This window comes from Papio anubis, chromosome 1 (assembly GCF_008728515.1).
Source record: "Papio anubis isolate 15944 chromosome 1, Panubis1.0, whole genome shotgun sequence".
Classification (NCBI taxonomy): domain Eukaryota; kingdom Metazoa; phylum Chordata; class Mammalia; order Primates; family Cercopithecidae; genus Papio; species Papio anubis.
The window spans coordinates 97,367,853-97,510,073 of record NC_044976.1 but is presented as its reverse complement, the minus strand read 5'-3'; the positions used below and the strand labels follow the sequence as shown (position 1 = coordinate 97,510,073).

General features: G+C 36.6%; 1 protein-coding gene across 3 annotated transcripts; it reads right to left on the bottom strand.

Moving 5' to 3' along the window:
* Positions 1-26,003: 26,003 nt before the first annotated feature.
* On the bottom strand, positions 26,004-134,456 carry SNX7 (sorting nexin 7). Of its 3 annotated transcripts, none has more exons than XM_003892243.3 (9): positions 134,208-134,456; positions 107,684-107,866; positions 101,548-101,658; positions 101,039-101,203; positions 97,606-97,804; positions 94,395-94,594; positions 91,739-91,825; positions 48,735-48,887; positions 26,004-26,450 (listed from the first exon to the last, which is right to left on the bottom strand). In XM_003892243.3, exons 1-9 carry the CDS (start codon positions 134,451-134,453, stop codon positions 26,373-26,375), a joined length of 1,422 nt encoding a protein of 473 aa, XP_003892292.1. In that variant the 5' UTR covers positions 134,454-134,456; the 3' UTR covers positions 26,004-26,372. The 3 variants fall into 3 exon arrangements, with proteins under 3 accessions (XP_003892292.1, XP_009211794.1, XP_017800507.1); XM_009213530.4 differs by lacking the exon at positions 134,208-134,456 and adding an exon at positions 133,288-133,924; XM_017945018.3 differs by lacking the exons at positions 26,004-26,450; positions 48,735-48,887 and adding an exon at positions 80,713-82,157 and having other exon boundaries at positions 134,208-134,455.
* Positions 134,457-142,221: the final 7,765 nt, after the last annotated feature.

Here is a 142,221-nt window from a genome sequence, read left to right as displayed (position 1 = left end):
TGATGGCTTCCAGCTCCATCCATGTCCCTGTAAAGGACATGATCTCATTCCTTTTTATGGCTGCACAGTATTCCACAATGTTTTTGTACCACATTTTCTTTAACCAGTCTATCATTGATGGGCATTTGGGTTGGTTCCATGTCTTTGCTATTGTGAATAGTGCTGCAGTAAACACATGTGTGCATGTGTTTTCATAGTAGAATGAATTATATTCCTTTGGGTATATACCCAGTAATGGGATTGCTGGATGGAATGCTATTTTTGGTTCTAGATCCTTGAGGAATCGACATACTGTCTTCCACAATGGTTGAACTAATTTACATTCCCACCAACAGTGTAAAAGCGTTCCTATTTCTCCACAGCCTCACCAGCACCTATTATTTCTTGACTTTTTAGTAATCACCATTCGGACTGGCAAGAGATGGAATCTCATTGTGGTTTTGATTTGCATTTCTCTAATAATCAGTGATGTTGAGATTTTTTTCATATATTTGTTGGCCACATAAATGTCTTATTTTGAGAAGTGTCTGATTGTTTCCTTTGCCCACTTTTTCATGTGTTTTGTGTGTGTGTGTGTGTGTGTGTGTGTGTGTGATTTTGTTTAAGCTCCTTGTAAATACTGGATATTCAACATTTGTCAGATGGGTAGATTGCAAAAATTTTCTCCCATTATGTAGGTTGCCTGTTCACTCTGATGATATTTCCTTTTGCTATACAGACACTCTTTAGTTTCATTAGATCCCATTTGTCAGTTTCAGCTTTTGTCGCAATTGCTTTTGGCGTTTTCATCATGAAGTTTTGTCCGTTCCTATGTCCTAAATGGTATTGCCTAGATTTTCTTCTAGGGTTTTTATGGTTTTGGGTTTTACATTTAAGTCTTTAATTCATCTTGAGTTAATTTTTGTATAAGGTATAAAGAAGGGGTCCAGTTTCAGTTTTCTGTGTATGGCTAGCCAGTTTTCCCAGCACCATTTACTGAATTGGAGATCCTTTCCCCACTGCTTGTTTTTGTCAGGTTTGTTGAGGATCAGATGGTAGTAGATGTGTGGTGTTATTTCTGAGGTCTCTATTCTGTTCCCTTGGTCTATAGGTCTGTTTTGGTGCCAGTAGTATGCTGTTTGGGTTACTGTAGCCTTGTAGTGTAGTTTGAAGTCAGCAATGCCTCAAGCTTTGTCTTTTTGCTTAGGATTGTCTTGGCTATGTGAGGTTTTCTTTCATTCCATATGAAATTTAAAGTAGTTTTTTCTAATTCTGCGAAGAAAGTCAATGGTAGCTTGATGGGAATAGCATTGAATCTATAAATTACTTTGGGCAGTATGACCATTTTCATGATACTGATTCTTCCTATCCATGAGGATGAAATGTTTTTCCATTTGCTTTTGTCTTCTCTTATTTCCTTGAGCAGTGGTTTGTATTTCTCCTTGAAGAGATCGTTCACATCTCTAGGTAGCTGTATTCCTAGGTATTATATTCTCTTTGTAGCAATTGTGAATGGGAGTTCACTCATGATTTGGCTCTCTGCTTGTCTATTGTTGGTATAAAGGAATGCTTGTGATTTTTGCATATTCATTTTGTATCCTGAGACTTTGCTGAAGTTGCTTATCAGTTTAAGGAGTTTTGGGGCTGAGATAATGGGGTTTTCTAAATAGATAATCCTGTCATCTGCAAACAGGGATGATTTGACTTCCTCTCTTCCTATTTGAATACGTTTATTGCTTTCTCTTGCCTGATAGCCCTGGCCAGAACTTCCAATATTACGTTGAATAGGAGTGGTGAGAAGGGGCATCCCTGTCTTGTACCAGTTTTCAAAGGGAATGCTTTCAGCTTTTGCCCATTCAGTATGATATTGGCTGTGGGTTTGTCATAAATAGCTCTTATTATTTTCAGATATGTTCCATCAGTACCTAGTTTATTGAGAGTTTTTACCATAAAAGGAAGTTGAATTTTATCAAAGGCCTTTTCTGCATCTATTGAGATAATCATGTAATTTTTGCCTTTAGTTCTGTTTACGTGATGGATCACATTTACTGATTTGCATATGTTGAACCAGCCTTGCCTCCCAGGGATGAACAGCTCACTGCAAGTTCTGCCTCCCAGTTTCAAGCAATTCTCCTGCCTCAACCTCCCGAGTAGCTGGGATTATAGGGGCCCGCCACCACACCCAGCTAATTTTCATATTTTTAGTGGAGACAAAGTATCACCATGTTGGCCAGGCTGATCTCGAACTCCTGACCTCAGGTGATCCACCCACCTGGGCCTCCCAAAGTGCTAGGACTACAGGTATGAGCCACCACACCTGGCTTTAGTGCTTCTTTCAGGAGTTCTTGCAGGGCAGGCCTGGTGGTAATGAAATCTCTCATTCTATTTTCACTAGCAGTTGCTCCATATTTTTGTCAGTACGTGATATGCTCGGTCTTTGGTTTAATCCATTCTAATAGGTATGTGGTGTTACTTAATTGTGGTTTTAATTTGCATTTTTAAATAACTAACAGAATTTTTTATTATTTCATTTGCTTATTTGCCATAAAGGTATATTTTATTTGGTGAAGTATCTGTTCAAATCTTTTGACTATATCTAATAAACAAATTGTTTCTCTTTTATTGAGTTTGGGGAGGATATAAATCAATAATATATTTTTAAATTTTCTTTTTATCATTGGTTTTTACAATTGGATTATAGGCTTGGTTTGGTGGATCACACCTGGAATCCCAGTGCTTTGGGAGGCTCAGGAGGCAGGATCACCTGGGACCAGGAGTTTGAGATCAGTCTGGACAACATAGTGAGACCAGGTTTCTACCAAAAATTTTAAAAATTAGCCAGGTGTGGGAGCATATGTCTGTAGTCCTAGCTACTTAGTAGACTGAAGTGGGAGGATTGCTTGAGCCCAGGAGTTTGGGGCAGCAGTGAGCTATGTTTGTGTCACTGAACTTTAACCTGGGTGACAGAGAAAAAGAAAAATTGGGTGTCTCAAAAAATTTTTTTAATTAAAAAACCCAATTAGTTGGATTATGATGAACTGTGTTATAATTGTCTTCATGTTTCTTGAATTTGGGATTCTTTGTGATTCTTGGATCTGTGAGTTTACTGTTTTTATCAAATTTGAAAATTTTCAAACTTACTTTCTTCAGTATTTTTTCTGTCTCGCTCCCTGCTTTGGCCACTTAACTTACGAACATATTAGACCACTTGAAATTGTCTCATATCTATATAGTCCATTCATTTTTTAAAAAATTATCCTTTATTTTTGTGTTTTATCTTGATGGTTTTCATTTTCATGTCACCATGTTTACCAATATTTACATCTGCAATGTTGCATTTGTCATTAATTCCATCCAATATATTGTTCCCCTCACACATGTTAGTTTTCATTTCTAGAAATTCCATTTTTGTCTTTCTTATAAATTCCATTTCTATACTTAATATTTGAACACATATAATAGTTATATAACTGTTTTTATGTCTTTATTTGCTAATTGTAATATCTGTGTCAGTTCTGGTTTCCAGTTGACATTTCCTTTCATTATAAATCATATTTTTGTACTATCTTGCCAGTTTATAATATTTTATTGAATTCCTGACATTGCAAACTTTACTATGTTGGATGTTAAATGTTTTTGGATTCCTATGGATATTCTTGAGCTTTCTTCTTGATACATGAGTAATTTATTTGGATACTGTTGAAGCTTGCTTTTAAGGTTTGTTACGCATGACTGGAAAGGTGTTTTAGCCTAATTATTTACTACTATTGAAGACAGGTCAGTGTGCTTTACCCAGTGTTCCATGAAACATGAGATTTCTCCAGTTTGGCTGGTGGGAATGGGTGCTATGTCCAGTCTTAAGTCACCTCTAGGCAATGTCACCTTTACTCTGTTTAGGCAGTTTTTTTCCTCTGTCTTTGGGTGGTCTCCTCATGCATGGGCACTTAGCAGCACTCTGCTAAAGACATGGAGGGGCTTGCTGTTGACCTCTGGAGTTCCAGCTCTGTGAAGTTCTCTCTTCTCCAGCAGACTGTCCCACATACTCCGAGCTCTGTCTCTTCAACTCAGAGAACTGGTCCAGCTCTGCCTAGATTCTGCCTCCATATACTCTGTCCTGGAAACAATCTTGAAGGTAGTAAGATAGGGAAATAACAGGGCTCACATCATTTTCTCCTGTCTCTCGGAAATCATTGTCCTACATTGCTTGATGCTCGTGTTTTGATAACATTTATTTCATACATTTTGTCAATTTGTTTATTTTTCAGGTTGGGTGATAATTCTGTTTTCTGTTACTCCCTCATAGTTGGAAGTATATGTCCCTAAGTGTATTCATTTTTCTTCTAAGTGATAACTTCATAAGCCTCAGAATTCCAAATAATGAATAAAATATTCCCATAGCAGCTTTTATGTCTGACCAATCACATAGACCCAAATATTCCTTTGTAAAATACTTCACATAAGAAAACCTAAAAACAAAAACAAAACAAAAAACCTGATGGCTTCAACCATAATTTTTGTTGTTGTTGTTGTTGAAGGAGCATTGCTTTGAGTAAATATTTCTCACTTTGTCTTTTTAAAAATTACCTTTTAAAATTAATACTTTAATACTATTCTTGAGTAGCTGTGTTTATTAAAGCACTAGATATTAATTTTCATTTTTCGTTGCCAACTTAAAGCTGTTCTCAATAGACACTAGAGATAAATACAGAAACTATTGGTTTTTACATTTTATTCTTTTTTAAAATGTAGGATACTTCTCTGCAAACTTAATTTTAGAAAAATATTTGAATATTTTTTAAAAGCACAATAAAGCAATGGAAATATTTTATAATAACACATAATTTTTGTGTGGAAAAAACATACTAACTTATAAACCTTCAAATCAATTGCTTAGACTATACCTGCAAGTAAAATGAGCTGTTTGGCCTGAATTGACTGCTTGGTTATTTCAAAATCCTTAAAAATTCAGTTAAATTGGTTGGATCATTACATAGTATGAAACTGGCAGATTGCTTAATCAAAAATGGTTGAATTGGCTGTATGTGGAGCTATAACATGAATCTGGGAATAGTAGTCTCATGTTTGGTGCTAAGGGTACTAGAAAGAACTAAGAAAACATTTGTGAATATTTTTTATCCCATAATTGTGTTGTTTTTCATCAAAGGACTTTGAAGTTATAATAGTAGAAGGTGTCTATGTCATTAGAGGAATGATGCTGAGTACTTGCAAATTGTCCGTGGCATGTATTATAGACATAATAGGAAATGAGAGGAAATCACAACTAGACCTCAGAATTATCCCATTTACACAATAAATAGAACACCTGTTATAACTAAATTAAACACACACCAGCAAGAAACTGGCCCAATCTTTACCCAAGGACCACTGAAAAGCTTAAACGGAAACCTCAAATGGCATTCAATAAATAGATTAGTATATTCATGCTAGATTTACAAAGTATACCTCATCACTTATTGTCACTGAAAAGTCAGTAAGCGTTACAGTTACCAGGAGACCTGCTTGAAACTTCTTACTAATAGTAAGAATGGAGGTTTTGGTTTAGGATGTTATTTGGGAGATTAAAAGATTTAGACAAGCTTAACTGGGAAGAATAGCATAGTTTCTTTGAAATCTTGTAGTTTAAAGCTGAGTTGACAGTTGCACATTCACTAGTTTAATTTCTTTCCTAACTCTGAATGGTTTTGCTAAGAAGGAAGAATGCAGGACGGACTGAACATTAGAAAAGAAATATCATGATATAAAATGAGGGCTGAGGTAAAGACGAGGGTAAATGACTATCCAAATGGGATATCTCATAGATCCAAATAACTTTAGAGTTAGAAAATACTTCAACAGCCACCTCATATATTCCCTAATTTTGCAGATATTCTAGGAAGTGAAGCGACTTCACATGAAGACAGGATAAAAGTCCACCCAAGCAGACTGATTATTAGTAGTTCTCCAAGACTTACCAGGTAGATCACCAAATGTGTGGACACTGATAGGTCCTCCTCCCTGAGGTTCAAAAGGGTTTCTAAAGGTGAGGGAGGCTGGCTGTGTCTGGCAGCAAGCAGTGATTCTTTCTGCCTCTACATAGTGTGGCTGGCACTCTTTCTCTCTCCCAAGGCACTTTGCTGGGAAAGCTCCACTCTTCCCACGACTGTAGATCTAATGTTTCAGAGAAACACAAAGTGACTGATGCTTCCAAAATAAATTCTTGATTTCTTAGACTGGGGAAGGGAACTTAGGGGCATGGTTAAGAGCACTGACTTAGGTGTGAATCACACTGATTGTTGTGTGAAATTGTATGAGCTATTTCACTTCTCCAAGGCTTACTTTCCTTGTGTGAATAAATATAATAATTGTTTCAGTTTCATAATACTGAGAAGGAATAATCACATGTAAGGTGCTTAACCCAGTATCTGTCAAAAATATTATCCGTTGTCACAATAAAATAGGATTATCCATCTCCTATGTTTCTTTTCCTGGAAGAGCATTGTTGCCTGGTAGACCCTTATTTTACTCTAGATTCACAATGGGGGAAAATGACATTTTTATAGATTACAAATTTATTGAAGTAGCCATGGAAAAAATTGTCACGCATCACATGTGAAGTATTGTAAACACATCATAATAAAATCAATACCATATTATTACAAACTTCTCTTTCATATTTATCTGGGGTCACAGGCTTCTCAAAGGACTGTGGGCTTGAAAATATAGTGTCAATGGAGCTTCAAAGCCAGTCCAATGGTGATGGCAATGACCCATAAGATTCTGGAATTGGGGCTGGGCACGGTGGCTCATGCCTGTAATCCCAGCACTTTGAGAGGCCAAGGTGGGTGGGAGTTCCAGACCTGAGGTCAGGAGTTTGAGACCGGCCTAGCCAACATGGTGATACTCCATATCTACCAAAAATACAAAAATTAGCCAGGCTTAGTGGCTCACACCTGTAATCCCAGCTACTTGGGAGGCTGAGGTAGGAGAATCGCTTGAACCCAGGAGGCAGAGGTTGCAGTGAGCCAAGATTATGCCACTGCACTCCAGCCTGGGCTATAAGAGCGCAACTCCATTTAAAAAAAAAAAAAAAAAACCTATGGAATTGGGTACAATGTCTCTCTGCACTTCTTTACCCTCTTTACATCCTCTTTTTCCTCAAACAAGCTGGATTCAAAGAAGGGCTGGGAGCCGTGTGGCTAGTTGGTAATAGCTCCTGAAAACTCAATGTAGCAGTGTAATAGGAGAGAATGAAATGGTGAAAGAGAAAAGTTTGAGAATCACTGAATTAATTCAGTCAAGTGTGTCTTTGCTTCCTGTACTAGAACTAGAGTCAATGTATGTTGGAATAGTAATCATTTATATAATTATGCTTCTCTTATTTATGTTTAAAGAACTTTGAGTGAATGAATTATTAAATTATTGAATGAAGGTGAGCATGATAGAAACAAATTTATTCTTCTCCTTAAGATTTGTTTGGACATGGTGCAAAATGAATGGCTCTCAGCCTTCAGAAAGAGTGTTCCCTGCACAGTGTGCCTCCCTTTTTCTGCTGTGCCACATGTGACAAGAAAACACAATTAAACTTTCAGTTGGGTTTTGCATTTTTCTGATCTTCTAACAACTGGGTGTCAGATATCTCAATGCATAACCACCCACTCACAACAAGATTATACATTAGACTCTTTGTTATCTACTTTTATGAAGGATTTCTGAATGCTAAAAGGAATAACTTAACTGTGCCAAATCTGTAATAAAGTTGTTCTCTCTATCTGATTGTTAATATTTCCACACAATTGTAGAGTAATCCTCATCAAGGATAAGAACATTTACATTATCCTAAAAGAAGGACACTGAAAGTTATATAAAATTCATTTGATTCTTGGAGCTATACATCCATATTTGCTCTAGACTAAATATCATAATAGTATCTAATAGCCAAGTGTAAAATAACTCTTAGAATAAATCTTTCCAAATATAATGAGAATACAAACCAGGAATGCAAAATTAAATATAACCATTTTATTTAAATTTCTCAGATTTTAATAATCTGATACCTAGATTTTCTTCTAAGTGCTATTATAGTGTTAATTTCCCTGTGCCCACACTTGGTAGAAAAGTACTTGCTAGTTACTGCTTGTGAGCAGAGATGTTCATCTTTTTCAACATTAACTCCATCACCAATAAGAGTGACTGGCACACATACTCCAAAATACTTGTTTATTATTGAATCAAATAGTACATAAATCATAAACTGTGAATTATGGAGATTAATATTTATTTTAAATAAAAATAATAGCTACAATGTTTGGAATAGTCTCAATGGGTAGGCTGCTTCCTGTATATCTTTTCAAAGTCATAAATACACCATAATATGTTAGCATGATCACTTTGAAGATAAGCAAACTTTTAAAATATCTCTTTAAAATTTTCAATTTAAAAATGATTTGATTTAACATAATTTGTGCGGAAAGGCAGAGATTATATCACACGATCTGTTACTTGTGACCACTCTGCTATCATCCCCAGCACTCTTCCCCTCCCTCACTCGCATTGCTCCAATCATCCTGGCTTCCCTGTTGTTCTTCAAGACACCAAGCTTAATGTTGGCTTAGGGTATTCGTATTTACTGTTCCCTCTCCTGAGATACTCCTCCCTCTGTACCCGCAAGACTGGCCTCATCACTACTTCATCTATATCACTGTCTTCTCAAAGAGGCAGTCACTGACTACCCTGTGTCATATAGCTGCCCCACTCTCTAACCCCTTGCCTTGATATAGTTTTCTTCACTGTACTTGTTGCCATCATATTAAACATTTGCCCGTTTGCTTACTCTAGATCTCTCTCCACTAGAATATAAGCTCCAAGAGAGCAGACTTTGTCATTTTCTTCACCACTGGATCCTCCCAGTGTATAATAGTACACATAGTATCATTCAATAAGTAGATAAGTATTTCTTAAATAAATGACTCAATTGGTTGCTCTTATTTACTTAAAAATATATTTTACATGTTTTATGAATAAATTCATTTGGACTTTCTTAGTTCATTAAAGACTAGAAACAAAACTCCAAAACAATGATCTATCTAATTCTGACTTTCTTGAGACGTATTTTGAGAATATTTTGCAAAAATGATCGCCAGTAGTCATTACTGCTGTGGAGTTGCCTAAGGAGAAAAGGGATGCCTCAATTTACTATGTTAACTCAACCCAGGAAATGTTGAGATATACAGAGCCCCACCATTCCAACATTCATCAGCCATGCAAATTAAGTTTTTCATAAAAATTTTAGTGAACTCAAAAGGTTATTGTGAAAAAAAATTCTACTGATTATATTTCTGTCGCTATGTACCAGGCATTGTATTTAGTACTTGACATGTATTAACATATTTAATTCTCACTTCAGAGCTCTCTGAGGCACTATTATCACGCTATTTGTTATGGACTGAATTACGTGCCCCTCAAAATTCATATGTTGAATGTCCAACACCGTACCTCAGAATGTGATTGTATTTGGAGATGGGGTCTCTAAAGAAATGAGTTAGGTAAAATGAACTCATATAGGTGATCTCTAATCCAGTATGACCAATGTGCTTATAAGAAGAGGAGATTAGGACTCAGACAACACACAGACTATGAGGCATTGTAGTAGTTAAGAGTTCTCCAGAGAAACAGAACCAATAGGATTTTATATACAGATGTTGCCTGACTTACAATGGTTTGATGTAGGGTTTTTCAACTTTATGATGGTGTAAAAGCAATAGGTATTCATTAGAAACCATACTTCGTGTAGCCATGCACTATTCTGTTTTTCAGTTTCAGTACAATATTCAATAATTTATATGAGCTATTTAATATTGTATTATATAACAGGCTTTGTGTTAGATGATTTTGCCCAACTGTGGGCTGAGGTAAGTGTTCTCAGCACATTTAAGGTAGGCTAGACTAAGATATCCTGTTCAGTGGGTTAGGTGTACTAAATACATTTTTGACACTGGATATTTCAACATATGATGGGCTTATCAGGATATAACCCCATTGTAAGTCAAGGAGATTTATTTTAAGGCTCTCAAGATTATGAAGGTGGCAAAAACAAACAAACAAACAAAAACAAAAACAAAAACAAAAAAAACTGCAGGGTGGACCAGCAGGCTGGAGGCCTAGGAAAGAGGCAAAGTTGCACATGAAGGTCCAAGGCAGTCTGCTGGCAGAATTTCCTCTTGCTCAGGGCAAGTCAGTCTTTTGTTCTATCCAGGCCTGCATCACCGAGAACAATATATTTTATTCAAAGGTCATGGATTTAAATGTAAATGCCATCCAAAAACATCCTCACAGAAACATTCTGAATAACATTTGACCAGCTATCTGGGCACCATAAGCTCAGCCAAGTAGGCACATAAAATTAATCATCACAAGGGCACTCCATGTGAACTTGGTGCCCATACACATCTTTAACCCTACCGTAATCCCCCCAGACTCACTGTTTTGATTTCTTTGGTTTCAGCTACTCGAAGTCAACCATGGTCCAAAAATATTAAATAAAAAGTCCAGAAATAATCAATTCATAAGTTTTAAATTGTACACTGTTCTGAGTGGTGTGTGCTGAAATCTCACACCATCCCACTCTGTCCCTGAGATGTGAGTCCTCCCTTTGTCCAGCATATCCACTGTCTATTCTTTCTGGCCGTTAGCCAGTTAGTAGCTAACGTGGTTGTGAAATTGACTGTCATGGTTTACAGTGCTGGTGTTCAAGTAGCCCTTATTTTACTTAACTGTGGTTCCAAGGTGCAAGAGTAGTGATACTGGCAATTTGGGTATGCCAAAGAGAAGTTATAAAGTACTTCCTTGAAGTTAAAAAGTGAAAGTTCTTGACTTAATAAGGAAAGAAAAAAAAATCATATGCTGAGGTTGTTAGGATCTACACTGAAAACAAATGTTCTATCTGTGACATTGTGAAGAAGTAAAAAGAAATTCCTGCATATTATTTATAGGTTTGGGATTATCCTCAGTTTCAGGCATCCACTGGGGGTGCTGGAACATATCTGCCACAGATAAGGGGGCTACGTACTTTAATCTCCAATAAAGACAATAACGAGGTCATACTTCCATCTAGCATAATACAACTATCCTATGTACAACTGAAAATGCACTCTTTTCCTGGAAACGGATGTGAAGTCCTTACATGATGTTTTCTCTTCTTGATACCTTGTAATTTAAATATTATGATATGAAGTCAACAATACTTAATACTATGACATGAAGTCAATACATCTTATATCACATAATAACGGGAAAAGAAAGGGAAGAAAACAAAGATACTATATAGTATATATATTAATACATACATATGTATGTGCATGCATACACACAAACATACTGATAACAAAACAAGGAATACTTATGACAATTACAGTACATATTTCTGCAACTGGTCACATGGTCATAGCTGGGATCTGTAATTACCTTCTTTCACTGCCCATTCTGCCTTCTATCACCTCAGCTGGTCATAGTTCCTTCCCTGGTGGGGTGACCCAAACCTTCATTCCTGAAGGGTCTGGGCCATTAGCAGTTCTATCTGGATTGCGTTGTTTTATTTTTCCATTGATTTTAATCACAGGGTATGGTAATACTATGAGAAACCCTAAGGAATCTCTTGTATTAGACAGAGTCTTACTTAGTATCCATCCAATTTCTCCTTAATATAATAGTTAGGATCAATCACCCCAGCTAACAAGTAATTCCCGTATTTGCCTATTGATTCAGAGGCATGAGTAGCCTAAAGTGGTTGGGTGGTAGTCTTAACTGCTGGTTCAATGGAATCATTGTTATCTGTCCTGGTGGAAGCATTCCCCCATTTGGAACTGAGACCCCTAGGCAAGCAGAGCATGAGATCATAGGAACGGAAAGCAAATATTTTACTAGTTGGTTACAAATGGTACTGCTACCATTTCTACCCCTTGATTCCTGGACATTTGAGTGTCTGCTGTGGAAGAAACAGCACAATATATTGCACACAAATTCAGAGTATCTACAGCCTGTTGCAGAATATTGACCCAGCCCTGCAAGGTACCACCCCTCAGATGTTGTTGTAACTGAGTCTTCAAAAGGCCATTCCACTATTCTATCAAGCCAGCTGCTTCAGGATGGTGGGGAACAGTTCACCATGTGTGGACACAGTGAAAAAGTGGCAATCCTTAAAAACAAAAACAAGGAGAGAGGACTCAGAAGAAACCAAACCTGCTGACACCTTGATCTTGGACTTCTAGCCTCCAGAATTATGGTCTATTGTTATGGTAGCCCTAGCAAACTGATGCACTGTTTTACTATTTAGATAGATAGATAGATAGATAGATAGGATAGATAGATAGATAGATAGATAAAACCCTGAGACTCAGAAAAACGGATAAACTTGCCCAAAGTAACACAGATAATAAATGATTAATTCTTAAACTCAGAGCCCTAATTCTTTTTTTTTTTTTTTGAGACGGAGTCTCGCCTGTCGCCCAGGCTGAGTGCAGGCGCACCAGCTCACTGCAAGCTCCGACTCCCGGGTTCACGCCATTCTCCTGCCTCAGCCTCCCGAGTAGCTGGGACCACAGGCGCCCGCCACTGCGCCCGGCTAATTTTTTCTATTTTTAGTAGAGACGGGGTTTCACCATGGTCTCGATCTCCTGACCTTGTGATCCGCCCGCCTCGGCCTCCCAAAGTGCTGGGATTACAGGCGTGAGCCACCGCAGAGCCCTAATTCTTGACCGTTAGTTAAGAGAGCACCTGGTTGCCTTATCGGCATAACTAATGTCAAGTACTTCTGTGGTTTTGGTCATGCTCAGCACATTAGGTGGTCAACAATTAATAACTGGTGATAAATATGTTCACCAGTCTATTTAAGGATTGTCAAGCAAATTAATATCTAGGAGGCATGAAGCTATAAAGAAAAACACTTGTTCTACATGTAAAGAGGAAGAGAATATGGGGCATTCATTTTTTGAGTGACAACATTTAGAGAACAATTTTGAGAAAATTTTTACTTTATGAAGAAAATTTTGAAAACTTCCAATGACTTAGCAGCCCAAGCTGGCCCATGTGCTGAGGCTGAGGTGTATCCACCAGTCAACAGTGCAAAAAACAAACACAAAATCTGCAGGTGCTTCTGAACCATTTCAGGAGCAAGGTGCTCACTTAGCTGGGGTCAGGGAAGCTTCACACATTTCTTCCCTCTGAGAAAAGAGTTCTTTTTAGAAGATTTGGCAAATGTTTCCTTGGAAAACTCTTCAGCTTAGTAATAGTTGGGGCTGTAATTTACCCAAAATGGACAGAGAACAGCTAAAGAAGAAGAGAAGGATCTTCATTCAGAATGTAAAATGTAAAAAACAATTGATACCAAGTGGGAAGGAGGGAAAATTTATATCTGAAAAAAGTAGTTAGGTATTATCCCTCCCTAAACAATTATATAACATATATTTATAATGCATAATACATAAAGTTATAAATACACTATATCTACACATATATATCTTTCCCAGATATTGAATATCTTTCATGTATTATTGACTGCTTCCCCTCCCATCTTGTATAGGTACAGGAATGCTTTAAAAATATAAAAAATAGTGACTTTTCTTTCTCTAAAACATACAATTTCCTATTTACTATCAGACTAGCAATACTCTCTCTCTCTCTCTCTATATATATATATATATATATATTTTAGATACAGAGTTTAACTCTGTCACCCAGGCTGGAGTGCAGTGGCATAATCATAGCTCACTGCAGCCTCAACCTCCTAAGCTCAAGCAATCCTCCTGCCTCAGCCTCCTGAGTAGCTGGGACTACTGGTGCATACCACCACACCCAGCTAATTTTTGCACTTTTTGGAGAGACAGGGTCTTGTTACGTTGCTCAGACTGATCTTCAACTGGTCTCAAATGATCCTCCCAGCTCGGCTTCACAAAGCACTGGGATCACAGGTGTAAGCCACCATGCCCAACCTGACCCTTAATTTTAAAAGCTTTTTGTGGATGTGTACTTTGCACTGAACTTGTGCTGATGATGAATGACAGCCAAAGGGGCCTACACAGAATGCCTCCTATATAGAGCAAGGAAACTGTAAATAAAGCATTTCCCTTCCCAACTCTTTGCCATTTACTTGATGTAATTAAGAAAGATGGCATTAGATACTTGTATACTATCTGGAGTAAGGCAGCCAGACACTGTATATTAGGAGGAAAGTTATTCCAAGGAGTAAGGAGATTCACTTGAAACGATATTTGGCTAAGGAAGTGAGAGTACAAAGAGAGGGGATGAAAAGTTCTAATTCTGACTCTGTTTTCAAATAACTGGAACCAGGGCCCACGTATAATGTGTGGAGCACAATGCAAGATGAAAACATTAGGCCTTTTGTTTAAAAATTACAAGACTTCCAAGTCTGTGACAGCAGAGCATTAAGCCAAGTGTTAGGCCTTGGTAAGCCTAGGAACCTGCATAACGACACAGGTCACATGCTGTGTCCAAAGACCTGGGTTCACAGTTTTATCTGTGAATTCAGGAACTGATTTGCTAAGTTAGCTTGTCTCATCCACAATTTAGAATTCCACATCATGACAGTATAACACCTTATGTTTCTTATATGGAAAAGGTTATAACCTTCACTTGTTGTAACAGAATTTGATAATGTTTTTCTCTAAAAGCAAATTATACACCAAAATATCTTCCAGTATTCGTAGCATCCTTGCCTTAAAGAAAAAAAAAAAAACCTCATAAATGAAATTTTTGATGATTTCTATCACATATTTCCAGAGAAACACAAAGTAATCTTGCCTGTTAGAATTTGCATAAGTCCTTCTAGAAGGAAAAAGAAAATGCAGCTATTACGTATTTTGAATCCTAACATTTAAAGTTTAAAAGCAGATATTATATAGTTTTTTGGTTGTAGTTAAGCCTTCATTAAAGGATACAAATTATGCCATCAAGCCACTTTGAGTTTTTTATGTTTTTCTAATATCATAATTAAATTAAAAGGTTTTCTCTCCAGAAAAGTATTGATTTTAGCACAATTCTCTCTCTCTTGAAATATTAGAATCTGAATTCCTTTAAAGGGGATGTGTTACATTATGACAGAAATATACAGGAGTATGAAATACCAAGAGAAAGTATGATTATAAGAAATGAAGAAAATAAAGGGGAAAGAGGAATGAAGAAAGGAAGGGGAAAAGGTAAGTTACTGTGATGCTATTCTAAGGAATATTTATATTTTGTATTAAATAATATTCAAAAGTAAAATTATGTGACTGCAATGATGATTCTGAAGAAATAAATAGTGGGGAAAGAATCTATAAGACCTACGAGAGGAGCTCTGGGCAATCATGAAGTTTGGGATCAGGCTTGAAGACATCTCCTAAGACTTAGTCTTCAGGTCGGCAATTCACTGCAGCAGTCTGACAGCAGTGAGAAATGGGATTTCTGTACTGTCCGCCACAGGCTGTGTATTACAGATACTGCTGGTTATCTGCCCTACATCTAGACTTCCATTTTACCCTAGTAATGGAGCTCTAATTTTATTCTGTGGAAGCTGTGTGCAAAAATAAATATTAAATTATCCAATACCCCTTAAACGTAGGTGTGCTATGCGACTGGCCATTGAATTTGTGGTGAAATCTGGCCACTGAATTATAAACAAAACTACTCACTATAGTTAGCATGTAATTCCTAATTCCTTAGTTCTGTAGGTCCATTTCCTATAAGTTCTCTTTGGAGCAATTCACTTTATTTTTTGTTATGTATCCTGAAACTCTGTCCTTTCTTAGCTTTCAAAATAAAATTCTGAATTTTTTCCTCTAATGTTTTAGCTACTCTTTTCAAATATCTATTACCACAAGTTTGGTTAAGATCTCAGTAATCTCTAATGGGGACTACAGCAATAAATTCTAAATTACCATCTCAGCCTTTGGTTCAAATATAGCTCTTCAGTTTGTTATGCACTGAACATTTTCATATTTTTCTCTAATGGCATAGAACTAGTACAGTTTGAGGCTGAGAATATGACACAGAGAATTAGATAATAATTATTATTCCTGTGACTGTATTATTCCCAGAATGATCTAAGCAGGTAGATTTCAGGAACAGTGGTACATGTTACAAAAAATAAACGTAGCTATAAAGTGCCACAGGAGGATGGAGGGAAGAGTGATTCTTGGAGATAATAGGAAAATTCATCAAAGACTGGATGACATTAAGGTGGGTCTTAAATGAGTAGGAGTTTGAAAGGCAGGAAGGAAGAACTCATCAACAGAAGGAAAAACATGAGCACAATTATAGAAAGATGAAAGTGCAGCTGTGTTTGGAGAATGCTAAGTCAGTCTACGTGATTGGACTTTAGAGGAGGTGAAGAGAAAGTATGGAAGGTCTTTCAGACCAGCAGTCTTCAAACTAGCCTGGAGCTACAGAAGAAAATTTCCAGAAAGTACTCTGGTATGGGTAGTGTTTCTGGTTATCAGTTCCTAGATACTAAATTCCTAAATCTATTCTTTTCTAAAACTGTCTGCTTGAGAATATTCCTCCTTTCTAGAAGTCGTACCTAATTTTCTTTCTTTCCATTTTACAGTAGACGCTCTCTCAATTTAAAAAAGAGAGGCATAGCTCTTATACATCTGGAATTTTACTATGGCTAATTGCCTAAGAGTGCAAATCCACTAGTCGCTAAACAAAGAGAAAATTAAAATATTTCTCATATTTATATGGGGTGTGTGTGTGTGTGTGCTGTGTAATTAAAAATGCTGCGTTCTGGTCAATGTTGCAATGTTCAGAATAATTTTGGGTGAGGCAGGGTTTATTTAATTTTCATTTAGTGACCTCAATCTCATCTGTCTCTGGAGGATCATCAAAGAATGCTTTGCTCCAGTGACTGTGTCTCATGAGAGCAAAGCAATGAGTCTATTGAGAAATGCTGAAAGTTGTGATGCTTTATTTTATGCAAATGACAAGGTAGTAGCAAGGGTGATCTATCTATTCACCTATCTGTGCACCCATCCTCCCATCTATCACCTTATCTATCCATGTAATGATCTTAAAATTCAGAAGGGAGATGATTCTTATGAAAATATGAATTTGTATGTTTATTTAAATTGAAATATAATGATTGACTTCACAATGAGGGCTGGCTTGATCAATTAGGTTATATGGCTGACATTTTCTATAAATTTCATGAGCTAAGTCTGTGACTCCAAAGTTTTGACAAAAAACTTACAATATGTAAGAATAAAGCACTTTATCAAAAACTGTTGTCATAGCAAAGGTTTATTAAAACTAGCAATATTTAAATTTCCCTAACCTTTTCTGTTTAACAAGGTGCCTCTAAAGTGAAAGAGTAAAAGATGAGTCATTGTCACTGAATACGTTTTGGTAAAATCTGTGCTATTTTCCAGAAACTAAAAAGAGAAGAAAGACTCTGTGTGACAGTCACTTAGACAGCAGCTAAGTCTGTAGCTTAGCTCTTCTTCCAAGAGAGACCCTGTTGTGAGAAGTGTAGTTAGCTGGCAGCCCCCAACTGCCACATCTTCAGATCCACTGCGATTTCCATGCAAACATCCTACTTTCCCCCAGACTGCTCTCAGTCAGTGACAGCCTGGCGGAGGTACCGGAGCTGGGGGTCACTTCTGCCAAGCCAGGATCCATAACAGAAAAGTTTTGCTCCGGGAATGGCTTATGGCCTAAGATTTTTTAAGAACTGTGCTGCATTCCGAGGCCCTTCGAACCCACTTTCTTCTCCTTCCACCTCTCCCCTCATAGGTCCAGATCTGCACGGCAGTCTGAAGCCTTTTTCTGGCCCTCTCTTCTTTATCTCTTCTACATAGAGTTTCTATCAATCTTTGACATTTCTAATTTTGTCTTGGAGTCTGACTCCCAATCTGAGACACTCTAATACCAGGGCATCAAATTCTTTTCTGATTATTTACTTTCAACAAAATTAAGAGAGGATCTAAGCAAAAGATCCTTTGCTAAGTAATAATTTTAAAAACTGGTAATACATCCAGGAGTAGGTTAAATAGAGTAAAAGTAATCTCATTCCCCTAGTTTGGGATTAGCTTAGAAACTCAGGCCTAGGTCAACTGTGTGACAAAATAGTCACAGGGATTGGTTCAGGATAGGCATAAATTTCAATTTGGAGAAATGAGACACAAGGAGAATGTTGGGTATTCTGGAAAAGAGTTTTCCTATTCTTAAAAAAACTAACCTGGAAAAGATAACTTCTTGCTTCCTTTCTATACCATGTACGTGGATACAAAATTAAAAGCCACCAGTCACTTTCATACTGTAAGGAAAGGAAGTCAAAAAGCAAAATGCTCACAGGCCAGGAAACTGCAGAGAAACAGGGATGGAGCAACCAGATTAAGCTGATCCTAAAGCCCACTCTACTGAGTGACTTCCTAGTTAAATGAGGATATATTTTTCTCTCCATTTAAACCTGCTAGAGTCAGTTCCCTATCACAGCCAAATACATCCTTCGTACCTCCACTTACATTGGAACCTGCTCGGAATCCACCTTGCCCCAGCTCCCTCCCACGTGCAGTGGATCCTGTCCTTTATGTCTCAGCTGCTTTCCTGGAATGGGCATGCAGTTGTTTATCTGGACTTTGAGCCTCTGCCTCAGCCTCCGGCTTCTTATATTTCCTCTGTGGAATGGGACCAATTTGGATGTGAATACCAGCCTGAATCAAAGTCTACCTGATTGTTTATTGGATTTTCTGCTTCTTTGTTTACACAGCTACATTTCCATCTCTAGCCCCTACAACTACCATGTCAGTTAATGCATTTGTGTCTCCGTGGATCGTTAAGATTTCAGGGACTATGGGCATATAAAGACAGACATACAAAATAATTAACTGTTAAGGTTATTCTGCTAATTAATTTTCACTAATATATGCAAGTGTACAAACATATTTGCGTATATATTTTTGCACACATGCACATGTATATGGACAGATATATATCTATATATAGAGAAAAATGCCTTTCTATATATTTATGTCTGAATATCACATTTGAAAGTTCTTACCATGATATATCCAGTGTATCACAGGAGAACTAATCTGAATAAAGAACTAATCTGAAGAAAGAGCTGATGGAGGAGTCTCCTAGGCCCCTGCTGTCTCATGAGATGTTTTCATTTCTGAGACTTGGGGACAATCTGGGGATAGTTCTAGAAGATGAGTCAGTGGGGTGATTGGAGGCCTATGCCAGCAGTTATTAAGCAATTATTATCAAAGTATTTAAATGATTTGTTTTTCCTACTGACATATGTCTCTAGATAGCATTAAACAGTTTAATAACAAGTATGGCTGTATTAGTGCAAATTTCCCTGAATATGAGCACTGCTGATGACAATTTGAAGCCTGGTATCTTAGATTTCTATTAGTTCTACTGATGTTCTTGTTTATGCTTTAGGTTTCCTCTCCTAATTCTTCTGCTGTTCCTAGCTTCGTGTGTCCTCCGATATCCCCACTTTGGTCACTCACTATAAAGGGGGTAATAAAAAATAAAAACCATATTGATTGAGTCCCTTAGAAGTTCACACTATCCCCAACCAAGTTCTGGTAATCGCTCACAATTCAAAAAAAAAAAAAAAAAGAGAAAGATTCCAGTAAGTTTAAACGACTCATCTTGGAACCTCTTCTTTCTCGCTCACTACAGCCCAGACACCCTGGTTTTCTTTCACTTCCTCCTATGCATTAAGCTTTTTCCCATCTCAGGGCCCTTGTTTGTGTTGTTTCACTCACCCACAATCTACTCCCCTTTGCCTGGTTTGTTCTTACTTTCTGGGTCTTAAGTTGTGCTTCGCTGTCTACTCAATTTAAAATAGATGCTCCATATTATTCCCTCTCTTACATCACAGCACTTCACACAATTTGTAATTATGCATTGTTACGGGTTGAATTGTGTCTCCTTTCCAAAAAAAAACATATGTCGAAGTCCTAACCCTCAATACCTCAGAGTGTGACCTTATTTCACTATGGGGTCTTTATAGGGGCAATCAAATTAAAATGATGTCGTTAAGGTGGGCCCTAATCCAGTAAGACACGTGTCCTTGTGCAAAAGGGAAACTGGGACACAGAGACACAGAGGGAAGACAATGTGGGGACACACAGGGAGAAGATGTCCATGCGATTGGAGTGATGCATCTACAAGCCGAGGAATGCCAAGGATTGCTGGCAAACACCAGAAGCTAGAAGAGGCAAGGAAGCATTCACCCCTAGAACCATCAGGGAGAGCACAGTCCTGTAGACATCTTGATTTGCCACTTCTAGCCTTGAGAACGGTGAGACAGGTGTCTATTGTTTTAAGACACCCAGTTCCTGATACTTTTATAAGGCATCCCTAAGAAATAATATATGCGTTAATTAAGATTTATTATTTATTGTATGATGTCTGTCTCATAAGACTTTTAGCTTTATGAGAGTAGGGTATGTTTACTTACCATAATTGTTTACAGCAAAACAGAGGATGGTGTCTGGCACCTATTCCTAGTGGAATATTTGTGGAATTAGTGAATTACTGAGTAACTGGATGCATGGATAATATTTTAATGCAAGGTCCTTCAAAAGAATTTAGAATCTCAGATTGTTCAAATAAACCATTTAAAAGTAACACTAATTTAATCTTAAAATCAGTAATCATAATGCTTCAAGTAGGAAAAGAAAATTTCTGATGCACAATTATCAAACACTTCTAACCAGCTCTGATTAGTTACTAAATTGCATGTTGTGGGATGATTCCCCTTAAAAAGGGAAAGCATTGTTCTTCTTATCTTACCAAAAGATTACCCTGTCATGTTTTAAGATAAAAAGCACAAACAATCTCTTCAATCTTCACGATTTACATTAAGAGAAATATAAACAGGAATTGCAGAAGTACACATTTTCTCTTTTGAACGTATGTAATTATAGCCTTAAAGAATTACACAAGCAAAAGTGATGGCAAACATATTTAAATGGCATCCCACTTTAAGGGATCTCATTGCACAATAACCTTATGAACAGGCACATAAATACATTTTCAAACCTGGGCGAACTGTAATACACGAAGACCGGGAGATAAGTAACAGCAGGCATGCCGTTGGCTTCCTGCTCCATTGATTTTTATTCCCATCTTTCCACTGATCACTATACACATTCACACACCACACATGCATACAAACACGCCACATAACACATTTATACCATGTACATAAGCTTAAATGTGTATCTATATATAATTCTACTGACACATATGCGTGACATTCTGAACATATCTTACTATGACATGCCTTGGTAAATGTGACTATTGTTTGCTTTATCTCAGGATTCACTTATGAAGGGATTCGGAGTTTTGAAGATTTAGTAGGTAACAAGGGGAAGCTGAGGCAGAACTTTTATAATCCAAAGTAAGTGGTCAAAGTCAGCTGTTCGTAATTTATTCTTATACTTCCCAGCAATGTAGATCTGGCAGATTAATTCCCCCTTTCCACAGATGGGAAATAGGGGCCTAGAATAGTTAACTCACAAGCTCAGAATTTTAATGCTAAAATGACTATTTTTTTTTTTACAGTATGTTCAGAATTTAATTCTAGTTCTAACAACTCATGTGTTTCAATGGAATCTTAATTCAGTATTTCCACATAAGAATATTTCTTACATATTGAACTCCTTATTCAATCAATTCTAATATAAAGGTTGATTTTTTAATACCGATGAGTGCACTAACAACTCTAATTTCACAGTCTTGTGCTATTTTTTAGCTAACACAATTATGATTGACTTCCTATGTAATTATATATGCTGGACTAATGATTTATTCACACTTGTGATCTCGAATAGATATTCTTTTTTTTTTTTTTTTTTTTTTTTGAGACGGAGTCTCGCTCTGCCGCCCAGGCTGGAGTGCAGTGGCCGGATCTCAGCTCACTGCAAGCTCCGCCTCCCGGGTTCACGCCATTCTCCTGCCTCAGCCTCCCGAGTAGCTGGGACTACAGGCGCCCGCCACCTCGCCCGGCTAGTTTTTTGTATTTTTTAGTAGAGACGGGGTTTCACCGTGTCAGCCAGGATGGTCTCGATCTCCTGAGCTCGTGATCCGCCCGTCTCGGCCTCCCAAAGTGCTGGGATTACAGGCTTGAGCCACCGAGCCCGGCCTCGAATAGATATTCTTTGAAGAGCTATTTTTACACGAGTCCTTGCTTGTTGAAAAATTTTAGGCATTAGAAGTGTTAATTATATATAGAACTAATATAATTCTAGATAGATTAAAAAAGTATGTTCATTTAAAATTACCGTGTGGACATGTATTACTCTATCTTCCCCAGCACTCTTCTTTCTTCTGGATAAAGCAGCCCCTTCTTTTAGATGGTGAACACATAAGGTGGTTGAATGAAAACTGCCATCTCTCTTTGGTCATAACTTCTCTACCTACTGTAATTTGTGTAAAAGTAGGAACTGACCTTGGCTATGATAATAATAGCACATTGGCTCCTAGCCACAAAGACTGACCTGAGACCGGGGGGTGGGACTAAGAGCGGGCTTGGCTGTATGCTAAGCCAGTTCTTCTCTCAAGAGTTTTAACTGAATTGAAGGTGGAAGGGAAGAGCTCTCTCCTTCCTAGTAGCAAAGCTGGGCACTTGTGAGCCAGGAGCTACTAGCAGACATTAATCTAGCCCAGGACTTCTCAACCTCAGCAATGACATTTGAGGTTAAAAAATTCTTTGTAGTTGGAAGCTCTACTGTGCCTTCTTACCTCTATCCACTCGATACCAGTATCACCCTCCTCCCCAAGTGTGACAACAAAAAATAGCTCTAGGCTCTGCTCATTGTCACTTGGGGACACACTGCCCCAGCTGAGAACCACAGAACTAGCTTCATGTTAAGGCAGCAATAGGAGAAAGTGAGGCCAACCATTCAAGAGAAGTAGGGAATAGACAGAAAGAAAAATATATCTGTTCAGGACCAGTCATGCCCAAATATATCCTTTTCTTTTTGATTATGCAAACTGTTCAATTCCTTTTATTTTATTTTTTAAAGTAGTTTGATTTGTTCTTTTGTCAAGTGCAATAATAAGAATCCTGAAACAAAGCATGGTCTCTCCACAAATAGTGCAGGGACAACTGGATACCCACATGCAAGAGAATAAAAGTTGGCCTTTTCTTCACACCATACACAAAATTTAAATCAAAATGCACTAAAGCGCTAAAACTCTCAGAAGAAAACAGGAATTAATCTTCCTAACCTCATACTTAGCAATGAATATGATACCAAAAGCATGAGCAACCTAAGAAAAAATAGATACTTTGGACTTCATCAAAATGAAAAACTTCTGCGCTTTAAATGGCATAATCAAGAAAGTGAAAATCATAATTCGAGAGATTTGTATATTAAATACATAAAGAACTCTTACAACTCAATAATAAAAGCACACAAAATCCAAATTTAAAAGTGGGAAAAATATGTGAATAGACATTTGTCCAAAAATATCTATATAAATGGCCATTAAGCACATGAAAATACGCATCAGGGAAATACAAATCAAAAACAATGAGATGTCACTTCATACCCACTAGGGCAGTTACAATAAAAAAATCAGAGAGTAACAAGTACTGGTGAGGACGTGGAGAAATTAGCACCCTTATCCACTGCTGGAGGGAATGTAAGATGGTGCAGCCACTTTGGAAAACAATCTGGCAGCTCCTCAAATGGCTAAACAGAGTTATAATATAACCCAGCAATCCGACTTTCAGGTATAGGCCAAAGATAAATGAAAACATATGTCCGCCCAAAATCTTGTATATCAATATTTATAGCAGCATTATTCATAATAGCCAAAGTTGGAAACAACCTAAATGTCCATAAGTGAAAGGATAAACATAATAGATGAACAAAATGTGGTATAACCACACAAAGGAGTATTTTTAGCCATAAAAATAACGAAGTATTGACAAATACTACATTGATGAATCTAAGTGAAGGAAGCCAGTCACAAAAGATCACATATGATAATACTAATATGAAATATCCAGAATAGGCAAATCTATAGAGACAGAAAGAAGATTCCGTAGGCCCTGGGAGATGGGGGTTGAGGGCTAAGACAGTGACAGTTAAAAGGGATGAGGAGTCTTAAAAGGGATGGAGATTCTTTTTGAAGTGATGAAAAAGTGAAAGCAAAGTAAATAACTATAAACAAGAAAATTGCTGCATAAATTGCTGTAGATTCATTTCATGATATACTGCGCAGTCATGTAAAGAGTAGAGCTATTTTTGACTTTAAAGGTTTTCCAGAAGATATTAAGTGAGGAAAGAGGCAAAATAGCATGTATAGTATGATGTCATTTTTAGATCAAAGATAAAAGTTATGTGTGTATAAGTATGTACAGTATATTATGAGAATGGAAAAGTGTAAGGAAGGGTACATGTTAAAGAAGTTAACATGGGTTACCTGTGCAGCTATGCATGGTATGTATTTGGGAGAGCAGTCTTGTGGATGGAAAAGGAGAGGGATGAGGAAAGGCTTACAGCGCACTAAAGCGGGGGGGAGGGGAAAGGTATTGCACTTAAAAACAAAGTACATTTCATATTATCCCATTGAATCACTTAATGATCTGATTAACTATCATTTCTCTGCCAGGTTTTCTAAGTTTACTGTATCATTTAACAACCTGTGGGTTAGAGTCTATTATCTCCATTACCTCCAGATGGGGAAACTGAAGTTCAGAAGGCTTAAAGAGCTTGCAAAACAATACTGCTGGGGCAATTTTGATAAACAGGAAGGACTCCCACCTAAAATTTGTTTTGGATGTCAAGACTCATGATGCCACAAACACACCAAGAGGATATGAAAACGTTTATCACTTACATCATGAGGCTTTCGGGGGAGAGCAAGGCTGGCCTCTCGGACTGATTCAAAAATGGTTTGAGACAATTGGAAAAGGAGACCAGCTAAGGTTTTTATGGTAGTTAGCAGGTAGATTCCCATCTGTAGGGAGAGGCTTGCATGTGTTTGAACTTTATTCCAGTCAGTGCCAAAGGAGGGAGCACTTGGGCTTTCAAAGCAGCTTGTCCAGGAGATGTGGGGCAGAAGAGGAAGAGAGAGGGGTGGGATCTACAAGCTATCAGCAGCCAAATGTCAAAAAATGGAGCAAGACTTTTTATTACAGATGGTTTAAAAATTTTATTTGCCAATATTTAAGAAAAATGTTTAGTTTTATATTTATAGCTGTGTGTGTATAAGTGAATCTCTTGTTTTAGTTAAAACAATTTAAATGTCTAGTTTTGTGACACTTAATTGACAATACCCAAAATATAAAGTCATATGTGTAAGACAGCATGCATGACCAAATACCTCAAATTTCACAGTCCTGAGAAATATCTACTTCCAAAAATCAGCGAAAATTAAATAATCAACACATTTAGCTTTTTTAATTATAAATTATATTTAATTATAAATTTCTATTAATTTTATAATTTTAATTAATTATAAAATTAAGAGAAAAAATCTGTATGATCAGTATTACTAGAATGTAAGCTCTGAAAGTATCTTTTTCATCACTACAGAACATAAGCACCTACATCTGTGCCTTGCATGGGATACACAATGAATGAATGGGGAAATAAACTTGATAAACACTGTACATCTTAACAAATAAAAGCTAGGTATGAGTTGAAAGAATATGCAAAAATTTTACAAAGCCCAAATATATCTACTAGTGGGAATATAATTATATAAGGATTTCTAACTAATAACTCAAATAATAATTTAAATCTTGGAAACTTTTTAATTGTGGAAAACAATTACGTATAAAAATCAATTTTTGAACAGTTGTCATCTATTTTAATAATGTCAAATAATTTTTGGTTGTTACTTTGAATTCCTAATATTAAACTGAATAGTATTCAGAGGAAATGATAATGAAATAAAATTGAATGCACAGTATACTTGTTAACACATGCTGAACTCAATTTAGAATGTTTAAGAGGCTTGAGTTACTAGGAGGCAAGGAATACACTGCAGCCAGCCACTTCATACTAAACTTTTTATTAAAACAGTCCTTACAACATATTTAAAATGGCATGTTCCACAGTCAAATATTTAAGAAAAAAAATCTATATGCAATTATTGGCACACAAATTTAAGAACATAATTAAAACCAAGCCAGATCTCTCTCTGTATTTCTATATCTATATACATATAGATATATATCCATACAGATAGATATATCTTCAAATTCATGTCAGTGACCTGGAATACCTGAGGTTTCAAGTTGTTGGTTTTCCAGATAGTACAAAACATTTTTCATCCACTTTATAAGGGACATGGCAGATCCAGAAAGAATAACTTTGGTTAATAAATGCTGTCTCCCAAAGATCAAACAGAAGTCCTCAATGGGATTAAGGTTTATCTTCAGAGGTTTCTTCCAAGTGGAGGTTGGTCTGTGATGTAAGGAATGATTCCCACGTAGCAAGGCACTGAATAATGGAAACACACCATGAGGCAATCAATAACGGTTTACTTTCAGCGTTAAAGGATTAATAAATTCTAACACATCTGTTCCTATTGCAATCTGTTCTATTCTTCTCTCCTATCATCTTGTCAGAATCCTTGTCATTTTCTACATATTTTAATTCTTAATGAGGGATGCTACTGTGAAGTAAGGGGAAAACATATTAAAGGTTAAAAAGATTAGCAAGGATTAGTTTGCTGAAATAGTCTACTATTACCCCATATCAAGAGAAAAATAAGAGCTCCACGTTATAGAGAAAAAGATGGAGCCAGTTGGAGCTGAGGAGGAGTGATGATACAAACACACTTCAGTCTGATTTGAATCCCATTACACCAAGTGTGAATTTGAGAAAGTTGATTAACCTTTATTAGAGTTTCTTCAGCTACAAATTAGGTTAATGATAGCACTTACCACTAGCACAACTGTGAGAATTAAATTTATATAATCTGTATAAATCTCTACGCAGAATGCATAACATAAAGTGAATGCTCAAAAAGTTAGCAACTGTTAAGATGGTCTGTCGAGAATGGGTGGAAAGACTTAAGTTATTAATGTGCCACAGGAAATGACACAGGATTGTAAGGGTCTGAAGGCGTTCAGAACACATAAACATAAATGTGGCCTATTTGATTTTGCCTGAGGATGACCTTCCTAATAGACCAGTCTCAAGTATCTGTATGAAGTTTATCTACAGCATAATTTTAACAGTCTGAACGCACTTAGGATTCTTCTAAATCATACCTACTCTAATGTATATTCAGCCTGAGCTATAATGAATTTGGAAAGAAATTATGTTTTGTTTTTTTTTTCAAACGTGGATAGACGGCCATAGACATGTATGTTTCTACATAATACACTCCAAAGTTGGACTGATTAACACTGGTCCACCTGGCTCAACTACCTCCATGTCACTTCTTCTGCCTCGAATCCTTTCACAGCTTTAATGTGTCCATATCAGACAACCAGTGCTAATAACAGACTAGAGATTTTTCAAACACTGTAAAAACTCAAACATTTAAAGCTCTCAAATTATAAGTGTGTTGCATTTCAAAAAGTATGTATTCATATAATTATGTATGTGTATGTGTGTGAGTATGCACAAACACATTTTTTTCAAACTGAAGATTTAGAATATGGGAAATACTATGTCAATTCAGATTTTCATAAAGATTACATACTGTGATTTAACTCTGAGATAGGCTCCAATAACTTAGGAAGCTAATAATAAGCTAAAAGATTTGTATAATTACAGGAGAACAGTAAAGCATTGAATGACCTAATTGTCAAATAAAAAAGACACTGGGTAAAATTTACCGAATAAATTACTGGGTTAAATAGTGGGTATTTATTTTGTAATATATTTTGAAGGCCAGACTTGGGGTAATGTAGGCCTCATGAGAATAATCAAGTTTATCAAGACTTTAAGGTATACTTTTTGCTTTAAATAGCTTTAGAAGGTACTGAAAGTCAAGTACAATCCAAGAAGCACAGTAACTGTAATGAATCGATTCTGGGATTTGCTTTTATCCTCCAGTAAGTTACTAACTTTATGATATTCTAGTTCCTCAGATATATAATAATAATAGCCTCTCTCATAGGGATGGAGAAATGACAAAATAAAATAGGAAGAGGAGGGAAGGGGAGGGGAGTAGAGGAATCAGGGTCAGGTAGTTACTACAGGAGACACCTAGTAAGAGTGGCCTCCTCTTAGACGGTACAGGAGAATAACTTAGATATCTTTAAGTATATCTAAATGCCTATACTAATGAAAAGGCATAAAAGATGAATACTTCACATTTAGTATATTTTTCAAATTTTGGACTGTAAGTAATTTATAATTGTCCAAACTACACATGATTTGGGGGGCATGGAGGGTAGACATACAAAAATCTCTTCACTCAACAAATATTTTGGAGTTCTTACTATATGCCAGGCACTGTGACGGTACTAGCGCACAGCTCACAAACCAATAGAAATTAGGATTTAGCATGAAACCCAGGTAAGCAAATATAATCAACTATAGGATCTGTGATGTTACAGGACATGATGGGAGTAACAGTAATAGGATCTAAGATTGGAGTGTCCTAATGTTTCCTAGTGGAAGTAATCACTGAATGCAGACTAAAAGATGAGCAAAAGGTAGACCCCATAAATCTCGGCATGTTTGTGAAAGGTCAGTGTGAGGAAGTATAGCGTAGTGATCAAGAACTCAGGTTCAGGACTTCTGTTGCTGACCCAGAGGGTGTAACAGGGACTGGAAAGGCTCTTTTGCCTAAATCAATCAACCAGGTAGATACTATATATATAAAGCAATGGTTTTCAACACCCTGGAAATCAGGCAACAAAGGATAGTGGCCCCTGAGGAGAAAAACAAACAAACAAACAAACAAAACCAGAGTAAACTCCATGATTACCCCAGTGTTATGAACTGCAGCCCTAATTCTAGTACCTAAGAAAGTGACTGTATCTGGAGATGAGGCCTTTAAAGAGGTAATTAAGGTAAAATAAGGTCACATGGGTGAGCCCTAATCCAATATGACTGGTGTCCTTATAAGAAGAGGAAATCTGGACACAGAGAGGAAACCAGAAATGTGAGCAAGGAGGAAGAATCATCTGAGGACACAGCAGGAAGGTGGGCATCTGTAAGCCAAGGAGAGGGACCTTAGAAGAAAGCAGCCTGCTGACACCTTGATCTTAGACTTCTAGCCTCTAGAATTGTAAGGAAACAAATTTCTGTTGTTTAAGCCACCTAGTCTTAGGAATTTTGTTATGGCATCTGTATTGGGCTGTTCTTGCGTTGCTATAAATAAATACCCGAGACTGGGTAATTTATAAAGAAAAGAGGTTTAATTGCCTCACAGTTCTGCAGGCTGTATGGGAAGCTGGTGCCAGCATCTGCTCAGATTCTGGGGAGGCCTCAGGAAGTTCACAATCATGGCGGAAGGTGAGGTGGGAGCAGGCATGCCACATGGCGAATGCAGGAGTGGTGGGGGCAGTGCTACACACTTTTAAACAACCAGATCTCATGTGAACTCAGAGCAAGGGCTCACTTATCATCAAGGGGATGGCCCAAGCCATACATAAGGGATCCAACACTATGATCCAAATACCTTCCACCAGCCCCAACTCCAACACTACGGATGACATTTCAACATGAGATTTGGGCAGGGATGAATATCTAAACTATATTAGCATCCCTCTAATATACCAGCTTGTTGCCTTAACAGAATTTCCAGGCCATGGTGAACGGAGACATTACTTGGCTGACTCACTGAGTTAAAAGGGTAGAGCTAAGAGTTAGAGAAAATGCAGCTAGAGTTCATAGACCAGAGTAACAGAGAAGAGAGTGGTGCATAGAGAGAAAACTCTGGAGATGTGCAGAGGATGCGCCACACCAAGCAGAGTACTGATTGGCACATGCACGTGAGAAGACTAGGAGACACAGGGGGAAAAAGCCATCGGGAAGGATTAAACAGTATCCAGCATTCTCATAGGGTCTACAATAGTACAAGATCCCATCAAGCAGACTGCAAAATCACTTAATTCATTATCTGCAAAATTTATCACTGTCAGAACACACTATAAGAAATGTTAAAAAAAAAAAAAAAAAAAAAAAAAGCTTATCTGGCAGAAAAAAAAGAGACCAGATAGAAATATGGATCTATAAATAAATGACATAGTAACTACATGAGTACATATGATATATACTTTTCTTATTATTTAAATGTATTTAAAATATAATGAATTAAAAAAAGGAAAATCTTACAGGGCTTGTAATACATGTATAGGTAAAATGCATTACAAAAACAGCATAAAAGCCAGGTGGAAGGGAATGAAAAAACACATTTGTAGGTTCTTATATAGGCAGTATAATACTACCTGAAGGTAGACTATGACAAATTTAAGATACATACAGTAACCTAAAAATAACCACTAAAATAATAGAGTTATACCTAATACAAAAGAGTTATACCACAAAGAGATGTAAAACAAAATCATGTAAAGTTGTCTATCAGTCCAAAAGAAGGCAAAAGAAGAAAATGGGAACAATGTACAGATAGAACAAATAAAAAACAGCAAGATAAAAGACTCAAATATACCAATAATCTACTCAAATGTCTATATGCTAAACACACCATTAAAAGATGCAGATTGCCAATCGAATTACAAAAAAGACCTACCTATACTTTGTTTAAATTTCTTATAAATATTTTAAATATAAGGACAAATATAGTTAAAATTAAAAGGATTAAGAAATACATATATGGCCAGGCACGGTGGTTCATGCCTGTAATCCCAGCAGTTTGGGTAGTCGAGGTGGGAGGATCGCTTGAGCCCAGGAGTTTGAGATAAGCCTGGGCAACACAGTGAGATCCTGGGTTTATTTCTTTTAATTAAAATATATATATATATATGTGTATATATGTGTGTGTATATATATACACATAGATATACATATATATGTTTTATTGTAACACATGTCAAAAGAAAAGCTAGCATGGCTACACTAGTATCAGAAATGTAGATTTCAGAGCAAAGATCATTATCAGAGATATCATTTCATAATGATAAAAGGGCCAATACATCTAGAGGACATAATTTAAAATGTTTACACACATAAAAGAGTTTCATAAAAACTGACAGAAATACAAGGAGAAAGACAAATCTACAAGCATAATTGATTTTGATACCCCTCTCAAGAACTGACAGAATGTGTGGACAGAAAATCAGCACTCATATAGAAGATCTGAACCACACTATCAATCAAGTTGACCTAACTGAGATCTACAGGACAAAAGCAGAATACATATTTTCTTTCACGTGCCCATAAAACATTTACCAATATAGATCACATTCTGGCCATACAAGAAGTCTCGATAAATTTTAAAAGATTCAAGTCATATAAAGCATGTTCTTTGAACATAATGGAATTAAACTAGAAATCAGTAACAGAAAGATATCTTTAAAATCACCAAATATTTGAAATCTAAACAGGACAATTATAAAAAGCCTCCAGTGTCAAAGGACAAATCAAAGGAGAAATTAGAACGAGTTTTGAACTGAATATGAAAACACAACACAGCAACAATTTTGGTATGCCATCAAAGTAGAACATAGAGATTTTTTAGCACTAAATGCCTACATATGAAAGGAGGAAAGATTTCAAATCAATGACTTTAGTCTCTACCTTGAAAACCAAAAAAAGAACAATTAAATGCAGAAGAAAACAAAAACAAAACAGAAAAGAGCAAAGTGGGACTCGATGAAAGAAAAAAGAAAAACAATCAAGAAAAATCAATGAAACTGATATTAGGTCTTTGAGAAAATTAAACTTTTAGCCATGCTGCCAAGGGTCAGGAATGAGAGGTTTAATGTTAGTTCAGACTCTACTAAAGGAAAAAAGAAAATTATGAAGATCTTTATGCCTCTACATTTGACAATGTAGATGAAATGGACCAATTCCTTGAAAGACATAAATTACCAAAATTCACCATAGAAGAAACCAATAACCCAAATGAATCTGAATTTGTAGTTAAATATCTTCATACACATACACAAATTTCCAGGCCCAGAATTCTTCACTAGTGAATTACAGCAAACATTTAAGGAAGAAATCATACTAATTCCATATAATCTCTTCCAGAAAATTGAAGACATGGGGATGCTGTCCAAAATACCAGAGCCAAAGATATTCCAAGAAAAGAAAACTACAGACCATTATTCCTCCTAAACATAGATATGAAAATTCTAAATAAAATTTTGGTAAATCAAATGTAGTAATTTCTATAAAGAATTATGCATCATAACCAAATGGAGTTTATTCCACGAATGCAAGACTGGATTAACAGCCAATTATTTATCAAATGACAATATTAAATGCAACATTATCTCAATAGAGAAAAAACATTTATCAAATTCCAATGTCCATTCCTTATTAAAAAAAAAAATTCTCAGCAAATTAGGAATAAAGGAGAAGTTCCACAACCCGAGGAACAACACTTCCAAAAAGCTACAATAAACATCATAGGCAGATATGCAATAAATATTAGCTATTATCAGTATTTTATTGCTTTTCAATAGCAAGAAAAAAAAAACTCAGTTTCATAAACAACTCACAAATCTCTTTCACCAAATGTCAAGTTTAAAAAAGAAGGAAATACAAAAATGCTGAAGTATATCTTTAAAAAATCTACCCACAATGTTTACGAAACAGAAAACTATTAACTGGGTGGAGAGGGCTGATGGGAACAGCACCACACTTTACATTTAGAGAAAAGCCCTCAGTTTCCTTTGCAAACCGTCTTTCTGCTAGAGCTCTCTGGTTTGCTCTCTGCAAACCCATACACAATCTTGTATCTGGCACCCCTGCAGGGCAGCCCCAAAGCAATTACTACTTTCAGAAGATATTAGGTATTTTTAATAACTGCAAAACTATCATTTAAATAAACTTCTGAACATTCTCCAGGTAAAATTCAAAATGAAATTCTAAGCAGCCTGCTCTATTTAGAATTCTTGTCTAATAAGTGATTCAAATTGCACCAAAGATGGTGTTAGTCCTCAAGTGAACAAACTCCTATCATTTTCATATTCTGCATTAACTATGCTAGTTTAATAAAGATCCAAGATATTCAGTAGTTGTCCATGCTAATTAGTGATGTGAGTTAATATTTTCATTTCTAAAGTAAGTACTAAAAGGGATAGTAAAACATGATAAGACAAATTAGCTATTTCATGATTTCCTTATTTTCCATACCAGAAGCAGAAAAAGTATGTGTTTTGAAATACAGAATATTATAGAACAATTGACATAGGATAGCAACAGAAATAACATTAACAACTGCCATATACTGATATGAATACTTGGTTAGGCATTATAATGAATGCTTTATATATCACCTTCTTTAAGCCTCACAATGACTACTGTCAATCCTATTTTACAGGTGAGAAAGCTGAGGCTCAAATGGTCTAAGTGTGTTTACATTATAAATCTCATCAATTGTATGCCAGTATTTATCCATCAACAAATGGATAGTCAATCTTCTGAACCATCACCAGGGTACATTTAATAAGTCACTGGGTCATGAGAATGAGATGCCTTTCTTTCACATAGTAGAAGGATGATTTTGGAAGGAGAAATAGGTAAGAAACCCTGATTGCTGGGGCATCAGGCTGATCACATTTTAGGAAAGAGTATTTACAAAAGGTGAGTGTATGGAAATTAATTCCCTTCATGTATCTTGGAAATTCTGTATATATTTCTAGGAACGTATCTATTGTTTGAAGAAGACTGAATTAATACATGCCAGGAATATGGTAAGTGCTCAGTAAATGCAGATGACTCTATAGAGAAGGAATATATTGAACAACTGATGCTAAGATGCTGGCCATCAGAAAACTGCACTTTTCTATTTGAACACTAATCAACTGATACCTTGGTTTCTATTGCTCTTCAAACATGTAAATATTAAGTTTTGCCCTAAAAGCCTGAACCCCACTTATGTTGCTGACCAATATGGTTTTTTTTCTGGGCCTGCAAAGCTGAGATCTGACCTTGAACTATGCAGCTCCTGACGCTACCAGATAACTTTGGGATTCTTGATAGCAGGTTTTTAATTAAATAAATGTAATTGCCTGTTTCCACCAATGTTTAATATTCACCCGTGTTACCTGATATCCTGCACATATATCAAATTAATGTACACAAATCTTTATAAACAACAAAGATATGATCTCTAAGGCTCCTTAAATTTCTTTGCTCTTGAGTATGAAACCTAAGGAAAAACTCAAGACATATATTGTTTATACCATATAGTTAAGTAATTTATTACAGTGAGTATTTACTGTGCTCAGGATTATAATTGGAGGATATAAAGAATCGTTAATACAACCAAAAAAAATCTCAAAACCTAGTGTGAGATTTGCTTATAAGTTAATATTTTTAAAAGATGTTTCTATTTATTTGGCTTTGCATTGTCATCAAACAATTTTTTCCACTTTTAAATCATTACAGTGAGTGAAGAAAGTTAGTATCTGTCAAAACCAGAGTAGTAATAAAAAATACCCAGCAACACTGCTGGCCTGACATTTAATAGTTCTGGTTAGCTCATTCTAGCTTTGGATTCTCATACTATCATGGGAGAACCAACAACAACAGGAGTTCCACTTCCATTTGAATAAGATGTCATCATTTTCCATACATACTGTTTTATTTCATGCAATAATCTTCTGATGAAATCAGGTAATTTCATTTTACAGTTAAGAAAAATGACTCTCATAGTGCAGTACTGTGTTTTTTTCCAGTGCTCTATAGGAAACCATGGTGAACAGCTCCTTCTCACTGCAGAAAAAAATTAGCTGATAAATATGCTATACATGCAATGAGCCAAGATGTGGTTTGACCGGAAAAAAAGCTTATCACAAATCCTCGTTAACTGAGAATCCAGTACACGTTTCCCCCAGGTGGCTGCAGTTGTAGCCAAAGGCAAGTGCAATTTCTCTTTGAGGAGAGAACTCAGACAAAGAGAGCCACCACAGGAAGGTGAGCCAGAGGTGGGGAAAACAGACCCAACAGGTAAACGAAGCCTTTCTGTTTCTACACACAGGCTGAAAACCTCCTCAAATGCAGTACACACAGATAGAATACGTAGAAAAGTAAGTTTTAATTCCAAAACTAACTTTCAGTTTTGAAAATAAATCTCTTGATACTTCAGTAAAGGTGGTGACATTTTCCATTAGAAGAGGTAAATGTCTCTTCAGTTCTCATAAGCGGGTAGTAATCCCACAGGCAGATGTGATCACGTCTTCTAAAGAGTAAATGGTGACAATAATGGTATTTCTATAGATAAGATACAGCTTTCAATGGAAGCTTCCACATTTGAGAATCACTATTTTCTCAAGCTTGTGGGATCTGAAGATGTTCTGTTCTACAGTATGATTTCAGGCAAATTTCTTTATTGCTCTGGGCCTGTTTACCTATTCATCGTAAGGGTTTGAACTATGTGTGTCCGTTAAGTTTCATCCCAGAACTAAAATTGAAGATTTCCAGAGGCTAACCATGGCTGACAGGAAGTTGGCAAATGAAATCACATATAATTTGTAAATATGCCTTGCTCTGCTTTGCTTGACCCAGTGTGGAACACAGCAAACAAAAAATTTTACTTCTCCTCCTTGTATTTGGTATTTGTAAGATAATTGTCATTATAATTTCCAAAGATAAGATTCACAAATATATGAGAAATATTTTCAGTACCACTACAGCTGCTTGTACTACTAGTAGCCAACATTTACTGAATCCTTATTAGACACTGAGTTAACTGCTTTTCTTTCATTCATTCATCCATTCATTCATTTGTTTAGCAGCTTTAAAACCTGTTTTCTATGGTGGCAATTTTGGGCTCAAGTAAAATTAGTGGCTTAAGGCATGTGCTGGTTAAGACTCCTGGAAATACCTGATGAGCATAAAATCTTATAAACAATTTTTAGTGACTCACTGGGAATGTTAACCTTTGCTTCTAAGACTTCTCTTTCATCTTTACGTATTCCTTTCCTAAACATACATATATGTATATGCACGTACATTTACATTTTAACACCCAAACAAATCTATGGCATTTTCAGCACTTCATCGATGAGGATACTGAGGCTCACTAAAATAAAAAAAAAAAGTCCTTAAGGTCACTCAGCTAAAAGTCAGAAGTCATTTGTCCAAAGCCCATGCCCTTAGCCACCATGTGATGCCTATGTAACAGCTGATATCTCCATAAGTAATGACACCACACACACAGCTAACTAGAAAATTTTTCATCCAAATTATTACATAAGTCAAAATAAAATATAATTATGTATTTCTGTGGTAATAAAGTAAAATAACTAGACATTTACCTAATAATAATGATACTTATTATTATAGAATATGTAAAAGCCACACCTTCCCATATATTTATTTTAAAACGGGAAATTCCCATATTAAGGCACATAAAGCTGTTGTGCTTCTACTTTTCACCTTTAATCAAAAAGCACCTTTTAGAGAGAGTACCATGATAATTACATCTTTCTCAATAAGCTACCAATTGGAAATATGACTGAGTTTCTTCTAAGTATTTTAACGTCATCTCAAATGATCCTGGACATAGCTGATATCACCTACATTTGAGAAAACATTGAAGCTCAAATTGGCAATCATTTCTCTACTAGGTCAATAGCATCACGAAATTATTTATCATCTATAAAAATCGTTAGGTTATGCCTACAATGACAGCAATAGGGTGTGTAACATTTTAGTAACTGTTTTTTAATCTCCTAAACCTGAAATTGAAACACTAATGAAAACTTTCAGGAGGTACATATTTTCAAATTCTGATATGTAATTAATCTGGAAATTAGAGTTGATACTGCCAGAGAAAAGCAACTTCTATTATTTTGCAATAGCTCAAATTATTCATTAAATTTCATTTTTGGAAAAGTCTAAATTCAGCTTCTGAGAATCATCTGCCAATTTATAATTTTAGAAATACCAATAACTTAAAAATAACAGGATTTGCAGATTATTTTTCTAAAAATTACTTTTACATATCTCTCAAGAATGTAAGTGATAAATGTGCACTTGCAATTATTACAAATATTTAAATGACTGCAACACAGATAGTTAATGCAAAAGGACTCATTAGCTACAAACGCCATCTTGTGGTCCATTTTTTTATTATTCTGTAGCATTATTCTGTAGATGTCTAACTCAAGATCTGATAAAGACAGATGGAGCCCTAGATAAAATTTAATTCATTTCTCTCATTTTTATACATGAGGAAATTGGGGTTCTGAAAGGTCCAATATATTGGAAATCTTTATAGGAGAAATTAACATAAGAGCCAAAATTTAAATTCATATCCTTATAAACTCACACTTTTGCTACACCACAACATCATTGTTGTTTGCTTAAAACTAAGCCAATTACATGAAGTCTATCCAGTTTAATGCGAGACACTTCAGACACTAAGCTTATCTGTTTTTGTGTCAGCATAGGTTCAAAGTACAACAAACTATACAGATGAGCACATTTACCTTTGGATTATTAGAAAATTAAGGTGCAACTATGATGTTTAAGCACATTATTTTATAGCGTGTTACATATGTGTTCCAGTTTTATTCTCCTAAAGACTTGTGAGGGATGTATGTGAAAGGGATGTGGGGTGGGGGAAGGGAGGAATACCTCTATTTGGCAGTTTAGCAAACTGGGTATATAGAGAGGACATGGTTAGGACTTTATAATTAGCTAATGCAGGCATCATGGTATCCAACTTTAATTTTTTCCATTAGAAGACCCACCTTTCTTATTTGTGATAAAATGCTGTGTGTGTGCGTGTGTGTGTGTTTAAATCATTTCTTCCTTTTCTATACAGAAACTATTATATTGGCCCATAGTATGTAGTCTGTCATTTACAAAGCACAATAAGCAGAATGTCCTTGACTTAGAAACTAGACATTTTTAGAAATTATTTCATTATTATGTGCAATCTCCTTCCATGCAAATCCCTGATTAACTACATAAAAACTTATGTAGCCCAAAGGATGGGAAGCAGCACAGACTATGGCATGATATAACTGTCTATTTCACACCTAAGGTCACTTTATTTGCATAGATAATTGAGAACAAATTACATTACAGAATATCGGGGACTGATGAGAATATTTTCAATCGAAGTTTTGAAAACCGCAGAAAGCTGGCTGGGTGCAGTGGCTCACACCTATAATCCCAGAACTCTGGGAGGCCAAGGCAGGCAGATCACTTGAGGTCAGGAGTTTGAGACCAGCCTGGCCAACATGGTGAAACCTCGTCTCTACTAAAAATATAAAAAATTAGCCAGGCATGATGGCAGGTGCCTGTAATCCCAGCTACTTGGGTAGTAGGGAGGCTGAGGCAGGAGAATTGCTTGAACCTGGGAGGCAGAGGTTGCAATGAGCTGAGATTGGAGCACTGCACTCCAGCCTGGGTGACAGAGCAAGACTCCATCTCAAAAAAAAAAAAAAAAAGAAAAAAAAAGTAAAAACCTACAAAACAACAAAAATATTTAAGACTTATATGACACATAATAAAAGGTTCACAACTAGATGGAAACATGAGCTATAGCTATGGATTTTGAAAATTTAATTCAGAGAAGAAATCACACTTAATCAAACAACAAAGTAAGTACATAATAGTTAAGAATTCTAAAAATGACAACTAGTTGATTCTAAAGTTTCCTTAGAAATAAATAAAAATAAAATCCTGCTGCAATTGAACTTAATTCTAAAACTGACTGCGTTTTATATGCTTTATATGATGCTTCAATATTAAATCGATTATAAACTTTTAAGTGAGAAAGGACACTATCTATATTAAGTGTAAGAGATCAACAGACTTGTAAAAACCAGAAGGAGCTTCAGAGCAATGCTTCTTAAACTATCCGTGGTGAAGAACAATGGTTTTGTTTTTTCTTCTTTCAGCCTTCTAAGGACCATTAAGTGGTCTTACTGGCCATGACTAGTCTGTAATTCATGCCACATGCAAATCACCACAAAGGCTGGACAATACTTGAATTGTTCCATAGAATTCAACAAGTCAAACCTCCTAATCACCCACTTGGATGTCTTGGCAATGTGGAATTGCTATCAAAGATTCCAACTGATAACTTGCAACTTCTAAATTGAATCTATAATAACTTATGGAATGAATATCAGTCCACACTTAAAGTAGCATTAGAGATCAACACTATTACCCAAGATTTCCTAAACTATGTTCTGTAGAACACTCATCCTGCAAGAAGAAACACTGATCTAGTCAAGAAAAGTATTATGTCTTCAGATTCACCATATAAGCACATAAAATACTCTGAGAACTCCTTTAGTAAATAAACCTGCTTAACTACTTAATAATTACTTTGTTCTTTTTTTTTTAAGTCAGAAATATCTTCTAATACAACAGGACCTTAATATGATTCTCATAAAACTTAAATGTTGAAAAAAATTAAGTTTTTTTCAAAATTAATTAAGAGGTCACCAAAACAAATACCCAGAAAATTAAATAAATTGACTTCTAAAAAGCATGTTATCATTCTCCATGCTAAAGACTAACTTATGCAAAATAACTTTGACTTAAATATAAAGATTCCTGCAGACAGAAACTAGTTAGATTTTAGATTTACCTCTTGGAATGTGAAAGCAGGACCTTATCAACAACATAGAAGATAATACTTACCTTCTTATTTGCTATGGTAGGGGAATATTCATCTATACGTCAGTGAAAAGTTGCATCAAATTATGCAAACGTAAGTTCAAAGGCAGTAGGCTATAATACAGCAGTGTTTTAAGCCATGTTGAATTAAAATCTACTCTGTCAAGACCTCATGGTTACCTAAGCTCGTTCAAGTGGTGTTAAAATGAACACTCTAATGAGCATTAGAAATCTTATATCTCTATCATCTGTTTTCCCTCTGTTTTCTAGAGAACATTTCAGACATTTACTCCATAAATGGTTTCTGTGAGCAAACAAATTCGGTATGTGAGAGGATAAAGAAAGGTGAATAGGTTTCTTTCCTAAGAATTTCTTAGAAACATAAACATGCTAAGATGCGTTGCCAACCTTCTCCAACAAAACGAAACAGTATAAGCTAAATGGGAGTAATGTGGCTATCAACTTGCCATCCTCAAGAAGTGGAAGTAAAGGATTGTGGGATCATGTATACCACAAATATACAATAATTAGAGACCCAAAGAACTATGCCCAGAGACTTCCTCTGATATTTATAATAGTCAATTATTAAAAAGTTATTTGTGAAATATCTTAAATGTAGATTTCCCTGAGCTCAGCTTACAATTCTTGCTTCTTCACTTATCCAAATTTCCTGGTAATGTGTCAAACTGAGAAGGCAGTTTCTTGGAGTCTAATGGTGGCTTGCCTCCAAAGATGTTCTAGAATCACAGAAGACTATTCCATCTCTGTATCTTTTGCTCTGACCATTTCTATGTGCCTTTAGATTCTATTTCAAATAAGAACTGATTGCTCAACAAAAAAGTGATATATTTGGTAAAAAGGACAAGGTTAATAAACAATCAATAACAATGTTGGTCTCTTGAAACACAAGGAGAACACTCTATTCAATGTATTGCCATTTAATGGCATTAAGAAGATGAAAAGTTGCTGTTTTCCTTTTGATGATCATCCCTAAATAAATTAGATGATCCATAGAAAAGTAGCATGATGTAACCTGAATTTCTTAATGCATTCAGGCTTCCAGTGAGTACTTCCCAATGAATAAGACAGCAGATAATGTAGGTACAAGGATGTAACGAATTGGAAAAGTTAACTGGTATAAAAATGGCTAGACTGAGTAAACTTCTAAGCTTCTTATCCTCTCAAGCTGGTGTGTTTGCTTTGCCAGAAATATAGCCTACATGTAACTGGAATCTATTCAATTTTAGGGTGTATAATGTAGTTCTGAGATATTCTTCACATAATTCCAAAGACATAGAATGCTCTTTTCTGAAGGCCTATTTTAGCACGAGGGCATCTGTCTTCTGAGGTCTAGGGTTTAGGTCAGGCTTTAGTACCTATTAGGAGGCATGATTGTAAAAAGAAATGCACCTTGTTATGGGTTCAAAATTCCCTGTCCTGGATAACTCTGGATTATTCCAGCTCTAGTCAGCTTCTTTGTTTTCATAATAAGGAAAGAGAATTTAACTTTAAAGAATGTGCCTCTTGACAGAGATTCAGCCCAGGAGTCTTTTTTATGGCCAACATAAAAAAAAAAAAAAAAAAAGATTCAATACAGACCATCTATTACACCTCTGTTCCAACAATTTAAAAGAAAACTCAAACACTACCTGCCATTTCTTAGGCTAAAAACTATGCTGAACAACTCTATGTGGGTAACTCCCCTATCATATCCACTCTTCTCTCTCTAAGACAGGCTATTGATAAAGGGTTGAGCAAGTATTGACTGTGCATGGTGTGTATCTGAAGTTACAGAGGAGGTTAACTACTTTGGAAACATTGTTCCAGTATTGCTGAAAACCTTCTCTGGGGGTAATTTTAGGATTCACCTAGGAAAGTAACATGGCCTGCATTTCTTCTGAGTAAGTGACGGTCTGTCAGTCTTCCTTCTATGAGTAAATTTAGAATTAAGAGCTTCAACTGGGGCTTTGTAAGCACTGCTTTCAGGTTGGTAAAGGGCGGGCTTTTGCACCACTCACTGAAAAACAGAAGACACCCAGCCATCTCTTTGTGGCAATGGATAGTTTTTGTTTTATTACGTCTTCAAATGTACTGGATTTTAGTTAACTTTCATTTGTATTTGCCTAACCTTTTCATCTTATAGTTTCATTCTCCTTCATGGATAAAACAGCAGTGAAATAGAAATGAGGTAGTTCTGTTTTCTTCGTTCCCATTACACAGTTTCCACTAGGAATTCATTTTTATTAATTTCTTGATAACACATGAATTCCTAATTTTCTTGCTTCCAAAGAGGCTCCTCATACCTACTCTCATTTGACTCTGGTGCTGTTTGGAAGCTCTTCACATTTTTCCCCCCAAAACTCTCTGTTTCCCGACATATGCTTTCACTGATATTGCCTGTGTTTTTCTGTATTCTTCCTTGACTGTATCCTCCTCTATCATCTTTGTTTCCATGGTCCATGGTCCACAGGTACGATTGTGTCAGGTTCTTTACCTGCTTCATTCTTTTCACTTTTAAGAATTGCCCACTCGGCTGGGCGCGGTGGCTCAAGCCTGTAATCCCAGCACTTTGGGAGGCCGAGACGGGCGGATCACGAGGTCAGCAGATCGAGACCATCCTGGCTAATCCGGTGAAACCCCGTCTCTACCAAAAAACACAAAAAACTGGCGGGGCGAGGCGGCGGGCGCCTGTAGTCCCAGCTACTCGGGAGGCTGAGGCAAGAGAATGGCGTAAACCCGGGAGGCGGAGTTTGCACTGAGCTCAGATCCGGCCACTGCACTCCGCCTGGGCAACAGAGTGAGACTCTGTCTCAAAAAAAAAAGAAAAAAAAAAAAAAAGAATTGCCCACTCCTCTCAAGTCATATTCTCATTTAGAGTGTATGATTTTCAAAGTATAACTAACTTTTCTCTAATTTTTTAAGCTACTTTACTAAATTCTAGGAAATATGACTGAGAATGGCCAAGTTTTCCTTCTTTGCTTTCACCCCCCAGATTTTGAAAATAGTACTGTCTCCTTATGGAACTGTCATATTAAGATAACAGTTCTTTGTTAGTCAGAATTAAGTCTAGGGAGACTATTCCCCTCATGGCTCCTTTCAACTCACAGATGAGCACAAATCGATACTTTTTCTGATTTTCAGCTTTGAATAGAATGAAATTTCTGACAGGAATCTAAATGCCATCCATCCAAATCTTGCTTAGGTAGCAGTTTTATCATCATTATCAATATAGATTAACCTCTTAAGCTCAGAATACTTGGAAATTGTCCTAATTTGGACCAGGATGGTTTCAAGTAAATATATACACAATCTACAAAATGTCCCAAAGTATGCAGTATAATATTAAGTTTAAAACAAACAACCATTTCACTAGAATTTATTTCACCATTTTCCCAACACAAGAAGAAATAAATCCCTAAATAAGTAAAACTACACTTGAAGAACCTTCTGGACACTCAGCGCTTATTCATACTTATTTATTTATTTATTTATTTACTTACTTACTTACTTATTTATTTTTCGAGATGGAGTCTCGCTCTGTCGCCCAGGCTGGAGTGCAGTGGCCGGATCTCAGCTCACTGCAAGCTCTGCCTCCCGGGTTCACGCCGTTCTCCTGCCTCAGCCTCCTGAGCAGCTGGGAGTACAGGCGTCCGCCACCACGCCCGGCTAATTTTTTTGTATTTTTAGTAGACACCGGGTTTCACCATAGTCTCGATCTGATCTCCTGACCTCGTGATCCACCCGTCTCGGCCTCCCAAAGTGCTGGGATTACAGGGGTGAGCCACTGCACCAGGCCCATACTTAGTTTTTAGAGGACTGCTGTGAGATCTACTTTTACAAAATTTCTGTGATTTTTAAATGAGCCATAAGTAACTAGACTTGGATTTTAAGAAAACAGTAGTACTGTTCATCTGGCTAGATGGTATACCCTTATAATGATTTTTTTTCTTTTTCTCATTTATCTTTCAGAAATTTTCCTTTGCTATAATTGTTTTTCTGCTTGCTAGATGTCCATATAAATATATTTGTGTTATCTGCTAAGAATAGAACCTTTTATTGAGTCTGTCCATTACAATCAAGTAAAAAAACTAATTTAAATACTTCGCCATTAGAAAAAAAATAACGTTAGGGTTGTGTTAATCAAATAAATGAATAAATATTTTTATATATTATTTTTCCCCAATCAACTTTAGCCTCCTAACAGCAAAACTTAAGTGTGAATTTGGATCATCTCTCCCCAGGCCGCATCACCCGTGTTTAGCACAGGGCTTCGATAACAGAATCTCACATAAATGAGTTTACATGAGGGAAGTGACATTCCTAAATAAGACTGATAGAATAAGAAATGCAGTAATCATGGACCTGCTTATTTCTTGAAATTCTTACCAAGTTTTCAAAAAGCTAATATTTATAATTATTTTTAATAGTATACTTATGATAGAAGAAAAGAAAAAAAACAAATGTTCAACTATTAATTATCTAAGCTAATATACATCAGTATGATGTATCATAAGAAAATTATGACACTATGTGGAAACATGTAAAATAAATGAAAAATATGGAACTCAAAATAATATATATTCATTTTAATGACTGTGACACTAAATAACTAAACATATGTGTTTTTATGCTGACACATTCCAAAGACCCATGCAGAAAATCTAACAATAATTTAATCTTAAAATAGCAAATTATTTTCTGTAATTATGTATAAATGAACCACTCCCTAGGAGAAAGGATTATATGGGTATTCTTTATCCTCATCATACATTTGTGTACTGAGCTTTTGTTGCTGTAATTGTTTGTTTTCAGTGAGCCTGTATTAATATTATAACCAGAAAAATAAGATAATAAAATAAGCATTTCCATATATCCACTAATAATTTTAAAATAAACTATTCAAAGGAATGAACTATATTATAAAATAAGCTATGCAAAGGAATAAACTATTTTCCTTTATCATATTCACTTAACTACAAACTGCAATTTGGCAAAAATTAACATTAGTAGAAACTTGGGCCAGCAAGACTGTAGAGAGAGGAAAGCGCCATCTCCATGAGTTACAGAGAAGGTCATGTGAGATGCCACATGTGAGATACAGAGCAGGCCCAGATCATAGCAGGTACTCAGAAATGTTAATTTAGCAGGCACATATTAAGAATCTGCATAGACACATTTGAACATAGCTCCTTTTACTAACCCTACCCTTATCATAACTCTTGTGAATTCCCTACCCTTTCTTACTATCAACCTTGTCCTTGATATGTTAGAGACAAATAAAACAAAGACATTAAATGACCAAAAGGACATCAGAGCTGTCTGTCACCTCCTTAATAACAAAGGTGATTTCACTGGACTGGGTAGACGGTTCCCCATTTTTTGTGTTCATCCAGCCGAAAGGTAATTGTTCTCTTTTATATTAATAGTTCTTGCCAAGTCCAGAGCTATTCCAAAGCAGTTCCTAAATGGCTGCACTTTCCTGTCAGAATGTCCAAATAAGCCCTCAAAGTCTAATTGTAAGAGGACATTGGACAGCCAAGTGAATTCAATGATATTAAAATAAAGTTTTGAGAAGAATGCGCTCTTCCAGTTCATAAGATAAGCCAGGAATCACTTGCTCTCAAGCTTTCATCATTAGCACCATCAGCACTGACAACAACAAAGCAGATTTTCTTTTGCACCTTCAAGAAAAATGTTAGGAAATATCCATGCCCTGTATCCAACATGTCCTGTTTTACTGTTTTAGAATCCCTTTACATTAGCAGGAAGTCATTTTCTTTCGTTATTTGAGTATCAGTGTACTTTGAAATCATTCATCCTGCTCAAGTGGATTTTTAATTTTACTGTTTTATTATTCATTTGTTTAAAAAGACTCAACACATTTATCCTTAATTATTGGTCATATAGAACAAAATGTGAATAACATCATTTTACCTAGTAAAAGTTTCATTTGAGACACCCGTTTGGATTTAGAATCAACTCTCTCCCAATAAATTCATACATCTAAGTACAACATGACACTGATTATTACATGTTCTTAGATGTAATAGATGCCTCTAAGTATAACATGACACAATTATTGTACAATATGATAATAACTGGAGTTGGATACAGACCCATACCTCATATTTATAATCTAATTTCCCTCTGCCATTTTAATATTTAAGTTTTAATATCTAAACAATCTGTGACCAGAACTTAATACAGGTAAATCCAAAGGCAAATGTATATATACCCTGTTTCATCCATCACACTAGGAACAGACCCTTTTGGGAATACTGATGAAAAAAGAAGTATTTCCATTAGAATGTGATGAAATTAAACAGGAAATGAATGGTCTCTGGAACATTTCTCTTCCCTGTATATCTGAGATATTCTGATGTTAATAGTTAGTGGCGGATTGTTGCTGTTTAGGCCTTAATCTTTCGCTAAGAATCCTTGACCATTTAAGGGCTCCAACTTTCAGATTTTGTTTTACTGGACTGATGTGCCAAATCTGTTACAAGTTTTTCACTCAGGAAAAAATTCAACAAATAAATGGAGCTATAAGGATCTCTGGAAGTTATACAAACGAAAAACAATGATCCCTCCAAATTTATACATTTAAGATGGAGGACACTTGATATATTTTTGTAACATTTAGAACTGTAGTACACTTGGGGAAAGAGTTAAAAACACACACTGATAGAAACTGCTGTGAAAAACAAAATTTGCAATATGGCACAGCAATGCTCTTTTAACTGTTTCTAAGAAAGGAACGTTTTATATAAACTGAATTCAATCAATGAGACTGAAAAAAATACGTATTTACGTGAGAAGTATGGTCAAAACCCAAACATTTTAGTTGGAATGCTGTGGAATTGTTATGAACACTTTAAAAAAAAATCCAAATTTAGAAAAATTGGCAGATCTTATCATTTAAAGGAAAATATATTAAGTGCATTTGTCCTGTGATTTTTATACCCTAATATACTTAGGTTTTATAATCGTTTATAGAAAACTGCATGTTTTAAGACATTTTCTTATAAATTATCTCAATTAAATTTTTGATTTGTTTTGTTATTCATAACAAGTGACTTTCTTAACAATTCTGTAATTTAAGTGTAGACAATTTCTACTATAAAGGAGAGGTAAGGTTAGCTCTATGGATTTAAACAGTTAAATGGTAATAAAGCTTTATGTTGATAAATGTGCTTTATTAAAAAGAAATATTTTATATCATTCAAAATCTGAGATTTATGGGAAATTCATTTTAGATACTTGATTTTACTTATAGTTGTTACCAGAATGAAAAATTAAGGAGAGACAGAAAATGATCTTTCCAGTTCTACCCAGTTAAAAAACAAAACAAAACAAAACAAAACCACGGATCTGTTCGATAATCTCTAGCCCACTAACATGAAACTCCTAGGTCAGTTCACATCTCTGCCTTTCCTGCCTCCTAACTAGTCTCATCCTGTCCAGTGTTGCCTAACTCTGACCCATGTACAGTCAGAGTGATCTTTCCAAAAGGCAAGTCTGATGCTGTCAGTTCCCTGCTGAAAACTACTCAAAGGTTCCCATTTCCCTTAAAAGTAAAAGATTAAATTTATATAGCACTCTTCAGCCTAATCTTTCAATTCAAAACTACCTTCACTCCTTCTTCCTCCAAAAAAGAACCTCAGTTATCTGAACATGTTCTCTCTCCCTTCGAGGCTTTTGTACATGTGTTTTCTCTGCCTCCAACTCCATTTCTCACACCCTTATCTGGCAAGTCCTTATTCTTCATTCAGGTCTCTGCATAAACATATCCTTATTTTTCCTAGATTAGGTTATATGCCCCTGCAATGTCTTTCTATACCTAACCTTTATACCATTTTGTTATGCTCTCTTTGTGACTGTTCTCATCATTGGCTGTAACTACATGAGAAAGGGATTATTTGCCTTGCATACTGTGGTCTCTCCAGGGCCAGGCCCAATGTCTGGTGATAGAAGGGGCTTAATTAACTCTTGTTGAATAAAAACATCAATATCAGTTAATCTTTCAAGATATATAATATTTTACTTTAAAGTTCTTTTAAACTGATAAGCACTATATACTCTAAATTACAGGGGACCTCAACCCCTGGGCCACGGACTGGAACTGGTCACTGGCCTGTTAGGAACCCAGCCACACAGCAGGAGGTGAGCGGTGCGTGAGCATTACTGCCTGAGCTCTACTCCCTATCAGATCAGAGGCAGCATTAGATTCTCACAGGAGCGCATGTAAGGGATCTAAGCTGCATGCTCCTTATGACAATCTAACTAATGGCTGATGATCTGAGGTAGAGCAGTTTCATCCTGAAACTAACCCCGCTCCCACCTAGGTCCATGGAAAAATCATCTTCCATGAAACCTGTCCCTGGTACGAAAAAGGGTGGGGACCACTGCTATAGGACATAATTTTGTTAATGTAATAATTTCATATATTCATTAATTCAGCCAGAGATAAAGTTAAAGATGTTATTTTAAAATATACTTTCTAGGAAAAGTATGTTTACAATTAAAAAAAAAAAAAACAAAAAACTTATCTGAGGAAAAGTTAGTTGTAAAAAAATGAAATACAATCATCTGAAAAACAAAATGAACTTAAAAAAAAAAAGATGTTGTTACTCTTTTGCTGATGGAATGGGGTGCTCCTTTGTTGATGGTTTTAGAATAGCTACAGAAGATGGGGATAGCAAGGATATAGGGAACAGGGCCTGAACTGATTTTCTGCTCATTCAAACCGCTGTTCCTTTCCTTCCTTTGCCAAATCTTTATAAATGGAAAAGAGAGAGGAAAGAGGAGTAGTTAGGAGAATCATTAGAAAGCATTATCAAATGCTTTTGAAGAATTGAAATCCAAAACAACAAACTGAGGATAAAAACCCAAATGTAACTGACAACTTCATCGAAACTGAGCTACCAGAGGGGCATCAGAATGTGACACTGGTTCTTTAATACACTCTTTCAACACTGGACAGACCAAAAGTAAATGAGAATATAACTTTAAAATGAAGCAATATCAAATAACACTAATTACCTGTTCATAATAATGGATATTCTCCTCAGCCATATCTGTAAATGCTAACTTGATGTCATTTTGCATATTTTGTTTCCATCTTTCCCAATCTGCTTTCAGGGCATTATTAGCGCATTCCACTTTATCTTCAAGTTTTCCGATCTCCTCTGGAAGCTGAATTAGGTCACAAAGAGAGACAAATTGACCTATGTATTATTTCCATTAGGTGAATTCATTAAATATTAAGTTGAACAAAATACCAAAATAGCCTAAGTATAACTCTTTTTTGTTTTTAATCACCAGTATTTATCATATGTACTAACGAAAGTAAAAAGAACACGGGGTTCAGTCAGAGTTGTTGAGTACAGTTCTATGGCTGGCCACCAATTAACACTTGACCTTGGCTAAGTCTCTCAAATCCTGGGCTTCAGTTTCACTATTTATAAAACAAAAGCAACTGAGCCAAAAATTAACTCCAAAGTCTTTTGTATTAAGACTCTCCTTACAACTACCATTTCTGGTGATAATATTTACATTAAAAAATACGGTTTCAGTCACTTCAGCTTCCCAGTTCTGGTCCTCATTTTTCAATTGTTTTTAGCAGAAGGCTCAATTAACTGAGAGGTTATAACATCCATACTCTAGTCCTGCCTGGAGGCCCAAGGGATTAACTTGTAAACTTTACTCAGATAGCCAGTAACAGAGGCAAGTTTATAGCGCAAGATGCCCAGATCCTAGACCATGAGCCACCGGACAGACTTAGTGTAATATTTACCCTCTTCCCCACCTTATCAGCCTTTCAGTATGTAATCCATTGATTTATTTTTTTATATTTGGCATATTCATATATATGTATTTATACATTTATATTATAGCTATTCATATATTCAGTGTATATTTACTAAGTGTCTTGTCTGTAGCGGGCATTTGTCTAAGACCTGGAGATTCAGTAGTGAAGAAAATACACAAAAATCCCTGTTTTTACCACAGCTTATACTCTACTGGGGAGAGACAAACTATAGGCAAGGTAAATAAAAAATACGAACTGTCCGCTGGTAATAAATGCTAGAGAGAAAAATGAAGCAGAAAAGTAGACAGGAAATGTTAGGATGCTGCAATCTCAGATAAGGTGGCCAGGGAAAGCCTAAATAAGTATGACTTGAATAAATATCTGAAGTAGATGTGAGAGTGAACCATGGGCTTCTCAGTGGAAACACATTCCCAGCAGAGGAAACACATTCCCAGGAAAGGAAACACCAAGGGCAATGACCTGGAGGTGGAAGTATGCCTAGGTGATTTAAGAACGGAAAGACCTGTTCACTCTGATGGTAGTTTCTTTTGCTGTGCAGAAGCTCTTTAGTTTAATTAGATCCCATTTGTCACTCCCAGTTTTGCTGTCATGCTTTTGAGGTTTCAGACATGAAGTCCTTGCCCATGCCTATGTCCTGAATGGTGTCACCCATTTTCTTGTAGGGTTTTATGGTATACCTAACATTTAAGCCCTAATCCATCTTGAATTAATTTTCGTGATATGAGTAAGGAGCGATCCAGTTTCAGCCTTTCTACTTATGGCTAGCCAATTTTCCTAGCACCATTTATTAAATAGGGAATCCTTTCCATTTCTTGTTTTTCTTAGGTTTGTCAAAGACTCAGATGGCTGTAGATGGGTGGTATTATTTCTGAGGACTTGTTCTGTTCCATTGGTCTATATCTCTGTTTTGGTACCAGTACCTATGCTGTTTTGTTACTGTAGCCTTGTAGTATAGTTTGAAGTCAGGTAGCGTATGCTCATTTTGTTCTTTGACTTAGGATTGTTCGCAATGGGCTCTTGGTTCCATATGAACTTTTAAAGCAGTTTTTCCAATTCTGTGAAGAAACCTCATTGGTAGCTTGATGGGATGGCATTGAATCTAAAAATTACCTTGCAGTATGGTCATTGAATCGAGAGAAAAATTTTGCAATCTACTCATCAGACAAAGGGCTAATATCCAGAACCTACAAAGAACTCAAACAAATTTACAAGAAACAAACAAAACAACCCCATCAAAGTGGGGCAGTTGATATGAACAGACATTTCAAAAGAAGACATTCATACAGCCAACAGACACATGAAAAATGCTCATCATCACCGGCCATCAGAGAAATGCAAATCAAAACTAATAATGAGATACCATCTCAACACCAGCGAATGGCTTATCATTGGGAAAGTCAGGAAACAATGAAAGTTTTATGATGCGGCGGCAGCCAGGAACACTTTGCCACCATGGACTAAACCGAACAAACCACACCCCCGAACGAACCGATGCCCGCGCACCGCCATCCCATTACTGGCATATACCCAAAGGATTATAAATCATGCTGCTATAAAGACACATGCAACGCATGTTTACGCACGTCCACAGCCAGCAAAGACTAAATCAACCCAAATGTCCATCAGTGACAGATCTGGACACGTACATATACACCATGGAATACTATGCAGCCATAAAAGGATGAGTTTGTGTCCTTTGTAGGACATGGATGCAGCTGGAAACCATCATTCTCAGCAAACTATCGCGAAGAACAGAAACCAAACACCTCATGTTCTCACCTCACAGGTGGAACTGAACAATGAGATCACTTGACTGGAAGGGAACATCACATACCGGCGCCCATCGCGGGGAGGGGAGGGGAGGGATTACCAGGTGCCATTCCATGTAAGTGACTGTGCTGATGGGTGCTGACGAGCGATGGTGCAGCACAGCAACATAGCAATGGGCATACATATGTAACAAACCTGTAATGCTGCACATGTACCCTAGAACTTAAAGTATAATAATAATAATTTAAAAAATTAAAAAAAAGAACGGAAAGACCAGCATGGTTGCAAGAAAGAGAGAAAAAAACCAGGGCGGGGGAAAGTCCTGGGAAATGAGGTTAGAGAAGCAAGTGAGTGGCCAGATCATACTGAGCCATGTAGTCTACGGTTAAGGTTCTTGGATTTTATGGAGATCCAAAGCCAGGAAGATTTGAACAGAAATGACATCATCTCGCTCATGTTTTAAAAGGGGCCTTATATGTTACCACCATTTCACGACAAAGTATTTGTGAGAGGCCATCTTTTAAAAAGAATTCCTATTTTAAGATGCTGAAATGTAAAAATGTCTTAGAACCAATAAAATGTTACTTCCGATGCTTGTCTGAATTAGCTCCTTTTTAATATGAAATTTCACTTCTGTTCTTACTTCACAGCAGCTGTGTGTGCTTTCATTTCTCAAATAATAGATATTTGGTATTATATAAAACTTGCATTACCAATGTGAGATCTATTTCAGTAGAAAGGCTGACTTTCATGTTTTTGTCTGTGTTTTTTCACTCTCTTGTTTTGTTTGTACGGTCAAACTATATCAGTGAGAATACTTTATGGGACTCTGTAGTCTTCTGGGTAATTATTTTGCTAAATCTTAAAGAACATGTCCAATGGGATGTTATTGAATAACTAATAATGACAGGCTGTCGGTGCTTGGAAATAGGCACCTACAGCCATAATAAAATTGTTGAAAGGCCAAACTCAAATAGGATCTGGTTCTGCTAGGAGACCTCAGGGATGTTAGAGAGCCTCCTCTGGATTGTTGGATGGAATCTTGCCATTTGCATAGCCAGATGGGGATTATTAACAGAACGTCTCCATCTAGGATCAAGGGGTACATACACCAATTGTAATCACACTGTTAACTCTCCTCTGCTTAGGCTTTGCAGTTTAAATTGCCATGCAATGGCGTGGAATGCTGATAGAGTGGTTCTACTGAAATTGGCTTTCAGGAAACATAGTATCTAAATCACATAGTCTATCTTTGTCTTCTTCCTGATGCAGCTTAAAATGGTGTCCCTGCCATAAAGGATTTACTACAAAGAGTTTTTCCACGTCAATCTGTAAATCTCCCTCATTAAAGCCTTTGAAGTGGTGGTCTGGTCAGTTGGTGGCTCTGCCATAACCAGCAGAGCGTGTTCCTAGAGAAGAACTTAAGAACTCACTCTCAGAACTTTGCCCTCACTGTCACCTACAGAAAAAATTGTAGCCTTATCAGTACAGCACTGGGATTAAGAGGACTGACAGTGGGTTAGCCTGGTCTCAGTTTAAGTCCCACTTCTGTCGTTTACAAGTTATGCGACATTGAGTAAGACTATCTGTTGAAGCCCTAGTATCTTTAACTGTAAAACAAAGGTAAAAATAATAACATGCATTTCATTGGGATTCTTATAAAAACTGCAGCATGAAACAATGACCATTAATTGACTTACACAGGGCCTGAAAATTTGCCTACTAAATGTTCTCACCATCATCATCACCATCATCATCAGTTGGTGAAACTGACATTAATTTCCTCTCTTCTTCTGGTATTTTAGTCTCTGGTAATATGTCATTCTTCTACCAGTGTCTAGGTCTTAAGCCAATTTCTAGTGCTATTTCCTCAATCTATTTTCACCAGTGTAGAAAACGACACATATGCTTTAAATATGTATGATGAATTCTTGTCATTTTTTGGTGACTATATCAGGTTTTTCCTTTCTTTGATGAGTTATTCCTAATTTTAGTTGGAAAAAAGGAAGGTAAAAAAATTAGGTATTTCCTCACAGTGAATCATCTTCCCATAATTTCAATTCTAAGAAACACTAACATAATAAGCACAAAACACCTAATTCAAATTAGGAATGATCTGCACTACATCTTTCCCAACAATTTACAAAAGCATAATATAATTAGATACCTTTCCCCTTCGTTGACTTCAATTTTACTAAGTTCTTTGGTACAAAGACTACGCATTCTGACTGTGCCATCCATCCAAGTTCTAATAGAACATATATACTCAACAAAAGTTAACCTGAGGGGGAGAATAGCCCACTGGCAGGCTAAAGAAGTCCTTCTGGTGTTTTATTGTTCCCTCCAACACCACATGTCAGGTTTCAATAACTCTAACCGTAGGAAATTCAACTCATTTACTGCAAAATAGCATGGAAAAGACTGGGCTAGATAGGATTTAAGGCTTGGTATTATCCTTCTTTTCACAAATACTGACAGCAGTTTAGCCCTCTGTTACTGGAAAAATTGAAGAAGCAAGCAATCCTTGTTGCCTGCAAAATGTTGTAATGCCAAAATAAGTAATAATAAAAGACTGTAAGATAGTGAAAACATGCTTTATATTTAATAGTAAGGCTAATGGGTAATTTCTAGCTTCAGTTATATTCAGCTAGAAATTAGCCACACAATTAAAGTCATTAATCCTAAAAGCTCAAACAAAACAATATGTTTCTACAATGGTGAGTACATGTCTATAGTAACAGTAACAGCAGTAATCATGACTATTTTTTGCAGTGTCATGGGCCATTATTTTAAGCTATATGCTTTCCATACATTATTTCACTTAATCTGCATAAGCACATTACAAATGTGGTATTATCATCTTCCTATTACAAGCTGGGGAACCAGAAGAAAGAAAAGAGATTACATAGCTATTTGTGGCATATCAGGGATTCAAACCGATGTCTGCCAGTCAAGGCAGGTGCTCTATTCATACTGACTGAATAGCACCAGCCATTGATTGGGCAAGCTTGTCTGTGGCTTTCAAGGTTAAACTGATATAGCTGTTATCTCAAGGAGTTTGTAATCTATTAGGTACAGGTACGCAAAAGTAAAGCAAAAACCAAAGGCTATAATAAAAAGTAGAATGGGATACCATAATGGAAGGAAAAACGTAAAAGTAGTATTTACAGATACAGAATGGGAGATTAATTCTGATTGTGGGGTAGGGGACATTTTGACTTTTAATTAACTAGTCAGTGACTGGGACAAGGAAACACCTATCTGAGGATATGATATGAACACAATCACATAAATACTATGCTACAGAGTGTGACAAAAGAATGGACAAGAGGCTGGTCTGGAGTTGGCAAGGAGAAGCATGGGAAATGCAGCTGCAAATGCAGATTAGAGACTGACAAGTAAAGGCTGGAAATGATATTGAGCATGAAAAGGATTTTGCAAGAGATGGTTATCCACTGAAGGTTTTGATCAAGGCTGAGTTGTACTTCAGCCAGATTGAGTCAGAGGTATGTGGAAATTGTTAAGAGAGAAACAAAGGAGGAGAAGAAAGGAAACCAGTTCATCTAAAATGGGACTAAGGAATCAAGAATAAAAATCAATAGGGAGGATCTGGTTGGTTCTCACTCATTCACCCAGCAGCTTCCACTCAGCATCCATCTAGTCTGCGTTAGGAACGAAAATGGAGGGGGAAGAGATGGACCTTGCTCTCACAGACTGATGCCATTGGGGAGAAATAAATAAGTAATCAGGAAAAGAAAACTTGAAAGGCATTCATGCAAAGCAAACTGCAGACGTTAGTTCACAGAAGCATGTTTACCTTGGAGTTTCTGAAGAACTACAGATGGTTCTTTAAGGTTGATACCTACAGTACAGTACGAGTAGATGAAGAGCTAAGGAAAAGGACAGAGAGGCAGGCAGTGCCAAGTCCTACAGGGATTCTCCTGCAGGTTGTTTGGATTTTCATTGAAGACAAGTGGAGGTGCTGAAGGAGTTTAAGAAAGAGGACTAGAGAACAGTGGTAAAGATCAGACCCCTGATGCCACAGAAACTGAAAAGCAGCGACTGAAATGCTGGGAGGCAGAGTCAGGAGGGTCTAGCCCTGACGTAGATGGTGGGCACTGTGAGAAAAGTCTGCATTGCTGATAAGGTTAACTGGAAGAACAGTTACTGCAAGGTGTGATAGGAGATGATGGCCTGAAGGCTAACAGTGGTAATACATTCACTGTCCCAAATAGTATTGCAAAGTGAGGGACACTGCTATATAAACATTCAAAACCATTTAGTTGCAGACAGAGCAAACAATTTTTGGAGGCTAGCAGGAATCAAGATTAAAGTTAAGCTTTGAAGCTTCCAAAAAGACTTTGCTACACTAATTTGGGTAGTTTGGGCAGGCTGGGAGATAATATGGATACACCAATTGACATATCGATTGTACCAAAGCAGAGCTGACATTTTAAATTTTAAAAATTACAGGTATATGTCTAAGGAAGTAAGTAAAACTGATGTGCAGCTCTGCTCTTTTGGGAGAGACCTCTCTCCATTATCAAGGTTTTTTATTTGATGGTTCAATGATGCTTAAACTGCTTTGGAGGTCTTGTTTGAACTAAAAACAGTAACGTGGTTCATTTTGAAACTGTTAAAACATTTGGTCCTCTAAAATGAATGACTAATCCTCCTCATTCAAACACATAAATATATACATCTGTTTTTATTTGTTGACCCTGACCTCTTTGATACCTCTTTGGAAACAATTAATTACGGATGCTCCTGACTTACCTATGTAAAAGAAAACAAAAACTCCAACCTGAACCCCAATTCACTATGCCAAAAGAAAAACATTAAGCTGAAAGCTGAGTCATGCAAGAAGCTGCCTTTCCTTTTGTTCCTAAGCAGATACCTATAGATAAAAATATTAAATATCTCCACAGGTAGCTACTCTAAGTTCACCTTATCTTATGTAAAGTGCCCATTCACTGAGGCTAAGAGGAATACATAACTGACTACTCCCCTACCTGCTCCTTTTCTCTTGCAACAAGTGGATAACAGTACCCTCACTATTTCCCCTCCAGCCCACTTTTCCCCTTTAGATACTGAAGCCTTCAAAATCATCTTTGGAGAAAGTTACAGGCCACAGACTGTTTCTGTGACTCCATGTTTATTTCCTCCACGCATGTCCCTAACCTTGGCAAAATAAACTAAACGGATTAAGACCTGTCTCAGATACTTTTTGGGCTACACCTCAATCCCAATAAACCCACTGTTAGTTGAAAATATTGTAAGTCAAAAATGTATTTAATGCTGGTAACACAGCAGACCGTCTCCAATTTAAAATCATTCAACTTAGGATTTTTTGACTTTAGGATAGTGAGAAAACCAAACACATTCAATAGAAACTGTAACCCCACCTTAAAGTTGAATAATCCTAAATGGAACCATCAGAATTCACGGACCATCTGCATTTTGAAGTGCTAAGCTTTCAGGGCTATCTGAACACTGTAAATCATTTTACTGGTTATAAGTCATTCAAACATCATTCACATTTAATTAAATCAAGTTAGTAAGAAATGCAAACAAATTCAGGAAACTTTGTAGAGTCATGTGCCACATAACATTTCAGTCAATGACAATCTGTATATATGACAGTGATTCCTTCCATAAGATAATCACATGGTATTTTTACTGTACTTTTTCTATGTCTAGATACACAAATATTTGCCATTGTGTTTCAATGGACTAAAATAAAATGCTGTACAGGTTTGTGACTCAGGAACAACATGCTATATACCACAGAGCCTGGGTGTGCAGTAGAGCATGACATCTTGAGGTTGTGTAAGTATACTCTACAATATTCGCACAATGATGAGAATGCCGAAAAACACATTTTTCAGAACATATCCCTATCACTTAATAACACATGACTGTATAGTAATTGAGTTATGTGATGTTGAGTTGAGTTCCTGTGAAAAAGAACTGAAAATTTTTCTACTGAAGTCCAAAGACAAAGAGGGAAACATTAGGGAATTCTGAAGCAGCTCATGCTCACCAAGACAACTACTTTGTGAGAATTATGAAGTAAAAATATGAAGTTTATTCACTTAGCTAATAAATATTTTTCCTGTCTACTATGGGCCAGGCACATGGTATATGTTATGAGAGATACACTGTAATAAGCACATAGCTCCTTGAGGCACTTGAAGCTAAATAAAACACTATTCTTATACTTTAAAAAAAACTTTTATTCTTATAAAAAACAGTATTCCTATACTTTGGAGTTTTCTTTTGTTCATTCTAAAAAAAAAAAAAAAAAAAGAATATAGGGCAGGAATAAATTTTGAATTGTTTTTAGTTATAACTATTTTTCCTGAGAGGGGAATATGACCAAACCTTGGTAAGGCTGACATATTTCTCTAAAAAGTATTATTATTAGTCTTAAAAAGTGAAAACAGAATTTGCTGATTCCTGAGAAGAAACAAAATTACAGGGGGAAAAAAAAGGAAATAATTTTTTAAAAATCACACTACAAATAAGTCCACCAATAACATATTAAATATTATTTCATTATTTCTTACCCATGGACAGTACAGTATAAAAGGCAGCATCGAGTGGATGAATAAAAGATGCATGAAGTTCATGTCATGCCCCATCTATTGGAGGGATCCCAATCCAGCTGAAGGTCATTTCCTCCCTTTCTTGTTAGATCTGGCTTGCTTTTTCTGATTCAGTTCAAAGTTATCTAAGGAATTGTTGCGGGAAGTCAGGGACCCCGAATAGAGGGACCGGCTGAAGCCATGGCAGAAGAACATAAATTGTGAAGATTTCATGGACATTTACTAGTTCCCCAAATTAATACTTTTATAATTTCTTATGCCTGTCTTTACCGCAATCTCTGAACATAAATTGTGAAGACTTCATGGACACTTATCACTTCCCCAATCAATACCCTTGTGATTTCCTATGTCTGTCTTTAATCTCTTAATCCCATCATCTTCATAAGTTGAGGAGGATGTATGTTGCCTCAGGACCCTGTGATGACTGCGTTAACTGCACAAATTGTTTGTAGAGCATGTGTGCTTGAACAATATGAAATTTGGGCATCTTGAAAAAGGAACAGAATAATAGCAATGTTCAGGGAACAAGGGAGATGGCCTTGGACTCTGACTGCTGGTGAGCCAGGCGGAACAGAGCCATATTTCTCTTCTTTCAAAAGCAAATAGAAGAAATATTGCTGAATTCTTTTTCTCAGCAAGGAACATCCCTGAGAAAGAGAATGCGCTCCTGAGGGTAGGCCTAAGAACAGCCCCCGTAGGGGCGGCCTTCTTTTATGGTCGAAGCCAAAGCGATGAAATAAGCCCCTGTCTCCTGTAGCACTCCCAGGCTTATTAGGATGAGGAAATTCCCGCCTAATAAATTTTGGTCAGACAGGTTGTCTGCTCTCAAACCCTGTCACCTGATGTTATCAATGACAATGCATGCTGAAACTTCATTAGCAATTTTAATTTCACCCCGTCCTGTGGTCCTGTGATCTTGCCCTGCCCCCATTTGCTTTGTGATACTTTATTACCTTGTGAAGCATGTGATCTCTGTGACCCACACCCTATTCATACACTCCCTCCCCGTTTAAAAATCACTGATAAAAACTTGCTGGTTTTACGGCTCAGGGAGCATCACAGAACCTGCCAACACGTGATGTCTCCCCAGGACACCCAGCTTTGAAATTTCTCTCTCTTGTACTCTTTCCCTTTATTTATCAGACCAATTGACGCTTAGGGAAATAGAAAAGAACCCACGTTAAATATCAGGGGTGGGGTTTCCCCCGATAGGGAATGGTCTGATGATTAAAAGGGTCAAAACAGATGCACTGGGTTCCATAAGCACTGGCTGCGCTGTGAACCCTGGTCATCATGTTGTGAATGTTTACAGGTCACATGGGCAGGTGGGAAAAGTAATGTGATAAATCCAAGCATTATTATCAGAAAATAAAAACTACATTCTGTTGGCATGGACTCATAGGACCATTTCTAGAACTGCATAACAGAGCACTGTTTCAGTATTATTCCATTTTTAAAGAGCATATGACTGCTAACATCACCACTGGGGCACTAATCTCACTAGCCCATTTAATCATATTGGAGGTTTTTCTCCTTATACACTCAACACTGACTTTTGGTAAAAGTAATCCAGAAACATAATATTCTAATAATTTTCATTAAAAAGTGCTTTTATAAATTCTAATTTAATATTACCTTTACAAATTTAAACTTTCAAGAACATAGCTTCACATAAGCATAACCATCAGAAACAGACCTAATATTAAAGTTGCATAAATCTCTGAAAATATGGTTTATTAGCTTTTTCAACCAAATGATTAACTGGAATGTGAAGAGTAAAAAAAAAAATCACAAAAAAACCAAAATAATTTTATTAACTTTATGGAAAAGATTAAAGTGATAGAACATTTTGGAATCTCATTAAGAGAATAAAGATAGTATTTTCTTTCTGACAAAATATGGTCTTGGAAATTGTATCACAAATATCTACATATAACTATTACAGATGAGAACTGCATTCTCACAAGGTTAGAGTAGCAAATAAAATATAGAAAATATTTTTTAATTGTTAAAAAGAACATATTCCACAAATCTAAGTTTCCAAAAATACTTTATAATAAATAAAATTTGGAGAAAAATTTAATAAAATGGGATTACTTATAAACTAAATAAGATATAAAAATAATGTATCCAGAGTGCATACATTTGATCTAATGCTAAATATTTAAAAATAACCGAGCTTTTCCTCTTAGAGAGTAAATGTTTAAAGATGACTGGGTAGTCTTTTGCTCTTAAGACTTAAGTTTGATACTCTGATGCTATTTCCCTCAATATATGTCTATTACAGAGGCAGGAACTTTACTTTCAAATTTACTAATAGAAATAACAATGACGTCATTGAATTCACTTGACTATCCTATGGCCTCTTACAAATGGTGAGAGCTTATTTGGACTTTCGAGCAGGAGACTGCAGCTATTTACGATTTGCTTTAAAATAGCTCTGGAGTTGGCAGGAACTACAAAAGAGAACAATTACCTTTTGGAGGGATGGACACAAAAAATGGGGAACTATCTACTCAGTCTGGTGAAACCAACTTTGTTATCAAGGAGATGACAAACAGCCCTGATCTTTACATTCTTGCTGGAAGGCCTTTTGATCATCTTAATGTCTTTGTGTTTCTTTATCTCTAACATATCAAGGATAACTTGATAGTAAGAAAGGGTAGGGACTTCATGAGAGTCATAAGAGTAGGGTTAGTAAGGGTAGCTATGTTTCAGCAAGTCTACTGCATATTGCAGATTCTTAACATGTGCCTGCTAGATGAACATTTCTCAGTACCTACTATGATCAGGCCCTGCGCCATATGTCACATGTGGCATTTCACTTAACTTTCTCTGTAGCTCTTGGAGGTAGCTCTCTGCCCCTGCCCTCATGCTCCCAGTCCAGCTGGCTTACCTTTCAGTACTGCAAAAGCAGAATTAGGCATGTGATGCAAGTCCCTATGACAGTACTGCAGGCTAGTTCTCAACTATACTTTTCTTCTTCCTAATTGTTTAGCAAACTCCATCTAAGGATTTTTGTTTTTTTAAGTTCCACAATGCATGTGCAGGATGTGCAGGTTTGTTACATAGGTAACATGCCATGGTGGTTTGCTGCACCTATCAACCCATCACCCAGGTATTAAGCCTAGTATGCATTAGCTAGTTTTCCCGATGTTCTCTCTCCCCACCACCCCCGCCAACAGGGCCCAGTGTGTGTTGTTCCCCTCCCTGTGCCCACGTGTTCTCACTGTTCAGCTCCCATTTATAAGAGGGAACATGTGGTGCTTGGTTTTCTGTTCCTGCGTTAGTTTGCTGAGGAAAATGGCTTCCAGCTCCATCCATGTCCTTGCAAATGACAAGATCTCATTCCTTTTCACAGCTGCATAGTATTCCATGGTATATATGTACCGTATTTTCTTTATCCAGCCTAACATTGATGAGCATTTGGGTTGATTCCATGCCTTCGCTTTTGTGAACAATGCTGCAATGAACATACATGTGCATGTATCTTTATAACAGAATGATTTATATTCCTTTGGGTATATACCCAGTAATGGAATTGCTGGGTCAAATGATATTTCTAGTTCTAGGTCTTTGAGGAATCACCACACTGTCTTCAACAATGGTTGAACTAATTACATTCTCACCAACAGTGTAAAAATGTTCCTATTTCTCCACAGCGTCATGAGCATCTGTTGTTTCTTGACCTTTTAATAATTGCCATTGTGACTGTCATGAGATGGTAGCTAATTACAGTTTTGATTTGAACTTCTCTAATGATCAGGGATGTTGAGCTTTTTTAATGTTTGTTGGCTGCACAGATTTTGTTTTCTTTTGAGAAGTGTCTGTTCATGTCCTGTACCCACTTTTTAATGAGGTTGTTTTTTTCCTTGTAAATTTAAGTTCCTTGTAGATTCTGGTTATTAGACCTTTGTCAGATACATAGACTGAAAGCATTTTCTCCCATTCTGTAGGTTGTCTGTTCACTCTGGTGATAGTTTCTTTTGTGGTGCAGGAGCTCTTTAGTTTAATTAGATCCCATTTGTCAACTTTTGCTTTTATTGCAATTGCTTTTGACATCTTCCTCATGAAATCTTTGCCCATGCCTATGTCCTGAAGGGTACTGCCTAGATTGCATTCTAGGAATTTTATAGTTTTGGTTTCTACATTTAAGTCTTTAATTCAACTTGAATTAATTTTTGTGTAAGGTGTAAGGAAGGGGTCCAGTTTCAATTTTTTGCATATGACAAGCTTGTTCTCCCAGCACCATTTTTAAAATAGAGAATCCTTTCCCCATTGCTTGTTTTTGTCAGTTTTGTTGAAGATCAGATGGTTGTGGGTGTGCAGTCTTATTTCTAAGTTCTCTATTCTGTTTCATTGGTCTGTGTGTCTGTATTCGTACCAGTACCATGTTGTTTTGGTTACTATAGCATTGTAGTATAGTTTGAAGTCAGGTAGCAAGATGCATCCCGCTTTGTTCTTTTTGCTTAGTATTTTCTTGGCTAGCTGGGCTCTTTCTTAGTTTCATATGAATTTTAAAGTAATTTTTCTAATTCTGTGAAAAATGTCAATGATAATTTAACCAGAATAGCATTGAATCTATTAATTACTTTGGGCAGTATGGCCATTTTCACAATATTGATTCTTCCTACCCATGAGTATGGAATGTTTTATCCATTTTTTGTGTCCTCTGATTTCCTTGAGCAATGGTTTGTAATTCTCCTTAAAGAGGTCCTTCACTTCCTTTGTTAGCTGTATTCCTAGGTATTTTATTCTCTTTGTGAAATTGTGAATGGGAATTCATTCATGATTTGGCTCTCTGCTTGACTACTGTCAGTGAATAGGAATGCTTGTGATTTTTGCACATTTATTTGTATCCTGAGACTTTGCTGAAGTTGTTTATCAGCTTAAGAAGCTTTTCGGCTGAGAGGATGACGTTTTCTAGATATAGGCTTGCGTCAGCTGGAAACAGAGACATTTTGATTTCCTCTCTTCCTATCTGAATATTCTTTATTTCCTTCTCTTGCCTGACTGCCCTGGCCAGAACTTCCTAAGCTGAACAGGAGTGGTGAGAGACTGCATTCTTGTCTTGTGCTGGTTTTCAATGGGACTGTTTCCAGATTTTGCCCATTCATTATGATATTGGCTGTGGGTTTGTCATAAATGCTCCTATTATTTTGAGTTATGTTCCATTCATATCTAGTTTATTGAAAGTTTTTAACATGAAGGAATGTTGAATTTTATCGAAGGCCTTTTCTGCATCTATTGAAACAATCATGTGGTTTTTGTCTTTGGTTGTTTATGTGATGGATTACATTTATTGATTTGCATATGTTGAACCAGCCTTGCATCCCAGGGATGAAGCCTACTTGATCATGCTGGATAAGCTTTTTGATATGCTGCTGGATTTGGTTTGCCAGTATGTTACTGAGGATTTTCACATTGATGTGCATCAGGGATACTGGCCTGAAGTTTTATTTTTTAATTGTATTTCTGCTAGGTTTTGGTATTGGGGTGATGTTGGCCTCATAAAATGAGTTAGGGAGGAATCCTTCCTTTCCAGTTGTTTAGAATAGTTTCAGTAAAAATGGTACCAGCCTCCTTTTGTTCCCCTTGTAGAATCCAGCTGTAAATCTGTCTGATCTTGGGCTTTTCTGGTTGGTAGGCTATTTATTACTGCCTCAATTTCAGAACTTATTATTGGTCCATTCAAGGATTCAACTTCTTCCTGGTTCAGTCTTGAAAGGGTGCATGTGTCCAGGAACTTATCATTTTCTTCTTGATTTCTTAGTTTATTTGCATAGAGGTGTTTACAGTATTCTCTGACGGTTGTTTACATTTTTGTGGGGTCAGTGATGATATCCCCCTTCATCATTTTTTATTGTGTCTATTTGATTCTTCTCTCTTTTATTCATTACTAATAGTCTATTAATTTAAAAAAAAAAAAAAAAACCGCTCCTAGGTTTCTTGTTTTGTTGAAGGGTTTTTTGTGTCTCTATCTCCTTTAGTTCCACTCTGATCTTGGTTATTTCTTGTTTTCTTCTAGCTCTGGGGTTTGTTGGCTCTTTGTTCTCTATGTCTTTTAGTTGAGATGTTAGCTTTTTGACTTGAGATCTTGAGATCTTTCTAGCTTTATGAAGTGGGCATTTAGTGCTATAAATTTCCCTCTTAAACACTGCTTTAGCTGCGTCCCAGAGATTCTGGTACGTTGTTTCTTTGTTCAAAGAACTTCTTGATTTCTGATTTCATTTCATTATTTATCCAGGAGTCATTCAGGAGTAGGATGTTCAATTTCCATATAGTTGTGTAGTTTTGAGTGAGCTTCTTAGTCTTGAGTTCTAATTTGACTGGGCTGTTGTCTGAGAGACTGTTATGATTTCAGTTCTTTCGTATTTGTTGAGGAGTGCTTTACTTCCAATTATGTGATCGATTTTAGAGTAAGTAACATGCAGCACTGAGAAGAATGCATATTCTGTTGTTTTGGGGTGGGGGATTCTGTATATATCTATCAGGTCCACTTGATCCCTATCTGAGTTTAAGTACTGAATATCTTTGTTAATTTTCAGTCTTGATGATCTGTGTAATATTGACAGTGGTATGTTAAAGTATCCTACTATTATTGTGTGGGAATCTAAGCCTTTTTGCTGGTCTATAAGATCTTCTTTTATGAGTCTGGATGCTCCTGTATTGGGTGCATATGTATCTAGATTAGTTAGCTCTTCTTGCTGAATTGAACCCTTTACCATTATGTAATGCCTTTCTTTGTCTTTTTGATCTTTGTTGGTTTAAAGTCTGTTTTGTCAGAAACTAGGATTGCAACCCCTGCTTGTTCCTGCTTTCCATTTGCTTGGTTGATTTTCCTCCACCCCTTTATTTTAAGCCTATGTGTGTCTTTGCCTGTGAGATGGGTCTCTTGAATATAGCACATTAATGGATCTTGACTCTTTATCCAGCTTGACATTCTGTGTCTTTTAATTGGAGCATTTAGCTCATTTACACTTAAGGTCAATGTGGCTATGTGTGAATTTGATGCTGTAATCATGATGCTAGCTGGTTATTTTATAGACTTTAGTGCTTCCTTCAGTGGCTCTTGCAAGGCAGGCCTGGTGGTGATGAATTCCCTCAGCATTTGCTTGTCTGAAATGGGTTTTATTTCTCTTTCGCTTATGAAGCTTAGTTTGGCCAGATATGAGATTCTGGGTTGGAAATTCTTTTCTTTAAGAATGTTGAATATTGGCCACCAAACACTTCTAGTTTGCAGGGTTTCTGCTACGAGGTACATTATTATTCTGATGGGCTTCCTTTGTAGGTGACCTGGCTTTTCTCTCTAGCTGCTCTTAACATTTTTTCCTTCATTTTGACCTTGGAGAATCTGAAGATTATGTGTCTTGGGATTGATCTTCTCATGGAGTATCTTACTTGGATTCTCTGGATTTCCTGAATGTTGGCCAGTACTGCTAAGTTAGAGAATTTCCCCTGGATGATATTCTGAAGTTTCTTTTCCAACATGATTCCATTCTCCCCATCTTTTCCAGGTACCACAAACAGTCACAGGTTTAGTCTTTTTATATAATCTCATAGTTCTCAGAGGTTTTGTTGATCCCTTTTCATTCTTTTTTCTCTAACATTGTCTGCCTGTCTTATTTCAGCAAGATAGTCTTCAATCTCTGGAATTCTTTCCTCTGCTTGGCCTATTCAGTTATTGATACTATGGTTGCACTGTGAAATTCTCATGCTGCATTTTTCAGCTACATCAGGTCATTTATGTTCCTCTCTAAACTGGTTACTCTGTTTCACAGCTCCTGTAATGCCTGTAATGTTTTATCATGGTTCTTAGCTTCATTGTATTGGGTTAGAACATGCTCCTTTAGCTCAGTGAAGTTCCTTGTTACCCACCTTCTAAAACCTCTACTTCTGTCAGCTCATCCATCTCAGCCTTGGCCCAGTTCTGTGCCCTTGCTGGAGAGGTGCTGTGATCATTTGGAGAAGAGGCACTCTGGCTTTCTGAGTTTTCAGCAGGTTTTTTGGTTGATTCTTTCTCATCTTCCTGAGTTTATCTACCTTCAATCTTTGAGGCTGCTGAGCTTTGGATGGGGTTTTTGTGGGGATACTTTTGTTGATGCTGTTGTTGCTGCTGTTTGTTTTTCTTTTAGCAGTCAGGCCCCTCTTCTACAGGGCTGCTGTGATTTGCAAAATAAATTTGGTAGAAAAGTAAACAATCATTTTTTAACAACTTATTTATTTATTTAAGACGGAGTCTCATTGTGTCGCCCAGGCTGGAGTGCAGTGGCACAATCTCAGTTCACTGCAAGCTCCGCCTCCCGGGTTTATGCCATTCTCCTGCCTCAGCTTGCCGAGTAGCTGGGACTACAGGTGTCCACCACCATGCCCAGCTAATTTTTTGTATTTTTAGTAGAGATGGGGTTTCACCATGTTAGCCAGGATGGTCTCGATCTTCCGACCTCATGGTCCACCTGCCTTGTCTCCCAAAGTGCTGGGATTACAGGCATGAGCCACCGCACCCGGCCAAAAAAACTTTATTTTTAAGTGCCTATTGTGTGCCAGGCATTGGCCTAGACACATGACCAAGGGCACAGGATGAATATGAGAAGGAAGGTTCTGCCTCTGGGAGCTTACAGTCTAGCAGGGACTTAAAATTCACATCACACCAGGCATTCTCTGGCCTTAGAGATTCTCAATGAGTTTTCTTTTTAAAATAAATTAAATAAGTACCCTCCAAACTAAATCTTAAGAAATCCAGACTATCTAGATCCAAAAAATCCCCTTAAAAAGGAAATATATCTTTATATTCAATGGATATTCCTTACTGGACTAAATATTCACTTGATGAAATTAAGGTATATACTAATATAGGTAAGTACACAATCAGACATACTCAAGCTCAGTTGAATGACATCTTTATTTCTAGGACATTTTTACATGTCCAGTGCTCTGCTGCATTTGGGGAGAAAGATATGTACCCGTTACGAAGAGGATGCAACACGTGCCTCAACAGTAAGATTCCTGTCTCCTAATAACAAATGCTTCTGGCTCTAGGTCAAGACTCAGATTATACTGGCCACTCAGGTAGCTCCACTTTGAAGAAATACCATTTCATCTTCCTCAGTTGCCTTAGGGTATTAACAGTTTGGTGTTACCTGCTTCTCTTGCTCCTTTCTTACTAAACTTTAAACATTTACAATCACACACATTTATCAGTCAGTGATCTAAAGTCTGGGCTTTGAAGTCCTGTGGGTTCAAGTCCTAACTGTGTCAATGTAGACAAGGTCATTGCCTTAGGAGGGTGCAGTTTCTCCCTCTGTAAAATGTGGCACCCTGGTGTGATGATGAAAAGATTTTTATTAAGGTATCAGAACTGTCCTTAAATGAATCTGCCCTCTCATTTATCCTATGTTAAGGAATTGAGGACCTGTAAGAAAAGAAAACCACAGGAGAAACAAAGAGCTATCTTATTAATAACTCAGTAAGCTCTTCAATAGCCCTGACAAAGCCTGAGAGTGTTGGTGGGTGAAATGAACAATGAAATGCTTCAGGCTAAAAAGTCTTCTATTATAGTAAGACCCATCTCCAAATCAGATAGGTGAAGCCAAAAAGCCCAGAAATTACCTCTATTTTAGAAACTTAGGTTGTCACACCACCTCAATAAATTATTCCTCTCAATTACAAGAAATTTTAGTGTCTTGCAAATTACGGAATGTAAATACCCTAAGACAAACTATGCAAATGGATATTTTCCCCCTGACTCTGAAAGCACTTTAGAATATACTTCCTGGTAACTGAAAAAAGCTGTCTAGCAATCTAGGAAGAATAAAAGCCAAAACCATCCCTTTCGACTTCCAAACATCTTTTCAGGCTTTTAGTTTTTTATTAGAGATCAGTTTTTTAAAAGTATATTAACTCAGCCAACAACTATTTCTTCAGCACTTACTTCATGCCAAATACCATACTAGGCACAGTGCCCCTTTGTGAAATGTTTTTCTTCCTTTCTCATTCGTTTTTGGAACACTTCTATCATAGAGGCAAATCTTTGCCTAATATCACAGAGTCCTTCCAATCTGGATATAGTCTCATGATGAGACCACTAAGGAATGCTTTAACACGTTTTTCTCAAATTGGGATTCCTATATCTATATCAACACTCAGTGATGGCCTAAGGATCGCCAAAGTCATGAATAAACATGGCAAAATATTCACAGATATTTTACAGAGATTAAACTATTTTTAAATTAACAAATATAAATATATTATGGAGTAGTGACATTTACACGAGAATTTAAAACAGGAGATCTTAAAGAAATTTTGAGTTTGCATTGCCCATGAAGGGGCATATCTCTCAGACTTACTGGGGCATATATTCCAACTTTCCAAACCCTTTTGGTAAAAATATTTGAACTGTACACCACATTAAAATATGTGTTAAAAGAAACTCTGCTTGACTGCTAAACTATACATTTAATAAATAATATACTTTAGCATGATGATTCTAGAGGAATTAATTTTCATAATTACCAACAGTTTTATCAAAGTATCAATTATAAAAATTATGGATTGAGAAATCAGCTTCCCTACAGTCTGTTTCTCTAGGAACAGCTGCCAGAATTACAGGAGAAAATATCCAGTCAAAACCTTTTTAAATCACTGCAATTTATCATTGCTAAAAAGCAATCTACGGAGAAATTTTACTTATCTCTCTAAGAAAGAGCCACCCATGTTGACTATTTAATTAATAATCTTCCATCACTTATCCCTGATTTTGTAATCTAGAACTACAGCAAATAAGCCTCCTTTATCCTTATCCTGTGATTGTCTCTATACATACAATAGTAAGGCCATATGGCAGCACAATTAAAATTCAGAGTCTTTCCAATATTATTACTAAGCCCCTAATGTCTAAACATCTTATGAGGTCTGGTCCTAATACATTATAAAAAGAGTTATTTCTTCATTAACAAATAATAGCATTCTCATACAAATTAATCTAGTATGTAAAAATTTCTGAGGCTAGCATAACCTTGATACAAAAAGTGCCATTTCTGGCAGAAGCAACTATAATTACAAATCATTCTTATTCAGAAATGTGGATACAAAAGTCCTAAAAAAGAAAGTGAGCAAGCCAAATCCAGCAATGGCCAGAGTGGGTTTATCCCAGGGACCCAAGCATGGTTAACATGAAAAAATCTCTAGTGTAAGTTGCCACAAGAAAATAATAAAAAGTGTACAATTATCTGAGTAGACACAGAAAATCATTCTGAAAGTTCGATACTAACTTATGAATCAACCTCTCATCAAATAGGAGTAGGTAAGAACTGCCCCAGCCTGATTAAAAATATATAGGATAAAAAACTATAGCAGACATTATTACTTATGACAAAAATCTTGGAAGCATTTACTTTACAATCAGGAAAAATACAAGAATGTTCTATCACTAAGAACATTATAATGTTTTTGCCAGCTAACAATGAAAAAGGAAATATGAAGAATAATTATTGAATAAATAAAATTGCCAATATTCACCCATAATTGAATTTTCTTTCTTTATTTTTGAGTCAAAGTCTTGCTCCGTCACCCAGGCAGGAGTGCAGCGGTGCGATCTTGGTTCACCACAACCTCTGACTCCTGGGATCAATCAAGCAATTCTCCTGCCCCAGCCTCCCGAGTAGCTGGGACTACAGGCATGCGCCACTGCGCTCAGCTACATTTTTTTTGTATTTTTAGTAGAGATGGGGTTTCGTCATGTTGGCCAGGCTGCTATTGAACTCCTGACTTCAGGTGATCCGCCTGCCTCGGCCTCCCGAAACAGGCGTGATCCACTGCGCCCAGCCTAGAATTTTCTATGTAGAAAACCCATCTATAAATTATTAAAATTAAAAATAACTTAAATCATTAAATATAGAATAGATATGTAAAAGTGAATTACTTTTCTCTAATTCTGGCCAAAAAAAAAAGCCATAAAATGTTTTAAAATACAAAATTTACAATAAATACAAGCCAAAAAAATAAGGTACTTAGTAATAAATTTAACAAAAAGCATACATGGCCTTTTTGGGGAAAAAAAAGTTTAAAACTTTATTGAGAGATATTGAAGGATTTTCAAATAGTGAAGTATCAAAAAAAAATCTATTTTAAATCTTTTGCTGGTTTCTTTCATCTCAGCTTAAATAATAGTTCTCAGATAATGCTTCCCAAAACATTTATGTACAAAGCAGGGTTGTTGTTCTTTTTGTTTTTGGTCTTTGTTTTTTGCTATTTCCTATCTCAGTCCATTCTTCATTTCCTTAACATTCATTAGATCTTGCAATCATTTTATTTATTTGTCTTGTACTTTTCTGTTGGGATGTAAGGTCTACCATGAGGGGCCTTGGGTCTGTCGATCTTTTCATTATTATCCCCAGTGTTTACACTAGGTGGGAATTTGGTAAATATCTGTAGATTGAATCAGTGATTTTAGGAAAGTGAAAGGTTAGTAATTAATCCAGGCTTGTTTCTTTTACTGGCTTTATGAGTATTATTTCTTTACATAGATGTTTATCTATATAAAGATATATCATGAACATTTTTGAGCAAAATAACAAAATTTGAAGATGATAGTTATTCTTACTTAAAAATATCATCTTTTTTTTCTTTTTAAATGGCTTATCTATTATTTCCTTTTATGGAAGAAAAAAATCATTCAATCTATTTATTCAAATGCTAAAAATTTCTCTTCATAATCAGAAAAGCTGGGAAATTATCATTTTGAAAAGTTCTTGAAAATAATATATCTAAATAAAAGGATTAAGATTGCCACTCCATCAGAAGACAATAGAAAATTCTGAAATTCATTTTGAATCTGACAGCTACCTCTTCTTAACAAGTATTAATTAAATTGCAGGGGAAAGATAAGAGGGCTCTTAACAATAAAATTGTATTATTTTCTGATTCGTGAGAGAGGTGAGATGTGTCTGAAGAAATTAAATGCTTGATTATACAATGCTGCTTAAGCATACATGTGATTACTAAGTAGTACCTTTTTTACATACTGTACAATACACACTTTTCTTAAAAAGTGAAAACCTCTGTCCCTGAAACCCACTGCAGATTTTGTTATCCAAATGTAACTTGTTCAGTAAAACACAATGCATTTTCTAAAAATGACGAATTGAGTCATAAAACACCCACAAATGTAGTTAACGCCTCACCTTTCAAGCCAGTACCTTCGACACCATTAACATCCTTCAAATAATGATTATAATTTCTTGTGACATTGCAGGAAACAGAAAGACAATTATTTAAAGGGCCACATTTTAGGACAGGTAGAGATCTCCTCAGAATCTTCTATACAAGAAAAGCCACTAAATATATATATCAGAATATAAAGGATTCATTTCTTTCTAGGTGCTTCCATCAGTCATTAATATATTTCTATTAAAAAGAAATGATGTGGCTCCTTAAAAGTAAAACAAACAAACAAACAAAAAATCACAGTCCTTTAACTCTTTAGAAATAATTCCCTGCACTTTTCTGCAAAATATAACCTAAGGCTAGAAAAGCAATATGTTCAATTACCACTAGGCTTTCCAAAGTTTAGAATTATTTCAAAGCCAAAAATCAAAATTTATTTATTTCACAGAACTTCACAGGCCAAACTATTTTGTTGTTAAATATTTTTATTTTACTCACTACTTAACTAAACAATATCTCATACATTATCTCATTTAGTTCTCAATATACCCTGTAAGGTAAATATTATTTTTCCCAGTTTACTTACAAGAAAAAATAAGGCTTACTGAAGTTTAAAAGTGACTTATTTTGAAATTTCGGTCTAGAACCTAGGTTCTCTATAGCTTGTGATACAAACCTTAACATACTATAAAACTCCAAAATTGGGTAGATAAGGTTTAAGGCATATACAAGACAGCTCACAGTACTACATTAAGGAATTTCCATTTATAGTTACCTGCTTTGCATTGTTTTTAATGTCTACTTACATGCACAGTTTATAACACAAGTAAAACATGAGTATAGTACAGGTTAAGTATCCCTTATCCAAAATGCTTAGGACCAGAAGTGTTTCAGATTTTGGAATATCTGCACTACACCTACCAGTTCAGCATTCCTAATCTGAAAATGCAAAATCTAAAATGCTCTGAAGAGCATTTCCTGTGAGCGTCATGTCAGTACTCAAAAAGTACCAGATTTTGGAGCATTTTGGGTTTCAGAGACATGTGTTAGGAATATTCAACTTGAGGTGCAAGTAAATAATCTGTAAATTAAAAATTAACATCTATTGGGAGGTGTGCTTAAAAAATATTTATTTGATGGAGTATGTGATCAAAAGAGTCTGGTGACTACCATATTATTTTTGCTCTAGTACTGTGTATACTATAGTTTCAATCAGGTGAATTCCCCTGATGTTTCTTTCAGACATTCATCTCTTTTCTATCTGAATCCCTACCAAAGCTAAAACTTCCATGAGAAATGATCTCCCCTCTTTGATTTGATCAACCAAAATACCATATATAAAAAACAGCTCCTAAAGCTGCAACATACCATAAACCAAATCCAGCCAAATAGAACATTCTGTGATGATAGAAATATTCCACTCTGGACCATCCAAAATGGTACCAATAGCCACATGTGACTACTGAAATTCAGCTAGTGTGACTGAGAAACTGAATTTTTTATTGTGTTTAATTTTAATTAATTCAAATGTAAGAGTAAACAGCACATGTGGCTAGAGGGTAACATAATGTATAGCATGACTCTAGAAAAGTTGTATCATGTAACTGGAATAGCATCATATGTATAGCTCAAGTATAAAAATTAGGGGTTCACTCAAAAAAGTATCCTTTAATAAGGATAAAATACCTTTCATGTGTTTTCCCAGAAATACTCTAATATTACTGAATATTTTCTCAATCACTTCATTTTGAAAAGTGAGGTAATATTTTATAAGAAATATTAGCCTGAGGTAAACTCAATTAATGGTACTTTTGGATATACATAGTAGTCTACTAATGGAGTTATTTTTTAAAGAAAAGAGACAAAGATTAACAACAGAGTTATTTCTAGGTAATCTCTCATGATTCAGGTATTTGATTATTATTATAAATATTTTATAGTTTACTTTTAAAAGCTCTGTAAATAGACAAGCAAGAGGAACAAAAAGTGGGGGGTAGACAAGTCCTGCCATTTATCAAACATATTACAAAACCTCCATTATTGACACAGTATGGTCTTGGAGCATTAACAAACCAAGTGAACATACAGAAAGTCTTAACATCGTTGCATATTAGAACAAATTAGGTATATTTCAAAGGCAGCATCAAATCACTAGGGAAAACATGATTATTCAACAGATAACTTAGGTACAAATGGGACAGTTATTAAAATATATACAATTGAATAATATATAATATACATAGTTGAAATATATAGTTGATATATACCATTAAAATATATATATTACATACATAGTTGACAAAAACCTCGTAAGAATCAATTTCTAATGGCTCAAAGATTCTACTGTAAAAAAGGAAACTAAAAAATTAATGGAAGAAACCATGAGACATTTTTTCTGTCACCTGAAGTATAACACTTTCTAACTTGTCTTTAAAGGTAAAATCTTTAAGAAAAAGATAGATAAACCTGACTTTATAAAAATTAGAAACTTCTGCTAGTAAAAATCAGTACAAAAAATTGCAATATAAGTGAAAAAGAAAGACTAATTTCCCAAATAAGAAGTTCCTATAAATCAGAAAGACAGAGATCAAGAATTAAGAGAAAACATAATGAACAAAAACCAGATACTGACAGATAAAAATAATACAAATTTTACTTAAATATATAAAGCACTGCTTAACCCCACTCATCAGAAGAGAAATGCAAAATTAAACCTACAAGGGGATACCATTTTTCACTTTTGAGGTGGCAACAATTCTACCATTCGATATCTCCCCTTAACAAGACTTGGGGTGGAGTGTACAGGTATAAGCCAGCTGGTGAGAATATAGTAGCTCTCCTGTGGACAGCAGCTGGGTGGTAACAAGAATAGCAGCAGCAGAAGAGCTAATTCTTTTATCCCTTCCTATGGGCCAGGCAATATTCTAAGCACCCTACATGGGTTAACACAGTTAGTGCTATGAGCTAGGTACTATTATTATCTCTAATCCACAAAATAAGAAACTGAGGCATGGAGAAGTTAGCTAATTTGCTCAAGATCACTCATTTAGTAAAGGGCTATCAAAATCAAATATCCTCCAATTTAGCAATTTCACTCTAAGTATTCTAAAGATCTACTGGTATACTTACAAATAACATGTACAAAATTCTTCAGCAAAGCATTGTCTATAGTCACAAAATATTAGAAATAAGTATTTACCAGCAGGGGTCAGGTTACATAAATTCTGCACAGCCATACAATGGAATATCATGTAGCTGTAAAACACCAATAAATGGAATGATCTCCAAAATATCTTACCTTAAAAAAGCAAAGTGCAGAAATCTTTAGAGCATATTACCACACGTATTAAAAAGTCAGAATGTATATTTGTATTTATTGTATATCCATGAAGAAAGCGGAAGGCTACAGAAGTAACTAACAATAGGATGTGCTTATATTAATAACATGGGTAGTGGGACTTGGAAGAATAGGATATTGGGATGGGCACACTTTTCACTGTGTGTGTTTTTCTAAATTTATGAATTTTTAGCCATGTGAATATATTATGTTTTCAAATAAATTATAATTTGGGGTCATTTTTAAAAGCAATGCACTAATTAGTTATGTTAGAGATCAAGACTATATTATCTTATGGGATGAATGAAATGTTGAAGTACCTAATGTTATATAAATGAGAAGTGGTGGTTGGGAAGTAATATTTGTAGGGACACATTACATCTGGATTTCAGAAAATAAGGCATAAAAGTGGAGACTCTGGCCGGGTGTGGTGGCTCACGCCTATAATCCGAGCACTTTGGGAGGCTGAGGCGGGTGGATCATGAGGTCATGAGATCGAGACCATCCTGGCTAACACGGTGAAATCCCGTCTGTACCAAAAATATAAAAAATTAGCCAGGCACAGTGGCAGGCGCCTGTAACCCCAGCTACTAGGGAGCCTGAGGCTAGAGAATAGCGTGAACCTGGGAGGCGGAGCTTGCAGTGAGCAGAGATTGTGACACTGCACTCTAGCCTGGGTAACAGAGCAAAACACTGTCTCAAAAAAACAAACAAACAAACAAACAAAAAACACAAAATGGAGCTCCTTTTTCCTGATTGTTAAATTGTGTGTATATATTTCCTCTTCCAATAAAAGTGTTAGGTGATAAAAAGAAGTATTGAAAATGCATGTGAAAGTGGAAAAAGGTGTTATTTCTATATTAACGTATTATTTTATACTAAAAATCACACATTCATGTGTGATTCTGACTATGTATAACAAAGTTAATCTGAATATTGTAACTAAAAATTTGACATTGGACAAAAACTATGCTTTTTGGTGACAGACCTTCTTCAGGAAGTGTGTTAGGCAAGCCTTACATTTGCACTTCTATGTGCAATCAGTAATGACCACATCTGGCACTTCTCTCATCATCTGACCTATGTGCACGCCTCTTTCATTTCCTCATTAATGGAGTGCCCATTATATGTCTTGCATTTTCCTGGTACAAGGGTCTGCAACACCTCTTTAAATGCATTAAGGTTTATTTTGAATGCTCTTCACGGATATCTCTGTCTTTTTTCTCACTAAGTTTACATTAAAAGCTTCTAAATAAGACGGTCTCAGAAGCAACAGAATCTGCCTTCTGGGAAGGACAGTATCTTCGTAATTTTGTTATTTTGAAAATGCTTCTTACCCTCTCCCTACCCGCACTGCTTATGAGAACCGCTGACATACATTAAGGAAAGAAACTGTACCTCCTTAACTCATTTCATCCCCTCTTTGTGACTGACAGATAAACAAGGCAGGTCAATTTAACCTCAAATAAACACTATTAAGACTGCCAGTTCACCGTAATAAAATATTTCAAGTCACCAATGAAGTTCCGGCAAAGAGAATTTATCACAAGCTAACTCTGATTAGTATTAATTATTTGAAACATGTTGATAAGTGTTTTCTGAGGATTGTTCTGGGATTACACATAGTGGTTTCTGCTACCAGTAAAGGAGTAGTAGGCTATTTACAAGTACTGTCTTGGAATATAGTTTTCAAGTCCTAGAGTATAGTTAATAGCACAATTTCTGAAGTTCTGCTTCAAAAATTTCTGCATGTGCAATGTTGTTCAAGTAATTCTATTTCTCTGTTCCTCAACTGTCACATTTATAAAATATATAAAAACTTATAAAATAAGGAAAATAATAGTACCTACACCCCACTGTATTGTGTGAGACTTAAGTGAAACAGTACACATAGAACATTTAGGACTCTGCCTGGCACATCGTGTGTGCTTAAGAAATGTTAGCTATTATTATTATCATCAATTAGTCTTAGTATGACTTGTTGATCTAGTTAACACATAATTCTATATAATAATTCCTTGAAAGAAAAAAAGACTTTCAACTCTCTGAGATAATTATAACTCTATGTATTTCAAAGCATTTCCAAGTGGCAATTTACAATTTATTACGAAATCCAAGTATATTTTTTAAAGAAGATAAAAGAAGAAAATACCAAACTTTTATTCCTTTTTGCTTTGATTTTAGTAGTAATTGTTAGTTGCCTTAAAATTTTCTCATCTCCCTATGTATTTCAAAGCATTTCCAACTGGCAATTTATAATTTATTATGAAATCTAAGTATATTTTTTTAAAGAAGATAAAAGAAGAAAACACCAAACTTTTATTCCTTTTTGCTTTGATTTTAGTAGCAGATAAATTGTTACTTGTCTTAAAATTTTCTCATCTCCATGGACTTCAGACCCACCCATTGGGGTAAAAAAATTGTATTTATGATACATCAGGCAGTACAGAGTTAGGTTACAATTCTGGCTCTGCTATTTAACTAGCTGTATAACTGCAAGCAAGTCACTTAACTTTCTTATCAAAATCTCCACTACTACCTTCCTTTTTTATGCCATCATCACCACCTACTCATGGTATTGGATTCAACACAGCTTTCTGTTTTCCCATGCAGGAAACACAGTGAGCATTTGAGAGCGACTATAAACTCTTCCATTCTCTTTTCCCTTCCTGAAAAACTCAGCTCTAAAAGTTAATCACTGCAGGCAGAACAAGACTAATGTCCACACTGGTGGAGAAAAGGAGGCAAAGTCATGGTGGCCAAGCACAGACTGTCAAAGCAGCAAGATGAGGAGGTAGTTCCTGCAAACAGTGGCCTGAATTAGGGGGTAACTGCCCAAGTAGGATGAAGAGGGCACCATATGGGGATAGGAGGCAAACTTGGCATGGGGGAACAGAAGTGTGGTAAAGAGGAGGTGTGGCCCTTGCAGGGTGTGAAAGCCCAAGTGGAGTGGAGAGTGCCACCAATTTAGGAAAGATGACTTGGGCTATGCAGGATTGGTTATATACAGAGGGATTAATCAGATAAGCAGATATAAAAAAGATAATGAGAGCCTGTCTCTCGCTGTCAGAAAGGGAACTACAAACACGAAAAATAAAATATATCAAGAATGAATCCTTACAACTAGATTAAAATTGGAGGTATTGGTGTAAAATCATTGTTGTAATATATATGCAAATACACAGATAATAGATATAAAAACGTGTGTGTGTGTGTGTGTGAGAGAATATGATTAAACAGACATACTCCCTAGCTCTGCTCATACAGAAGGTCTTAGATAGTGATACCTCAATAGCAATGAACACATCTAATGACGAGTTACTGTATTCTAAATATAACTTTTTCTACTAAAAGGAACCAGGGCTCATTAGAGAAATAACTGATTCCAGGGCTGAGCCAGGTAAAGTACAAGACAGTCAGAATGTTTTGCTACATCAGAAGCAAAGAGTTGATCAAAACGATGTGAAGATGTCAAAAGGGCACAGAAGCCAGCTTGAAGATGGTCCCATTCATCAAAATCGGGTAACTCATGCATCAAAACAAGTAATGGTAACATCGGGCTAAAACCCACATCTTAAAATAAAAAACAAATTCATACATGAATAAATTGAAAGTTAAAGTAGGATAAGGCATGGGATTATCAGTCTCAAAGACGCTCCCCACAAAACACTTATTAATTACATTGGAAAAAGAGTGATTTTACAGTGAAGAAGCTGGACGGACATTGCCTTAGTGATCAAAGAGCACAGCATCACTAATGGGACAAATAAGTATCATGTACTACCTAAAAGGAATCAATGAAAGGATCACAGTAATGCTTAAGTGATATTCCTTTCAAAGATTGATAATATAAATCTAAGCATAAGGAAATACGAAACAAGTTAAAATAGGAGGCATTCTACAAAATAATCTGCAAATGTAGAATGATCATGAAAGTCAAGGGAAGATGAAAGAACTTTTCCAGACTGAAGGAGATATCTAACTAAATACTGTCAAAAAACATTAGAGAACACTGGTGAAACCTGAATGGGTCTGAGCATGTGATAATAGAAATGTATCAATAATTTATTGATATTGATGGTTGTACTATAGTTATCTAGGAAAACATTCTTGTTTGTAAGAAACACAGTATTCAAGTGTTATTACATTTACCATTTATTCTCCAATGGTTCAAAAGAAATGTAGGTCTTTGAAGTACTCGCAACTTTTCTGTAAGTTTGTCCCTTTGAAACAAATTTAAAAATGTTAACACTTCGAATCACAACTCTTCCCTACTTGAAACCCTTCAGGGGCTCTCCACTGCAACCAGAAGAAAACTCAAGGCCTACACGTTCTTCGTCTGCTAGTTTTCAGTCCTCATGCCATAGTGCTGCCCCTCTGTCCTTCATATTCCGGCTGCTTACAACCTAACAAGGCTCCTGGAACATGTGAATTCATTCTCATTTCAGAGGATCATGGCTTTTCCTCCGTCTTCCAACACTGGTGCTCCAGAATTTGGATCAATGGCCCCTTATAATGATTCAGCTCTCTTCTCAAGGTCATCTCCTCAGAAAGGCCTTTCTGATCACTCTAGACACTTCCCCTCCTGGTATTCTTGATCATATTACCCTGTTTTATATTCTTTATAGCACTAATCACGGTCTAAAATTATCATATTCATTTAATTATTTTTATTTATTTTCAGTCTCCTTCCACTAGAGAATAAGCTCCTAGGGAGAGGGACTTTGTCAGTCTTCTTCACCGCAGTATCTCCTCCACCTAGGGCCTGGACATTGAAGGAGCTAAGAACTATTTGCTGATTGACTCTCTAGGACTCGATTTTCCCATTTACAAAAATGGGAACAAATTACTACGTATCTCATAGGATTAGACATTGGCTGATAAATGCGAATGCTTAGCATAGTGCCTGACATACAACACGTACTAAATAGATGTTAAAGATGATTATACAATGAAAGCACTAGTTTGGGTCTAAAAATTCTCTGAAAGTTGAATGGCCATGTGATTGAGGCATTGACACCCCCCCCAAATTGACTATTGACTAAGCTTCACCGGAGAGAAAATGCTTACTCTCTGAAGTCTACTAATTATACAACTATACTTCATTTTATTGTACTGTACTGTACCGTGCTTTGCAGATATTCCTTTTTTTTTTTTTTAAACAAATTGAAGCTTAAGCCTACCAGCATCATTTTTCCAACAACATGTGCTTACTTCATGTGTCTGTGTCACATTTTGGTAATTCTTACAATACTTCAAACTTTTTCATTATTATCATATCTGCGATGGTGATCTGTGGTAAGTAGTCTTTGATGTTACCACTGTAATTTGGAAGGGGGGGAAATGTGTCCATATAAAGTAGTGAATCTAATCCATAAATGTATATGTTCTGACTGTACTACTGACCATTCTCCTGTCTCTGTTCCTCTCCTTCCTATTCCCTGAGAGACAATAATATTGAAATATGGCCAATTAATAACCCTACAATGGCTTTTATGTGTTTAAGTGAAAGAAAGAATTGAGCGTCTCTTACTTTAAATCAAAAGCTAGAAATGATTAAACTGAGTGAGGAAGGCATTTCGAAAGCTGAGATTGGCTGCAAGCTAGGCCTCTTGCACAGAACAGACAAATTCTGAATGCAAAGAAAAAGTTCTTGGAAGAAATTAAAAATGCTATTCCAGTAAATATATGAATTATAAGAAAGCAAAAAAAAAAAAAAAAAAAAACCTTATTTCTGATATGCAGAATGTTTTAGTGGTCTGAATAGAAGATCAAACCAGCCATAGCATTCCCTTAAGCCAAAGCCTAATCCAGAGCAATGCCCTAACTCTTCAATTTTATGAAGGCTGGAAGAGGTGAGGAAGCTGGAGAGAAAATGTTTGAAGCTAGCAGACGTTGGTTCACTAGGTTTAAGGTTTAAGGAAAGAAGCTGTCCCCATAAACATAAAAATGCAAGCTGAAGCAACTGGTGATGTAGAAGTTATAACAAGTTATCCAGAAGACCTAACTATGATCATTGACAAGGATGGCTACATTATAAACAACAGAGTTTCAACGTAGACAAGTTTTTTTTTTTTTTTCCCCCTGAGACAGACTTTCGCTCTTGTTGCCCAGACTGGAGTGCAATGGCACTATCTCAGCTCACTGCAACCTCCACCTCCTAGGTTTAAGCAATTCTCCTGCCTTAGCCTCCCGGGTAGCTGGCATTACAGGCATGCACCACTATGTCTGGCTAATTTTGTATTTGTAGTAGAGATGGGGTTTCTCCACGTTGGTCAGGCTCGTCTCAAACTCCCAACCTCAAGTGATGCGCCCACCTCGGGCCTCCCAAAGTGCTAGGATTACAGGTGTGAGCCACTGTGCCCAGCCACCAAAAGTTTTATATTGGAAAAAGATGCTACCTAAGACTTTCATAGCGAGAGAAGAAAAGTCAATACCTAGCTTCAAAGGACAGCCTGACTCTCGTTAGGAGCTAATGTAGTTGGTGATTTTAAGTTGAAGCCAATGCCCATTTACCATTCTGATGATCCTAGGGCCCTTAATAATTACTCTAAATCTACTCTGCCTGTGCTCTATACCTGAAATAACAAAGCCTGGACGATAGTGTTATCTGTTAATAGTATGGTTTACTGAATATTTTAAGCCCACTCTTGAGATCTACTGCTCAGGAAAAAAGATTCCTTTCAAAATATTACTGTTTATTGTCAATGTACTTGGTCACTGAAGAACTCTGATGGAAATGTAAAAGGGAATTATCACTGCCTTCATGCCAGCTAATGTTAACTTCCATAGTCCATGGGTCAATGAGTCATCTGGACTTTAGAGTCTTATTATTTAAGAAATACATTTTGTAAGGCTGTAGCTGCCATAGATAGTGATTCCCCTGATGGAACTGAGTAAACTAAAAATCTTCTGGAAAGAATACACCATTCCAGATTCCATGAATAATATTTGTGATTCATGGGAACAGATCAAATATTAACATTTATAGGAATTTGGAAGAAGTTGATTCTAACTCTTATAGATGACTTTGAGCAAAGGGTTCAAGACTTCAGTGGAGGAAGTAACTACAGGTGTGGCAGAAATAGCAGAGAACTGTAATTAGAAGTAGAGCCTGAAGAGATGACTGAATTGCTACAATTTCATGATAGAATTCGAACAGATGAGAAGTTGCTTCTTATGGATGAGCAAAGGAAGTGATTTCTTGAGGCGGGATCTACTCCTGGTGAAGATGCTGTGAGTATTCTTAAGATGATAACAAAGAATTCAGAATATTATGTAAACTTTGATACAGCAGTGGCAAGTTTTGAAAGGATTGGCTCCAATTTCAAAAACAGTCCTACTGTGGGTAAAATGATATCAAACAACATTGCATGCTACGGGGAATTCACTGTGAAAGGAAAATCGATCTATGCAGCAAACTTCCTTGTTCTCATATTTTAAGAAATTGCCATAGCCACCCCAATCTTCATCCACCACCACGTGATCAGTCAGCAGCCATCAACATAGAGGCAAGATGTTCCACCAGCAAAAAGATTACAGCTCTCTGAAGGCTCATATGACCATTAGCATTTTTAACAATGACATATTTTTAAGTAAGTTATGCACATTTTTTACACATAATGCTATTCCACATTTAACAGACTACAGTATAGTGCAAACATAACTTTTATATCCACTGGGAAACCAAAAATTTCTTGTGTCTTGCTTTATTGTGGCAGTCTGAAACTGAACACAGTATCTCCAAGCTATGCCTGTAATAAATCAAAATGAATTTAATTTAATGATATTCAAATGGGCCAGAGGAAAACTACTGGTTCTCTATTTTGTGGAAATACAATTTTTGATTTTCAGTACTAAATTATTTATACTTTAGGCTAGGCCTGTAATCCCAGCACTTTGGGAGGTCAAGGCAGGCGGATCACTTGAGGTCAGGAGTTTGAGATTCCACCTGGCCAACATGGCAAAACCCTGTCTCTACTAAAAATACAAAAATCAGCTGGGCCTGGTGGCACACGCCTCTAATCCCCACTACTTGGGAGGCTGAGGCAGGAGAATCGCTTGAACTCGGGAGACGGAGGTTGCAGTGAGCCAAGATCGCACCACTGCCCTCCAGCCTGGATGACAGAGCTAAATTCTGTCTCAAAATAATAATAATAATAATTGTTATTACAATTATTATTTTTACATTATTATTATTACAATTGTAATAATAATAATAATTATTATTTATACTTTAAATGTTTTATAAAACCATGATGTATTATCTAATATTTTACATATTCATACTATAACTTAAAATTTTTACTAACACAAGTCCTAGATTTATAAACACTAATTCATCTTCAAAGAAAATTCTTTAAGCACAATTTCTGCATGTCAATGGATAAAGAATAATTAATGTCTGATTAAGGACATAAGTTAAATAAAAGTGAATCAAAGCCCTCTCCTGGCTTCTAATTCCCAGTGGGTTACTGCTCCAAGCATTATGAAATATTTATTACGTGTCCAGGCAGGGCCAGGAGTGAAAGAGATATATAAGACAGATCCCTAGGACATATTTCTTATTAACAAAAAGTCTAAATTAAGAAGAAATTGAATCTGTTTTGAGTTTCTATATAGGAAAGCTATTTAAACTTTCTATCTATGGCAGGTAAACCCCATAAAACACACCACAAATCCAAAGGACACCGTAAGTAGAATTTCTTAAAACCCTGAGAAGAAATGACTGGAATTTTAAACTACCCCTTTTACTTGTCCATCTGTTACTTTTTCTGTTGCAGTTAAGGCAACAGAAAAAAAAAATCTTCCTAGAGAAAGACACAGAGCTTAGTCTTTCTTTAGAAATTATCTGCAACACTGTTACACTGCCTCTCTCTCTCCACAGTCTTTGTCTTCTTCCTTCTTCTCCCCTTTCACCCTCACCCACCGCAAACATACACAGGCCTATTCATCAAGACTGTACATTCATATGTTCTGCTTTCAAATTAGCAACCCTTAATATGCAGTTACTTCCCTAAGCAAATTTCACCGGTGAAATTTTGAAAATAGTACAGTATTTTTCACCTCACCCTCTAATATCTCTTGACAAGTTTTCTGGGTAACGGTTACATGAGTCATTCAGTGTTCAGGTTTGTGTTCATGACAGACATGCTGCTGTTGATGAATTTCAAAAGAAATGACTAAAAACACACTTGGGCAGGGTGGTCAAAATATGTGTAAGAAATGTGTGGGCTTTAAAATGACTTGGAACACTTTACCTCTAGTTCTTATTAATTTGTTTCTAATTTATTCCTTATTAGATTCCATATTCCATATAAGAGAGCTTCCACAATTGTACTCTACAAGTTTAAAGACAGAAAGTAAAGACATTGGTGCAATGAGAACGTGAGAGTAAGGAAAAAAACAAGGTAAAGTTAAGGGTGAGAGTTTGACACACACAAGACACACTTGACAGACAGAAGTGGATCAGAATTGGGGCTCTCAATAGTTTAGTAACTAATGTAAAAAGTGAGATAAATGGGATAAGATCAGGTATAAAACCCAAGATGTGTATAAGCTGAAAACACACTAGCTACTCAGGAGAAATGCAACCATATTGCTGGTGCTGTAAACGAAAGCTTTCTCATGCAGTCTTATAAAAGAAAAATATAAAATAGTCAGTGCTGTTGATGTTTATCATAAATAGATTTATGGTTCTCCTTAAAATGTCCTTCTGATACATCAATGGTACAACATCGAGTGAGTTGAGTTAAAATAATTCCATAGGAGTCCAAAGCGCAACCTCTGAATAGTCTGTATGAATTCATATACAATTTAAAGTATCTACGCAACTGCCTAGAGCAACCGGGTAGGGCAAGTGGGAGTGGTCACTACACAGCTAAAGCTAATTGCTGCCTCGCTTTTTCTTTTTTCTTATTTTAACACTGTGGAGGTCTCACAAGCAGGACTGCAGTTAACACTTTCCAAACTTTGATCTAGAAGAAGGAAACTAATATATACTTCAAAGAAAGTTGCTTTAACATTGTTTATAGAAATATCTACAATCTAATCCTGGTTAGGCACTGGGCTAAGGTTTCAATATGCTCATTTAACAACACTTTACGGAAGGTGTTACCCACATCTCTCATAGTTGAGGAAACTAAAGTATGGAGAATATTAAGTAACTTGGCCCAGAACTACAAAGGCAGTAAGTGACCTCTGCCACAAAATGCTGTGCTTTAAATTATACACAACTCTGCAACTGGGATTAAGACCTTATATTAAATACTTTATAGAGACTGCTCTGTTGTGAAGTGCCAGGGGCACAAAAATAAATGACAGAGAGAAAAATTCAATATAGTAAAATTCCAACCAGAGATCTCAGGCTCAACAGACTCTTATTCATAAGGCAGATATGGTGATTTTTGCAATTTAATCAAATATTCATTACTATCCTTTACAACTTTAGGAGAACACAGTTTTGCTTATATACCTACCACTCAAGCCAATGAAGCCCTGAATGAGAGGGCTGCCTGAGAAGACACAGAGGGAGAGGAATTCTAGGCACTCCTTTGTGCTTTCTTCTGGGAGAAGCTGGCTGCTGAGGGCCTTCTTGATTACGGCATCACTCAAGCACCATTCCAAATTCCCAGCCAGCTGTGTGTGTGCAAACCCACTACCCTGCTGCACTGTCTGTGGCCAGTATTTATTAGTGTTCTACCCAGAATCCATCCTCTACTCTCCACATTACTTTCTGGAAAGGCCAACGTTTTTTTCAGGTATCTGTCACAGGGTGTGTCTTGTAGCTGATAAGTAAACTCTGATGGCCACATTCGCACTCCACGTGACTGGTTTGATCCTGAGTTTTCACAATTATGACCAACAAGTTTTGAGGAAATGTCAGCCAGGTGCCTTTTAGGATAAACTGATAAAAGGAAATATGCAAGAAAAAAGCCTCTTCTCATCCCACTGGACATTGTCATGTTCTTTACTGCTGTGTATACATGTGTGGATGCATGTGTATCTGTGCGTGAAAGACAGACACATAACTGCAAACAGACAAAAAGAAGCAGAGTAGAAAATAGATTATGTTAGGAAATGAGGCATATAGAAAGGAATAATTTGTAAAAAGTTCAGGAGAGAAGTGAGCCAGAAAATACTTAAGAAAAGGAAGAAGCAACCTTCACCCCGGTCACAAGAAAGGCTTGCTATGCCAAACGTATTTCTTTAAAGCTTCCTAGAATTAGAGAGAAGGCAATCTTGCTCTGTGCAGCATTTAGTACACTACCAAGATGATCTGAAAATTAATAACCTCTATTTAAGGATGAGAGTAAAACACCAGCCAAAAATAGCATGTCATACTGAATAAGGACCAGCTTGAATAATCTGGTATATGTTTGTATCTACTGAATGTGGCTGTGCAAAATTCCAGACTATGATGATCTTATGAAAATGCATTTCTTTGCTCACATAAATATACTGCTAAACAGCTATGGCATTATATCTAGATCCAACTTTCCAATTCTATGCACATATTGCTAAATGTCAAATGTATTCATATTCATTTATGTTTGAATGCTGCTTTGAGTGAAAAACTATAAATCATCCATTCAGAAATAAAAATAAAATAGATATGCAGTATTATTTAGCAGCACAGATGAACCTTATTTATTTTACAGTTAAGCAGTGAAGTGAATAAGCATTTTCAAACAGAAGCTCTGACTCTGAAAACTTATAACAAAATGGCAAAACCCACAAGTTTCTCCAAACATCTGAGTTTCCTCATAATCTCAGCCATTATTATACCTTTATCATCCCAGTCAAAAATTATGACTTTCACAGGACACTATTACATTGAATATCTTCTTTATTGGAGCACATAATGCAACTCAATTACTCTTGAAATATTGTAATCATATATAAAATTGTTTTTTGAAATGCCTCATAATTGGAGAAACTGTTTAAAAAGTTGGATGACCCTAATCAGATCTGTTTAGTTAATCTTACTGGTGCAATGATCTATCACCAGACAAAGCTACATCAAATTCTTTTCCTTCTCCTCATCAGCCAAAACTTCTGATTCTTCCATTAACATTAATCTCTTAATGTTGAAATATGCCAAGGCTCTGACTGGACTTCTTTCTTCTCTCTTTTCTCACACTTCAAAGACCTTGACAAATCTCATAGCTTTAATTCTATTTGCTAATAACTTCCAAATATGTATCTTCAGCTGAACCTATGAATTTTTACATGTAACTCCGTACCCAATAGCTCCACTGGGTGACTAACAGGCAAATCAACTTTACCTTTCCAAATCTGAGAAACTTATCTTTCCCATTAAACCTGTTGTTTCCAAAGTCTCCTCATCTCAATTAATGCCAACTATTACCTTCCAGTTGCTCCGTCTAAAACCTCAGAATCATCCTTGCCTCTCCTTATTGGCTCACAATCCACAGCCCACCAAATAGCAAACAGCTCTTCCTATGAAATATACTCAGCTTCTGACCCTTTAACATCACTTCTGCTCTGGTCCAAGCTATTATGTCTCACTGGGAATATTTTAAGAGCTACTCTCCAGCTCTGGCTTTCCTCCATCCCATGCACATACCACATGTACATCATCTTGTGCTTTCTCCAAGCACAACAATCATCTTATAACTTAAATGTGATTATGCTACTTCTTTGTTCAACTATTTTCCTATCTCACTGAGATATATAAACCTTATAAAGCTCTATATGGTCTAACCCCTGGTTTCTTCTCTGACTTCATTTCCCACAACTCTTCTACTTGCTCACTCCATTTCTGCAACACTGGCCTTCTTGCTTTTTCTGGAATGTACAAGCACACTTTCATTGTGCATGTACTGTCCCCTCTGCCTGAAAGGCTCTTCCCCCAGGTATACCTATTGCTCACACATTACCTCCTTGGTGACTATTTTACTGACACCTAATTCTAAATTGCACTGCTCCTCAACACTCTGTCTCCTCCACACTTATCACTATATGACAATATATTATAAATTTTAATTATTTACTCTTTTTTTTTTGACCCACTAGAACATAAGCCTCATGAGGACCTGGTTTCTTTCCCCAGTGCTGGGAACAGTGACATTCATATGGTAAATAATTAACTTTGCTGAAAAGTTTTTGTTGAATACCTCTACCTTAAATATCATCTTATAAATATGTAAAGTTGCACATCTCCAAATTTCTTCTTCACTTTTTATTCTGTAGCTCAGTGTAGAGAGCCACTATCTGCCCTGCTGCAAGTTAGAAATGTTAGTTATTAATAACTTGAAACATTGGCTGCCCTTCATTATTTAAGTGATGTGGCTTCTATCCTCTGCCTACCTCTTTCTCATACTAACTCGTCTCTGCAACTCCACTGCCACCTCTTCAATTCAGGTTCCTACTGGATCCATACTGAGCAAAGGATAAAGTACATATTTCTCAACCTGACAGATAAGGCCTCCTTTCTACCTGACTATACTCCACCTTTAAGTCACATCCCCTCTTCCTCACTGTACCCTCCCCTCCACACACCAATCTGGTTTAATCAAGTTAGCAGGCTTTTTGAGCTTCTAAAGCTTTTCATAATATCCATTCTACCTGAAATATTCCTTGTGCTTTACAATGAGTAACTCCATAGCCATTTTATACGGACCAATCTCAAATATTACCTCTATACTGTCATCAAAATGACAACAGCTAACAACTACTGAGTACTTACTATGCTCCAAGCAATGTATTTGCATTATATAATTTAATCCTTAAACAAGCCTATTAGAAAGGTACAAATAATGTCCTCAACCTATACATGATAAAATGAGGCTAAAAGAAGTTAGAAAACTTGTCCTGGGTCACAAAATTTAATAAACAGGTGAGCTAGGATTTGATCTTTGATTTATCCAGTTCCAAAACTTAGACAACAAAACTCTACATGAACCGCTGAACTGACCTTCAAATGAATATTCCGAATGTCTTTACTGACTTAGGTAATCCTGAAGCCATTAATTTTATGGCTGTGAGATAAGAACTACAAACCACAAACTCTGAGAAGGAGCCACTTTGCAACTAACCATGTAATGTATCAAGGACTCTCTGTCAGATATTATTTTAGTTTGCAGAAAAACACATACCTTTTGTGGGTATATCTGCGTGATAAGAAAAAGTAACTGTAATGCCATTATTGTTCATTTATAGTAAATGCAGGATTACAGGCAAGGTAAAAAGACCAGAACCCTTGTATTTGCATGCCACAAAACCCACACGAAGGTCACCTGATACAGTCAAATGTCCTCTGGAGTGTTATATAACTGCAATCTTTCTACCCAATAACTATAACTCCTCTAACCTTTGCGTTTCTTGCTAGAGCTTCATTTCACTGACCTTTTTATTATCAGTTGCTTTGCTGGGTTTGCACATAGCATCCCACCCAAAGGTGACTTCGATGGAGTCTCTGAAGGCTGCCCCAATGTCTCCATAGAAATGGCCCCAGAGTTGTCTCCAAAATGGCCCTGTCTGAGTTGCCATGGTAAACAACCAGGCAGATTGCTATATTCAGTTCTCTGCCAGGGTCGCCATGGTGACTGCAAAGGACGGCTCCTTAGAAGGACCTCACAAGGGCACGTTGCCATGGTGACCCTATCCTGCATATTTCTAAGCAACTTCCTTTCAGTCTTTCTGTGACCAATCAAGGCCGGTTCATTTTTAAAGTAACTCTGGTAGGTTCCTCCCGAAGATACCATCATAAGACATAGGGATTTTAAAAGTGAGAAGGCCTATAAACAAATTAATTATTTGAAAATATAAACAGTTCCATTCACAAATCATTAAATCAGTCTGCATAAATTTTAGGAAAAATTTGTTTTGATGATAAACAAAAAAATACCTGCAATGTCTCTGTTAAATGTGTCTGTTTTGAAACTTAATCAACTGAAAGTATCTTACAGAATATAATGCAGATAATTAAAGTTTCAAATTTTTCCAGTCTTACAATGTAGCAGCTACATGGGTATTAAACACTTTATAGTAGACATGACATACACACCCAAGTGAAATCATAAATATATACTGATGATTAAGTTATAATAAAATATCAAAATTATTCTTATGCAGCAAAAGACAAAATATTTGCAAGCCCAGTGGAAAAATAAATGTGTGTGTGTGTTTTTTTAACTGAGTTGGGAAATCCCAGCCATATTTGGACCCAAGCTATTTTCTTCCTTGTGCTTTTGTGGTTGGAACAATCCCAACTAATCTTCCTTTCATTTTAAAACATGAATATAGGCCATTCTTAACATATGCTTGGTTTTTCAGCCATGCTATTATTCTCCTGAAACTTTAAAATATTCTACTGTTCCTAGTATTTCATCAAGAGCAAAATTTTGTCTAACCACTAACTTCAATATCCTTAGTTACTTAACACCTAAAAACAAATTCTAAAATTCAGAAGATGCAATTACAATTTCTATACACATGTACAGCCTTTCAGTCAATTCTAGTTGACTCTTAACTCTCTCTATATATATATAGTTAAGAAATATACGTATATATGTACATATATGTATTATAGATATACACATATGTATATATATGTTTCTTAACTATATATATTGAGAGCGTTAGGAGTCTATTGTTTCTTATTAAATGGAAAAGGTTAATCTGGGGTTCTCTCTAAATCATAAAGATGATTTTTCCTTTGAGCACTATTTCCTCTAGTTCTACATTTTCTGTTATTCTCTCTCACAGATTCCTTTCTCCCACTCTGTCCACAGCAGCCCACCACTCCCCACTCACATTCCACTGGAGAGAATAGAATTTCAGTTAATATACATAGTCAAGAAACGTGAGAATAATTCATAGTATAATAATTCTAAGTTGCATACAGACATGCAAGTTAGACTTCGTAGACACAAGGACTCTTAGTATTTGTACTCATCTTTTACTGGTTTTCACAATATTAATTAAATAATGAAATAATTGCACAGTCTGATTTTGTAGAGACTTCATGCTTCAAGTCTTCAATATGCTTGCACAAATCAGAGTAGTCACTATGGTTTCCACTCATTCCTTCACTACATATTTATTGAGTGACTACGATGTGCCAGGCAGTGCACAAGGGTCTGGGAACACTCTAGTGAACACATGAAAAAAAAAAAAAAATCGGCCCTTAAGGTGTTTCAGTTATGGAGAGGGAGAGAGAAAAATATATAAAGAAAACTAATTAGGAAGTCATATGTTAGGAAGTGATTAAAGTTAGGGAGACTATTAAAGCAGGGAGGGGGGATGCAGAGTCCTTGGCCAGGTCAAGGCTGAGGAGGCTGCAACAGTATAGATTTACAGGGACGTTTCAAGGACTCCCCAACTCACCTGATGTAAGTGCACTCAACATTGTATTCAATAACAACCTAAATCCTTAAATGTAAAGGAAAATTTAAAAAATATTTCATAATGCACACAGTAGAAGTTTATTAGATTAAAAGTCCACTTTTCCCACTTCTATACCTGCTTTTTGACAGGCAGCACTGTCTGAGGCAGACAAGAGACGTCATCACCTCCGATCCTATTCTGCATTTCAAGACCTATATATAAACTTAGGCAAATTACTCTACCTTTCAAGTGTCTTCTCACTTTTAAAATGAGAATAATTATTCCAACCTGACAGTATTACTCTGAAAATGCAAAGATACTAAAATATAAATATAAAACTACCATGGGTAAAATAATCTATATCTAGAATTTGCTTTAGAATACTTCAGTAAAAATTTAAACATGAGGAGAGACAATAAAAAAAGTTGAGCAAAATGTTGAGCATTAATGAAGCCCAGTTATGAATATATGAGAGCTCATATTATTAGATCTCATTTTGTTTGAAAATTTCCATAATAAAATATCTTAAGGTAAAGATTAAACTTGCAAACACAAAGATATTCACTTTCACAAAGAGTTTAACAATACTCAGAAAAAAAGTATAGAGGAACATTAATGTATTTTATATAAAAATCTCAAAAAACTAGAAAAAAGAAGATTTATTTACTGAGTACTTACTAGCCTGGAATAATGCTAGTATTGCCTTTCATACTTTCTTCCAATACATTATCTCCATTTTAAAAAATTACACTTTCCTAATAGTATGAGATGAGACATAAGTCAGAAAGGCAGAAAACCATCATTGTTAAGCTTGTAGACTCACATGGTATCCAATGTATAACAGATTTTAGGAAGAAATTTTACTATAATTTGCTGAATGTTTAGAAACAATCATGTAAGAAAGAATTATGTAAGGACATTGCTAATAAAAATTTTAGACAATGAATTCTATACGATTGTATCAAGAAACTTAAAAACTTACCAGATCAGTGTCTGTCTTTTTATAGGTCAAAGCTTCAACTTTGGAATCCAGTTCTGCTTGTATTTGGTCTCTTCTTTTCATAACACCCTTTACATTAAAACACACAGATAAAATAGGATGTACTTAGTTTTAATAATCTTTCCTATAGCAAAAATATATATTTCAGAAAACAAATAGCATCTCTTCCTCAAGCCATCAGTCATTTGGGGATATAATACATTTTAAAACTTTTTTTTTTTTATAATCTCTAAAAACTAAATTGAAAGCAAGTATTTAAGAGGGTTTTTTCCTATAAATGTTTCAATTAGTTTTCCTAATGCACATTTTACCCATTTAAGCATTGTATATATGCACTACATTGATGGAATACTCTAGGCATGTACGATACTTCAAAAATAGTAAAGAGCAAAACAAACAAAAAATAGTAGAAGCACTGGAAATATATACTACAGTATAAACTAGTTGCAGGTGGGATGTCACATGGACCATAATCTGGAAATATCTACACTCTGTGGCAACCTTCTTACCTGACTCCAAAGGGATGGATAATCAAACAGGAAATTATGCTGGGAAATCAGAAAACTGAATTATGCATTCATATCCTAAGCATTTTATTTTTGCTCAAAATATAAAATATTCATTAGTTAGCCAAGCTTTTGATGAGAAATCATAGCCTCCTCTTTGACTGATAGGAGTTGTATCTTTTTTCTTGATTTCATGTTTCAGAGTTTTTAAACTTAAAGCACCCATGTGAAGAAATTGAAGTGCAGAATTCATCTACATCTTTCATTTTTGTTGAATTTTTACAATGTCTTTAAGTGATTCACATTTCTTCCGAGACATGTAACTTAGACTTGAGCCCAGGAGTTCGAGGCTGTAGTGAGCTATAATCATGCCTCTGCACTCCAGCCTGTGCAACAGAGCCTGTTAAACAGACGTTAAACAGGTTAAACAGCCTGTTAAACAGACGTCTCTTTAAAAAAAAAAAATCAAAGGAAACTAACATTTTTCCTAGTTGCAAAGAAATCCATAGAAAACTCAACTAATATCATAAATTCCTTTATATTTACCTCAATGTTTAATTGCCATTAATGTCAAGAAAGCCCTCCTTTCTTTGACCCAAATGACTCACTCTCTAACTCAGTCCTATTTATTTAAGATCTGTTTCAAAAAAGATGAAGTACTGGTTTTCATATGCACAAATACATTTTAAGTAAAAGGTTGCTTCAGAGGACAACTGGTGAAAATTACATGAAATTAATCATTTTTATGGGAGGATTATTTTTCATTATTTTAGCTCAAATTGAAGAGAATGTTCCAATATCAAACAGGACAAGAAATGCAATATAAGTACTATTTATTATACCCTGGGAGTCTAAAAATTAATTCAATCAAATGAGGACCTATAAAATAATTCTATTATAATTTTTCCATATCCTTAACAATGTAATACTTCAATTACATAATTTCCATCTTGATATAATATAAAAGAAAACACTAATTAATGGAGCAGAACATACAAATCAGATCTTCTTGAAGATTTACACAAGGGGGTGACCAATAATGAAGTGAAACCAAAGGATGTAGCCAAGGAAATGGATAGAGAGAGGCAAGAGAATCATCAACAGTGAAACATCGAAGGCCTTTGGGAAGCAAGAAGCTTTGTTTACAGGAGGACTCCAATAAAGTTGAGCACAGCCGAAGCCTGAAATGTCCGTGCAATATTTAATGACTCTGTCAAAGGAAACCTAAACATGATCAACAAGAGAGAGGCAGATCTCATGCTGAACGATGAAGTGAGCTTTTCAGACCAAAACAAGGAAAAGTTTTTTAAAAAGAAAAAAATTGAAAGAAATTCCTAGAAATCAAGGGTACATGTCCAAAGAGACCATGGTTCCAATTATAAAGAATAGAAAAAAAGAGCTATATCTGAATGCAAGCTGACTCCTTCCCTCATCACCATCCTAAAACACCAGAGACCCGAGGGTGCCAATTTGCTTGTGCAAAGTATTGTAGGCACAGAAAAATACTAGATGAAAAACATTAGCTTTGCAGATAGCATTGCTAAATTCCAAATATCTGGAAACCTTAACTTGAACTGAGGAAGTAAAATGCAAAACTTTGATACAAGAGGAATAAAAGCCTTTTCAAGTAGTGAAAGAAAAACATTTTAACTTGAAAGATTTCTTTTAAAAGCAACCAGAAGGCAGAACATCAAGATCCGACTCAAGTACTTTCTACATAATGGTACTAAATATATTGCTAAATCAAATGTACCTAGAAGCAGGAGAGCAGTTCTTTCATGAAAAGAAATCCCCAAAGCACTAAAAAATTTTAAAGTAAAATTTCAAAAGGTGTGGAAAAACTAATCATATTCCCTACGTAAATTTTGATTGAGGATGCTTCCTGTCTATGTATAATCTGATAAATTGTTGGTGTTGCTATTGAGTATTGAGTATTCCTGCTTTTTAACAAAGGATTCTTTCTTTCATCTATTCAGGCACACAGTGAACAAATTATTTATTGAACATATACATGCAAAACAACCTGCTAGGACAAAAAGATAGTAGTTTTAAAGAAAAGAAATAGAGTCGCCTTTACAGAGCTTATAATCAGGTTAAGGGACGGAAGTAAAATTCGAATTAGGTGTTCTTACCATTAACATTTCACTATAAAGCACGTACTCATGTACAACAGGAAGCAGGGCCTCTGAGAGTCCAGACATCCGCTTTTCAGTGGCCTTACAGCATCTGTCAATGCAGCCGGCAACATCCTTTAGAGTATCAACCAGATCCTCTTCTGACGCTGACCACAGAATATGAATTGGGCCATATTCTTTCATTTCATCAAAATATTCTTTAAAAAAAAGACTTAATAAGCTCTTCAATATACAAAAGTTTTCAAAGTACTTGTATCTTAGATAGTAAGAAAGGGCCTTATTTCTCTTACAGTGCACATATTCTCACATAAGAACATAAGAAAATGGATATCATCTTTCATTAAATCAACCGGCCATCAGTTTGCCCAGGTAAGTATTTGAATGACTACTGTCCAAGTGTAATCAATAACAACATTCCTTTTCATTGTCAAAAATGTCTTGGCTTGACAAATAAATTATATGACCATCAAATCTATTATAGACTTCTGCCTACCACACAACTGTATTTGAGTGCCTCATAGGCAACATGCCCTGAAAAAAAGCTTATCATCTTTTTTCTCCCGTTCTTCTGACTATATATTCTACTTAGTGGTAACTACTATCCATAAATCTAAGCAAAAAATTGGGAGGTTATCCTAGAAACATACTTACACAGAGCCAGTCAATCACCAATTCCAAAATTTCTAGATCTTAAACTATCCATCTACCTACCTATGTACTTATCTTCACTTCCACCACCATCAGCACCTCTAATCTGTACCACTTCAAGGGTCTCCTAACTATTCTCCCTCTATTTTTGTCACAGTAGAGAAACACTGACTCTTTGTAGTTAAATTAGAATTAGTTAAATTAAACCTTTATCATTAGTCCTCACTGTCTGCTTCTCCAGGTCCAATGTGAAATTCTCTGCCAAAGATTTTAACTCAAGTCAAATTGCTTGTTCATTCATGAATATCCCATGATTTCTCTTTAAAAAAGCATTTGCACATGTCCCTCTGCCTTGTCCTCCATTTCTATCACCTGACAAACTATTTCTAATCCTTTAAATTTCAGTTCAAATAAATCTCTGATTCTGTTCCAAAGGATTCATAGATGCTTTGGCCCTCAATGAGCCCATCATACCTATCATAATTTTACACTTATATTAAAGCATTATCCCACTGTATTATCGATGTCTTATAACTCAAATGCTCTTGGCCACATACTCCTTAAAACAGGGACTGAGTCTTCTTATTTTGCTATCTCAAACCCTTATGTGTAATGAGTTCAATAAATATTTTCGTATCAATGAAAGAATGCATATATGAGTAACCAAAGACCATTCAGTTTTTGATATGCTATATATTCAAAAATTTGGATTTCATTTTAAAATGTGAATATCTTTACAACTTAACATTTTTACTTTCACACTTAATTTTCAGTAATGTATAGCTTTTTGTGTAGAAAATGTATAAGCAGTGAGCATTTTTTGTTCACTATCCATATAAATACAATTAAATTGTCTATATTCAACCATCTTACAACTCATTAGGATTTGCTGATATCTGTCATATTTCTCTAAACTATTAAACTATTAAAACTTTAAAAGTTTGTATTAAAAAAAGTTTAAAAATATGAAATTTAAAAACAATGGAGATACTAGTTGTTACCTAATGAACATTTAATCACCTCTATAGTCCTTCCAAACTCCACCTTCCTGATCCTAGGCCTATCTTTATGGTAAATAATGACCATACTGAACTAATTTCTAGAAAAGAAAATTTTCCACTTTCTTTTCTCAATTGAGTCAATTGAGAAATCTCAAATTTCTCAATGTATGTCAATGTCTGTCATTAAACCTGAACAATATTTATGTTTATATGCAAAGCTGCCCTAAAATTCTAAACTGCGCTTACATACCATTCAAATCACATCTGTATGCAAGCATTTACTTAGCTGCACTGTAATTTGTCTGTTAATATGCATATTTCCCAACTAGACTGTGAGCTTAACAGGTACCATCTTAATTACTCTTTGATACTCATTGTTAGCTTATAAAGCTCTTAACTACCAATAGTTTCCAGAGATCTCTTTGAATTGCCATACCACCTAACTATGCAGCCAGAATCTACTTAATAGAACTGGAATCACAGAACCTAGTTAAAATAATTCACCTCTTCAGGTTAAAAAAAAAAAAAAAAAAAAAGACAAATAATAAATGTAAGGGCAAACCAAGGAGGTTTAAAACACATTATTATACTATATTCAGTCACTACAGTAATCTCATCAGGTGTCAACGCATGAATAAAAAAAGTAGAAAAGGGGCAAAGCACATTCAGTTATAATTTTTTTCTGTATCTCTTTTTAAAACCAATCAATTCTTAATAAAGCACATTTTCCTACACCATTCCAAATCTTATGTTCATTCGTGTTTTTTTCAATCATTGAACAAATTTTAATTGAGTGCTTATTATGATTAAACACCATCCGAATACTAGAAATAGAAATAAAATATTTCCCAGCTTATCCTGATGGGCAGTACAGTTAAGTAGAAGTCGATTAACAAATAAGCCATTAACTTAGGGACTTTTGTTTGTCTTTATGTAGTTCCTGATCTCTAATAACAAATTATATTAGGAAATTATTTGCTGACTCAGTTATCTATTTTTTAATGTAAGTAAATGCAATTAGAAAATTAGTGAAAAAATCACATGATTAGAATTAGAAAAAATTCATCATAAATTCTGACTTATAAACTAAAAAAAAAAAAAAGAAAATAGGAAAAGAGGCAGATTTTCCAATACATAAATCTCTCTGCCATACTTTGACAGTATAATACAGGATACCTGTTCCCTCCAGAAAAAAATAATTACCAGAAAATGTGAAAACCTATTTCCTGAAACATCACTTCTTTGATTCTGAGCTCTGTGCCATGTTGAATACAAACGTCATAAAACTACATCCACAGTCGTAAACTCAGGGCTTACTTTACCACTATTATCTATGAATGGGAAGTAGAGCAGCTAGTGATTGATAAAAGTGAAAATGGAGACTGGCCATAACTACCTTTGAAATCATTTAGGAATCACAAATGTCCATAACATGGCTGGGAATAAGCCACACTTTGAAGCTGACATTCTAACTGCATGTTGCTATACTACACGAACAAATGTGAAGATTCATTAGAAACTGAACAACTGTGAAAACACATTTCAGTAATTCTACTTACCCCTTTCTTCCTTATAAATTCTCTGAGATATTTTATCTATCAAATTTATTTTCTGGCTAAATAGTTCAATAAAGTTATTCATTTCCATGAACTCCTCTGGGCGGTTTTTAACTCCTCTCATTGAGGATGCAACAGCTCTGACTGTTTGCCCCATCCTGCTTAGCAATCCGGGACCCTGCTTCTTGTGAGAAGAGAGTTCCTAGAAACAAAAAACAAAATATTTCTAGTGAAACATGTCTCAATATTCCGAGACTCAATACAAAAAGAAACCTAATTAGGAGAATACAATTAAGATAAAATGGTTTCATAGGCATTTAGTGTTAGCTTGAAGCAGATGAGCTTTATTAAGGTACAGTGTGCCCTCTAAGTGGCAGCCTCCTTGATAATATTCCCTTTCACAGTACTCATGTAAAACAGGTATACAGTCGTTCCTCAGACCATAAATCTTTAAAAGAACAGGGTTTAACAGACAGAATAGTGCTCAGTGAGATACTAGAGAAGACAAGGATAATATGACATACCATCTATATTTTATAACAGGAATTTAATGGAAAATGATTGAGATAAGATTTCTCAGGGCCTAAGTTATACTCTGAAAAATAAAATTGGAAAACTTCATTAATTCTTTAGATGTAATAGTAGCTAACATTTATTTAGAGCTTAATACATTCTGGGCACTATACTGACATTTTAATATACGTAATTTACCATAAACCTATGAGGTAGGTTTTATTATTTTCTTCATTTTACAGAAGAAAATAGAGGCACAGGAAAGTTAAGTAACTTGCTCAAGATCCTAGAGCAATTAAGTGATAGAGCAAGAACTGGAATCCTGGAAGTCTGATTCCAGAGACTTCATTATTAAGCACCAACTTGCTCTGCCCACTTAAAGTCATTAGGGTAGTTTGTCAATAGATACTACCTGACTATAGCACTTCAACCAAATGAAGCGGGTAAACTGTGACACCGCCTTCACTGGCTGGTTGTCTGCAGAGAAAATTTTTAATAAGAAACGTAACTAGTTATTTCATACTTAACCTAGGAGGAACAACTATAGACTTGAAAAACAGATAGAAGAAATCCTATAAAAGAATGTATTACACACAAACATATCCCTTGAGAAGTATGGCATAAGATAAAGGAACAAATAAAAACAAAAGAAAGGACAAGGGATTCTAATAATGGTTATGGCCCTTGTTGAAACACAAGCTTGGGATCAAATAAAATACTGCTGACTACCTAATCTACAGATAAAAATATCATATATTATTTACCCAAATATTAAATAACACATTGTCTATCTTCTTCCAGGTTTTCGTTCCTGAATATCTTACGGAAAATAATACATACAAAGTAAACTTGTTTATTTCCAATTCAGTGTGATTTTTTTTTGTGCCAATAATAACAGATGCCATCCTTGACCAGGCAACACATCCATCCAAGAGTACTACAGCCTCATTTGATAGAGTAAACATTATCAGAGACAGCTCACGTCACAACTGGCAAGCTGTTACTGAAACTGTTGACTGTACAGAATATTTCTAACAGCTTCTAAGTTCTGAAGTCAGGCCACATATTCATTTCACATAAGTCACAAAGGGCTTCCATAGAGCAGGACTATCTGTCAAGATTGAAATGAACCACTTTTTAGCTTCCACCACTGGCAATAACTGAGAGATATAAAACTCAACATTTGTCAGTAACTGTTTAATATTGACTCTTTGTCCTATCTGGTATCTTTCTTGTAGAGTTACAGCTTTATAGAATAAAAGAAAAAACAAGTAGAATGGATAAGGTTTCTGTATTAGAAATTAGGCACTCCCGCACTTAGATAATTAAAGGAAAAGTAAGGAGATTATATTATCTGTCCATCCATCTGTCCATCCATCCATCCATCCATCCATCCATCCATCCATCCATCCATCCATCTATCTCCATTCATCCATCTACCCATTTAATAAGGACTTTTATCCTAGCTTAAAAAGCCCTGATCCATTATTACTCAAAATAAAGTAGACCCTTGAACAACACAGGTGTGACCTGAGCAGGTCCACACATGTGGACTTTTTTCAATAAATATATTGGAAAATTTTTTGGAGATCTGCGACAATTAAAAACAACTCACAAACCACATAGTCTAGAAATGTAGAAAAACCGGAGAGAAAGGTATGTCATGAATGCACAAAATATATGTAGATACTAGTCTATCATTTACTACCCTAAAATGTATATAAATCAATTATAAAAAGTTAACATTTATCAAAACGTGTGCACATATTTTGGCTCACATGCCACCATTTGCAGTTGAGAGAAACGTAAACAAACATAAAGATGCAGTATTAAATCAAAACCGATTAAAATTAACTACAGTACACACTGTACTACTGTACTATTTTTGTAGCCCTCCTGTTGCTATTTGTGGCTAGCTGAAGTGTTGCGAATATCCGCTTAAAACGCCATGTGACGCTGATCATCTCCGTGTGAGTAGTTCATCTCTCCAGTAAATCAGGTATAGCAGTAAAAAGTGATCTCTTGTGGTTCCCATGTATTTTTTATTGTGTTTAGTGCAATACTATAAACCTGAAACAATACCATGGGACCCATATGAAGTGCCACTAGTGATGCTGGAAATGATCCCAAGAAGCAGAGAAAAGTCATGGCATTACAAAAAAAGTTGAATTGCTTGCTAAGTGCCATAGATTGAGGTCTGCCACTGTCATTGCCCTCCATTTCAGACTGACAATTCATCTGGTAGACAGACAACATAAACTTATGGTATCAATAGATACAGTAGGATACTGTTAGTGTATTTTCTCTTCCTTAGGATTTTCTTAAATAACCTTTTCTTTTCTCTAGGTTACTTTACTGCAAAAAATACAGTATATAATACACAAAAGATATAAATATGTGTTAACCAACTGTTTATGGTATAGTTAAGGCTTCCAATCAACAGGAGGCTGCTATAAAGTTTCTGGGGAATTAAAAGTTACACATGGATTTTCAACTTCATAAGGGGTTGGCTTCCCTAATTGCCATGTTGTTCAAGGGTCAACTATAGTGTCAATAAAAGAAATATATTTATAGCTGTTCAGTATTTGCTATTTATGCAAGAAGCACCCTGACATTAAAACATTAAAGAGAGAGAGAGAGAGAGAGAAAGAGAGAGTGTGTGTATGTGTGTGTGTGTGTGTGTGTGTGTGTGTGTGTATATATATATATATATATATATGAAGATACAAGATTTCTGTAATATTTATATGTAGATTTGACACAGGGTTATACCTGAAGGATAACTCTCCAGTGTTTCTGAAAAATTCTATCTCAATTCAAGTACACCACTGCGTGATTTGTAAAGGTAAACAAGAGGAAGAATACAATCTACTATAGATCTAGACACCCAAAGATTATATGAGTATAAATAAAAATCATTTACCCAAGCTTGTGCAGTGAGAAAAATTTTGAAGTCTTCATTAAATGTTAAAGTTGGATGATCAGCAATTCGGTTCAAAAATTTATGTAAAGCCTTCCTGCGTGTCTCAATGAAGTCATCATTAAAGCGTTCCACCATTCCTTTTACTATAAACTTTTCTGGCAATGGCTAAGGCAAAAAAAATAAAAAAGGTATTCGAGTATTATTTGCCATAGGTTTATAAGGAATTCTATGCTTTCCCTTTTTGGAAGACTAGTTGAACATCTGATCATTTCCTATAAAAATAATTTTTTAAAAATTCACAATGTTAGAACCAAAAATGAGAAATCATAACACACTACGAAGAGTTTTTTTTAAAAGTGTACATAGATTGAAACATTTAGAAATACATGTTATTCCTAAGATAAATGAATTACAGTGAATTTAAGGTCTGAAATTAGGTTTTAGGCATTCAAAAAGACCCACTAGAAAACTGGTAGCTATTCTATGAAAAAAAATTTTTGCAAACTTACTGGAATAATCAGAGTGGGGTGTGCTTCTTCCAGTTTTCCCTTCAACCAAAGGAAATCTTGATACCGTCTCCTAACTTCAAATTCACTGGAGTCAAATTCCCCACGAGACGTCTGAAGAAAGTAGGAGAAAATAACAGCACATCCAGTATAAGATAGAAGATATTTGCCTAATGTTATTTTAGACACTGTGAAATAAATGGGTCTCTAAGAAAAATTAACAAATCCTAATTATTCAGTGTTTGTCAGCCTGTAATTTTTTTTTTTTTTTTTTGTCATCTATTCATGAAGCAGATGAAACAAAGCAAACTTTCTGGTATTTCCAGAAAGAAAGCAAATATCATACTTAAATTTAAAATCCAAACTGAAAAATCTGTCTTACAACAACCATCTGCCTTCCACAAGATTTTAACTACTATTATCTTTGGCATGACTTTCTCGCTAACAAGCAAGTGTGTTCTGAATTTAGGTTTCAAATATATTTCTTTTCTCAAGATGATTAGAATTCAGAATTTGAGGAAAGTCCTATTTTTGCAATTTGGAAAATAACCTGAATGTAACTGAGAAAAATGTTTTCTTGGAATTTGCTCAAATGAATTGCTGTGCTAGGATTTGCTTTTGGTATATGAAAATTCTAACATTTTAGAGTGATTTTACCACTGTTTTAAAAGAAGTAATTAATAGACATTTGATGTGAAAAGAAAATCTTCCTGTCATTTCTCAAAGAATTTTATTTTGGGTTATATGCCTAAACTCCTAAAAATTAAGCAAATACATTAAAATATCTGTTCTCAACAAACCAAAAATCCATGCCAACACATACGACAAGAAGAACATGGGTACAATATCAACCTCATTTCTATTGCCTGAGTCCCAAGTCAAAGAAAAAATATGGGTTATCTAATGCATACTCACCTCTCATAAGAAAACAGTCACTCACACCAATACCTTATTTAACTGAATTTTTGCATATTAAAAATTACATGCAGTAATATTTAGGTTGAGATTTTCCTGCAGAAGTAAACATGGAATGACACACTGCATATATATTTCACACTCACCAGAAATATCAATCACCCACACAGATGTACACAATTGTAAAATTAAACAGTCCAAGTCATAAGATGCAATCTTTATTGTCATAAAATAAGGTCCATGAAAGGTGTACTTTCCAAAGTTTATTCTCTTAAAACGAATGTTCAGAATATCATACAATGTATCTTTGTACAACATTCCCTTTATAATAGGAAAAAGTGGGAGCAAATGAAATGCAGAAATCTGAGAAACTAAATGTTCACAAAACACTACAAAATCTTAACTATTATGCAACATGGTACATGAAATGGAAATGGTAAAAACACGAAAACTAAATCAAGTACCAGCAGTTTAATAATAGAGGCTGGTTGGTGTGTGTATGTCCATATGCAAATAGACACATGCATACACACATACATATGCAGCCAAAACATGGTTTAGAGTAACTCATTAAAAAATATGACTGAGCACCTCCTTGTACCAGGTACATATGTACAGGTCCACTACCAATTTCTAAGACTATACATTGTCATAACGAACAATGAAGCACTCAAAAAACAAAACAAAACAAAACAAAACAAAAAAACCAGCAGTTAAAATAAGATTGAGCTGTATATGTCTTCAAGAATATCCAACATTTTAAGTAAACAATTCCAGCAAGAAGATATAAAATCAAGTCAAATAATTGGTTCAGTCTATCCTCATCACTCTATCATTGACTCAAAGGAATTCTCTAATGTAGTGCAATAGAAGAATAAAACAGATGATAAGTGTAAGTAACGAAAAGAATGTTATTTCTTCCTATTGCAAGATTTCATTCTTCTCTTGAAGGGTTATAAGAGATACAGATGTAGGAATATGATGAGGAAAACAGTCATTATCAGCAGAGTTTGGAACAAGACTAATTTCCCTACAGCAAGGATTAGAATCATTGTCCCCTCTAAAGTGGACAAATTTGGTCATTATAAGATGCCTCAGTGGCTCACGCCTGGAATCCCAGCATTTTGGGAGGCCGAGGCGGGCAGATCACGAGGTCAGGAGTTCGAGACCAGCCTGACCAACATGGTGAGAACCCGTCTCTACTAAAAGTACAAAAATTAGCCAGGTATGGTGGTGTGCACCTGTAATCCCATCTACTCAGGAGGCTGAGACAGGAGAATTGCTTGAACCCAGGAGGCAGAGGTTGCAGTGAACCAAGATCATGCCACTGTACTCTACCCTGGGTGACAGAGCAAGACTCTGTCTTGAAAAAAGAAAAGAAAAAAAAAAAGATGCACAAAAGTTTCCAAACTGTAGAAATAACTGGGTTTGATGACATATATCCAACTTAGAAATATCATGTATTGTATACAGTGCATTTGGAGTACAAATAATGCTTCTAACATAGAATACAGTTTGCTATGGAAGCAACATTGTAAATGCTGGCCAATTTTTCATGTTTGACCATAAAAGCTTGGGTACTTGAAGTTTAGTACTAATGAACTCGTGTGATCTCTACCCCCAAATACATTTATTCCAAAAATACCAACCTTCAGTCAAGTGTGAACAGTTACTCTAAACTCAGAATTTAGAAAACTTTTTCTGAGGGAAAATGAAACCTAATAGTCAGTTCAGCCAATCAAGAATATAGCTTAACTCCTAACTGTACAACGACAGGCATTTATAGGTTTGTTTTCACAAACAGGAAGTGGAAGGAAAGTATCTTGTTAAATCTCTTCATTCTTACTCTTATATGTACTAAGAGAACATACATCTCTAGATCTCCAAAAGAGAAAATACTTCTTTAGAACAGTCACTTAAAATATGCTAACCTAAACAATAAAGGATAATTTCCCATAAAAAGAACAGATGCCAGAAATGTGGTTTTCCTGATATAATCATTTACAGTGGGATCATTCTTAAGTATTCCTAAATAGGTGATTGTCAGTTTACATGTGTGAATATTCATTTACCCTTATAATCCTTAGTATCCATGAATATAAATATTTATAAAACTAAGATTTTTCCCAGGAAGGCCATCTTTCAACCTCCAAATTAGATGGTGTATCCCATGCTCATAATATCCAATATTTTTCCTTCAAAATATTTATAACTATAAAGAAATAACTTAGTATATGATGTGGTTTGGCTGTGTCCCCAACCAAATCTCATCTTGAATTGTAATAATCCCCATGCGTCAAGGGTGGGGCCAGGTGAAGATAACTGAATCAAAGGGGCAGTTCCCCCATACTGTTCTCATGGTAGTGAATAAGTCTCATGATATCTGATGGTTTTATAAATGGGGGTTCCCCTGCACAAGCTCTCTCTTGCCTGCTGCCATGTAAGATGTGTCTTGCTTCCCCCTTGCCTTCTGCCATGATTGTGAGCCCCCAGTTCCGGCCATGTGGAACTGAGTCAATTAAATGTTCCTCCTTTACAAATTATCCAGTACTGGGTATGTCTTTATTAGCAACATGAGAACAAACTAACACAGAATAAAATTAATTATTTAATATCATACACAAACACCCCTTCCTCAGAGTGAAAACACCAGGAAGGCAGAAAGTTCCTTTCGTCAGACCTACCCTGATCACTGATGTATTCTTAATATATAAGCACAATACTTGGGAGAAAAGGGGTACTCAATACAATCTTTTGGAATAAATAAGTAAACGATAAGTGAGTAAGAAAAGACTATCTGATAACATGATATACCTGTACTATTTATATATTTATATCTGTAATATATATTTTTATATATATAGATATAGTCCATATATTATGATACAGTAAAAGTAATGAGAAGTAGAACAAAGGAAGTTAGTTTATAACAGTTAAACTGAAAGTTTACCATATCCATACCTAAATGCACAAAAATATAATAGAAAAAATGTATACTATGAAAGTAAACTGTTTGGATTTAAATCTCAGCTCAGCTAATTACTATGCTGTGTAACCTTTAACAAGCCACTAAGCTTCAGTGTCCTCATGCATGAAATGGGGATAAATCATAGTATCTATGTTTGAGGATTACCGTGAGCCTAAATGAGTTAACATGTAGCAACTGGTTAGAATATTACCTGGCACAAAGCAATCACACAGTAAATGTTTCCTAGTTTATACACTTTAATATTATTATTACTACTACTATTACTACTTCTATAAGACCAGTCCATTTAAAGTATGTTGTAAATAGGAAAACTCAGAGGAACAGTATGAATTAAATTAAACTCATAAGGTGACTTTAGAAAGAGTGTCTTTCTGAGAGATGCGAATGATGGAAAAATAATTCAGTTTCACAAATTATTTGCTAGGATGGATAATGATAATAGATAATTATAACAGTAGTAATAGGAGAAATCTGGCTCTATTCTAGCAGTATGCCTATATGAACATTCAATTTTCATAAAGACCTTATGAGGTTAGTACTGTTGTCCTATTTACACACAAGAAAACTAATATAGAGAGGTTAAATTGTTCAAGTCACATAGCAAGGAAGGTGAGAAATCAAGATTCAACTCCATGTTGTCTTGCTCTACCACATCTTGATATAGCTAAGATAATTCCTTCACTCATTCATCAACAAAATAAATAGTTTACTTATCATGTCCTAAGATTTGTGTTTGGAATTACGGATAACTTAAAATATAGTTACCCTCCTTGAGAAACTCACAAACTCACTGAGAATAAATACAAATAAGCATCTATTCCCATACAGGTAGATGGCAATTACAGGTAGATGGCAACTATTCCCATACAGGTAGATGGCAACTACTGAACACTTATCATGTGTTACGCATTTTACTAAGTGGGGTTTCCATTGATTCCTTATTCTACTGCAACCCTACAGAAGTGAGTTCTATTATCTCATGTTTATCGATTTAAAAAGACAGCTTAGTTGGATTAAATATAAGCTTTTGATGTTTTGCCATATTGACTCTAACGTTTCACATTTCTTAAGAGTTCGATAGAACAGCATAAGAAAACAGACGAAGAGTAACTATTTCAGCCACGGGACGGTAACAACTAGAGAAGCCTTCACAGGCATCTAACATTTTGAGTTGTATATTGAAAACTAAGCATGACTTCTTCTGTCTAAGAAGGGGATGGACATAGCAAACAGAAGGAAAACTATATGCAAAGTGATGAGAGCAAGAGATCCCCTAAATATTCAGAAAACAGAAGCAGCTCTACATGAGTGGAGAGCAAGGGTACTGAATGTGAGGTGTAAGAAGTAAGTCTTCTCTGGCAAGTTGGCACCAGACTGAGAAGCCCCTTTATATGTCATACAAGAAAGTCTGCACTTCGTTCTGACTGAAATAAGGGGCAAGAAGGGATTTTAAGAATTCAAGTGAAGAAATTAGCAAACATAACTAATAGCAGTGTGGCAGTTTCATTGGAAGAAGTGATTATAGGAATATAGTTCAGAACTTTTTCAGCAAAAAAAAGAGACGTACTTTTACATACATAAAGTATAAAAGTCTAGGGTGAGGCTTCATAAACAAAATACTATAAAGAGAATTATTTTAAAATGCTATTAAATAAATGACTTAAAATACAGATTATACTGGGTGATTGCTTAATTGTGCCTGAGGTAAACTGTCTTTGCAGTGCTTTGCCCTATGATTAAAGAGCTCTGTGTTCTAGATCTACTTTGCCCTTGAATTATTGCACACTTAACAGTATCTCATACATGAGACAAAGTGGCCACTTGCCCCACTTTGAAAAACAAATGATACTATATTTTATAATGTTCCAAAGAAATCTGAATACATAATATTGCAAACTGTTTAACTATTTTCTTTTTTTATTAACAACTTGAGGCCCATCTTTTCCAAAGGTATTTCTTAATAATTTTTTTAAACTAAAAACCTAGATGTTCTTATTCTAAGTATAGCTGCTATAAAATCAGTGACTTCCTCAAGTCAATTTGAATTTCACTGACTTGATACAGAACAAGTGAAGGGCAGATAAGAAGCAATGTGTTAGCCAAAAGGTTTGAAAAACTAAAAGTCAATTCAGCTAAGATCCTGGAATGTTGAGAATTATAATGAACAAGAGGTACTTACTTCCAAAGCTTCAAAAAAAGCAGCTAAATTCAAGAAAATATTCATCCAACGTTTACCTTAGTAATAATCCTATAGGTAATGAAAGTTTCTATTGTAGTAACGTGACTTTCAGGTTCATCAACTGTGATGAAGAGATCCTTTAAATCTGGTTCATCCTCAAACTTGATTTGGTTTATCATTGATAAAGGGGACGTTGGCATCATAGGGCTGAAGGAGTTCATGTCCATCAATGAGGCATCCTAAGAAATAAAACATTCAAAAATTAGTATCAATAGAAAAATTAAACTCTTCCATTTCTAGATGCTATCAATATTAATGAAATATATCAAGAACAAAAAGGATTACTGGGCTTTTAGTTAAATGTGGCATATTGAACATGTATTTTTACCTATTTCCTCTTAAAAATCCCATCCAAAAGATGACAGTAAAGAAACAAACAAACAAATGAAAAGTACAAAGCCTCAAGGATTGCTATGGTTTGAATGGTTCTGTTCCCTCCAAATGTCATGTTGAAACTTAATCCCCAATGCAACAGTATTAAGAAGTGGAACCTTTAAAGGTGATTAAGTCATAAGGGTAGAGCCCTCATGAATGGTACTAGCCACCTTATAAGAGGGCTGTAGGGAACAAGCTAGTGCCTTTCTTGCCCTTTCACCTTCTTCCATGTGAGGACACAACAAAAAGATACCATCTTGGAAACTGAGAGAATCCCTCACCAGACGCCAAAAGTGCCAGCACTTTGATCTTGAACTTCCCAGCCTCCAGAATTGTGAGAAATCAATTTCTATTATTTATAAATTACCCAGTCTCAGATACTTTGTCACAGTAGCACTAACAGACTCAGGTGAGGATAAGAAGCAAAAACTACGTAAATGAAAGGTGCCAACTACTTTTTGGAAACTGGAGAACTGATCATCAAGCGGTAACTTTAAATAGCAGAGCAGAGAAAACTGGAAAGTAATACTGAAGAGAAGAGTAAACTAGAAGCAAGGATATTTATGATGTAGAATGCCAGGAAGGGTCAAGAATTGGAGGCACCAAGAACCTGTAGACATAAAGGTTGTAGAAGAGCAAAAACCAGATGATTGGTTATTAAGAAGATCTAATAAAACAAAAAAGAGCTAGAACCTCAGATTCCCTCACCTACCCTAGGCAATCAGGTAACTTTCCCACCCCAATTTGGCAGAACACTGGAAGTTTACTTTCTGAAAGGTCTGAACTCGAGGGCATCCAGTAGGATAGGGGGAGAGGTCCTATGAAAAGCCAGCTATCAAGTGAAAGTCCTGCATACCAGACCCAAAGACATGCAACCCTGTTCACCGGGTCCCAAGAACATTGGCAGGAAGGTGCAATCCCCACCCCATCATAATCCATTCAGGCTGTTATTAAAGAAAAATAAAATAAACTAGGCTTACAAACAACAGAAATTTATTTCCCACAGTTCTAAACTAGGAAGCCCAAGATCAAGATGTCAGCAGATTCAGCATCTGGTGAGGGCCCACTTTACAGAACAGCTTCCTTTCACTACAATCTCCCGTGGTAAAAGGGGTGAGGGTCTCTCTGGGGTCTTTTATAAGGGCATCAACCCTAATCATGAGAGCTCCACCCTCATGATCTAATCACCTCCCAAAGACTCCACCTTCTACTATCATCGCCTTGGCAGTTAGAATTTCTAAGTATGAATTCTGGGTGGACACAAATACTCATAACACAGCACCCACCATAGTTGGAAGTTTCCTCTCTTAGCTGATATTGGAGGAAAAACTGACAGTTGTAGCCCCCTAATGAATTAGCCAGGTCTCTGTATAACCACCCTACATTGAAACCCCTACCGCGCATGCAGAATGTCTACTCTGCTTTTTATTATTTGGTGTAGGAACTACCAAACATCTGAACATGAGGGAAGGCTCTGATGTGAAATAAAGTCACAAACAAACTAAAACAGAAGATTAAAGGAAGCAGAAAGAACAGAGCATAAACACTTTTTAAAAACCATGAAATCACCAGAAAGATAACAGAAAATATTAAATCCATGAATGAGAAAGCATGTTGTTTTTAAAAAAACAGAGAACAGCAACAACACCAACCAAAAAAGAGACTCATGAAAATTAAAATATGATAACAATATAAAAATGCAACAGAAGGTTTGAAAATCAGAGCTCAAGAACTGTCCCACTATGTGAACCAAAAGAACAAGAGATGGAAAATGAGAAAATTTTTTAAAATGAAAGGATTCAGGCAGGCAGTGCCTGAATAAAAGGAATTCCAGAAAATGAAAAAGAAAAATATCCTTGACATAAAGTATTTCCAGGTTGATAGGGCCTGTGAGGTCTCCCCAAAATGAACAGGACACTGGTTGGGTAGGCAGTACTCCTACAAGCATCCATCACCATGACATTTCATAAACTAGAGATTTTTAAATTCCTGAAAGATTTAAGAAAGAATATAAGTAAAATAAAGGAGGAATCTTGGAAATCAGAATGGCATCAGAGTTCTTAAATGGTGATGCTGGAAACTACATAATAAACTAATGTCTTCAAAATTTTGAGAGAGAAGTATTTTCCACCTAGAATTATACATACCCAGACAATTGTCATTCAAATATACAGGTAAAGTAAAGCCATTTCAGACATAGAAGATTTCAAAAAACTTCCCATGTACCTATTCTTTGGAAGCTTCTTGACTTCTCCAAAATAAGGGAATATGCCAGGAAAGAAGATACAGAATCTAAAAACAAGAGTTACAACAGAAGATCAAAGTAAAGGAAATATCCCAGAAGATAATGTTCTAGGTTAACAGTTTTGCAGCAAACCTAGAGAACAGCCCATATACACTGGACCAGGAAAATAAATATACAGGGTGTCAAGGAGATGACAGGGAGAAAGAATAAAGGAAGCGAGGAAAGAAGGAAAAGGGGATGGTGGAAAACAGAACAAGAAAGGGGAGTAAGCAAAGGAGGAAAGGAAAAAGAGAAGGAGAGAGAGAAAAACAAGAAAGGGAATGAAAAAAGGAAGTGAAAGGAGGACAAAAAAGGAAGAAAAGGAAACTGATAGAATAATGACATAAATCTGACAGGAAGCATGCCTATGTTAGATCTGCAGATAAATTATAATTGGTACAAGAAAGTTAAGGAGAGAGAAAGCAAAAGAGAGAAAAGGAGGGATGAGAAAACTTTTACTTATTGAGAGTAAGCCGGAAACATGTTGCCCCATTATTCCTAAATAGGTCTGTGTGTATTTTCAGAAAACAAGAACTCTTCTATATAACCATAGTACCGATACAGCTATTTGAATCAGGAAATTAGCACTGACATAATACAACAGTCTAATCCACAGATCCTTTTGAATTTCTGTGTCCCAAAAACATCCTAAAAAGAAAATGTTCTTCCTCTCTGGTACAGAACTAAATCCAGGTTCATCTGTTACATTTAACTACTATATCTCTGGTCTCCTTCAATCTGGAACCATTTCTCATCTTTTACTTTCTATTACACTATAGACATATCTGAAGCTATTTTATAGGCAATGTTTCCTTTTCTCAAATACATACATATGTTTTTCTCTCTCCCATCATCTTAATTTACCGCCATTTTAAGGTAGATCCAGGTTTAAGAAAAAAATTATTTTTATCTAGAGCCAAGCCATATAGTGAATTATGATTACATTTTCATTCTTCTACTGCTTTAAAAAATATCTTACAGTGATAAGGTCTTGCTATGTTGCCCTGGCTGGTCTCAAACTCCTGGCTTCAAACACTCCTCCTGCCTTTGCCTGCGACAAGGTCTGGTTGTGTCCCTACCCAAATCTTATCTTGAATTGTAACTCCCACAATTCTCATGTGTCATGGGAGGAAACTGGTGGGAGATAATTGAATCATGGTGGCAGGTCTTTCCCGTGCTGTTCTCCTGATAGTGAATAAGTCTCATGAGAGCTGATGGTTTTGAAAATGGAAGTTTCCCTTCACAACTTCTTTTTGGCCGCTGCCATCCATGTAAGATGTGACTTACTCCTCTTTGCTTTCCACCATGATTGTGATGCTTCCCCAGCCACATGGAATTGTAAGTCATTAAACCCTTTTTCCTCTATAAATTGCCCGGTCTCAGGTATGTCTTTATCAGCAGCATGAAAATGGACTAACACAGTAAATCGGTACTGAGAGTGGGGTACTGCTGAAAAGATATCTGAAAATGTGGAAGCAACTTTGGAACTGGACAACAGGTAGAGGTTGGAACAGTTTGGAGGACTCAGATGAAGACAGGAAAACGTGGGAGAGTTTGGAACTTCCTAGAGACTTGTTCAATGACTTTGACTAAAATGCTGATAATGACATGGACAATGAAACCCAGGCCGAGGTGATCACAGATGGAGATGAGGAACTTCTTGGGAACTGGAGCAAAGGTGACTCTTGTTATGTTTTAGCAAAGAGACTGGTGGCATTTTGCCCCTACCCTAGAGATTTCTGGAACTTTAAACTTGAGAGAGATGATTTAGGGTATCTGGTGGATGAAATTTCTGAGCAACAAAGCATTCGAGAGGTGACTTGGGTGCTGTTAAAGGCATTCAGTTTTACAAGGGAAGCAGAGCACAAAAGTCCAGAACATTTGCAGCCTGACAAAGCGATTGAAAAGAAAATCCCACTTTCTGAGGAGAAATTCAAGCCAGCTGCAGAAATTTGCATAAATAACAAGGAACCAAATGTTAATCCCCAAGACAGTGAGGAAAATCTCTCCAGGGCATGCCAGAGGTCTTCATGGCAGCCCCTCCCATCATAGACCCAGAGGCCTACAAGGAAAAAGTGGTTTTGTGGGCTGGGCCAGGGTCCCCATAGTGTGTGCAGCCTAGAGACTTGGTGCCCTGTGTCCCAGGTGCTCCAGCTGCTTCAGCTATGTCTGAAAGGGGCTAACATAGAGCTCAGGTCATGGCTTCAGAGAGTGCAAGCCTCAAGCCTTGGCAGCTTCCACGTGGTATTGGGACAGACGACGCATGGAAGTCAAGAATTAGGGTTTAGGAAGCTCCACCCAGATTTTGGAGGATGTATGGAAAGGCCTGTATGTCCAGGCAGAAGTTTGCTGTAGGGATGGAGCTCTCCTGGAGAACCTCTGCTAGGACAGTACAAAAGGGAAATGTGGGGTGAGAGCCCCCACACAGAGTCCCAACTGGAGCACCACCTAGTGGAGTTGTGAGAAGAGGGCCATCATCCTCCAGGCCCCAGAATGGTAGATCTACTGACAGCTTGCACTCTGCCCCTGGAAAAGCCACAGACACTCAATGCCAGCCCATGAAAGCAGAAAGATGGGACTATGCCGTGCAAAGGCACAGGGGAAGAGCTGCCCAAGACCATGGAAACCCCACCTCTTACATCGGCATGACCTGCATGTGAGACATGGAGTCAAAGAAGATCATTTTGGAGTTTTAAGATTTGACTACTCCACTGGATGTCAGACTTGCATGGGCCTGTAACCCCTTTGTTTTGGCCAATTTCTCCCATTTGGAATGGGTGTATTTACCCAATGCCTATACCTCCATTGTATCTAAGAAGTGACTAACCTTTTGATATTAAGTTCGTAGGTAGAAGGGACTTGCCTGTCTCAGATGAGACTTTGGACTGTGGACTTTGAGTTAATGCTGAAATGAGTTGAGACTTTGGGGACTGTTGGGAGGGCATGTTTGTTTTTGAAATGTGAGGACATGAGATTTGGTAGGCACCAGGGGTGGAGTGATATGGTTTGGCTGTGTCCCCACTCAAATCTCATCTTGAATTGTAACTCCCACAATTCTCATGTGTTGTGGGAGGAACCTGGTGGAAGGTAATTGAATCATGGAGGCACGTCTTCACATGCTGTTATCATGATAATGAATAAGTTTCACGAGCTCTGATGGTTTTAAAAATGGGAGTTTCCCTGCACAAGCTCTTTTGCCCTGCTGCCATCCATGTAAGACATGACTTGCTCCTCCTTGCCTTCCACCCTGATTGACGCTTCCCCAGCCATGCAGAATTTTAAGTCCATTAAACCCTTTCTCCTATATAAATTGCCCAATCTCAATTATGTCTTCAGCAGCAGTGTGAAAACAGATTAATAAATCCTGCCAGAGTGCTGGAATTGCAGGTGTGAGCCACTGTGCCAGCCCAGTTTTTGTTTTCCTGAGTGTTCATTATTCATTTATTCATTCTCTCTCACTCCAAACTATATCAGTGTATATATGTATAGTACTATTTTTTATTTTTCAATGTTGATACCATCAATAGGTTTTCCAATAAGGAGACTAAAGAGTATAATATTTTGTTTAAATTAATTATATGACTATAGACTCAAATTAATTATATGACTACAGACTCACAGATTCCTATTTTATTCAGTGGATATAATTCATTAACATCATAATTTATTTTGATGTTTAAACAGTTCCAAGTTTGACAAGTGGGAGTCCCTTAAAGCTGCACCAGTATGTTTTTGATATGTCTTCATTATTCTTTGAGCACTTTACTTTTTAGAACAAGATGTTTCAAGTTTATAATATTTTGTTCTTTCCCTGCCCAAGCTCTGGAATCAGACATTTCTCCGAAGAGCTCTGATTCGTTTTTGAGAAGATTGGTATTTACAAACCAAGATATTAGTGCTAGGAAATAAATGTATGAGACATACACATACATATATACACTGATATAGTTTGGATGTTTGTCGTCTCCAAATCTCATGTTGAAATTGTGACCCCCAATGATGGCAGTGAGGCCTAGTGGGAGGTGTTTGGATCACTGGGGTGAATCCCTCATGAATGGCTTGGAGCCATCCTCATGGTAATGAGTAAGTTCTCAGTCTATGAATTCTGGCAATATCTGGTTTATTAAAAGACCCTGGATCTTCCTCTTTCTCTTGCTCCCTCTCTGGCCACAGGACATGCTGGCTCTCCTTCACCTTTCACTACAATCGTAAGCTGCCTAAAGCCCTCACCAGAGGTAGCTGCCAGCACCATGCTTCCTGTACAGCATGCAGAATCATAAGCCAAAATGAACCTTTCTTCTTTATAAATGACCTAGCCTCAGGTATTTCTTTATAGCAATGCAAGAATAGACTAACACACACACACGCAAACACACACACACGTACACACACACGTACACACACACACGTACACACACACAGACTCATACAGCTCTAGATCTATGGCTAGATATAAAATACGAAGGGTACACAAATTAGACTTATATACCTCTATTTCTTTTTTCTTTTTTTTTTTTTTTTTTGAGATGGTGTCTCACTCTGTCGCCCAGGCTGGAGTGCAATGGTGCGATCTTGGCTCACTGCAACCTCCGCCTCCCAGGTTCAAGCAATTCTGTGTCAGCCTCCTAAGTAGCTGGGATTGCAGGTGCCCGTCACCACGCCTGGCTAATTTTTGTATTTTTAGTAGAGATGGGGTTTCACCATCTTGGCCAGGCTGGTCTTGAACTCCTGACCTTATGATCCACCCACCTTGGCCTCCCAAAGTGCTGGGATTACACGTGTGAGTCACCATGCCTGGCCTATATACCTCTATTTCTAATTTGATATGTCATGGCTTGTCTAGCCTTTCCCTTTTCCATATTTATAACACTTTTTGCCAGCAGTGAGAAGCCTGGCTCCTATTATCCCAAATATGTTTACTTATTGGCTCAATTCCCCTGTACATAACCAATCTCCCAACCACACTGGCTGCCTCCTCTGCTCTGACCACATAGGCCAAGGCAGCCTTATTCTCAACCCCAACCATGCAGGATGCCTCCTCAGCTTCAATTTCAACTGGCACCACTGGTCATCTGCTCAGTCACCTTCAATAGTTTTGTCTAAATAAAAGAAAGAAAAAGATGGGAAAGGAAAGGCTACATGTTATTCTTTATAAATAAAATTAATTGAAACATAAGGATAATTACAGTAAACTTTAAATTCAAATAACGGTTCTTTCACATGCAAAGATAAAGCTAACACTCTCAATAGAATGAGTTATTTCTGCAGTGGCAGTAAGAACTTATTCTCCAACTCTATACTTTTTCTTTTAGATACATTTGTTCCCCTAAAGTAGCGATACAGATGTTGGAATCAAAAGTTTTATCTGTTGTATGCGTAAGACTATAAAGTTAACTGATGTATTTGAATATTAAATCTGCAAGAAAGCCCATTTTAGCTTAGCAACAAAGTTAGCTAGTACTGAGTAAAATTAAAAAAAAAAATCATTACAAAGGAGGCCAAAAATGGCTTCTAGTCCTATCTCTGCCATTGACTAAGCAGGCACTGAACCACTAATTCGGCCTTTCTATGTTAAATTACAAAGTTGGACCTGATGATTTCCAAAATATCTCAGATCCAAATGCATTAATAAAGTACTGATGTTTTAAGAAGAGATACTTTTTTGTGAAACTATGACTGGGAAAAAAAGATGAAATCATAATATGGAGTTGTTTTCTCCTCAAACCAAATCAATAAAAATGCTTTTGAATCATCAGTAATATTCAGAACACTGCTCTAAAGGCTCTTCCCACAAAAAGTTTAGCTCTGTGAACTATAACGCAACATTTAGGTCATCCTTCAATGTAATAATAGAAGAGATATTATCATAGGCCATGCTAACTGAAGAAAGAAGATTAACAATAGTCATAAAGATTACAAAGATTCAGCCTATTCTCACAAAAAGATCTGTGATCATTTAAGCATTAAGCAAGGAGTAAAAGACAAATTTCAGTTGGATTAATCAGACATACAAAAATATAGAAGCAATAGATGTCTTGCAAAAAAATTTAGTAAAATATATTATTTTATATCTCTATGAGCAGATATAATCAATTCTATCCATACGATAGAATACAATATAGTGACTTAAAGATGATTTAGAAGACCATACAATAACTTGGAAAAACTTTCACAGTATGTTATTCAGAAAAAAAAAAAAAAGGCAAAATACAAAATTTGTGTAAAACCAGATTCCAATGTGTGTGTATGAGTATGACTGGGGGGATGGGCAGGGAGGGAGAGAGGGAACTTAGCAGCTATTTAAAAAAAAAAAAGTTAACAGGAATTATTCCAGATGTTGGGATTGCTGTCGGGTTTAATATTTTTCTATGTGATTTTCTGTATTTTCCAAATATTCTAAAACATATGTTATATTTTGTAACCAGAAAAAATGTTAAAATTGTTAGAGTCAACATTGTACATGATGTGCTCAGAGACAGTAAGAACCATAGTGATAAAACAGTTGCCTAGGGCTGTTTTGGCATAATAACTTGGATTATATTTGATTTTTTTCTTAACAAGGTTGCATAGTTAAATAATGGGATGCTAACACAATGAAATACTAAGCAGCCATTAAAAACAGAATTTAGAGCTTCCAAATAAATGTGTAATCAGCATGTACAAAAATCTCTCTCAAAAACCATTTCATATAAATAGCAACTTTGTAAGCTGACAAATTTTAATTTGGTGGGCAAACGTACTTTGTATTTTACTGACATTACGTGCAAACGTGCTTTGGCATTCTTTTTGCTCACCCTTCCAACTCACCACAGCCTACTTCTTTTACCTACTACATAATTTAGCATTCTATTTCTTCTGCTTGAAATGCATCCTTTTGTAGAGTGGGAAAGATCTGCATGAATTTACAAAGGCTCACAATACCAATGAGTATAGTGTGGTGTCATAAAAATATGCTTCGATATCTAGCAAAGGCAGAAAATTACAGGCTGAAATTTAGCAACATTCCAGATTTCAGTGGAAGGATTTAAATTACTATGAATCACTCAAAAGCATTCTTAAAACCTCAATAAAACTGACTATCTAAAGTGTTTTATATTCACTTCAAAAAAAGGAAAGAAAATATACTGACAATACTTAAAAGACTTAACATTTGGACATGAATAACTGAAGAAAATAAGTGTTTGGGAAGATCCAAAGAAGCAATTAACCAAAAAGAACTCCATTTAACCTTTTGCGGTTGATGTGTTTCAGGAGAAATGGATCATTAAAATTTGTTCTTTCCAAACAAAGGTCTCACCTCCCCAATAATGGATGTGTGTCTCCCTGTCTGTCTATTTGGATATAAGACCATTATCTTAGGGTCATTTAAACAATGAAAATATATCTTTTTGCTTTTTCCTTCAACAGATTACAGCAGAATAAAAATTATCTGTGTGACAACTCTCTACTTCTTAACATTTACTCCTATAGCTAGAACACTGAAAATGCACACACACAAGAAAATCCTGGGATGGTTTCAGGCTGAGATTTGAGTGTTTAATAGAGAAGAAAGGCTGTGTTGCAAGAATTCATGGTCTTTTATCCATACTCCAAAACAATACATCCGCTGACTGTCAGAAAACCACTTAAATAACTTAACTGAAATAAATGGATTGGAATGGTGTTAGCATGATAACAGAATTTATTGCAAAAATCACAAATTAAGTGTAAGTTTTTCTGTTGTTACTCGGGGCTTATTATAAGCATTTGTTATGGGTCGAATTGTTACCTCACCCAAATTCATATGCTGAAGCCCAAATCCCCAGTACTGCAGAGTGTGACCTTATTTAGACTTGGGGTCCCTACAGATCTGATGAAGTTAAAATGAGGTCATTAGGATAGGCCCTAATCCAATTATGACTGGTATCTTTATATAAAAAGGGTAAATCTAGACACAGAAACATGGACAGAGGGAAGAGGATGTGTGGAGACACTGGGAGAACACAGATCTATAAGCCACGTTGAGAAGTCTGGAACAGATCCCTCTCTCACGGCCCTCAGAAGGAACCAACTCTGCTGACTTCTTGATTTCAGACTTCTGGCCTCCAGAACTGTGAGTCAATACATTTCTGTTATTTAAGACACCCAGTCTGTGGTACTTTGTTACAGCAGCCCTGGCAATCTCACACAGCATTTCTGCACTTAAAATGGTACACAATAAAAATCTGGGGATGGAGGCAAAGTTAAAAGGAAGAAATTGTGATTAAGATATTTCAACCTTGCTCCATTCTTTTTAACAGGTTAGTAGTCAACTCCAGGAATTTCTGGGAATGCTTTTTTCCACCCTCCTTTAATGCAATTAGATGGTTCCAACATTCTACCACTGAAATAAATAAATTAGATAGCTGAAATTTAAAATAAATGATGGTTTGTTAATATTTGAGTGCTGAGGTGATAAATAGCAATAGAAATAGGTTAAAAGGTGAGATATGACCTCTTTAAGAGGTGTCCTTCTTTAATGTCCCTCATTGAAATGCTACTCAGGAATGTCTCATAAATGTAACGTGAATTACTCTGATAATACTAAATCACACCCACCATCTGTGCACAAACAGCTATCTTCTTTTTACAAGTCACAGGGAAAAAAATCCATGTGAGAAGTGTAATAAATCAGAATACTGGCATGAAAAGGCCATGCAAATAAAATTGCTGATGCACAAGAAACACACACACCCAAGAGACATCTGGTAAAAAAGCAACTTAAGGTGGAAGGAGTTTGAGAAACCATGTTGTTAAGAAGGACACTCATCTTGATAGGCCTAAATTTAGACTTGCCAGCTGTGTTTTGGTTTACAAATCCTTCCAATCTGCCTGCTTATAATAATAATAAAAATGAGAAAGGCTTTCTGTGGAACACTGTTGAAAATGTGACTGGGGGAAAAGCCAGCCTCTGTCATATTCTATAAAGGGGCATACAACACTCTAATCTTGTTTGACATGATTTCCATCACTACATAGTATATATACCCTTACATACATATATCACAATTTATTTATCCATTCTTGTGTCTCTAGTTTTTCTACTTTGTAATGGTGCTGCCTTGAATATGCTTGTACTTCCTCAAGTTTTATATACTACAGAGCTATAGACTGACCTTAGAAATTTTACACATAATTTTATTTAACATAATTTTCCCTTCTGGCAGAAAAAAATAAGAGTGGTATAATAAGAGAAAAAGTCTCTGTACATACGCAGTGCTAAAGTTAATCCAAGTTTACCCATGTACCAGCTGAGTGAACTTGGTCAAGTAACTTTTCTGAGGTTCAGTTTTCTTACTTTCAACTTCTTAGAGAGGTCACAGCTCGCCTTAGATCACAGAGGACTAAGAGGATAAAAAGATAATAAATGTGTGGTACACAATGTCTGCTTGAAGGGTTTATATGAATTATCTTATGTAAACCTTACCACACTCTTGCAGAGTATATTTTTCCCCCTTGTTAGAAAGACAGAAATACTATTGGTAGGTGCTCTTTCTCCTCTTATTTTCAGATTAAATTATTTGTTCAAATAGTAACTGCTATTAAGTGAAAGAAGCAGGATTTGAGCTAACGGCCAATAAGCTCAAGTATGACAGGGGTCAAAATCTTACATCAAAATATGACAGGGGTCCCTGGGACTCATCACTGAATTCACTTTTTTTCAATTTCCCATGAAGTTAAATAAAAATCTAAAGCAAGAATAAGTAAATGTACGTAGTCAGTATACAGCTCTGTAGCATAGAGAACGTGAGGAAGTACAAGTGTATTCAAGGAAGCATTGCTGGAAATTAGAAAAACACTAGAAACAGAAAAATGAATAAATAGTGAAATAGGCATATAAGGGTGTACATACTACAGAGCAATGAAAATAAACTACAACTTCATACAGCAATATGGCCAATTCTCATAAACGAAGTATTAGGAGAAAAAAAGCAAATTATAGGAGAATTTGCACAGGATGGTATCATTTTTTAAAGTCCTAAAACATTCAAGGCTCCCAAATCAGTAAATCTTTAAAATATATTATTTCAAGATACCTATATAAACTTCCATAAAAACCAAACAAATGACAAACATAAAATTCAGATTATCCATTTCTTTTTCATAGGAGAAGGATAATCTACGGAGGGGAACACAGGGATGTCAAAATTTTTTAATGTTTTATTTCTTAAACTGAGGAGTGGAACATGGATGCAAATTTTATCGTTCTATTACCAAGAATCTGCAAAAATTTTCTGTAAAGGGCCAGATGGTAAATATTTGGGGCTTTATAGGCCATCTGGTTTCTGTCACAACTTCTCATCTTGGCCACTGTAGTGTAAAAGCTGTCATAGACAATACACAAATAAATAGGTGTGACTGTGTCCCAATAAAACTTTATTTATAAAAGGTCAACCAGATTTGGCCCACAAGCTGTTGCTTGTTCTGGCTTTACACTATAGATATTATATAGACAGCTATATAATATAAACAGATATTTTATAAATATGTATATTGTTTCATATGTATCAAAATATTACATAATAAAAATCATTTTAAGTTTTCAAAAGGTATGTTTGAGTAGGATAAGTATATAGTGTCTTTCCACAGTTTTTTTTAAATTTTTTTTTTGTTTTAGAGACAGGGTCTTGCTCTTTTGTCCAAGCTAGAGTGTAGTGGCGCAATCACAGTTTATTGTAACCTCAAATTCTTGGGCTCAAGAGATCCTCCTTCTTCAGCCTTCCAATTACCTAGGACTATAGGCAGGAGCCACCATACCTGACTATTTATTCAAATTTTTTTGTAGAGACAGGGTCTCACCATGTTGCCCAGACTTGTCTTAAACTCCTGACGTCAAGCAGTCCTCCTACCTCAGCCTCCCAAAGTGCTGAGATTATAGGAGTGAGCCACCACACCCAGCCTCTTTTCAGTTTTCTAAAGAAACTTAGAAATAAAAAAAAATTCTCTTGACAAGTGGTAGGTAGGCAGAGGTAAGTTCCAGATTTGTAGCATTTCCCTTTCTGCTAGGGACATTTTTTACACTCAGACATATACACTCACAAATCAATGTTTTTAATCACCACAATAAAGACAACTCCATATATAAGCAAGAACAAATCAACAACAACTAAAATACTAAGGCTGAAAGGTAGGCAAGGCTCCCCAACTAAGCACATCCTCCAGCACACTGGTGCAGTTCGCATGTGTGCCTCAGCGGTATGTCATATTATTGCATGTCAAAAATATTTTAAAGCCATGAATGCAAAATCTACAAACGGTAAAAGGTCAACCGAAATGGCCTTAAAACAAGCTTGGGGTAATAGATACGCACATAAAACACAGTATCAGCCAACTACCCAACTATGTTTCAGTGATGACTAACTGGAAGCAAAACAAACCAGGGAAAACAATTACTCTAACCAGAACTTCTGAAGAGGTTTAATATATGTCCTACAGACAGATAACGCTGCAGACCCAACTCAGGAATGTAATCAAAATGGTTTTAAGGAGCACAATCAGCTGAGTGTGCCCTAAATAGGCATGGCAAAAATGGATCCTGTCTTACCGTAAACCACAACTATTCCCTAAACCAAAGTGTTGTCTTTACAGATATTCTCCTATATGTAAGGGCCTAGATATCTAACTCCACCAACAAATTGACAGAGCATTTCTCAAGAGACAATATATGCTTATACATATATCAGGAAAACCAGTCGGTGATTAAAACAGATTCACCAAACATTCTAATCTCCCAGGAATTCTAAATTGCCTGGCAGATATTACATGTAAGGACTCATTCCAAGAGGGAATTATGCACATATTGTATCACTTAAGAAACAATACTGTTGAAAGTGATACCAAAATTCTGGAAATTTAAAAACATGTGCTCTAATTATTTCAAATTAAAAGTACCCTACCCTCCTAAGTTTTATCTCCATGGAGCCTTTATATCCATAGAAAATTTTTCCAAACTTTCCATACTTAACTAAGTAGATGTACATATAGCCCTATCCAGATTATCAATTTATTGCTACAATATTTTCCCTTACATAAGTATAGGTTCCTCAAAGATAGAAACCAGTATGTTTTAGTGATCCTCTGAAGATCTCACTACAAATTCAAAGTGGCTGCTTACACAAGTCAAAAACAAAATATTAATCTTATATACCATAATAGTAAATACTGAGCACTTTCTAAGTGCCAGAGACTATGTGCCTTAGCAACATATACATACATTATTTCATTTAATCCTCTCAACAATTTGATGGAAGTATAATTATCATTGTCCATATTTTACAGTTGAATAAATTTGTGGTATAGGAATGATAATCATTCTCCCCAAGTCACTCATCTCTTAATTTATAGCAAAACTCAACCACCCTCACCATCCATAAGCACACAAAAAGTACTCAGTATAGTATTTTGATTTCATTTAACAAATGTTCACTAGATGTCACCCAAGTGTCAGGCACTGGGCTGGGGATACAATAGTGGCCAAGACTGGTAGCGTTCCTGCTCTCATGAAGCTTATACTCTATTTGAGAGGGAAGGGGAGGGTACATATAATGAGCAAATAAATATATAGATAAGTAAGATAATTTCAGATAAGAAGAGTAAGTGTTAGGAGAAAATGGAGCAGGTTGTTGGATAAAGGGGCTGCAGGGAGCAGGAAGAATGTTTTCCATAGAGCTGTCAGGGAAAGCTTCTTTGAGGAGGTAACATGAGAAGGAGTCAGCTATACAAAACACTTGGAGAGAAGGATTGCAGTCGGACCGATCAGTGAGGTCTAAGGAAGGAAGAATATTTGAGGAACAGAAAGGAGACATATGGCTGGAACACAGGCTATGATGAAGGAATGACCAGCAAAGCTCATTTTCCCATTTGCTGTGTCAGAATTCAAGTATTCATATATTTTATCTAATCGTCTTTTAAAAAGGGAGGAGCACTCTATGATAAATGAATGTTACACCTGAAAATTCCAAAGTAAAACATTTGTTGCACAACTAGAGATTGTTAAGCATCGGTATGGTCTTATTCAGACTCTTCATGAGCATTAGCCAATTGGTGGTGATTAATCATATCTAATGTAGCTCCATTAATCTTGATTACACTTGAATAATTTCTTAGTAGAAAACTTTATTTCTTGTATTTAATACTCTATTTTAAAAATTTGGTTTTATTTATTCAGAAAGGTCCAAGATGCCATTTGCCTATAACTTTGCCACAAAACCATTGTTAGAGGTGGTCTGATTGTTCCTAACGATCCCTCTTCTTCCTGTGGGAGGATTACATCTCCTGGCCAGTTGCCAGGTGATTTTCACTGCCTCCCAATTGGTTTGGCCAGTTACTTGCTTTGGAAAATGGCAGTATCTGCGTAGAAGATCTGGGAGCCATTGTCTACTTCCACCAGTGCTCATATTATTTTCCCTCTGTCATAGGAGTGGCATGTCCCAGTTAGGGGTTACTGCTTCAGTCTTGATCCCAAAATGAAGACATGTGGAACAGAGTCAAAGCCTAGAGCAGAATCACAGTTTAGCCACAGCTGACAGATACACGAGCAAGAAAGAAAACGTAATTGTAAGCAAGCCACTGAAATCGCGAGGTTGTACTGCAGCATAACCTAGTGAAAGCTGATGAAGATAGCATTCAATGTTCAATTAGATTACAAAATACACATGCACATTTTTCTCAGAACAAATTAGAGGCTCGTTTTTTCTAATTTTCAAGATTCATATACCAAGAATTTGCCATTTGTTTCTGGTAACACATAAGACTTTCATTTTCATCCCAAACAGACTTTTTCTCTTAATATTTCAATTTAAATGATTAAGCTCCTGTTTATTTTAAAACAAAAACTTATCTAAAAATAAAACTATGACATAAAATCATTTTTTTAATAGAAATGAATCTAAAAATATGACAAATGAAAGAATCTCAAAATTATGATAAAGCATATATGATATGACTCTATTTATTTGCAATTACCTAAAAAGACAAATTTATATAAACAGAAAATTTAGATGACTGGCTTTTGTCTATGACAGACAGAAAACAGAGATTAACTGTAAACAGGCATAATGGATCATATTAGGGAGATGAAAATGTTCTAAAACTGGTTTATAGTGATAGTTGTACAATTGGTTAATTATCTTTAAAATAATCATTTACCCAAAATGGGTGAATTTTATGGCATGTAAAATATACTCAATAAAATTGAATTTAAAAAGAAAAAAAGAGCATGTCATATAAAACCATTTCTCAATGTCAAAAAATAAGACAATTTTTCTATTTCAATGTTAAAACTGTTGTTTTAACCCTATGTTTTAACATAAGTAGATTTTTATGTCAGTATTTACTAATAATTTTAATTGTCTTTTTTGTTAATACTAGAGGTAACACTCTATTATCCAGCTTGACTGATATACACAATCCAAAGTTAACCAAATATTCTGTTTAAACTGAGCAAAATCTTTTAAGCATATAACTCTTTACCTGTTTATTGAGAAAACTGTAAAGTATATACTTAAGGTGATTCCAATGTAAATGTTTAACTTTTAGTCTCGTATCTTCTTTGGAAAGTGTGTGACACAAATAAAAAAACATGAATAAAATAAATTTTGAACACTGTAACCACATAGCTATTGAATCTGTGTTTCCTTTTGATCACACTAGCTACCTGTAAAACTACAGCAGGCTATCAGTTCAGAGTGTGCTAGAGCATATTATCAGGACCCTCAAGGATACGAACATAAAGCTTTATCTTTAAAACTCATGGAAATAAAGTATTCTTTTTAGAGTACACTAAGTTTAAATCTGGAGTCCTTTAACATCATTTTCTCAAAATATTTGTCATAACTTTCCTTATTGCTCTTGACCAATAAATAAACAAACACCACTGTCTCTGCAAAAAAGAGCTGTAGCTCTTTCCTATAGGTCCTCACAATTTTTTTTCTTTGTTTATACAACATCCAATCCCCTTTCCAAATACAGGCATGTGTCATTTAACGATGGGGATAGAAATGCAGCCTTAGGAAATGTTGTCATCGTGTGAACATCATAGAGTTCACTTGCACAAACCTAGATGGTATACCCTACTTCAAACATAGGCTATATGGTACAGCCTATTGATCCTAGGCTACAAACCTGTACATGTTACTGTACTGAAAACTGTAGGCAGGGCTGCAACACATGATTAGAAAAGGCACAGTAAAAACACAGTGTTACAGTCCTAGGCAGTCCATCATTGACCAAAACGTTCTCACACAGCACACGACTACATAACATTGGCTATAGTTTCTGCTAGTGCCTGTCCCTTTCTGCACCTGCATTTCCAGCCTTTATATCTACTCTGTGAGCAATCTAATATTCAAGATTGCACTTCTTTCCTGCCAGAGTTGGTTTCCACTACTTGTAACCAAGCTCCCTGAGACAGGTGCTATTATAGCATTAATAGCTTAATATGTTTTTTTTTCTTCAAGTAAAAGAAGGTTTCTAAATTATTATCTTTGGATTGTTTATGCTTCGTGTTTATTTCTTCTAATATAATCTAAATGGGAGATTTTGTTCAGGATTGAGGCTCAACATAGCTGTCTGTATTATCAAACAATAACATTACTCACCATTAATTAAGACTAATTTAATTCTATTTAGTTTAGTATCCTGACAGGAAAGACCAATATGATACAAACTGAATTCACTAACAACAGACCACCAGCAAATTGCTGCAATAACTGTCTCTATAAATATGAAAAAAGTCAGAGGCTATGCCATTCATTAATGTATTTATTTTGTAAATAGAGTTCCTACTCTCCAACCTCCAAGGAGCTTAATCTATTGAAAATAGACAAGCAATCAAGATTTTGGAAAAGAGAAATAATATCTATTTATAAGGCAGAATGTATTAAGCATCAGATGATTCGAAACACTAGTATGAAGAGCACAGACTGGAAAAAATTAATTCGAGCTGAGGATTGAAGAAGGTTCTTAGGGATGATGAGTAACAGAAAAGATTTTATTTCACTACCCTAACAATAAGTACACAAAAGTAGAAAAATACACAGTAAGTTCACATAGTGGCAAGTGGACCAACCTAGATCAGTGCTTCTCAAATTGTATGGTGGAAACAAATCACCAGGAATCCTGTATAAATCAGATTCCAATTCACTGGGTCTGAGATGCTATTTGTAACCAGCTCCCAAGTGACGTAACAGTCATGGAACTGAACAGTGAGGCTCTCCAGGAAAGAGAGTGATGGTGAAGGAGAAGGCTGACAGCCTGATCATCAACAGCTGTGAATGGCAAAAGGTGATCACAGCTGTGTGCTCTGGAAACGCTGATTTGCTGGGAACATATAGAATGTAGGCAGAATATTAAGAGAATGAAGACCTTATGAGGCTATTTTAATAGTTCTCAGAGGTAACCACATAACCACTCCAAACATAGGAGAGGAAACTGAAAGAAGGCACTAATTCCAGAGATACTAAAAAGGCAAAAATGATGGGGGACATTCAGATATATGAACAGACATGAAGAGTGCATGAGAGGGATGATTAGAAGGTAAACACTGAGGATTTTATCCTGGACACCTAAGGAATTATTACATCACTAGGAGAAAATTAAATGGAAAAGACAACGGGTTTGGGAAGAGAAATTAAGAATTGGAGAATGTCAGAACATAGTCCAATTTGGAACTAAACTGAAGGGATGAATAGGCCCATCTAATTAAGACTTTCCATTGCTCTTATGGTTAAATTTAGTAAGTTAAAAATTCATTGGAACAGGCTCTTAGTAGTAAAAAAGGACAGTTCAACTGTCACACCCTCCTCTCCTCTGAGACAGTTAGTCATTCAGCTTGTTCTAGAACATTTTTAGTGACAGAATTCATGATCCTGTTGGGTAATCCCTTTCATTTTAGAACTTTTAATTATAAATCTATTTTCTGAATAAGCCTGAAACTTCTCTGTATTTTTTCACCCAATGGTCCTAGTTTTGCCCTTCAAAACTGTAAACATTTAATCCACCTGGATCATAATAAGTCTTCATAAGGAGTTATTAAAAGAATTAAGCCATCTCTTCCAAGCTAAATCACTTTTTGTTCTTCCCCAGACTTTCCTCACAGGTTAGTTTCCTCATGGTTACCAGAATATATCATCAGTGAAATCCCTTAGTTGATTCTCTTTCATGGATAGCAAATATGTAACAAGACTGTTACTACTTCCTGTGCCAATGGAAGATCTTGTTAAAAGATCTAAGCCCTCTAAGTCCAGACCAGATTTCAGCTCCATCTTAATACAGTATTCCAAAGAATCCGTAACAAGGCACTGGCATCTGAAGATGAGACCATATTCCTCTGCCATTTTTTGATATCGACTGTTAACTCTCCTTTTAAAATGCTGAGAGTGGAATGGATCTTCAGAAGTGGGATGGACGGTTCAAATTACATTAAATTTAATACCCTATATGACCTTGAAAATATGGTGTTTAAATTCAATACCATGTTATTTGTGTATACTGGTTTTTCAGTCACTGAAAACCACTAGGCATTTTTGCATATAAAATGGTCCTATACAAGGTCTCCCCAAACTTATTCTGAAATTTCCTTATTTTTTTTGGTTTTATTGTTGATCACATATGCTACCCCAAAAAGAGAAACTTTGAGCTTTTCACCTTTCTACTTCACCTACCTAGACTTCCTCCCCAAGGAGAAATATAAAAGAATACTTAACCTATAAGAGAGCTATAATGGCACAGAGTGAAATTTTTTGTAAGAGAAATATAAATAGTCCTGGATCAACCCTATTTTGTTTTATTGTTTTGTTTTTGTTTATTTGTTTGTTTTTTCCTAATCATCAAAATAGTAAGGCCCACTAAGACAAGATCAGGATGTAGGCCTTAGGGAAAGGGGAACACATATATTAAGTCATGTAATCGTCATGTTAGTATTTATCCTCATTTTACAGATGAAAAATCTGACGCATTGACATTAAGTAACTTGCCTTAGGCAACAATGCTAGTAAGCAGTGCAGCCAGGATTTCAAATGCAGGCAATGTAGTTAGAGTCCCTACTCCTGCCCAGGTGCGGTGGCTCACACCTGCAATCCCAGCACTTTGGGAAGCCGAGGTGGGCAGATCACCTGAGGTCAGGAATTTGCGACTAGCCTGGACAACATGGCAAAACACCATCTCTACTAAAAATACAAAAAATTTATATATACAAAAAAAAAAAAAAAGAATTGCTGGGTGTGGCAGTGTGCAACTGTAGTCCTAGCTACTGGGGAGGCTGAGGTGGGAGGATAGCTTGAGCCTTGGGAGGTGGAGGATGCAGTGAGCCAAAATCATGCCACTGCACTCTAGGCTGGGTGACAGAGTGAGACCCTGTCTCAAATAAAAAGAAATGAGAGTTTCTACTCTTAACCACTAAGCTTATATCTTAATGGTATTTTTACTTACAATGACTAATGGAGCTTTCTTCAGAACTTCATATTTATGCCAATTAAATTTCATAGTCTACTCCTGAATACAATGTTCTAACTTATCAAAAGATTTGGAAAGCCGATTATGATATACAGACTATTAGCTATTGTTATAGTTACTACTGCTGTGTAACAAATCATCTGAAAACTTAGTCATATAAAATGATTTTATTGTTTTAGATTTTATTATGCCCACTAGTTCAGGCAGGAATTCAGGCAGCACACAGAAGAAATGTCTTGTCTCTCCTCCGTTATATATGAGGGCTCAACTGAAAAGACTTGATGGCTGAGGGCATGTGAATGCTGGAGGCTGAAATCATGCAAACACCTTCACAGGAAAGCCTGCCACTTAATGCTGGATAGTGCCAGGGCCTTCAGCTGGGGCTGCTGACCAAGCATTTACATGTGGCTTCAATGTAACATGGGTTTCCTAACATGGAGGTTTTAGGTTGCATTTCTTACATGGTGCTCCAAAAAGCACAGTGTCCCACTGGACAACATGAAACCTACATTCCCTTTCATGATCTAGCCTGGGAAGTTGCACAGCATCACTTCCACCATATCCTATAGATCAAAGCAGTCATAATCCCACCCAAGTTCAAGGAAAGCAGCATTTATTCCATCTCTCCATAGGAGAGTGGAAGGTCACATCATAGAAGAGCATATAGAATGAGAGATACTGACACAGCCACCTTTATTGAAAGGAACTCTCCACATTTTTGTACTATGTCCTATGACCCCACCCATCTATTTTCTGTGCCCTAGGAGGCTGGCACCTATGGATGACATCACCTTAGCAAGATCACTCAATGAGGAGTGCAAGCAGGAGAACCAAGGGTAGGAGAAGAGGAATTCAGGGAACATACCCCTTATTTCCTCCTGCTTTGGCACGTTTCTGGCAGTAGCTACCTCTCTCTGTAAATACACTTCCTGAAGAAGTGTCCCCATCTCCACAGCTCCAGGTCTGACTGGTTTCCAGCAATGCTATTTCCATTTCTTGTCCCTTTAAAGCTAGGGATGCTAATAGTTTTTTGCCACTACAACTCTCTAAATGCCTCAGTATTCCTTGTATGTTCACTAACTCTGCCAATAATTCCATAAATAGTCCCCGCATTCAACTCTCATTTAAATCATCGGAGAGAATTCTGATTTTTATCAGGGTGATGACTGATACAGGCACACAACAGAAACCAAATAGAGACTGTTCAGAGAATATATGTGAGAAATTAGTAAGCAGGACTTCCTAATCTTTGTCTAATTATTTGATAGATGAATAGTATAATTATGCTGCTCCATCACTATACTGAATTTCCAAATTGACAAACAAAAAACATATATATATAAAGACATGTATACATGTGTATGTTAGATGTCTCAACTTTATTCTTTCAAGAATAACCTTTTCAGCTGGGCGCAGTGGCTCACCCCTATTATCCCTGCACTGCGGGGGGCTGAGACCGGTGGATCACCTGAGGTCAGGAGTTCGAGACCAGTCTGTCCAACATGATGAAACCCTGTTTCTACTAAAAATACAAAAAATTAGCCAGGCATAGTGGTGCATGCCTGCAATCCCAGCTACTCAGGAGGCTGAGGCAGGAGAATCGCTTGAACCTGGGAGGCAGAGGTTGCAGTGAGCCAAGATTGTGCCACTGCACTCCAGCCTGGGTAACAAGAGCAAAACTCCATCTCAAAAAATAAATAAATAAATAACCTTTTCTGAAGAAATGAGTGATTTTTTTCTCAAAAGCCTTGCTCAATTAACTCTGATTTACCATAAACACAATCTTAAGCCTTTCATTATTCTTATAAAATATGTTAGCTTCTATTGATCATGTTTTTTTCAAAGTGTTTATAAACAACATACTAAATAATTCACTTCATGGCTTTTTTCGAGACTGAAGTAAAACCTAGTGTTCAGTACCTTCCAGAACTTCCTTTTTGCCTATTATTTGTAAAAACAATATTTACCTATTTCTAGCTTCAGGGAACCATTCCTGCATTTCATGACTTCTCAAAGATGACTAGTAGTGATAAGGATGATTACATCTGTAAGTTCCCTGACTATCCTAGATGATACATATCTCACTTTATGATCCTGAATATCTTTAAAGAGGCCAATTAGAGCTATCACTTACTACTAGATAACATCTCAGTGCTTCATTGTGGCCTAATCACTACTCGGTATCCACAGCTGTTTCTTCCATACAGTATTCAATAAAAATAAAGGCAATTTATTTTAATTTATTGTTTTTCCCCCAAAAAGGAGAATTTTTTCCTTTAAATGTGAAGAAATTGGCCCTTTTTATCCAGTTAAATTTTTTGGAAGCCTCATCTCATTTTTGACCTAGTTTTAAAATAATTCTTAGGCTCTTGTTACCATTTGTATCTCTTTTATGTTCTTTTTATTTTTATTTTACTGTTTTTGTATATTGGTTCTGTTCTCCTTCTAACATCTATACTTGTTCTTTTAAATCAATGTCCTCTACATTCTCTTGAGGTTGGCATCATTTTCTGCTCAGTGGATCATATGAAAATTCAGAACAACTCTGTTTTACTTTCCATTCCTCTTGATTTATATTGCCATTTAGAGTTTCTGTCCCATCTTCCCACCTGAACTGTAAAATTGTGATAGCAAGAACTAAATCTTGTATTTCTTTTTTTAATCATACTTAACACAAAAATATCTATTTGCCATGTACTTGTAATATGTTGTGGAAAAAAAAAAAGAAATAATACGAAGTTTTTTGTTTTTCTTTTGAGACAGAGTCTCATTCCGTCACTCAGGAGGGAATACAGTGGTGTGATCTCAGCCCACTGCAACCTCTGCCTCCCGGGTTCAAGTGATTCTCCTGCCTCAGCTTCCCGGGTTGCTGGGATTAAAGGCTCCCACCACCACACCCAGCTAATTTTTATATTTTTAGTAGAGATGGGGTTTCACCATGTTGGCCAGGCTGGTTGCGAACTCCTGACTTCAAATGATCTGCCCACCTCGGCCTCCCAAAGTGCTGGGAAAATTCATACTCTTTAAAAAGCTTCTGGAAGAGGGCACCAGGCACATATTCATAAATAATCTAAGGGAATAAGGAGACTATAAAGGTGAATGTAAATTGAATATGCAGGTTGCCAACCTCAAAGTACTAAAGGGGAGGACAGTCTGCTTCGTAAGTAATTGTGAGATTCCATCCTAGGGTAGGCTGAACAGCAGTGGTGTTTGCTTTATAGAGGAGCAGGCAAGGAAGGGAGTAGTGGAAAGGGAAGGCCACGTGGAGCAGCCTTTCTTAAATTTGCTTGCTTAACTACAGATAACGGTTGAGAAATTCAACTTACTGAAATGGATAAAAGTGGCTAAGTTTAAACTTTTCCAACTATTCTTTTTGGATTTTCACTAATATTATTATCTTTGCCTTAATCTATGTGGGCAGTTTCTACAGACGTTGTTCTTAACTTTTTCCAAGCATCCAAGACGCGCAGTTAACACGAAAAAGCAGGGTGGACCCAGGTGTACGGGCTCATAGAGTTTGGAAGGTCCACTTTTAAAAGAATACAAAATTAGGTGGAAAAACAAATTATTCAGATGAGAAAAGAAATCTCAATAAATGATTGGAGCCATGGAGATCTACATTCCTTAGTCTGAGAGAGCTTGAGGCAATTCACCAGAAATGCTTAATTAGAAATGCTTCTGGTTGGGACCTGTCATTTCCTTCCCACCTAGAACATCTGCAACTCCAGTAACCCCCAACACGCCCAGAGGTCTAAGCAAACGAATAGCGCTGAAGCTTCAATTTCATTAGCTTCACCTTAGATCTGCCTCTGACGAGAGGACCTCATTTAAACATCGATTCTTAAGAGCCAGCTAGGACACTTAGAATCTGGGGAAAGAGAAACCGCTTGACAAGTTTAAAACAATCCCAGGCACTTTGGCTCAAGTCTGTAATCCCAAACCCTTTGGGAGCTGAAGGTGGTAGAACCCCTTGAGGCCAGAAGTTTGAGTCCAGCCTGGACAAAAAAAAAAAGAAAAACAGAAAGAAACCCCGATTTTTCTGATACAATATTGCCATTTCCAACATCCTATCCATTCCATTTTGAAAGTTGCACAATGCATAACCATAGACTAATATTCCTTGTCTAAACAGCAATGTAAAGAAGAAAAGAAAGTAAATCACTAACTGGCCAATTGTTGTTGATCTGAACATAAAGTATGTGTGGAATATAAAAAGGCAGCGTTTACCTTTTACAACTAAATATAAAATAATTCCATTGTTTTACTATTTAATAGAAAAGTCAAGAGCACAAAACTGTGATAGTCTGTTTAAATATTCGGAATACAAACCTGGGCCTATCATTCCATGTAACCCGAAGTAGAAATAAGTTTCACATACTCCTTTTTGGAGTCAGAGTATGCATGTTCACTTCCTAACTTGGATTTGCTCTCCCAGAGTAAATGCGGTGGTTAAGAGGTCGTTTGCTTTACCTAACATCTCCAGGTAACATTAAAAAGAACAGGCTTCTTAGTAATTAATACAGCGTTGTGATCTGAACTCAGGTCTTCTCTCAGCAGCAACTTGAGAAACTGGAGCGACATTCAACCTCCCTGCAAGAAAGGTATTTTTCTTTTCTAAAACCCTTTAAGAAATTACAGCCACCAGTCTACACGTACCAAAAGTCTACCACTAGCCCACACAAGTCAATTTCCCTCCAACTGTAAAATAAGGAAAGAAGAGCCTTTGGTCCTAAATTTCCCGGGGGCAAGGAAAAACGAAAGCGCTGGCTGTGGGTTGGGTGGCAGTAGCTGACCATCTGAAAAATTCTTAGCTCCTCAGCGGAGGAGCTTCCTGTTAGAAACAACCGTTTTCTCCTGTTCAGGGAGATTTCCTCGAACCTATTCCCACAGGACCTGAGACTCACCTCGGGTGTCACCCAAGTCTCAAATCCACAACCAACAACACTAAATTAAGAATAATTTCTCTAAACTCGGCTAATCTCTCTCCCAGAGTTCAGGGCTGGCCTCGCCCGAAAAGCAGCTGGCGGGGGCGGTTTCGAGCCACCAGCCTCCCAGGTTCGGGAGCTGCCGCGAGGAGATGTCTGTGTCAGAGAAGCAGAAAGGGAAAACAAATCACAACTTTGCAGACTCCACGAAGCCACAGCCCCGCCACACGGAAGGTCAAAGTGCGGAGGAGGGAGCGGCTGCGGTTTGAGGCCCCGAGGCGACGCGGCCCCGGCTGCAGCCAGAGCTGGCAGGCGGGATCAAGCAGCCCGGGGGACCTCACCCGTCCCCAGCTCAGAGCCGCCGCCCCGGGAGAGCGAGCGCGCCAGAGGCAGCCGTCGGCGCAATGCTGGCAACTCCCGGAGTTGCCTTGGAAGTTTCCCGGGACTCGCCGCCGCCGCCCTCACCTTGCTGAACACCTCCAGGTCGTCCTCGTCCTCGTCCAGATCCAGCACCTCCGCCTGCAACAGCGCGGAAGAGCCGCTGCTGCCCGGGAAGGGGGCGCTGCCCCCCGGGCTCTCCCCGTCGGCGCCCCCGGCCGGGAGGCCCGAGGAGCGCGCCTGAGATGCCCGGCGCTCGCCCTCCATCCCGAGAGTGCGCGCCCGGCTGGCCGCCACCGCCGCCGCCAGCCCGGCTCCCCCGAGCGTGCCCATTGGCTCCCGCGTCTCCTGCGCCTCCCCGGCCGGCCCCGCTCCAGCCCCTCGCCCGCTGCGCAGACGCGGAACTGCCGGGACCAGCGTCGGCCCGGGCCGGGCGCATCCCCACCTGGCTTGAGGCGGGCTGGAGGGGCGGGACTGGAACTCTCGGACTCCGGCTAGGGTGGAGAAAGAGTTGGCTGTCCCCTGAAGAAGAGGAGAGACTCAAAGGTAGGAGGTGGGCGTCCTCGCATTGACCCAGTCGGGGGCCACCGAGTGACCGTTTCCGCGGTGGCGGGGTCGGGGAAGAAGCCACGGAGCGAACCGTCCACTTCGCGGGATCCACAGAGAGGCTGGAAGGCACCCGACCCAGCCTGCCAAGAGAGAAAAAACAGCAATAACAATACTGTATTTCCTCTATTCAGTGGTTGCCTTTCTTCTTGGTTGTGATTTTCGAGCTAATGTAAAAATAAAGACATGAAAACTTCCCCTGTTTCGTTAATTGATTTTTGACCCAGTTACTGGCCTGTGCGGTCATTTCACTGTCGAGCCAGGAAAGCTGAGCTTTACAAACTATTTTCAGCCACTTTCAAATGCATCTTTACTCCTGGATGTCTTCCTGAAGTTAATGAGCAGAATGTTACCAAGACCCAAGGACAACTAGCAAGTCTGGAAAATTGCCACCGAAAAATAATCTTCAGTCCTTGCACTGCCAAGGCAAAGCTTTAATTATTTAACTGCTTATTATTCAAAAACAAAACTAAGTTCCAAAAACAATGGAAAATTGAGCCCACGTTGATATATTTTTTAATTTATCTTCAGGTTTCATTATTTACTTCCGTCAGCCCCACCTCTTTTCTGTAGGCCCATTTAAAAATGTTTAAATACATTGAGCTCTATGTAAGAATTCTTTATTTGGGAAAATAGAGAATATCTTTATTTCTGATTAGAGGCAAAGCCTTAATAATGTATTTTCTCCTATCATTCAAATGTATTCCCGTTGATTTCAGACATGCACCCACTCTTCAGTCAGGTTGGTCACTGCCCCATGAATATCCAAATTTGTTCCTGTGCTTGATGATTTCTGTACTTTAAATGCCATCTCCTGCCCATCCTTCAGAAATTAAATATAGTCCCATCTCTTTCAGAAAGACTTTCTAAATGACTGTTCTCAATTTAGCATTTAATTTTATTCCGTCTTGCAGATTGTATTTGTTTCATGTACAAGTTTTACATTCCTTAGTAAATGATAACATGTTCAGGTTGAGGATCCTGGTATGTATTAACCACAGTATCAGATGTACTCTCAAAACGCTGTCTGCTAAGGTCTGTAAAGAATATAAGTTATTAAAAGACTTTATTTTTTCCTTGATAAACTTATTCTGGCTAGGAAGGAAGATTCAAGGTTTTCTAATTGCAATCTGAACCAGGAAATTCTTAATAATGCTGTAACTCACAGAATTGCCAGAAACCATAGAGAATGGGCTCAGAAAATGGGCAGAATAAAGCAAGGCTGCACAGCTTGAATTATAGCCAAAAACTAGGCCACAGAACCAATGGTACAAACATTGCTGCTACCATTGCCTGATACTGGATGTCACACCATCTTCACCAGTGTAAATATTGTCATTAACACTGATGTTACTGGACTCCAGTTGCTGTCCCTGACAGCAGTACCACAGCTGCCTCTGAGAACTTCTCTGCTATTACTGCCATTAAAATGTCTCCACCGTCCTGTTTCTCTGTATTGATTTTTCTAGTATTAAAACCCTGGAGAGTATGTGTGCTTGGCCAATCTGGCCACGTTTCATGGAAATTTCTAAGGCAGAGAAAGTTCTAAACATAGAAATGTCATATTAATGCTTGTCAACCAAAAAAGAAGAACAATAGGAAGAAGAGGGAAGGATGAGGAAGAGGAGTAGGGAAAACCTGACTATAATTTGCCTGTTTGGCTATGCAACATTAGTATTGCCTTTCTTCACATACTCCCCCTACTTCCATGCTTTGAGCACCTAAGCATGCAGTTCACAGCCCCCTAAAGGGAGAAAATTCCAAACCTACTCATTAGTACAACTCCAAAGCAATATGTCTACTCCTCCTGTAGTCTCAGCTTCCCATTAAGTGGGACTGTCACTGGGTTGATTTTTTGTGTTTTTTTGGTTTTTGTTTTTATTTTTATGAGACAGAGTCTCACTCCGTCACCCAGGCTGGAGTGCAGTGGCGCGATCTCTGCTCACTGCAACCTCCACTTTCCGGGTTCAAGCAATTCTCCTGCCTCAGTCTCCTGAGTAGGTGGGACTACAGGCACACGCCACCACACCCAGCTAATTTTTTGTATTTTTAGTAGAGATGGGGTTTCACCAGCATAGTCCAAAACTTTGAGTACAAGTATAATATTAAGAGGAGCACTACCCACTCCTGTCCTGTTTAAGAGAAATCATATCATACATTAATTTATGGTTTCATGAATATACATCTTGTGGAAAAGCTTTCTCTTCTTATACTTTCCAGATGGGATCTCTTCAGACCATAACTTGGTCTTTAATATTCCATTCCACCATCTATGAAGTCTGCTGTTTCTAGTAATGGGTTTTGTGATGAGACAAGTTACCCCATGAGCATTGCCCAAAGGCTTTACTTCTTTTGCTAGAAAGTGATTTAACTAGTTAGAAAAAAATATAATGTGCAAAATCTGATGAGGAATAGACCAGTCAATGAGTTCATGGACAAGCGTGTTAAGGGAAATCTGATGAGCAGAATAAGCAAAGACAATTTGACTTTTCCACTAAAGACAAATCATGGCATCCTGCAGTGTGGCAGGGTAAGGGCCCTGTGTAGTTGCTGCTGTGGCAAGCTGAGTGCTGAGCAATGGAAGTAGCCAATTATCCTTTAGTGAGGGGAAATCCTTATTTTTGAGCCAATGCATAGTATAAATCCCTGCCAACATGGCCACTTGGTATGTGAAGCCATAGAACAAGCACTGGAGTTTCTAGAAAAGCAGTAGGATTAACATCCACAGGAGAATAAGCATTATTGTCCAACTTATTTTAATGTTATAAATTCATCAAATGAAAAGGCTTTTTTGGAAAATATTGTTGTGGGCTACATACAAATACGCTTTTATTCTGGGGCCATTGCAAGAAACTCACCCACATACATTTTCTCTAACCTTCTTGACCCTGAGATCCTACCTTGTTTCTTCTAAGTCCCATCAAGTCAAACCTCTAGCCTTTGTCCTGGAAACAGCATAGAATCCTCATTCTAACCCCTTTGAAGCATAGTGGGCACTGTTGTATACCAAGGGGAGGATGTCCCTCGTCCACTGCCCTTTTGCACTGCAATAACTACTAACTGATTCCCGCAAATGATAAAGATCCATCTGTAAACCAGATTTGGAGTTTTTACCCCTTAGTTAACTGTTCAGATAAAACTCCCTATGAGATTATAGGAGTAGAACTGCTGGGAGCAAGAGCTAAATGCTCATGCAATGTTGCCTTATAGGACCACTTTCAAACATAACATTTCCACACAAACATGGCTTGCTGAAGGAAGGCTTGTTCAATTTTAGTATTTTTTTCATTATAGCACCCATTTCATGAGGAGCTGCTGCTTGGATCACATGGTCACCTGATGTCACATGCTTATGTATCTAGTTGATATGGTTTGGCTATTTGTCCCCTCCTAAAGTTAGGTTGAAGTGTGATCCCATATGTTGGAGGTGGGGCCTAGTGGGAGATTTTTGGGTCATGGAGGAGGATCCCTCATGAATGGCATGGTGCCCTCCCTGTGGTAGTGAGTGAGATCTTGCTTTATTAGTTCACACAAGAAATGATAGTTTTTAAAAAAGGAGCATAGCATCTCTCTCTCTCTCTCTCTCACTCTTTTCCTGAATCTCTCTCGCTCACTCCCTCTCTTGCCCTATGACATGCCTGTGCCGCCCTTGCCTTCTGCCATGAGTGTAAGCTTCCTGAGGCCTCACTAGAAGCCAAGAAAATGCTGATGCCATGCTTTTACAGGCTACAGAACTGTAAGCTAAAATAATCTCTCTTCTTTATAAATTATCCAGCCTCGGGTATTCCTTCATAGCAACACAAAACAGACTAACACACTCGTCTTTGCCAGAACCTGATTATAAGCTAAGGGCTGATTTCTTAAATCTATCAGAGAGAGCACATTTTGCTCTAAAACATTAGTCTTTTGATTTTCTTTCAGAACTTGTCATAGGCCCCAGAGAGTATCCTTATTCTCTACAGTCTTGTCAGTAATATTAACAGTGAAAGGTAGGCCAGGCATGGTGGCTCACACCTGTAATCCCAGCACTTTGGGAGGCCAAGGCAGGTGGATCATGAGGTCAGGAGATCAAGACTATCCTGGCTAACACGGTGAAACCCCGTCTCTACTAAAAGTACAAAAAATTAGCCAAGCATGGTGAGGGGAGCCTGTAGTCCCAGCTACTTGGCAAGCTGAGGCAGGAGAATGGCATGAACCTGGGAGGTGGAGCTTGCAGTGAGCCGAGATCTCGCCACTGCACTCTAGACTGGGCAACAGAGCGAGACTCCGTCTCAAAAAAAAAAAAAAAAAAAAAAAACAGTGAAAAGTAGTGAGTGTCTACTTGAGTCACACATTCTTATAAGTGCTTTATGCATGGTCACTCATTTAATCTTCACAAACACTTTATGATGTATATGCTATTTTTACCATCCCCATTTTACAGATAAGGAGACTGATGAACAGAGAAGTTTAGTAATTTACCCAAGTTAAGTAATAAGTGGGAAATAATTTACACCTCACTGAAAAGAATGTTACATATGTTGTCTTAAAAAATAGAAAAGAGGCCAAATATGGTGGCTCATGCCTGTAATCCCAGCGTTTTGGGAGGTTGAAGCAGAAGGATCACTTGAGGCCAGGAATTCAAGACCAGCCTGGGCAACATAAGGAGACTCCATTGCTTTAAAAAAAAAGAAAGAAAGAAAAAAGCCTTTTTTTTTAAATGAGCTGTTGTTGGTGGCGCCTGCCTGTAGTCTCAGCTACTAGGGAGGCTGGAGTGTGAGAATCGCTTGAGCTCAGGAGTTTGAGGCTGCCCTGAACTGTGATTGTGTTGCTGCACTCCACACCGGTGACAGAGTAAGACTCTATCTCTAAAGAAAAATAAAATAGAAAGGAGGATTTATAAGGATATTCTGGGATTCTCAGCTCTTGGAATTTAGCAGAACAGATAATTCTAAAATTCTTCCACTACCAGTCCTGAAGAACTGTAACAAGAATCTTTAAATTCATGGTTGAATTTGCAAAAAAGTAATTAACTTTCAGGAGACAAGAAACAAAGTAACCGTATGTGAGAAGATGAAATTGGTAAATATTTGGGCTGCTAGTCTGCCTGTCCCCAGGGTGGAACATGTAGGATTGGTCTCAATAATCTAAAGGTTTGCATTTGAATTATCATAGGAATAAGGGAAATACAAACTTATAAGATATTCGGTCAATAACAGTACTCTTTTGGATCAGCCTGAGCTCCACATAGGAAAGATATCTCCCCAAAAATCTTACTCATGGTTTGGGAAGTCACAATTCAAAATATTAAAAGTGTTCTTGAGTTAGTGATATAACTGGGATCTCTGGCATAATCAAATAAAAAGATCTCTTTCTCAGCTCACTCTAGACAGTTTCAACAGATAAAACTATACTGCAGATGAGATCACAATACATAATTTAAAGCATTCAAGGAAACTATCATGGATCAGAATCATCATATGAAACTTTTAGGAGGAGAGCCTCAAAGAACTTTAAATAATCAAACAATATACAGAATATAAATTATTAAATAAATAAAAGAATAACTACAACAGACTATAAAAAGAACCAAAAAGTCTAGAAATGAAAAATATAGTCAGTGTGCTGATTGTTAATTCTTTGCTTCTCTGCTCCAAATGAACTCTCATTGCCTGCTCTGTGATAATGGAGATGAGCCTTATAGATATTTCTCCTTTGCCACCTGGCAAGATGTTAAACATTGTCAGGAGAGGATCTGAAGGGATACTGCAGAAGGAAAGGTTTTTCCTCTTCCTGTTTCTGGTGTGCTCCCTTGCCAGTGTCCTGCAGAGAGCTCTTTTTCTCCACGGTTCAATGTGAGGTTCCTGTAGGGCAAAACTTTTTATGGTATTTGACTATCAAACTCACACAGCTGTGTTGGCATAGTCCCAGATATTGTGGCCTGCCCCCAGCCCAGGTTGCTGTACCCCCTTCCCTCTTCTTAGTCCCAGGCATGGACACACACCAGGGACACTGGAGTCCAGCCATTCCCTGATGTCTGTCAAGCACAGCAGCCAAGAGCTGACCCAGTGCACTAGACTCCTGAAGAGGAGGACTTTGTGAGGCTCCTGAGTCTGACAGTTTCCAACAAGCAGCAGCTTCTCCTGGCATCTAACAAGTTCTGAGGCTCAACACCTACCAGAGGGTAGATTTCCATTAAGTCCTACCATGAGGTACTTCATTGACTTCTCCAACATTCAGGAAGCTAAGGTGGAGCTAAGGTGGTGACATCTGGATCTCACTTCTGGCAAGAGAGGGCTTGTCCGTGGGTACTTATCTCAGCACTATGGGTAGTGGTCACATTTTATATTATATTTGTGTACTTTTAGAATTATTTTGACTCTCAGCCAATTCTTCATCACTCCAATTCCCTGTTAATAATGCTTTATATTAAATTTTGCCTCCTCAAATGACTGTGATTTTTATCACCTGATTGGACCTGGAACAATACAGAATTTCTACCAGGAATAGTCCCAGAAGATAAACCTGCAAAAAATGGCATTTTGGGAATCTCCTTACAACCAAGTCACTGAGGAAGAAAAACCTCGAGCCTGGCGTAGAGATAGGTCTTCACAGTATTCTAGCACCATCTGAAGAGAGCAGCTGCAGCACTGCAGCCACACTCAAGGGTAAACATGAAGAACAGTGGTGAAGGAATATTCTCCCAGTGACCAGAACTTCAAGTGTGACATTTGGTCATCTATGTCTGGAGAGTAAGATGGCTGAAAATACAGGTTCATATAATGCATGGGTAGTTGCAAATAGTTTAGTTGGATGGTCAAGGACTTGGAAGGAACCATTTTAGATGATTAGTCAAAAGGGAGCTTACAGAAGAAGTATGTAGGTTGACTTTTCAGAATGGTCACAGATTAAGATGTTTGTGAATGTGAAATGCCCACCAGAGGGCCACTACTACAGAGGTGGCTTTAAGTGGATAGAGTTCTGCACTCTGGGATGTCAGTCAACCTTTCTCCCTAGCCATCATATTCTTTGTTTAATGGATCCACGAACTAATAGGCTATAGTGGCAGGGATAGAGTCTACGCATGGACTCGATAACATGAACATCCCTTTACCAAAGCTGATCTGGCTAATGCAACCATTGAGTACCTAATCTGCCAACAGCACAAACCAGCACTGAGCCCTCAATATGGCACCATTCCTGGGATATAGGGGCCAAGACAGCCAACTGGCAGCAGGTTGATTATGTTGGATCTCTGCCCTCATGAAGTAGGTAGAGATTCATCCTCGCTGAAATGAACACACTCTGGATATAAATATACCTTCCCTGCCATTAGTGTTTCTTCCAGCACCACTATTTGTGGATTCACAGATGGTCTTATTCACCACCATTGCATTCCATAGAGCATCAGGTCTGATCAAGGAATTCATTTCATGGTAAAAGAAGTCATCATGGACTCATGCACATAAAATCAACTCTTCTTACTATATATTTCATAGGTTGGAAGTAGCTGGCT

Bases quoted from the DNA above. Each gene is read 5' to 3' on its own strand.
- SNX7 (XM_003892243.3), bottom strand. From the start codon at position 134,453: ATGGGCACGCTCGGGGGAGCCGGGCTGGCGGCGGCGGTGGCGGCCAGC. The intron at 107,867-134,207 runs GTGAGGGCGGCG...TTTATTTCTTAG, and splicing joins ACCTGGAGGTGTTCAGCAAG to GATGCCTCATTGATGGACAT. The intron at 94,595-97,605 runs GTAAGTAGAATT...TTTTTTTTAAAG, and splicing joins AATTTATAAGGAAGAAAGGG to AATATTTTGATGAAATGAAA.